At 53.8% G+C, this 140,144-nt stretch overlaps 2 protein-coding genes across 12 annotated transcripts in view; one reads left to right on the top strand and one right to left on the bottom strand.

Moving 5' to 3' along the window:
* The window catches only part of RAP1GAP (RAP1 GTPase activating protein), a 52,890-nt gene extending 7,077 nt beyond the window's left edge, over positions 1 to 45,813 (top strand). Inside the window, exons 3-26 of one of the 10 annotated variants that reach the window (XR_007136509.1) lie at positions 15,908 to 16,001; positions 22,829 to 22,864; positions 23,821 to 23,868; positions 25,116 to 25,154; positions 25,628 to 25,813; positions 29,115 to 29,218; positions 29,458 to 29,536; positions 29,848 to 29,901; positions 30,990 to 31,073; positions 31,277 to 31,377; positions 31,510 to 31,639; positions 32,687 to 32,842; positions 33,569 to 33,640; positions 34,217 to 34,303; positions 34,728 to 34,865; positions 37,402 to 37,533; positions 39,750 to 39,827; positions 40,771 to 40,880; positions 41,806 to 41,919; positions 43,652 to 43,775; positions 44,545 to 44,647; positions 44,925 to 45,059; positions 45,343 to 45,384; positions 45,760 to 45,813. Coding sequence is in view for 9 of the 10 variants with exons in the window: in XM_047792316.1 (XP_047648272.1) it covers positions 15,908 to 16,001; positions 22,829 to 22,864; positions 23,821 to 23,868; positions 25,116 to 25,154; positions 25,628 to 25,813; positions 29,115 to 29,218; positions 29,458 to 29,536; positions 29,848 to 29,901; positions 30,990 to 31,073; positions 31,277 to 31,377; positions 31,510 to 31,639; positions 32,687 to 32,842; positions 33,569 to 33,640; positions 34,217 to 34,303; positions 34,728 to 34,865; positions 37,402 to 37,533; positions 39,750 to 39,827; positions 40,771 to 40,880; positions 41,806 to 41,919; positions 43,652 to 43,775; positions 44,545 to 44,647; positions 44,956 to 45,059; positions 45,343 to 45,351 (2,182 nt within the window). In the remaining variant the exon portion in view is untranslated. Of the gene's footprint in view, positions 1 to 15,907; positions 16,002 to 20,242; positions 20,437 to 22,828; positions 22,865 to 23,820; positions 23,869 to 25,115; positions 25,155 to 25,627; positions 25,814 to 29,114; positions 29,219 to 29,457; positions 29,537 to 29,847; positions 29,902 to 30,989; positions 31,074 to 31,276; positions 31,378 to 31,509; positions 31,640 to 32,686; positions 32,843 to 33,568; positions 33,641 to 34,216; positions 34,304 to 34,727; positions 34,866 to 37,401; positions 37,534 to 39,749; positions 39,828 to 40,770; positions 40,881 to 41,805; positions 41,920 to 43,651; positions 43,776 to 44,544; positions 44,648 to 44,924; positions 45,060 to 45,342; positions 45,390 to 45,759 lie in introns of those variants that run through there. The other 9 variants (XM_047792316.1, XM_047792322.1, XM_047792318.1 and 6 more) reach the window with 9 other exon arrangements.
* Positions 45,814 to 61,788: 15,975 nt separating this feature from the next.
* On the bottom strand, positions 61,789 to 122,282 carry ALPL (alkaline phosphatase, biomineralization associated). 2 transcript variants are annotated; one of them, XM_047792315.1, is made up of 12 exons: positions 122,151 to 122,282; positions 83,206 to 83,370; positions 78,639 to 78,758; positions 78,281 to 78,396; positions 76,768 to 76,942; positions 75,861 to 76,036; positions 70,734 to 70,877; positions 68,507 to 68,576; positions 66,331 to 66,465; positions 64,072 to 64,263; positions 63,453 to 63,572; positions 61,789 to 62,803 (listed from the first exon to the last, which is right to left on the bottom strand). In XM_047792315.1, the coding sequence occupies exons 2-12, from the start codon at positions 83,264 to 83,266 to the stop codon at positions 62,538 to 62,540; spliced, it is 1,575 nt and encodes a 524-aa protein (XP_047648271.1). In that variant the 5' UTR covers positions 83,267 to 83,370; positions 122,151 to 122,282; the 3' UTR covers positions 61,789 to 62,537. The 2 variants fall into 2 exon arrangements, with proteins under 2 accessions (XP_047648271.1, XP_047648270.1); XM_047792314.1 differs by lacking the exon at positions 122,151 to 122,282 and adding an exon at positions 94,514 to 94,668.
* Between the last annotated feature and the right edge of the window lie 17,862 nt (positions 122,283 to 140,144).

Genomic DNA, 140,144 nt, shown 5'->3' with positions numbered 1-140,144 from the left:
GAGAAAACAGCAGATGCCAAGGCCCTGAGGCAGGGATGAGTTTGGCGTGTCCTCAGAACAGGGAGGAGGTACGCGTGGCTGGAGGGATGTGGGAGAGTGAGCTCAGGGGCGGGTTTGGAAAGGGGAAGGGCCGGCCTGGGGGTCTTGCAGGCAGGGTAGGAGTTTGGGTACGATACCAGTGACTGACAGGCAGTCACAGAGTCCAGACTCTCGGCTTTGTGAAATGTTAGAGACTTTGGGCCTCCTGGAATCTTTGGAGATGGAGAGATGTGTGAGGCACCCTCCTAGGGCCTCCCACTCAACAGGGAGCTCTCCTTTGGTTGAGAACCCCTTTGACTATTGGAAGAAGACCCCCTGGGGCAATTGTACCTTTATTTTCAGTGGCTTCACAGACCTCTTGAAGCCCATCATCCCTGTTTGAGACCATCAGGACCCCTTGGCAGCTCCTTGACTCTCCATTCGATGCTCACTCCTAGTGATGGGAGGCTCACTACCTCTGAAGTAGCCCGTTCCTTTACTGGGCAGCTCAGATGAATATCAGAATTCTTTCTTACTTAGAATCAGCTGCCCAAGCCTAGATGCACCCTCCGGTCTCCCAACTCCAACGGTGGCCCTTTAATGAGACAAAGATAGGGATTATGTATATGCCCAGGTCTGCTCTTCCTGAATAGTCACTCATCCGAGCCCTCCCTCCTTTTCATCCTCTGCTTAGCTCAGCTTGCACAGGCCTTGGAGTCCCTTTAGTTGTCCCTCTCTGTCTTCCCATGGGGGTGAGGCAATGTCTCCTTTTGGGGAAGGCCACTTTCTGGGCCAGGGGGAAATCCTAGGAGAGGCTCCAGACCAGAGAAGACCCCCCCCAACCCCCATTCCAGGAAAGAGCCTCCCAACCTAAGGAGAAAAGAGAAGATCTCCAGATGGGTTCCGGTCCCAAGACTGCCTCTCTTTTTCTGTGTGATCTTGGGAAATGAATCCCCATCTTTGGGCAGTTCCCCCCCACCCCCCACCCCCACCCCTGGTGCCTACCTTTGGCACAAGCATGAGGCAGAGATGGTCCTTGGGGGATCTTGAAGCTCTAAGGTTCCCAGTCTGTTTGGCCCTGCTTGGCCCTGCACCCCACGCTACTCAGGCTGAGGTCCCTTGTTTGGAAAGAGGTGGGTTCTGTTTTCAGGCAGAGCTGAGTTCAGATACCAGCTTCACTTGCGGTGTGGCCTGGCCCAAGCTGCTCTGCCTCTCTGAACCTCAGCTTGTTCATTACAATAAGAACCAGACTGCTTTTCCCCCACAGGGGACTTAGAATGAAGTAAGCTCATTGTGTGCACTCTGTGGCTGATTTCCCTCTCTCGGAGCATTTGCATTTTGAGAGAAAAGACTCATTAAACCAAAGAGAGACTCATTAAAATTTTAGTGCTAGAATTTTAGGCCCTGTGGAGGTGGCTTATTTGAGGAGAAGTGATTAAGGAAGGGACCTTTCTAACATCCCCAAATCCCATAAAGGCTTTCCTCGGCTCAGGGTCTCTCCCAAGACAGTCATTCACTCGTTTAGCAAATTAATTCAACAAATACTTAATGTGAGAAAGCCCTCTAAGGGCCAACCGAACTATGCAGTGCTGGACAATGGGGATCTGGTGGAAAAGGCCACTCCCCTCCCCCACCCAAGTTCAAGGGCAGTGGGAGGAATGAGGAAGGAGACAGTTCTAATGGGGGTACTAAGTGTTGATCGGGCGGATGTGGGGAGTTCTGAGAGCTCAGAGAAGGATTTCTCCCCTGTACCTGGGAATCCGGGTAGGATTCCTGGAAGAGGTAACCCAGAAGCTAAAACTTAAAGGACACGCTGAAGAGGGTCAAGTGGCAGTGTGTCTGCACGCGTGTGGTGGAGGAGGAGGAGCCTGTGCCAGGAGAATGTTCCAAGAAGAGGAGGTGGCAGATCAGCCATGTGGAGGAAAAAAGTATTTGGTGGCCTTGTGCTGGGCACAGGGCAGAACTAGACCTGGCAGCAGACAATGGGAGAAGCAGCTACTGGTCATATTCTTGAATCCCTGTTGGGACTTCCTGTGGGTGCCCTGGTGGGTCTGAACCCCCCAGCCACCATAGGGCGGAGGCCTGCTGGCCCATCACCCACGGCCCTCCCTCCCCTCTGCAGGAACTGCCCTGTGTGGTGCTGTCAGCCCCGGGGCTGGGTCCAGTGTAGGATAACTTTTTCCAGTCTTATAAAATAAAGGCAATAAAAGTACCTACGCCTAAGATTGTTGTGGGGATTAAATGAGATAATGTGTACCAAGGTCTAAAACCAGGGTCTGGCACAATTGTAGTCACTGCCGTGTCGTCCCTACAAGCTGGGCCCTGCACTGGGGGCGGAATGGCTTAGTATGTGGACCCCGCCCTCTGGAAGCTCACCACCTGCTGGAAGGTGAGACCTGCCCATGAGCATGCTTTCCGCTGTGGGCATTGACCTTGACACTGACCCTGAGAATGCTTGACACTGGCTTTGCAGCCAGCCATGCCTGCACTGAGTCCTGGCTGGATGCCCCTGGCCAGTGCCTCCCTGACTGAGCCATGGTTTCTTCCTTTGTGCAGCGGGGTCATTAGTTGTCCCCACCTCAGGGCGAATGGGAGGAGTGAGAAGGGGCTTTTTTTTTTTTTTCCCCTGCACCTGTGGCATGTGGAAGTTTCTGGGCCATGGCTCAAACCTGTGCTACAACAGTGACCCGGACCCCTGCAGTGACAACACCAGATCCTTAACCCACCATGCCACAAGGGAGCTCCTAGGAGGTACTTTTAAAGGGTCGGCCCAGCCTAACAGCACAGTTCATTCAGATGGAGAAACAGCACTCTCATGCTCTGAGGCTCATTTTCCCATCTGTGAAATGGGAAGGTTAGCTCCTAAACAGTCTGACATGCTGGGGTTCTAGTGGAGTCAGATAGTCCCTAATACCGACCTGGTTTGACTGTTTGCTGTGTGACCTTGGGCTAGAGACTTAACCTCTCTGAACCTCAGTTTCCACACCTGTGAACAGGGACAATATTCACCTCACAGGATTCTTTCAGGAATCCCATTAGCCATTTGTTCATTCAACGAATACTTAGCAACCCTGCCATGCTGTTATATAACATTTAAGAATTGGGGATACAGCAGTGACCCTGACAGACGAGGTGTCTGGCCTCATGTAAGTTACCTTCCAGTGCAGGAGACAGATGCAAAGTGAGCTGACAGACACATAAGGTGATTTCAGAAGGGGGGTGGTAGTGAGTGACATAGTGGGTGGGGAGGAGCCCCGCCCTTGCTAAGGGTATCAGGGAGGGCCTCTCAGGCCTGAGTGGGAAGGAGGTGGAAGGCGGCTGAGCAGGCGGCGGTGTTGGAGGCCCATCTTCTCTCAGATCAAGAACTCTGCTCATGAGGCAGATCCGGGGAAGGGGCTGGGCATGGTGGGCAGGCATGCAAGACCAGGCTTGGGCTGGGCCTCCGATGAGACGGCAGGTGCAGGCAGAGGCGGGGCCTCTGAGCCCTCAGGGGTGGAACCCACTGCAGGGCACAGGCAGATCCCCCTGCCCAGAAGTATTCTGGGGTCTGGGCCTGACTCTTTTAGGCAGGGTTTGAGGGAGGGGAGCAAAGGAACTTAGGCCTGCTTTCTATCTCACCCCGGCCAACCTGGGCCTGAGCCCTGGTCACAGAAGGCCCCGTCGTTCCCAGCTGTGGGCTGCCCACAGGCCAGAGGTTCTCTGAGATACTTCCTAAACACACGCACGATTTCCCTACTCACAGTCATAGACTGGACGCCCGTCTGGGCAGCTCTGTCGTGAACGTAGGCCTGTATACACACTCACGCGTGAGCCAGGTGAATGAACTGGGTGTCGACTGCGGGCCAGGCCCCCAAACAGATCTAGTCCTCAACGGAGGAAGCCCCGTTTCCAGTGGCAGAGACTGATAGTGACCTGACAGTCACACCAGGGCAAGTGCAAACCAAATGGACAGACAGACAGCCCTCTGGGAGAGCCAGTCAGAGTCAGGGCGGGGGGGTGGGGGGGTGCAGCCTGACCCAGCCTGGGGAGGGGACTCCAGAAAGACTAAATCAGAGCATGCCACACGAAGTGTGATGGGGGCAGGCGGGGGAGGGTGGGACCGGTGGAGGGACAGGTAGAACAGTGCGTGCGGAGGCCTGGAGCTGGGGCAGATGCTCGGGGCCCCGTGGGCCACGTGAGGCAGTTGTCTCCATCCTGCACACAGTGGAAGCCATGGGCGGTGGGCGGGGGGGGTGCTCTTAGGCAGGTGGATGACGGGATAGATACAAACACGCTCGCCTCCGAACCCACGCACACCCCAGACACGACCGCTTTCTCTCCCGCCCACGTTTCATGTTCTTGCCAGGCCTCCCACCCACATCCTCACCCACGAGTTGCACACACCCTCTCACCCCTGCTGGGGGCGGGGAGCGCACTGCAGGAAGCCTCGTGCTGACTCCCAGCTCAAGTGTCATTTGTTCCACCTGCCTGCCGAATTTGTGGGGCAGGGCCCTCTGAGGCAGTCAGGATCGACCTCTGCACACACCGTGTTTGCACAGACATGTACAGCCCCCTCCTACACGTGCCGGGGCCCTCTAGCTTCGGGAGTACTTTCACAGGCGATATCTCATCGAATTCTCCCAGCAGCCCTGCATGGGGAATTAGCAACACCTTTTTACAGCTGAGGCAGTTGAGGCTCAGAGAGGTCAAGCGACGTGTCCCAGGCCACACAGCTGGAGATTGACTGCATCCAGATTTGGACTCGGGTCCATTCCATCTGATCTCTGGATCTGTCCACTGGTCCACACAGACTCGGCACACACCGCTGTGCTCTCTTCCTCTCCAGGCTCTCCCTGAGAAGGCGGCAAGTGACCTTCAACACCAAATTCTTGCTGAAACACGTTGATCAAATTGGAAAGCGATTGAGAGCCCCAGTGTGTGCCCACCTGCCTGGTGACCCTGAGGTCTTGGGGGGTGGTTCCAGGGGTGGGGCTGGGCATCTGTCAGCCTGCCTGCCTGGGGCAGCTCGGGGCAGGGACCTGAAGCCAGGAGCAGAGGCTTCATTTGCATTGCTAAGGAGATGGACAGCCTTGTCCTGCACAGGCTGACCCCAGCTGGCCTGGCTCCCAGGACCTGACAGCTGAGGTCCCAGGGTATAGCCTGTGCCCTGCAGCCTGAGTGGCTTCTCTCCTGCCTTCTCTCCTTCCTGCCCCTCAGAGCAGGGCACCTAGTGTATGTGGGTGGAGGGGGAGAGCTGGGCTTCAGGCTCAGCCAGAACAAGGGTACAGCCCAGCTCACTCCCTCCTGCCCAGGGGACCTTGGCCGTGATGTTTTCCCTCCCTCGGTGTCACTTGGAATAAGGAGTGACCAAAACCTCCTTCTCAAGTTGACTGAGGAAGGTAAAGGAGTCGGGCATCTCAGACAACTGACTCAATAGGGCTTCTTTTTTTTCATCTTTCATGTTTTTCTCTGATTATAAAAATAATAAGTGCTTATTGTAAAAATCCCAACAATGCCAGGAAATATATCCTGTAGAAGGCAGAAAATCCTGGTGGTCCTGTTTTCCAGAGATAACCCATGTGAACTTTTACGTGTCATTTAAAATTTTGACAAGTGAGATTTTCGTTGTGCTTTTTTCACTCAACAGTATGCCTCAAATCCTCCCTTCCTTCAGGACTAGAGACCCGCTTTTCTTTCCTGCATGGTATTCCATGGTTTGTATGTGCCTTGTTGTATTTAACCAGCTTCCAGATTTCAGCCAAGGTGAACCCTGCCGCAGTGAATGGCTTCTGTTCCTATATTTTTGTGCTTTTTGTAAGCATTTCTGAAGGATAAATGCCTAGAGGTAGAGTTGCCGGGCCAAAGAGTGTGCACATTTTCAGTCTCTAACAGGAATGGCAAACAGACAGCCAGAGAAATACCAGCAATCCATGTGCCTCTGGAAGACCCGGGGAAGTCCATTTCCTCAAAATAATGGGAATTCCTCTGCTGCCTCTGCCTTTGACCACAGACCTTAGAGTCAAGAGGAATCAATTTCACATGTGGGAGGTGCCAGGGCAGGTCATACTCTTCCTATTCCCATACTTTGGAATCTCTCTCCTTCCTCCTTGCTTGCCTTTGCTTGACGGGGAGCTTACTACCTTACACGGCTCTATTCGATACATTGTTTCTTGGGTTAGACTCTAGCCTACCTTCTCACAACTTATACCAAGCAGCCCTGCCTCAGACCTTGGCAGCCTTCGGAGGAAGGAAAAAGGGAAGAAAGGAAGAGAGAAGGGAGAGGCCAGGTTTTGATGAATGTTTACACACTTTACATGTACGAACTCCTTTTTTTTTTTTTTTTTTGGTCTTTTTGTCTATTCTGGGGCCTCACTGTAGCATATGGAGGTTCCCAGGCTAGGGGTCCAATTGGAGCTGTAGTCCGCCGGCCTATGCCAGAGCCACAGCAATGCCAGATCCGAGCCGTGTCTGTGACCTACACCACAGCTCACAGCAACACTGGATCCTTAACCCACTGAGCAAGGCCAGGGATCAAACCCGCAACCTTGTGGTTCCTAGTCAGTTTTGTTAACCACTGAGCCACGACGGGGACTCCCTTTTTTTTTTTTTTTCTTTCTTTCTTTCTTTCTTTCTTTTCCATGTATGAACTCCTTTAGTCCTCATGACAACCCTTGGAGGCAGACACTGCTATTATCTCTGCATATTATAGATGAAGAAACGGAGGCTCAGAGAGGTTAGGTAACTTGCCCAAGTCCCACAGCAGTTAAGTGGCCAAGCCGGGATATGAACTTAGGCAGTGTGGCTCCACAACCCACACCTCTGATGTTATGCTGCCTCTCTGGCCAGAGGCCTATAATCTATTGAACACCTACTGTCTACTCAGCTCTAGGCTAGATTGTACCTATGATACCTAATGTAGTCTATACTACAACTTGCCAAGTAGGTGTTACTGTCCCATTTTGCAGATGAGGAAACTGAGGCTCAGAGAAGTGAAGTAACCTTGGGAGTCTAAGGCCCTCTCCCCAGCCCCTGCTGGGCTGAGGGGTCCCTCCAGGGTTCCAGTTTCAACCAGTCTTCGGTGGACTCAGCTCCCAGTTTCTCATCCTCCCATTCGCCCTCCTGTGGAATTTCAGAGCCTTAGGATCATCTAGTCTGGCCCAGCGTCTAGTGCAAAATGCTTGGTGATTTCATTCTGTACACATGGCAACTTGGGGGCAGAGCCACAGCTTCTTCTTTTCTCTTTGGTTAGGAGATGGTGACCTTGTCCCTCTCCGCGCAGGTTTCACCTTGGCCTGGCCGGGACTTCTGCCCATCAGTGGCCTGGAGCCCCTGGGGCTGCAAACCCACTGGCTGGGAGGGAGAGGGATGGATTTAACAAGGGCTCAGCCTGGAGGGTTTAGTGTCTGAGCAGTGAGGCCATGGGGCACCAGGCACAGCTAGGGAACAGTCCCGGCCATGTCATTGGGCTTTGCTATGAGGTGGAGGAGGCCTGGATCACCCTGCTCTGATGCCAGCACCCAACACCATTGTCTGGCTCAGAGTGGGCGTCAGGATGTGTGTCCTGAATGAGTGACTCAGCCTAGGAATGAAGGGCACATGGGAGGGTGGGTGGGCGATGGAGTGAGTGAGCAAAGGAATGCCTGGGGTTCAGAAGGGAGACCCCCTGGGCTGCAGAGGCTGGGAGAGGACAATAAGGTGAAGGAGGAGGGGATGTGGGTGGCTGGAAGGCTGCGCTTGGTCCTCAGGCCCAGCCACTGGGTGCGGGGAAGGCTCCCTGCGCCTGGGCTCCAGCTGATGGGTAAGCTGTCCTCTGTCCATGGGGACAAGGAGCAAAGCAGCTGGGTTGGGCTGCAGGTGTGATACTTGGGCAGATCGTCACCTCTGTCCCGCATTCTCTTTTTCTTCCATGTGGAATGGAGGTAACACTACTGTTACCGGCCTTTGGTTCCTTGTGAGGCTGTTCAGAGTGTCTAGGGCAAAGGAAGCTTGTAAACTGTGAAGTGCCAGGCCTGGTCTGCAGATGTTGTTGTTACCCAGCAGGAAGAGGCCCCGTGGCTAGGTCATCTCAGTGTCACTCCTCCTCCTGCTCCCGTTGCAGGGAGGAGCCAGTCCCCTAGGGAGGTGGAGGGTCAGGCTTAGGCCACTGCAGGCCTTGGGCCACCTGGGCAGGGGAGGCACTGACGGGCAGCTGGCAGATGGGAGGCCCAGTTCCCAGGTGCTGTGCCCCCAGGTGGGGGCCAGTCGCATGACCTCCTCCCGGGGCTGCCAACCTGTTGTTTGCTCAGGAGGCTGCTGCCTGGCACAGCTCCGGGATCCGGGTGTCTAGGCGCTCTGCCAGCACAGGGTGAGGGTGCCCCCCCGCCATGATACACCTTCCCGCTCACCTCTGCCCCTCCTGGAGCCTGAGGTTCTCTCCTCCTGCCTCCGGGGACCCTGCCAGCTCTGCCACTGGGCAGCTGCAAGACGCTGGCCCATTGCTGAGCCTCTGCTTCCTTATCTCTGAAATGGTGTGAAGATAACAGCAGCCCTCAATCCAGGTTGTCGTAGGGTTACAGGACATGGCAGCGCTTGGCTCTCCCCCCTACCCCGAGTCCCTCCCCCCACCTTCTCTCCCTACCCCCCCATCCCAGCCACCAACATGCCCCCCTGCGTCCTGGCCAAGGTCAAAGGTGCCTGCAGAAAGTAGAGTCAGGAGCAGCCACGCCTGTGTCCCCCACCCCTGCTCCCGCCAGCCCTCCCCATGGGCCTCCAGAGGAGTGGGCCAGGCTCCCCAGGCCTAGCTTCAGAAATTCACTTACCGGCTGCCCCTGGCCACCTTCCCTGTCACCTTGGCAAGGCCAAGGGCAAGCAGCTCTGGATAGTTGAGCTCCGGAGACAATGGGTCTCTGTGGCCCCTGGGGGAGGGGGCAGTTCCAGGGTGACCTCTAGTCTCTGGTTTCAGGAGATTAGAGGCCACTCAGACCTGACACCACAGCTGGGAGACACAGGCATTCTCCCAAGCCCCATTCAGAGGACCACTCTCAGGGGCGTGAGGGTCCACGGGAGCAGCCCTCCGCCCACTTCTCACTCTGAGGTCTGCGCCCACTCCCCATCCCCCCAGGTTGGTAAAACCAGCTGGCTTCATGGAGACCAGGGAGACTCAAGTGACCCTGACCTCTGGCGACCAGAGCTGGGCTGGCCTGGACCCCTTAGGCCCCTGTCCTGGGTTAGCCCCTGCCAGATCCTTCTCAGCCCTGTGTTCATCAGCTGGCCGAGCTCCTCTTCTGCCCTCCCAACCTCCTATGTCTGGTTTCCCAACTTGTGGGCGTGCTGTTCGGCACCTGCCCAGCCCCCCTGCTCTCCGTCACAGGCCCCTGCCTAGGTGGTCATATGTCACCTGCTCTGGGCCACCAGAGTTTCACCTGTTTCAGCTGAATTTTAAATCTTGAGTGGTTTACTGGGCAGAAAAGAAGGAAAGGGCACTCCTGGCTGAGAGGAAAGCCTGTGCAGAGGCTCCGCAGCATGAAACAGCGTGGCTTGTTTGGAAAGCAGCCTGCAGCCCAGCCAGCTTAGGACAGGAAGTGGGTGTGTGGGGGGGGAATGAGGCTGGGGGAGTCAGCAGGGGCCAGATCTCCCTGGGGGCCTCCATCCAGGGCAGCTGTCTCTGGATGGCCAAAGGGCCAAGACCCACTCTTAGGATCGCCCAGCCACCGCTCTGGTGCCTGAAAGAGTGGGGTTATCCAGCAGAGTGGCTAATAATGATATAATAATAATAACAACAATAGCAAACACTGCTGCAGCACTGACTCTGCTTTCTGGTTCACAGCAGCCTTAGGAGGTAGGTACATTATCGTCTCATTTTGCAGGTGAGAGAAAAAGAAGCCCCTCCCACCAACTCTCCAGCTAGTTAACAGGTGGGAAGCCCCCCAGGGAGGCATCTGGTCACCTGTCTTCCGTCTTCCCTATCTCTCCAATCATGCCTGGGTCTGACCTGAAGTTTTGCAGAGTGGGGATCCTGGCTGAGAAGTTCTCCCAGCCGCTTGGCGGCTTCCTGGACCAGTGGTGGCCTGGGTTCTAGTCCCCCATCTGCTTCCGCCTTGGTGGTTGATTTCAAGTTGGTCGTTTAACCTCCCTGAGCCTCAGTTTACCCTTCTGGGAATGGGGAATCCTAGTGACTGCCTTATCTCCTGCTCCAGTTCCGGTGAGACTCCCAGGAGGGAGCAGATAAAGAGGGCTTTTGAAAAGTACAAAGAGCTGTACTCACGACAGTGCAATTATTATTGTTACCTCGATGTGGAGATAAGGGAGGAGAGGAGGTACGGTGACAGTTGCCAAGAAACCCGGGAGCTGTCAGCAGTGGCTTCCGCCCTGGCCCATCCCACTCAGGAGCTGGGCCACTGGGCCCCTCCCCCCACACCCCGCCACACCGGTTCCCTGGGAGAGATGGGTGCTCTGAAAGGGAGGGGAGCTAGGGCCAGCTCGCTGGTGGCCATGCACCTGCAGGGCCTCAAGGTGACCCTGGAATGTGCCTGGCCTGGACTCCAGGTTGGCTCTGGCTTTCGGTGTGACCTTGAGCAGGTCACCTCCTTTCTGGCTGCCGCCTATTCCTGTGTCCAGGTGTCCTGTACCTATAGGCAGGTGTCCAGGCCAGACAGGGTAGGATTAGAGCTGTACCTAGGGAGGATGCTGGGCGGTGGCAGCAGGAGCCAGGGGCTGTGATGGGGAGGCCGTAGGGGGCTGGGTGACAAAACTGAGGGCCTCAGGTGAGAACAGCTGTAATGTGTGTAGTAGAAGAACCCTGGGCAGGAGTGAAACCTGGCAGTGCCTTATCCCTGATGTGACCTTGGGCTTGTCACTTAACCTCTCTGAGCCTCAGTTTTCTTATCTGGAAAAAAAAGTTGATAATAGCCCAACCACACAAAGCTGCTATAGTGAACGAATGAGGCAATGCCTATGCAAACTACAGAGTGCTATGCAGATATGACCTCAGTCCTGGCCAGGGGAAAGGAAAAATGGGGAGAGTTCCCCATGTCCCAGTGAGCTCCAGACACCTCCCAGCTGCTACATGTGCAGGAAGAAGGCAAAGGATTTTTTTTTTAGGGCTGCACCTGCGACATATGGAGGGTCCCAGGCTAGGGGTCTAATTGGAGCTACAGCTGCTGGCCTACGTCACAGCCACAGCAATTCAGGGTCTGAGCTGCGTCTGCCAGCCGACACCACAGCTCACGACAATGCCGGATCCTTAACCCACTGAGCAAGGCCAGGGATCGAAGCCACAACCTCATGGTTCCTAGTTGGATTCGTTCCCGCTGCGCCAGGACGGGAACTCTGAAGGCAAAGCATTTTAAGCTGAGCCAGGCCACAGGGTCAGGAAGGTTTTCAGAGAAGTGGGGAGGGGGTAGAGACTTGGGGGGCCCATGTGAACCAAATGATGGAGACCAGGAGGAGAAAGGGTTGGGATAGGAGAGAAAGAGGAGGGACAAGAGATTCAAGACAAGGAGGAAAATGACCAGTAGGGGGAGGTCTGCAGAGACCAGAGGCAGAGGGGAATGAAGGGTGGGCTAGGAAAGTGGGGAAAGGGCAGGGGCATGGTCAGGAAGGCCGCAAGGAGGAGGAGGCATCAGAGGAGGCTAGAGGGGTAGGGAGGGAGGCAGGAGGCTGAGTTTATTCACTTCTTCAAAAGTATTTATTGAGCAACTACTGTATACTAAGAGATGGTAGAGAGTAGCCTTAGGGCAGCATCTAGATCTAATGGTCAGGGGTTCAAATCCTCTGTATTTCACTTGTAGGCAGCATGACCTTAGACACATGGCTTAAGCTCTGTCTTAGTTACCTCCTCTGAAAGATAAGGACTTTTTTAAATAATGATTTTTATTTTTTCCATTATAGCTGGTTTACAGTGTTCTGTCAATTTTCTATTGTACAGCAAGGTGAACCAGTCACACATACATATATATATTCCTCTTTCTCACATTGTCATGTTTCATCACAAATAACTAGATAAGTTCCCAGCGCTATACAGCAGGATCTCATTGCTTATCCATTCCAAAGGCAATAGTCTGCATCTATTAACCCCAAATTCCCAGCCATTCCACTCTCTCCCCCTCACCCTTGGCAACCACGAGTCTGGCTCTCCATAGCCATGATTTTCTTCTCTGTGGAAAGGTTCATTTGTGCTGTATATTAGATTCCAGATATAAGTGATATCACATGGTATTTGTCTTTCTCTTTCTGACTTAATTCACTTAGTATGAGAGTCTCTAGTTCCATCCATGTTGCTGCAAATGCCATTATTTTGTTTCATTTTTCTTTTCAGGGCTGCACCTGTGGCAAGTGGAGGTTCCCAGGCTAGGGGTCTAATTAGAGCTATGGCTGCCAGCCTATGCCAGAGCCACAGCAATGCCAGATCTGAACCGAGTCTGTGACCTACATACACCACAGCTCACAGCTGGATCCTTAACCCACTGAGCAAGGTCAGGGATCGAACCCACAACCTCATGGTTCCTAGTTGGATTCATTTCCACTGTGCCACGACGGGAACTCCTATTTTATTCTTTTTCATGGCTGAGTAGTATTCCGTTGTGTATGTATACACCACATCTTCTTAATCCAATCATCTGTCTATGGTCATTGAGGTTGTTTCCATGTCTTGACTATTGTGAATAGTGTTGTGATGAACATGCAGGTGCATGTGTCTTTGAAAGATGAGGAGTAAGTGAGGTCATACAAGGGAAGCAGTCCGAGCTGGGTCTGCACGCAGTATGTCCTGCATCAGCATTGGCTGCCATTGCTGCTGTTACTATCATTATTACCTCACTGATGTGACGTGCTGCATCCACATTGGTTGCCCAGGCTGTGAAGTTCAGATCTTTGGCTCCTTAGTGACAAACCTGGGTTCATGTGCCTGCCGTGTCTCATTAACTGTGTAACCTTGGGCAAGGAAATGTACCTTTCTGAGCCTCTGCTTCCTCATGTGTAAAGCAGGTTGTTTTTGAGAACCTGCCTCATTGGGGAGCTCTGAGGATTTTGAAAAATCCTGGAAGGGACAGGAAGGCTGAGGCTTTTGTGATTAGTGTCCTTCTGTCCCTGCAGGGCTGGGGTGGATGGGGGCAGGCCGGGCAGAGCCTCCACTTTGCAGCTCCGTCCTCATCCTGGAGCTGCTCCCTTTCCCTGCCCCTTCAGGTCTCAGCAATGACCTTTCAGGTGGAGGAGTTGCCTGGCCCAGCCAGGAACCAGAAAGCTGAGGGCCTCAGGGCAGGGTTCTGACAGAAGCCAGAGCCCCCTTGTCTTGAGCGACCTACCGAGCCCTGGGCCATTGTGAGCAGTCCCAAGTGACATGGGTAACTGGACCCAGGGAAACTGAAGTGGGTTCTGAGGAGAGCGTGCTAGGGAGCTGCTGCCAGGCTGATCTGCAGTGGCCATGGGCTGAGCCTTGGGGCATGAGAGGGATGGACAGAAGGACAGCACCCAAACAGCTCAATCACAGGCAAAAACACCATTCAGTAGCCAGGGCCACCAAGACAGTGGTCCCCACCATCAAAGGGACCCAGCTTCATGCGGGTTTCAATTCCTGAACTTCATGGCCCCTGGATAGCCTCTGCCCTTCCTCCCACTGGCCCTGGCCTTGCTTAGTCAAGGGCGTGGGCTTTAAATTCTGGCCCTGTCACCCACTTGGTAGGGGAAGTGGCTTCACTGCTCTGAGCTTTAGTTTCTTCATCTCTAAAAATGGGGATACAGGACGGAGTTCCTGTCATGGCTCAGTGGTTAACAAATCCGCCTAGGAACCATGGGGTTGCGGGTTCGATCCCTGGCCTTCCTCAGTGGGTTGAGGATCTGGCGTTGCCATGAGCTGTGGTGTGGGTCACAGATGCAGCTTGGATCCTGAGTTGCTGTGACCCTGGTGTAGGCTGGCGGCTACAGCTCTGCTTGGACCCCTGGCCTGGGAATCTCCATAGGCCACAAGCACAGCCCTAGAAAAGACGAAAAGACCGAAAATAAATAAATAAAATAAATAAATAAATAATTTAAAAATGGGGATAAATAGTGCCAACCTCCTGGCACTGTAGTGAGGGTGTAATGTGCCTGACACAGATCCAGGCACATGCTCGGTCTCACGAGTCCCCATGGCAACCTCAGTGGAATTGGCCTGGACCATTTCTACGGGCCTCTGTCCACTCCGCCTTCCCAAGTCTCTCCCCCATCGCACAGTGTAACCTACAGGAACCTGTGCGTAGGCCGTTCCCTTGCTCACAGAGCTCCAAGGCCTTCCGGTAGCCATTCGTTCATGCATTCACCCATCCATCTAACAAATACTTAATGACACCCTCAGGTAGGGAACCAGAGTTTACCGTGAATGGATGAGTACCAGAGAATTCATTGAGTGAGTCCTTTCCGGGTGCCCAGGCTCTAGGACAAATTTTTTTGGGAAACCCAGGCTGAGAGGGGTGTGTCACTGATGTAAGGTCACACAGTGGGTACGTGCCTGGGAATATCTCCCTGACACAGGCCTACAAGTGCCACTGCCACCGTATCTATCCTCTGGGTCAAGCACTGCCCAGGCAGGGCCCTCTTTTAAGATGCTAGCCCCCCACTCCCCACCCTGGGAGGTGGAGGCATCCAGTGCCTGCAGCTGCGCTACCGACACTTCCTCTGCCTTGTTTCTCCCCGAGGAGCTGGGCCCAGAGGAGCCAGCGACAGGGCTCAGCACTTCCTCGGGGTCTCTCTTTCCTGTGCCAGGTTCCCACAGGCCCTTCCCCTCTTGGGGTGTGGCCGTCCCAGCTCCGCCAGACTCAAGCAGGCCTGGGCCAAATGACTCACCCTCTCAGGCCCAGCTTTGGGTGCAGACACGTCAGGGTGGCCCTAGGCAGTGGGTGGGAGCCAGGCCTGCTTGCCCGGCCCTGGGCAACCTCGGTCCCAGGAACCACCAGGCACTTCCTCTTCCTGACCCCAGAAGTGGCCTCCTCGGCAGGCTTTCTAGGGTAACAGGAGCTGACTTCACACTCACCAGACCTGCTTCCTTTCCTCAGGGAGGGGCATGGGTGTGGCCAAGAGTCTGGGCTGGGAGTCACTCAGGCCTCAGCTCTGCCATTGACCAGCTGTGTGACCTTTGCATGCCTCTGAGTCCTCATCTGTAAAGTGGGAATACCAGCGCAGTGATGAGTCTGTGACCTTAGGCCTAGAAAGAGGGGCTTGGCACAGGGCCTGGCCCATAGTTGGCCCAATGAGTGTCAGTTATTGTTATTGTCATTAATAATAGCAGCAGCCCAGGTGGCCTCTTAGCCTTAGGGCTGTTGTCTCCCTAAAGGCTCCAAGAGGGGTGTATGGAGGCTGGGGTACCTTGCTTAATCCACATGTCGGGGCTCAGCCCTTTACTTGTGTATTTTTTTGGTCTTTTTTTTAGGGCCCCCCCTGTGGCATATAGACATTCCCAGTCTAGGGATTGAATCGGAGCTATAGCTGTCGGGCTACACCACAGCTCACAGCAATGCCAGATCTTTAACCCACTGAGCGAGGCCAAGGATCAAACCTGCGTCCTCATGGATACTAGTTGGGTTCATTACCGCTGAGCCATGATGGGAACTCCCAGGGCTCAGCCCTTTATAGCAGCCCTCACTGCCCCCTGCCGTAGTCTGCCCATCTTCAGAATAGGCTGTGGGCATCCTCTTGTCAGGAATATGCGTTAGGGAGGTCTGATGGAGAGCTTGGAGAGGGACCCTGTCCACTTCTCTGATCTCTGGGGAAGGACAGCCTGTTTGGCAGCCCTGCTGATGAAGCCCCCCTCTCCCACCTCCTGGGGAACCCAGGATCCCCTCCTCCATGAAATCTGTCCCCCTCTAACATTCCCCAACTCTGAGAGTGAATCTGCCTCCCAGAATTCACAAATCTCCCAACTTGGGGCCCTCCTTGACCTCAGACTCTTTTTCTCTTCCAGGAGGAGTGATGGGCAGAACCAGCGCTTCCCTCAGGCACTAGACCTGCCACGAGTGGACTTAGTTCCCTCCCACACTGCTTTGCCCCACCCTAAGGTAAGTGCCCGCCTGCCTCCCCACAGCCCCGGGTCTGGAGACACCCCAGAGCCAAGAGATAACGTGAGAATGACTACTGTGCAGAGGGAAAACCCTCAGGTAGATGCAGCTTGGGGTTTACCCACCAAAAGGGGTACCACCCTTCACCCCAGATGGGCCTGGGACAGTCTCAGAGGGTGAACCAGGGTGCGTAGCACTGTTGGAGGCGGGGGCAAAGCAGCTGGGAATAAACTGGCCAAACAGCTCTTCATGCTTATCTTCAATATCAATACCACCGTCAGTTTCCTCATCTGTGAAGCTCAGTTCACAGGGCTGTTGTGAGAATTAAGTGAATACATGCTGATAAAACAATACCTGGCGCAGAGAAAGAGCCCCTATAAATGAGGCTATTCTTGTTGTTATCATCAAAATCAAATGTTTGTCCAGAACCCGACTGTGTCAACTTTGTGCTGGGCGCTGAGGTGCCAGTAATCAATCTGACACAGACCCTGCCCTCAAGGAGCCATATAGTCTGGTTAGGACATAAATAACTAATCAACGTATACGGTGTCAAACACCAGTAGTAACCACTAGCATTTGCTGAGATTTACTATGTGTCAGGTTGGTACTGAATGCTTTCCACACCGTATCTCCTTTCGTCCTCAAACTGTAAGCACAATATACTTATATTTGTGCTCTTACTAGTCCCATTTTGCAGATGAGAAAATCGAGGCTCAGAGAGGTTACGTTACTTGCTCAAAGACACCCAGGTAGAAGGTGATGGGGCTAGGACCAGAACTCTGACCAGAGTGCCCAGTCTGGTGTCTTCTCTAAAGCAGAGGGTGATAAACTCTCACTTTTACTGTTTCTAAAACACGTCCATAGATATCATGCTTCTTGTCCCTTCATCAAACTGTGGGTTTGATCCCTGGCCTGGTTCAGAGGTTCAGGACCTGAAGTTGCTGCAAGGTGTGGCAGCGTAGGTTACAGATCCAGGGTTGGTGCGGCTGTGGCATAGGCCAGCAGCTGCAGCTCCAGTTCCACCCCTAGCCCAGGAACTTCCATATGCTGCAGTTGTGGCCCTAAACAAACAAGCAAACAATCCCAAAGAATCAAACAAAAAACCAACACACTTTGGGTAGTAGGCCTTCTCCAGATGAGGATCCAGATGCTCAGAGAGGCGAAGTGGTTTTCCCAAGGTCACACAGCCAGGAAAAAGCAGAGGCAGGATCTGCCAAGCTCCTCTCCCATTGCTCTGACCTGGAGCAGGGGCCATGTCCCTCTGCGAGGCTGGGAGGGCCCGTGGCCAAGGAATGGGATCCTTTAGCAGAATCACTACTTCCGAGGGAGTCCCAAACTCAGGTCCCCATATGGGGGTTCTTGAGATCCTCTCCTGCTGTCGGTGCCTGGGCAATAGCCAAGTCTGGGCCACGTGGATCCCAGGACTTGGCAGGACAGAGGTGACTCCATGGAAGCTGGGTTTAGGACTGAGGCTCCCGGTCCCTCTCCCCCTAAGCACCTGGGAGGAGGCCTAGGTTCACATACCTTCCCTGGGCCTCAGGGTTCCCGTCAGAAAAATGAGGGTTAGAATAGCCCATCATTCTGAGTCCTGCTGGCTCACACAGCCTGGGACTGGCCTTCTCAGCTTAGCTCTGAGCTGCCTTCCCTCAGGCCTCCTGGCCTCTGCCCAGTTTGGCTAAAAGCCTCTGCTTGTGCCAGTATGGCCCAGACGGCTACAGCTCCAAACTGCCCCACCCCACAGCCTCCCCACCTCCCACCTCAGAATCAAGACACAGTCTGCATCATTCTCCTTTGACAGGTAAGGAAACCAGGACCCAGAGAGACTGAGGGATCTGGTCTGGCTCCCCAGCAAACCAGTGTTGGGCTGAGGGGTGCCAGGTCTGTGAGCCCTTCTCTATCCCCCTCCTCGAGATTTGTGCACATGCCTAATGTTGATGGTGAAGCCAGTCCGAGGGGGCAAGGGACCTCTCTGTGCAATGGGCAGATCCCAGCCCCTCTCCGGGCCTCAGTTTCTCATCTCTAATACGGAGGTGACAATTCCTTCTCTACCCACCTTATCAGCTTGCAATTGGGTGACTCTGAAAGTAACTTTGGAAAGTTGAAATTAGGAAGCTGAATTATTATCAGCATCATTATGTCCCCAGGACAAGACACCCAGAAAGGACATCCCCCCTCTTTGGGAAGCCACATTTGTATAGACACTGAGCTATCCGAGACCCTCCTACCCTGCCCTTCTGGGATTTAGGAATCTGCACACATCTACATACACGGCTTAACCACACATACATGCGTGGGTACCTTCACGTGTTTGCACACGTGTCTCCATTCAGAGACGTGCACATGGACACATGCATGTGTAGACAGATACACATACCCACAATGTCTATGCACGCACAGCCACATCTGGTTTCAGAGTCACCCCCTCCACACACACGACTGCATGCACACATGTGCACACCCTCCAGTGCTGGCACGCAGACATCTCCGGTGATGCGAGGAGGTCTTGCCTCCTCCCAGTGTGGGAATGAATGTTTCTCTGGCTGCATTTCGATGGGTGCCCGGAAGCGCTGAGGCCTGGAAGTGCCTGCATGAATCAATATTTGCTGCTGTTAATTATTAAAAACAAAGCTACACCGTGTCTGGAACACACATCTCCTGAGTTCCCACTGGCTTCCTGGGCTCCAATCTGATCCAGGGCCAGGTCTGGGGGAAAGGAAGGCGCAGAGCCTTCCTTCCAGGAGCCCTTGGCCCTGGAGATGGGCAGCGGTGGTTAGGTGCCAGCAGCTCCTTCAGGAAGCTGGAGAGGGGTTGGGTTCTGAGTTGGTGGGCAGCCCTGCCCCACAGGGTCCAAAGCAGCTGATGTTGACTTGGCCACAGCTCAGGAAGCAACTGCCGCTTCCCAGCATCTGTCTGGGGAGGGGGTGCCGAGGCCCTGCCCCCAAGTGTACAGTGGCAGACAGAGGGGGTGGCAGGGACTCACTCAGATCAACTCAGCAAGCTGTAGCAAGGCCAGAACTAAAACCCCCATTTTTTTTTTTTTTTTTTTTTGCTTTCTAGGACCGCTCCCACACCATATGGAGGTTCTCAGGCTAGGGGTCTAATCAGAGCTACAGCTGCTGGCCTATGCCACGGCCACAGCAACGCAGGATTTGAGCCGGGTCTGCCACCTACACCACAGCTCAGCTCACGGCAACACAGGATCCTTAACCCACTGAGCGAGGCCAGGGATTGAACCCACAACCTCATAAACCCACATATTTTGAAGTCTTCTCCTTGCGTGGGCGCCTTGGTAGACACTGTTCCCTCTCTCTCCAAGGATCTGCATGGGGTATGGGCCTGGGGCCTGGGGAGGGGAGGGTACAGGCCAGCCACTGTCAAGCATTAGGGGGTGTGTGACGGTAAAGAGGAGGGAGAGGAGAGAACTCCCAGCCTACCCCTGGATTCCTGGTTCTGCCTTTTCCTAGCTTTAAGATCTTGAGCATGATTTTATCTCTTGGGATCAGTAATCTTTTCCTTTTCTTTTTTTCATTTTTAGGGCCACACCGGTGGCATATGTAAGTTCCCAGGCTAGGGGTCGAATCGGAGATGTAGCTACTGGCATACACCACAGCCACAGCAACGCCGAATCTGAGCCGCATCTGCGACCTACATCACAGCTCATGGCAACGCAGGATCCTTAACTCACTGAGCCAGGCCAGGGATGAACCTGCATCCTCATGGGTACTAGTCAGTTTCGTTTCCGCTGAGCCACGATGGGAACTCCAGGGATCAGTTTTCTCTTCTGTAAAATGGGGATGACACTCATACCTCCTGAGTTGTGAGGAGAGGATGAGATTTGCAAAAGGTCCAACATTAAGGAGATGCTCAAGAAAAGCCCTCTGTCTCCCCTCAACTTCCTCCCGGGCTTCACAGCCCAGCCCAAGAAGCCCGTCCAGGACGCCCTCAGGCGGGGTACCCAGAGATTGGGAAGACAGAAGAGACGGGATAAGGACGCCTTGGAGAACTGGCGGGGTGGAGGTCCAAAGAGCCCGCGCGCCGAAAAGCGCCCAGCGTCCTAGCAAGAGCGCGCAGGCGCAGTGTCCGGGACCGCACCAGGGGCGGGGCCTCCTGTGTCCCCGCCCCGGATCTGCGAAGCCCCGCCCCGGTCCCCCGCGCCGCTGGTACCTGGCGCCCCGCCCCCTGAGGGCCCGGCCGCCGGGCGAGCCCAGCGCAGGCAGCGCGCCGCCGGAGCCCGAGCCGGGAGCGCGGAGCTCGGCGCTGTGGGGCCCGGGCCAGGGCTCGTGCGGGCCGGAGCCGGCCGGGCCAGCTGAGCCAGCTGAAGCGCCTCCGGGGTGGGGGCCGGGGCCGGGCCGGGCCCAGGATGGCGCAGCCGCGGCCCCAGGCTCCCCCCGGCCGTCCACGGAGGGGATCGCTGCCCGCTGGGGCTGGTTGGCAGGTGAGGACCAGGGCAAAGGCGGCCTGGCCGAGGGGCTCTGCAGGAGACGGGTCAGCCCAACTTCCTCGGAACCCGGCAGGCTCTGCCCCAGCCAGGGCGGGTGTGCGAGGCTCAGTCATGGAGGGTGTGTTAGCTTCTGAGCTGACACCCGGCCACCGCAGCCACGGGGCACACCCCTGCCCTGGGGTCCCTGGCCTTGGGCTCTTTGTGCGGCTGCCTATGGAACAGAGTGCCTATGGTAGCACTGTGGCTCTGGGCTACATGGGCACTGTGTGTGTGTGTTCCTATGTTCGTGTGTGTATGTTCACGTATGTGTTCGTGTGTGTGTTCGTGTGTGTGTGTGTGTGTGTGTGTGTGTGTGTGTACTAGTCTCAGGACCACTTCATCCACCCCCTTCCCCCTTTAGGAGGGGTCTGAATGTCACAGCATAACTTTGCTTGGTGCCCTGGGACACTTTGCTCACAGCCTTCCATGTGTCAGAGCGTCTGAGGCACTAGTGAGGCTTTATCTGTGGGTGTCACTTGTTGCTGTGTGTGCTCTGGGTACCATGTGTCAGTGTTTATGTGGTTGTGACTCCCAGTGCATTGTTCCTGGCCATGTTAGGTCACCCTGAGTGGGGTACTCTAGGGGACATCAGTGCACTCGTGTCACTCATGCTGAGATTGTGCTGGACCGAGGTTGTGTGGTTAACCCAGGCACAGATGCCGATGTTGCTGTGGTCCAAGGTGTTGTGCTGCCTGTGGGATTGTTTCTTCCAAGCTTAGAGGTTTGGGTGTGGCCATAGAGGATCGTGGGTCAGCATCTCCTGCATTTTACAGAGTAGATTTTGCCTTTGTGGGCAGGCCTCACAGTGGGCACATGGGGTGTCCGTGTCTCGTGATCTTTAACAGAGCTCTGTGCCCATGTGCGTGCACACGCATGCATGTGCGTGTGTGTCTGTGTGTGGTTTGGTGCCCCTCATCCTTGGTGATTAACCACTCCCAGAATTGCTGCATGCTTTTTCTTTTTCTCAAAACTCGTTTCGTGTCATAGGATCAAGTCTGTCACGTCTGTTACCTATGGTGTGTGGCTCTGATGGAAAAGGACTTGTGCGTGGGATTGGGGCTCTGGCTCAGTTCCCATGAACATACCTGCCTGTATCTGCGAGCACATGTTATTGGCGCACTGATGTGAGAGTGGTTTTGTGGTGTTGGTGTGACTTTGTGTGCAATTACCAGTGTAATTGCGCAGATCTGCATGGGGGGGGTTGCATTCGTGTGTCTGGCTTTTGCAGGACATGGACCTGTGTTTGTGTGAGTGAGAGTGCTGTTGTGTGACGTAGGATGCTAACATGTGAGCTTGTATGTTAGCATATTGCTCTGAGTGTAAGAACTGGTGTGCACAGATCTGGTAGGTTTCTGTGTGTTTGCTTTCTTTGGTACAGTGAGACGGTGTTTAAATATTGGTGTGCAGGCCTGTGTGTGTTTGAGCAAGAGAAAGAGAGAAAGGAGGGGGGGAGCATGTGTTTCCTGGTGCACAACCCCATAGCACATGTGCGTGTGAGCTCAGGCGGTGCCCCCACTGGACAGCAGGATCGACTGAATTGAGGCCTTGGAAGTGCTGGGGGAGGGGCGAGCTCCTAGAGACTCTGGGGCTTCCCAGGCCCAGCCCCCAGCCCAGCCAGCCGGCAAGGATGCCGCCTTCCAGGAAGGCTCGTAGGGAGTTGGCGCTGGAGAGGCTGAAGCTGCCAAGCACAGCTGGCAGATGCCCGGATTAACCCTGCATGTGCCCTGGCCAGCCTCAGGAGAGGCTGGCTGGAGTGGGAGGGGGGAGGAGGGTGTGTGTGGCCTCACACACAGGTGTTGGGCCAAAGGGGCATCCCAGCGTTCCCTCTCCCATCCTGCCCCCCAGCCCACAGTGCCTGGGGCGGGGGAGGGTGAGATCCTCCTTCCAGGAGAGGTGGGTGCAACCGCAGACTCTCCTCAGGAGCCCAGTGGGCTCATCTCTGGAGCTGGGACCTGGGGCTCTTCTGAGGGGTCCATGGACCAATCCTGGCAATTCCAACCTTGCAGTGACATGGGGGAGATGTGTCTTGCCCCAAGGGTCATGACCCTCTTTGTCTGAGACAGCGGCCTCCTCCTTTGGGGAGGGGGACTGGGTGGGGTGGGCTGCCTGGGGAGGGCGAGTGGCTCTGGGCAGACTTCACTTGGCAGTTGGTCAAACTTTGCTGGTCAGTGGCAGAGAGCCCTATCCTACGACGTCCCCTCTACTTCCTCTTGCTGCTCTGACAGGTCCACGGGACTTGGTCAGAGTTGGGGGCCCAGGAGGGTGTGGGCAGGTGGAGACTCCTCAGGGACTTGGCAGGCTCAGCTGGGCTACGCTGGGCTGACCTGTCTCCCTGTCTCTCTTGCAGAACACAGATCTGTTTGAGATGATTGAAAAGATGCAGGTGAGGTGGGCTCTGGGAGCCACAGAGGGGGCTGGGCCGGGGTGGGGGGCTTGCTGCATCTCTAGCCCTGCCTCTCTAAGGATGGGCCAGGAGCCCTCGTGCCAGGAGGAGATGGTGGCAGGGCATTGTCCAGATCCCGCTGCCTGGGGGTCAGAAGGGAGGATGGGGACTGGTGGTGCCCAGGGCCCAGGCCCACTTGCATCTCCCCAGCTCCCATCCCCGTTCAGTTCACCCCCACCTACATGCACCATCTCCCATCTCCCAAGAGGCGCACCGCCTCCCCCCCCCCGCCCCTAGGAAGGGAGGAGGGACAGATTCCCCCGGCACAGGGCCACCAGAGGCTGGGCTGCAGATAGGGGGAGGTACCAATGAACCAGGCACCCACCGCACCCCCGCCTGACCCCTGCCCATCCTCCACTCCAGCCCTGGTCTTCCAGGCCCTCGTCTCTTTCTGCTGGGGTAGGTGTTGGGAGGTGGGCGGGGGACTTGAACAAACCTCAGGAGTTTGCCCCACGTCAGTTCACCCTGCAGACCCTCTCTCCTGCCCCCTTCCTGTTTCTCTGCTTCTCTTAGTCTTTCTGTCTCCACCCCTTCCCCTCCTTCTCTCTTTCTCCCCCTCTCTCTCCCCATCTCTCCCTCTCCCTCTCAACAACACATATCTGTGTAGATGCAATGGCCTCCTTCCGCAGTTCACACGCGCACACACACACACAAGCATGCACACCACCCCTGCCCCTACTCCCAGCGGCGACCAGAGCCCCCAGCCCTCCCTGCTGCTGCTGCCAGCCTCCCTCAGCCCAGGTTACCTCCAAGAGGGCCAGCCCTGCAGAGGCCCGGGTATCCCAGCCGGCCAGCACCCTGCCCTGGGAGCACCAGCACATCACCATCCGCCTGGAAGGCAGCCTGGTGGTGGGCCCAGGAGGGGTGTAATGGGATGTGCTCCCTTCTCTTTGCAGGGAAGCAGGATGGATGAACAACGATGCTCCTTCCCACCACCCCTCAAAGTAGGTCTGAATCCACCCACGCCACCCTTCTGGGGACTGTCAGCTTCCTGAGCAGCAGTGCTCTCCAAAGAGCTTGGGGATGGAGGGGGAGGGGGAGGCAGACCCCCTCTCTAGGGGTGGGGCCTGGGCCTGGGAAGCATTGTCCCAGCTGCCCAGCCAAGCAGCCAGCCCAGGAGAACCTGGCACCCTTTACTCACTTTGAGCCAGGTGCTGGGGCCAAGGGTATACTCAGCCCCTGCCCTCGAGGAGTCTGAGATGTGGAGAACCCCCCTTGCTTAGCCCTGAGCCCCTCATTCCAGCCCCTCCCCACCCCACCTCCACCACTGTAAACTCACCCTGCCACTCCAGGCTCCCCCACCCCCAGATCGAAGCCCTGTCCCTCAAAACAGCCCGCTGTAAAATGTTTCCCTTGAAACCAGTTACGATCAGCAGTTGCAGGAAGACTCAAACCCAGGTCCCAGGAGGCTTATGCTCCCCCCTCCATGGGGGTCCTGCCTAGAAAGGCTGAGGGGGAGGGGGACAGAGGGGAAGATCGGGAAGGGTAGCCTGCTGGCCTTTCACGAAGAGACTCAGCAGGCTGGGGACCGAAGGAGGTGTGAGGAGACTCTCCAGACCCAGGATTTTCTGGGTGGGAGCTGCCTGGCCCCTCCAGATAGGCATACGGTCCTATGGTTGGTGACTGGGACCCCAGCGGGCCTAGGAGAATGGGCCCAGGGCTGGAAGGTTGACGGCCAAATGGGGTTCATGAGCACAAGACTGATGCTTTGTCCAGAACAGGGGTTCTTTAAGTGTAGTCCTCAGACTAGCAGCAGCAGCAGCATCACCTGGGGGCTTGTTGGCATGTAAATTCTTGGGCTCCACCCAAACCCACAGCATCAGAAAGTCTGGGCCCCGGGGTGGGGGGGGGGGGGCAGAGCAATCTGTGTTTCATAAGCCCTCCAGGCCATGCTGATGCACTGAGAACCACTGGTCCAGAGGTTTCTTCTGAGGGTGCGGGAAGTGAGCCTCCTTTTTTCCAGGCAGAAGGAGACCCAGAAGGGGCTGCCAGCACTCAGTGAGCTAAGCCTGCCTGAGCCCCTGCCTTGTGTGGTCACCCCCCATAGGGAGATGAGGATGCAGCCCCCTCTGTGCCCCCCAAGCCCCAGCCCAGGGCTGCTGGCTGAACAATAGCGTCCTGGGGTGGGGGCTGGAAGTAAAGGGAGCGGACCTCAGCCCAGCCGGGCCCCTGCCCTGCTTGTGTTTTGCAGACGGAGGAGGACTACATTCCCTACCCGAGTGTCCACGAGGTAACCACCAGTGGGACCCGGCTGACCCCATCTCCATCCCTAGCCCGGGAGGCACTCAGTCAGGCAGCGGACACTTGGCTCCTTCTCCCTGCCCACAGCCTGACCGCAAGCCTTGCTGTGGGCACTGGAGACTCAGTTTACGGGCCCAAGAATTCAGAGCCCACTTGAACCCTTAGGTGTCAGCCAAACATGTCAGCCTCTCAGCCAAGATCATGCTCCCAGTTCTACCTGTCCCCACACCCCCATCCTTTGAGACTGGGACTGGGGCTCCATGTGTCTGGGTCTGTGCCTTTAGTGGAACGAAAAGGGCTGGGGCCAGTACCATGGAGGGGTGGATGTGAGCCCTGGGACTCATAGGTTCTGGGCTGTCCTGAGTACTCCTTAGCCCAGGCTGCGTGTCTAAATCTGGGGGTTGTCCCTGGGACCCCCAGTGGGGTACAGTGTGGTTGGCTCTTAGCTGAGTTCTCTTTCAGGTCCTGGGGCGAGAAGGGCCCTTCCCCCTCATCCTCCTGCCCCAGTTTGGGGGCTACTGGATTGAAGGTACCAATCACGAAATCACCAGCATCCCAGAGACAGAGCCGCTGCAGTCGCCCACGACCAAGGTGAAGCTGGAGTGCAACCCCACAGCCCGCATCTACCGAAAGCACTTTCTCGGCAAGGTGAGTGGCCCACTGGCATCAGGGGCTGGGTTGGGCAGGGAGTAAGTCCCAGCCAGCCCTGAGGGAGGCTGGGCCTGGGACAGAACTGTGGGCTGGGCTGGGTGACAGCCCCAGAGCCCCAAGTTTCAGGCAGCATATGCAGTGGACTCACTCAGTCAGTCAACAAAAAGTTAAGGTAAAAGGCAGTAGTATGGGGAGTTCTCATCATGGCGCAGTGGTTAACAAATCCGACTAGGAACCATGAGGTTGTGGGTTTGATCCCTGGCCTTGCTCAGTGGGTTAAGGATCTGGTGTTGCCGTGAGCTATGGTGTAGGTTGCAGATTCGGCTCGGATCCTGCATTGCTGTGATTCTGGCGTAGGCTGGCGGCTACAGCTCCAATTAGACCCCTAGCCTGGGCACCTCCATATGCCGCAGGAGGGGCTCTAGAAAAGGCAAAAAGACAAAAAAAAACAAAACAAAAAAAAACAAAAAAAACCGGCAGTAGTATGGCATAGTGGTTAACAGGGACTCTCCCAGGGTTTAAATCCTGGCTGTGCCACTTAACTGCGTGCAACATCAGGCAAGTCTCTTACCCTCTCTGTGCCTCTCTTTCTTCATCTATAAAAATGGATATGAAAGTGATACCCACCTTAGGACATTGCTGCCAGCCTTTAACGTCACGATGCTTTTGAGGTGTTTAGAATGACATCTGGCATAAAGTAAGTGCTCAGTCAGGGTGAGCAAATAATGAGCACCAGCTGTGTGCCTGGCCCTGTTCTAGACACCAGGTGTACAGCAGCAAACACAACAGACCCAGGCCCTGCGCTCAGGCAGCTTGAGGTGGGGGCTGGGAAGGCACCGTAATGTCGTGGTGTGACCTGGATTGGGGCAGCACCCCCCCCACTCCATCCCCCCCCGCCCCCGCCCCAGAGCAAGGACCCTGTCAGTGTGTCACCCCGTGGTGTTCCAGGCAGGAGTTGTTGGGTGACGTTGTGGGAACTGGAGGGGAGGTTGCATGCTGGCTGCTGTCTCTGTGTCAGTTTACAGATGAGGTGGAAGGTATCGAGGGCCTTGGAGTCTCGTGGCCCAAGTGCACCTCTTGGCTCCGTATTGATGGTGTGACCTTGGGCAAGTTCAACCTTCCCGAGCCTGTTTCCTCCTCCGTCAGAACGGGCGTCAAGAACCGCGCTTGGCGCCTGAGCAGTCCTCCGCAAACGTTAGCTGTTATTACTACGGCTTCATAATCACCCCGTGAGATCAGAATTATTGTCATTTTTATAGGAGAAACTGAGGCCAGAGAGGTCAAGTGACTTGGTCAAGGCCACACAGTTACTGAGCTGGAACTGGACCTAGGTCTGGCGGACTTTCCATTAAGTCACACCATGGGAGTGGAGTTCCCTTTGTGGCACAGCAGAAACAAACCCAGCTAGTGTATGTGAGGACTCCGGTTCGATCCCTGGCCTTGCTTAGTGGGCTGGGATCCTGCATGGCTGTGAGCTGTGGTGTAGGTCACATAGCAGATGTGGCTCTGCTCTGGCATTGCTGTGGCTGTGGCCAGCAGCTGCAGCTCTGATTCAACCTCTAGCCTGGGAACTTCCATATGCCTCAGGTGAGGCCCTAAAAAGACAAAAAAAAGGAGTCCCTGTTGTTGTGCAGAGGAAATGAATCTGACTAGGAACCATGAGGTTGCAGGTTTGATCCCTGGCCTTGCTCAGTGGGTTAAAGATCCAGTGTTGCCATGAGCTATGGTATAGGTTGCAGACGTGGCTCAGATCTGGCGTTACTGTGGCTGTGGCTGTGGCTGGCCGCTGTAGCTCCGATTAGAACCCTAGCCTGAGAACCTCCACATGCCATGGATGCAGCCCTAAAAAGCAAAAAAAAAAAGACATGCTATTGGAGGGGTCACGAAGTACAGGTTGGGGTTCCTAGAGGAGGCATGCTGACCAGAGTCTGGTTAACAGCACAGAGAGAAGGGGCCCCAGAGGCAGGCAGGGGCAGGGCCACCCCTGACTCCAGGTGAGGTGACTGGGGAAGCCATGAGCCCTGTTCTGGCAGAGGGAGGTCAGGGTGACTTGACTTTGACTCCCTGGGACCCTGAGCCCATCCTCCTGGGGCTCCTCTGGGCCCAGCCAGGGGGCTCAGGTAAGTCCACACCTGAGGACTTCAGAGCAGCCCTCCTTGCCGTGCACCTGCCACTCCTTCTCTGCAGGTGGTGCTAAGCATTAGGGATTTCTGTCACTCTGTGCTCAAGCAGGGCTGGCGGGGGAGGGAGGGGTACTCTGTCCCAGGTCCCTGCAGACTGCCCCTGAGCTGTGAATTTGTCCCCTGGCCCTATCTCTTTTTCCTCCAGCCTTTTGAGCACAGCTTTTCATATTGAAACAGAACTGCCTTCTAAGGAGTCCTGGGACGGGTGTGGCCGGGGAGCCAGCCCTAGTCCCAGGGCCGGGGCTGGCAGGGGAGCTTGGGGCCAGGTGGGGTGAAATCTCCCAGTGGCACTCCCAGCCTTGGCTTTGGGACTGCCCCACCTGGAGGTGCCAGCCCTGCGCTCCTCCCTGGGGTCCCGTCTCTGCTGTTGTTTCCCCTGTGTCCTCAGGAGTATTTTTTCCAACACAGTGGCTTCTGCAGGTGAGGCTGGAGGGTGGGAACCGGCCGCTCAGCCACCCAGTGTGCTCATGAGGAGTTTTACTTCCTGATTCTCACGGGCTCTGGCTTAAGGGCCACAGAGCCACGGGTTGAGCAATTAGTTAGTCGACATATTCTTATTGAGCACCTACTGTGTGCCCGGCCCCGAGAAGAGCGGAGGCCAGGAGACGGCCAGGCGCGTACAGATGTGGTCCTGATTTTGCTGAGGATCCAGAGAGCCAAGGTTATTACCAACGTTCATTGAACACCTATCCCTGCCACCCTCCAACAAGGTAGTTGGCCTCACTGCCATTTTATTATATTTCTGGCCACATCCGCGGCCTGTGGAAGTTTTCCAGGCCAGGGATCAAATCCATGCCAGAACAGTGACCTGAGCTGCTGCACTGACAATATTAGATCCTTACCCCACTGGGCCACCAGGAAACTCCTCACTCCCATTTGATAGACTGGGAAACTGAGGCACAGAAAAGCGAGACGACCTTCTCAGGTTATGGAGCTGGCAAGCAGCAAGCTGAGACCTGAATGTAGGTTTGTCTAAGACAGGGTGTGCTGGTAGCTGCGCCACCTGCTGCTCGGTGAGGGGCCTCCATCCGGGGGTGAGTTGGCTGTCTGGTCTGGTTTCCAGAAGCCTCAAGCTCAGCCTCACCTGCTCCCTGGGCCCCCACCTCCCACCACAGGAGCATTTTAATTACTACTCACTGGACACCGCCCTGGGCCACCTTGTCTTCTCACTCAAGTACGATGTCATCGGGGACCAGGAGCACCTGCGGCTGCTGCTCAGGTGAGGGTGGGGCGAGGGGACCTGTGACAGCAGGGAGGGTTGACGTCTCATAATCTGAGAGCCCGTCTCCACCACCCACTCTTCTAATGGAGGCCCAGAGAGGGCCTGGGATTTGCCTGAGGTTGCACAGCAAGTTAGTGCCCCAGCCAGGCCTGGCCCCCTCATCACCTCTAGAGCCGGGGTCAGCCCCTCTGCCTGTCCCACTGCCTCGCCCCTCAGCATGCGTTTTCTCCTCCCAGGACCAAATGCCGGACATACCATGACGTCATCCCCATCTCCTGCCTCACCGAGTTCCCCAACGTGGTCCAGATGGCAAAGGTGAGGCCTCTGGCCCTTTGTACTGAGCCCCCGGGGGTGTCCTCCTGGTGGGAACAGAGCTGGGCTTCAGCCTCACCTGGGCACCCCCTCATCTTAGCCCCAGATCCTAGCCTGTCCCGGGGTCCTGCCTCTCATGTGCTCCCATGAATGTCACATGGTGGCAGCGTGCTCTTGGCACTCTTCAGAGCACCTTTTGGAGACAGGGGCCCCCAGTGCTCCCCCATTCTGAGTGACAGTGAGCCCTCAGGCCTTGGCCGGGGAGGCCCAGAGGCCCCATCCTCAGGCCCTCCCTCGCTTATCTCCTCCTGCAGCTGGTATGTGAAGACGTGAATGTGGACCGATTCTATCCTGTGCTCTACCCCAAGGTATGGCTGGACCTGGGCCCTGCTCACTGAGGGTGGGCAGGTAACCAGGGGACCGGGCATTTATTGGGCACCTGCTGTGTGCAGGATATTTTTCCTAAGTTCTCCCATTTAATCCTCACGATAACCCTACCGAGTCCACAGGTTGTAGAAGAGAAAGCAGAGGCTCAGAGAGATTCGGGGCCTTACTCAGGGATGCACAGCTGATAAGGAAGCCGGTATATGAACCCAGTACTGTCCCCTTGGAGGCGAGCCTTGCTTACCTCTGGAAGCTCTCAGTACCATCTCGGGACCCTCCTGAGGGTATTCTGTGCTCCAGAGCTGAGGCCTCCCCTCGCCTTGCCTTCTGTCCCCAGAGGGGGCCTGGGGAGAGAGAGTCACACAGGCACCTCCAACGATGCTGCCCCACAGACAGCAGCTGCTCTTCTGGCCCCAGTGCTGGGTGCTGGGGGCACCATGACAGTGTGGGATAAAGAGGAGGGGCCTCTGTCTTTAATGAGCTGGGGCTTCTCGAAAGAGGTGGGCCTTGAAAGACAGGTACACGCTATGGCTTGGAGTGAATTCTGGACAAGGCGAGATCCCTGAGGGGCAGGGCGGTTCAGGAAAGGGCCACGAAGGAAGAGGCCTCAGAAATCAGGTCCCACCTCCCAGTTACAGAAGAGGAAGCTGAGGCCCATGGTGGGGAGGGGACCGTGCTCGAGGCTCCACAGCACCTGGGTGGAACTCGGCCTGTTCTAGAACAACAGGGTGGGTTTACACAGGAGCCAAGGCAGAAGTGGGTGTTAGAGCAGAGGAGGGGTGGGAGCTTTGGGGCAGAACTTCAGAGGAATGAACTTAAGCTTTGGAATCCAGCAGGCCTGAGTTCAAGTCCCAGCTCTGCCATTTGTCAGCTGTTGACCTTAGGTGGTTCCGTGAGCTCTCAGAACCTCAGCGTCTCCATCTGTGAAATGGGGGCGGCGGGAGCGCTCCCTTCACGGGCTTGTTCTGAGGCGGAAGGGGGATGATGCACATGGAGTGCCTGGCACAGTGCCTGGCACAAAGAACAGTGAACTGAAAAAGCAGTGTTTCACCCATCAATCCTGTCCCCACAGGCGTCCCGCCTCATCGTCACCTTCGATGAGCATGTCATCAGCAATAACTTCAAGTTCGGAGTCATTTATCAGAAGCTCGGGCAGGTGTGCTGACCTCCTCCTCCCTGCCCTGCCCACCCACCTGGTCTCGTACCTGGGACCTCAGACCTGTGCCAGGGAGAGCACCCACCCGGGGACTCAGTTTCCCAGGAGCTCAGAGGCTGCCAAGAGGCCCCCTTGCAGCCTTTCCCAGTGTGAGTGGGGGTAGGGGTGCCAGCTCGGTGACCTCTGCCCTCTGTGTGTCCCAGACCTCCGAGGAGGAACTCTTCAGCACCAACGAGGAGAGCCCCGCCTTTGTGGAGTTCCTCGAATTTCTTGGCCAGAAGGTCAAACTGCAGGACTTTAAGGGGTGAGCACTGGGGTGGGCTAAGCAGAGGATCCTCAGACCCATGCCCTTGGGCAGGGAGGGAGCCCCGTCCTGGCCCCATGGAGGCCTGGCTGGGGCTGGAGACTGAGCCGTGGCCTGGGGGGCCTGGGGCAGGTTCCGAGGAGGCCTGGACGTGACCCACGGGCAGACGGGGACCGAGTCTGTGTACTGCAACTTCCGCAACAAGGAGATCATGTTTCACGTGTCCACCAAGCTGCCCTACACAGAAGGGGACGCCCAGCAGGTAGCCTGGGCACCCTCCCACCTGCCTCCCACCTGTCCTCCTGTCCCCCATTTACCTGCCCGTGCAGTGTCCACCCCACCAGACTCCGTGGGCCCTGGGAGAGAGAGATGAAACGATCCAGTCCCCTCGACTTGTGGGCTGTAGTTGGGGTGGGGTGACAAGCTGCTTTGATGTTGTGAAAGCCTCAGTTTCCACATCTGTGAAATGGGAATAATGCACCTACTTCGTAGGTGAGCATAAGTCAGGGGATACACCTAGAGTGGCTAACACAGTATCAGTAAATGTGAGTATTTTTACAGGGAGTGGAGGGGATTGTAGGGTCACATGGGGGCACTTAGACTTGTCAGAGGTGGGAGTCAGGCAAAGCTTTCAGGATTAAGTGACTTTGGGGTTGAAAAGGAGCTGGGAGAAGGCGGCAGAGTGTTCCAGGGAAAGGATGGCTTCCTCTTGCAAAGGGCTGGTGATGAGGAAGTGTAGGCCACGTTCCCCGAGCTGATCTCAGAAATTTGTCACCCTGTCCTGAGCTTCCTGCAGGGGTGTCTTCCTTACCCTGAGCCCCGCCCCCCAGGTGCATAAGGGAGGAAAAATGTGAGAAAAACATGAGAAAAATGGAAACGTTTCTTCCTTATTTTTAGTGTCTTCTAATTTTCTTTTCTAAGAGCGTCTGTTCATTTTAGCAACATAAATAGATGCCGAGTGGAACTTGTTTGTACCAGAGGGGCCACGTTTGGGGTATTTAGACAGGAAGAGGGCTCAGAGGTAGGGCCTGGGGACCAAGAGCCCTGGGTTCAAGTCCCCTAATTCACCGGAGGGCCTTGCAAGTCATTTGTCTCTTGGCCTCTGTTTTCTCATCTGTCGCAAGAGTCCAAGAAAAGGAAAATAATTTTAAGACAAATATCTCACTACATGTGGCTTTTTGGGGGGTAAGCAACTCCTTAGACACGCCTTCTGCCTAGCCCAAGCCCTCCCACACCCCTGTGGGCACCCTCCCCACGCCCCCTGGGTCCCTCCCTGGCCAGGGGGTGAAGGCTGTGGCCCTGTGCTCAGTTGCAGCGGAAGCGGCACATCGGGAATGACATCGTGGCGGTGGTCTTCCAGGACGAGAACACTCCCTTTGTGCCCGACATGATCGCGTCCAACTTCCTGCATGCCTACGTGGTGGTGCAGGCTGAGGGGGGCGCCCCCGACGGCCCCCTCTATAAGGTGGGTGATCTCAGAGCCTCCCAAAGGCTTTGATCCCTGTTCCAGCCCTGCCCCGACTTGCCGCGAGGCCTCTCTGAGCCTCCGTTTTTTGGCTGTCAAGACGGGGACTTTCCAGAGGGCTCTGACCGCCCCCCCCCACTTCTTATTCTGATGATGGAGGGTTCCCATCCTGCCCTCTCTGCTCCCCCAAATTTCTCCCCTCAAAGACGCTGGTCACGGAGTTACATTTGTGGCTCAGAGGTTTATGAACCTGACTAGCATCCATGAGGATGCGGGCTCGATCCCTGGCCTCGTTCAGTGGGTTAAGGGTCCTGCATTGCTGTGGCTGTGGTGTAGGTCACAGATGAGGCTTGGATCTGGTGTGGCTGTGGCTGTGGTATAGGCTGGCAGCTGCAGCTTCAATTCAAGCCCTAGCTTGGAAGCTTCTGTATGCTGCACGTACAACCCTAAGAAGCAAAAAAACCAGAGGCTGGTTACCCTTGTCCACCCTTGAGCCTCCTCCTTCTTCATTCTCTTGATTGCTGAGGCCCTCCGCCCCTTCCCACCACTCAAATTCAGACCCAAGGATGGAGGAGCTGGAATCCTGGGGTTTGGCCTCCTAATCAGCAGTCCCCGAACCCCTGCCCCCCACCAAGGGGTAGCCCTGTGCCCAGCAGGAAAAGGAGGCCACTTAGGGATTTCTGGCTGGTGTGGGGACTCCGCAGGGACAGCTGCCCTCCCTTCCAGGTCTCCGTCACTGCGAGAGATGACGTGCCCTTCTTTGGGCCACCCCTCCCGGACCCCGCTGTGTTCAGAAAGGTGAGGGGCAGCCCCCGGGGCTGTCAAAGGCTGAGCCGGACTAAATGGGTGGGGGCCAAGGGGGTGCACATTCTGCCATATGAGGTCCCGCAGCCCCGAACTGAGCAGCTGGGGCCTGGCTTTTCTGTTCATCCTGATCAAAATGGTGACCTTTATTTTTCAGAGTCACAGAACAGACCATATCACCGTTTCCATTTTGCGTAGCAGACTCTGTGGCCTTTCCTCATTTCTGTTATCTTGTTGACAGTTTCAATCTGCTTCTAAAACATTTGGGGAGGGGGGCACACGTCTCTCTCACCTCTCAGAAGCTCACACTTCAAGCCTTGGTCTCAGCTCCCCCATGCCCCAGATGTGGGCAGTGAGAGACCCCAACTCAGCTCTCCCAAGGGGTGGGCAGCCATGAAGGGTATAGGGAGCTCTCACAGGTCCCCAGGCTGGGGGGCTGAGCCCAAGGAGATGCCCCCAGACCGCAGCAGAGCATGGCTCAGGAGCCCCAGCCCCTGACTCACTGGGGCTCAGCCCCTTGTCTCTGTGTTTGCCTGACCTGTTTTTCTTCTCCACACTGGGGGCTCCCAGGGGCCTGAGTTCCAGGAATTTTTGCTGACAAAACTGATCAATGCTGAATATGCTTGCTACAAGGCAGAGAAGTTTGCGAAACTGGAGGTAAGGATGGGCTCGTGGGGCTGAGCCCTGCTACCCTTCCCAGAATTTAAGCCCTGCCCCCTGGGAGGGAAAATCCGTGTTCAGACTCTGGCAGTAGGGAGGGCTGCCTGAGGGAGGAGTGATTTCTGGGTGAGCAGGATGAGGTCAGGGGTGGGGGGAGTAAGGATTCGCAAGGAATGCCCAGGAGGGGCTTCGAGGTGAGCAGGCTGGGACAGAGGACGCTGAGGGGGAGGAGGGTGGGGACACTGGGGGTGGGGACATGAAGCCCTGTGGAGCCCTGGGAGCTGCTTGAGCTGCTGAGGGGCCGGAGGGAAGCCAGTTGAGGCTTCCGGGCCCAGGCCTACTCCCCACTCCCTCAGAGATGGTGGCAGGGATTCCAGATGTGGGAAAGGGATCTCTCCTGACGGCCTGGCCTGGCCCGCAGGAGCGGACACGGGCCGCCCTCCTGGAGACGCTCTATGAGGAACTACACATCCACAGCCAGTCCATGATGGGCCTGGGTGGCGACGAGGACAAGATGGAGAACGGCGGCGGGGGCGGGGGCTTCTTCGAGTCTTTCAAGGTGAAGGGGAGACGTCTACATGGGCGCTGTGGCTGGGGTGGAGTCTGGGGTTGGGGTTAAGGACAAGGTTTGGGGTGTGGCCAGAGGTGCGCTCCCATTGGAGATGGAGTCGGGCGGGGGCGTGGCTAAGGGTGGAGTCAGGGGTGGGGTTAACAGGCGGTGAGCTTGGGCGGGGTGGACTCGCTGCTAGGGTAGAATCTGGGCGTTGGTGAGCCTCAGGGTGGGCCTAGGCTTTAGGGTGGGCTTAGACTTGGGGCGGGGTGTGGGCTATGCCTGGGAAGAGCTGCGGCTGGGAGTCACAAGGTGGGCTGTGGTTTGAGGAGTTGATGGTTGGAGGCAGGGCCTAAACGTGGGGGTGGAGGCTGCCTGGGAATTCGGCAGAAGGTTAGAGCCTTCAGGTGCCGGTGGCGAGCCGGCAGAGAAGAGGGGAAGAGGCCTCTGTCCCTCTGAACTGAGAGACCTGGCCTGTCTGACCTTAGTCCCCGTGCAAAGTACCCTGGCTGTCTTTGGTTTAGCTTAGTGGGTTTTTGGTTTTTTTGTTTTGTTTTGTTTTGTTTTTTTGACTGCACCCACAGCATGCAGAAGTTCCCAGGCCAGGGATTCAACCTGCACCACAGCAGTGACCCAAAACACAGCAGTGATAGCACCGGATCCTTAACCATTAGGTCACCAGGGAATTCCTTAGCTTATTATTAGGAGCGTAGAAACCCCGGGTTCAAATCCCAATTCTGCCACTTACCAGCTTGAGCATTCTCTGAGCCTCAGTTTCTTTCTTTTTTTTCTTTCTTTCTTTCACTTTTTTTTTCTTTTTACAGCTGCACCTGTGGCAAATGGAAGTTCTCAGGCTAGGGATCAAATCAGAACTGTAGCTGCCTGCCTACACCATAGCCACAGCCACCCCAGATGCCAGGCACATCTGCAGCCTACACTGCAGCTCACAGCAATGTCGGATCCTTAACCCACTGAGCGAGGCCAGGGATTGAACCCTCATCCTCACGGACACTATGTTGGGTTCTTAACCCACTGAGCCACAATGGGAACTCCTGAGCCTCAGTTTCTTTCTTTCTTTTTTTTTTTTTAATTAAAAAAAATGGGAGTTCCCGTCGTGGTGCAGTGGTTAACAAATCCAACTAGGAACCATGAGGTTGCGGGTTCAGTCTGTGCCCTTGCTCAGTGGGTTAACCATCCGGCGTTGCTGTGAGCTGTGGTGTAGGTTGAAGACACGGCTCGGATCCCGCGTTGCTGTGGCTCTGGCGTAGGCCGGTGGCTACAGCTCCGATTCGACCCCTAGCCTGGGAACCTCCATATGCCGCGGGAGCGGCCCAAGAGATAGCTAAGAAGACAAAAAAAAAAAAAAGATATACTTGATTTACATTGTCCTGTCAATTTCTGCTAAGCCTCAGTTTCTTTATCTGTTGTCTAGCGTAATGGCAACTTACCTCTCACAATTATTGAGAATTAGGTGTAAAGCAGTTAGATTAGTGTAATGTAAGAAGAAGCAAAATGCAAAGCCTTGCCCATCTCTCTCAGCAGCTACTGTCCCAAGTGAGGGGCAGAGAAGGAAAGAGTTCCTCTTCCCCCTGCAGGGCACCCCCCCCCCGCCCCAGGCTGCAGGTCCCCAAGCAGTGGCCTATTTGCCACCTTGTCCTTCACCCACAGGAGGGGGACTCTCCACCCTCCAGGTGCCCAGTGAGGCTGGCGGGGCCTCCTCTTTACCCCAGGGCAGGCCACAAAGCTGGAAATGGGGGTTTGCATAAGAGATTAGGCCAGCTGCCCAGGACTGTCCTGGGGCTGAGGTGAACAGACCGTCTTTGAGAAAGAGGCCTGAGGAGAGCCCTGCTGCTGCTCACAGGAGTCGGAGAGTGGGTGGGGCGAACGTGGGCCCCGGGCCGACGTCCCTGAGGGTGGCTCCAGTGGCCCCACATCAGGTGGGAGCTGGACGGTGGACCTGGACTAAGTCACAGGCTTTCTCAGAGGCAGCAGAGTGCATAGTTGAGGGTCTGGGCTTGGCGTCTGCTTCCCAGACTTGCCTCAGCTGCAGTTTCATCCCAAGTGGAATGGGCACGGTAACAATGCCTGCCTCCCAGGGCAGACCGGGTGAGGGCACACGCAGGGACTGGCCACGGTGAGCATTCAGCACAGCTCAGCAGAAACAAGCAAGGGAAGGAGGGAGGGAGGGAGGACAAAAGCAAGAAGGAAAGCAAGCTCCGAGAGAGCCTGCAAGCAGCAAACTCAGGTGTCTGCAGGGCTCTCTGGGCACGCTTTTGGTCATGACCCAGCGTCTCCTGCAGTCCTTACAACAGCCTCACGACAGGACATGAGGCTCAGAAGCTCAGAGGGGTGAAGTGGCTTGCCCAAAGTCACCCAAAAGGTTGGTAGCAGGGCCAAGGCCCAAACTACCCTCGGCACCATGTAGACCTGACACTTGTATGGTCTCATGGGATGGAGTTCCTGGGGTCACCAAGAGTGGCATCGGTGGCTCCTGGGGTTCCCCGAGGGGACAGGGCCTTATGAACCCCCTAAACCCCCTTCACAGCGAGTTATCCGGAGCCGCAGCCAGTCCATGGATGCCATGGGGCTGAGCAACAAGAAGCCCAACACTGTGTCTACCAGCCACAGCGGGAGCTTCGCGCCCAACAACCCTGACCTGGCCAAGGCAGCTGGAATAGTGAGTGCCCTCCCCCGGGGGCCCCAGCTCGTCCCTGCCTCCCAGGCCTGGCCCCACCTCCGCCCACTGCCCTGCTGTCCCAGGGCCCATCCTGGGCTCTCTAGGCTAGGTCTAGCCACTGCTGTCCATGGGGTCAGGTGTCCAGGCAGTGAAACTGGGGTGCTGCCCCTTCTCCCCAGCTCCTCAGTCCTCCCCTCCTCCTGGCTCCTTATTCAGCCATAACTTTCAGCTCTGGGACAGCTCCTGTATCACATTCCTATGGGGCACCTACTGTCTGTTGTATGCTGGGAATTGGGCTGCTGTATGGGCACCTTCTGTCAACCCTTGAGTTTCTGGAGGCACCTACTGTGTGAGGCTGTGAGCACGCACCGTTTCTGTGTGAGCATCTGCTGTGTGCCTGGCTCTGAGATGCTGGTGGGTACTACTGTGTGTCCAGACTTAGGCCGCTGTGTGAGCACCCACTGTGTATTAAGACCAGATTGCTGCGTGGACATGTATTTTGTGAGCATCTGCTGTGGGCCCAGCCCCTAGTTTCTGTGAGTGCCTCTTGTGTATCAGGTCCTGGGCTACTGTGTGGATCTAACTCTATGTCTGCTGCGTGCCCAGCCCAGTGTGAGAACGTACCATGTGTCAGGAAATAGACTGCTGTGATAAGTCGTGAATATCAGTGAATACTCACTATGTGTCGGGAAATGAGTTGTCTGAGCACCTGCTGTGTGCCAGGGCCTCTGTGGTTGTGGCTACCTATTGTGTGTCAGGAACTGGGCTTCTGTGTGAGCCTGTCCTGAGTGAGCGCCTACTGTGTGATTACTTACTGTTTGCCAGGCTCTGTGGGATTCTGCTAATACATGGGCACGCAGGATGAATAAGGCCGCCAATCGTGGGCCTAGCTGCTTTCCGCCGCCCAGTGGCCACCCCCAGCACTGCATCTGCTGCTCTACTGTCTTTCCCATCCATCTTTCCTTCCTTCCTTCTCTCCAGCCGTCCATCCCTCCTTACTTCCATCCATCCACCCACCCACCCATCCACTCATCCATCCTTCCATCCACCCACCCACCCATCCATCCTTCTATCCATCCATCCACTCTTCTATCCATCTCTCTGTCCATCCATCCACCTGCCCACCCACCCATCCATCCACCCACCTGCCCATCCATCCTTCTATCCATCTCTCTGTCCATCCATCCACCCATCCACCCATCCATCCTTCCACCCACCCACCCATCCATCCTTCCATCCTGCCATCCATCCACTCGCCCACCCATCCATCCTTTCATCCAACCATCCATCTACCCATCCATCTATATACTTCCATCCATCTACAGATCCAGTCCATTTTTTCTTTCTCTCAGGCTTCCAACCATCTACTCATCCATCCATCCTTTATAAACTGTCTGCTGCATGCCAAGTAAGCCCTGTGCTCAGTGCTCTGAGGCCGTGTCATGTGGCAGGAGGGACCCCCTCCACCTCAACCCTGCCCCATGGTCTGGCCTTGCCAGGGGGGCACGGTGAGTCCTCTGCTTCCCAGCAGTCACCAAGCTCACTGTCACTGAAGAAACAGGCCCATTCTCCCCCAAGCCCGATACATCAGCCACTCCCTTCCTTCCCTACCAGAGTGGCCCAGCCTCCTGTGGGTGGCTGTAGAGGGACCCTGGGGACAGGGCCAGACCTGCAGCACCCACCATGGCAGTAACCAGACCCATTTCTGTTTTTGTTTTTGCACAAATCTCCCCTCTCTTCGTGTTGCTCTCTTTTCCTTCCACTCTCTCCTTTCTCCTTGTTTCCCTTCCCTTCCTCTCTCCCTCCCTCCCCCCGTGGCCTTGCCCCACCGTCCTGCACACGCGTATTCTCTCCTCTTCCACCTGTCCTTTTCCTCTGTTTCCTCCTCTTTCATGCTGTTTTCTCCTTTGATTTTTCCTTTGTGCCTCCCCCTTTCTCTCCGTCTCTGTCTGTCTCACCCCCTGGGTCCAATGTGTCTGTCCATCCGTGGTTCCCTCTGCACCCCTTCTCATGTGACTGTCGATTGCCCTTCTGTTCTGTCTTCTCTGATTCCCTTCCCCGCCTTGTCTCTCTCACCCCCGCCCCGCCCCACTCTCTGTCTTTCCCTCTTTTCCCTGTGTCACCTCTGTGTCCCTCCCTCCCACCACCTCTGTCCCTCTCTGACTCTCTCTCTGTCTGTCTCTCTCTCTCTGCCCCCGCCCTCTGCTGCTTGCCAGTCATTGCTTATTCCTGGGAAAAGCGCGAGTAGATTCGGACGCCGGGGCAGTGCCATAGGCATAGGAACCGTGGAAGAGGTTGTCGTCCGCGGGGCCGCCGGCTCTGGAGGCTGCCTGCACGCACTGTTCTCTGCTCGCTCTCAGGACGAAGGCCATATTGGGGACGTTGCCCCCCTGCCCCCGGGACCGGCCCGAGGGCAGGCAGGACGGAGTGCCAGCAACTCTGATGGCACTCAGCACCTGCACTGGGGCCTGGTACCTGTGCCAGAGCCAGTGCCCCCCCCCCCACCAGGGGCTTCTGGCCCTGCCCTGGCCCAGTCCCTGCCAGGATCTGGTCCCGAACGACCCTATGCCCACTGCACGTCCCCCAATATCGCTGGTTCTGCCTGGAGTGCCATAGCTCTCCTGTGCCCCAGCTCCCTGCCCCGACCATGAACTGGCCCGGGGGTTCCTGCCCCTCCGTGCCTCCCTGGGGCCCACCTCCCTGCCTCCCCAGAGATGCTGGGGGCATGCCTCTGGCACCTGGGTGTCCCATGCTAGTGTGTGTGGAAACTGGGGGGCATCTTTCTGCTGCTGGGCCAGAACCTCCCTCGGCTGGTTTGGAGATTCCGAGGTGGGGCAGGGCTGGCATGGGAGGGGCTTGGGTTGCTGCGCCACTCCCCCACCCCCTGCCCTTAGGCCATGGGTTCCATGAAGCCCTGGGAGCAATGATAGGGCAGCCATTTTGAGGGCTTGGCCTCCTCCTGTCCCAGCCCAGAGTGGCTGTCCAGTCCCCTCGGGCCTCTGCCTTTCTCCTGGATGACGATCCCAGGTCCAGACCTGCTGTGTGACCTCAGGGGAGCCTTGGCCCTCTCTGGGCCCGTTGCCTTATCTTTGGCTGTCTCTGGGGGTGGACAGTTGTCTCACTTTTTTTGCTCATTGTCTCTGCTTCAGGGCCTGGGGGAAGGGCCCCAGGGTGGCATGTGGGCAGCACCGGGGCTCCTGGGGCAGGTGGGCACTGAGTTGGGGCCTCTCCCCACAGTCACTGATTGTCCCTGGGAAGAGTCCCACAAGGAAGAAGTCGGGCCCGTTCGGTTCACGCCGCAGCAGCGCCATCGGCATCGAGAACATACAGGAGGTGCAGGAGAAAAGGTGGGTGGGGCAGAGCGGGCGGGATGGCGCCCTGCCTCTCCTCTGTCTCCCTCTCTGATCCCCCTTCAGTGGCAAAGCAAAGCAGGCAAGAGGGAGCACCCACCCTTCCACCCCTCTGTCCCCACCGGTGACAGCGAGGCCAGCGTGTCACCGAACGTGAAATGCTCTTATCCAGTCTCAGTTCTGCCAGCTCCCTGAGGGTGGCACCTTGCACATCAAGGAGCTGGAGGTCAGAGGGGTGGGGGCCAGCTCAGGTCACACAACAGTGAGGGGCAGCGCTGGGACCTGGGCTGCGGAGGCCGAAAGTGCATTTGTGGGCCCGGTGTGGACAGCAGGGAGCCCCCAGGAAGCAGAGGATAGTTCCTGTGTCTCCACCACACAGGGGCTGTGTGACCTTGGGCAAGTCACGGACCTCTCTGAGTCTCGCTGTCCCAAATGAAAAACAGATATAAGACCACAACCAACAGCATGGGGTGCTGTGGGGGGGGGCATGCGGTGCATGTGAAGCAGGGTGGCGGGCGCACTGAGGCCTCAGGAGTGGAGCCGGCACTGTGTCCTCGCAGGCCCAGAATCCCATAAATCCTGGGTTCTAGTCCTGGCTTTGCCATGTCTCTGCTGTGCATCCCTGGGCAGGTTCCTTCCCATCTCTGGACTCCAGCTTCCTTCTCCATGCCAGGGGACAATTTTAGCCCCATCTTGGGGAGGAGGATGTGTCTTAAGTAGATATTCCAGCAGTGCCTGCCCCTCTCCTTGGCCACGCCAGCCAGGGGGCTGCAGGGCCCGCTCTGGGGCTGGCCCCTGAGGATGTCGGCCGTGGGTCTGAGGCAGAAGGTGCCCGTGACCTCCTCTCGCCAGCCGGGCCTCCTTCTACCCTCGACGCCAGGCCTGGTGTTGAATCCCCCCGCTGCCCCCGTGTGCCCCGCAGGGAGAGCCCCCCGGCCGGCCAGAAGACCCCAGACAGCGGGCACGTCTCACAAGAGCCCAAGTCGGAGAACTCATCCACTCGGAGCTCCCCAGAGATGCCCACGACCAAGAACAGGTTGGGGCCCGGGGCGTGCTGAGCCGGGGGCCTGCGTGTGAAGGGCCCATTCTTCCTACCCCTTGTCTGGGCCCAGGGCTGCCCAGGAGTGTTGACACACTATACCAGGGCACCAGGGGGGCTGGGGCACTCTCTCAGGTCCTCCTTTGACCCCACCCCCACCCTGCTGAGCGCTTTGGGCATGGCATGCTTTGCCATACAGCACTGGGCTGGATGTTCCTACCCCTGCCTCACGGAGCTGATGGTCCAGTGTAACAACCTCCTAAGCTGTTTTCAGACAGTGATGACAGGAGGAGCAAAGCAGAAGATGGGATGGCAAGTGACTGGGTGGGGACAGGGCATTAGGTGGGTGCTCAGGGCAGACGTCTCCCAAGGGCTGAGGTTTGACTGAGGGCTAGTCCGCCCTGTCGGGACTAACAGTGATATGGCAGAGGGAAGAGGGTTCCAGGTAAGAAGCACAGCAAGTGCAAAGGCCCTTGGGCGTGCAAAGGGTGATGCGGTTGGAACTGAGTGAATGAGGCTGGCCCAGGTGGACATTGTGCTGGTGGCGGTGGGGATGAGGTCGCCGAGGCGGGAGGGAGCTAGATCACGGCTTTGGAGGCCATGTGAGAACTTTGAATTTTATCCTGAGTGTGGCAAGGAGCCTTTGAAAGGTTTTTGCTAAGAGGAGTGATGCTTTAAAAAGCTGACTGTGAGGGCGTTCCCACCATGGCACAGTGGGTTAAGAATCCTACTGCAGTGGCTTGGGTTGGTGTGGAGGTGCAGGTTTGATCCCTGGCCCGGCACAGTGGGTTAAAGGATCCGGCAATGCCGCAGGTGTGGCGTAGGTCACAGCTGCGGCTTGGATTCAGTCCCTGGCCTGGGAGCTTCCATGTGCTATAGGTACAATCATAGGGAAAAAAAAAACTGATTGTGTCTGAGGGTGGGAACAGGAGCAGAGCAGGGAGGCCGGCCAGGAGGCTGTCCCTCTATTCAGTGCTATTTTGGCTGAGCCCCTTGGTTGGCTTCTGGGGGTGAGAGGGCTGTTGAGAGGACCCAGCTTGGGCTGAAGAGTCAGGCACATCAACAGAGAAGCAGGAAAGGGTGACAAGGGGCCAGAAGAGACAAAGCCGAGCAGAGAGGGTCATTCCTCCACAGCGAGGAGCAATCAGAGCGGGCCTCCTTGAGTAGGCGGCCCCTGGCTGGTCTTTGAAAGCTGAATTGGCTTTTGGGGCTTTGAAGGAAGGAACCAGACACCAAGGCCCTGAGCATGGAACAAAAACTGTGAGAGAATTAGGAGCAGACAGTGGAGTTGGAAGGTCTGGGTCCTACCTCGTCTCCTTCCTGTGGCTGGGTGCTCACCTCTCTGAGCCCTGGTGTCTGCTCATCTGTAAAATGGGTCTAAGAATGACAACAATGCAATAACTCAGGTAAAAGCACTTAAAACAGTGCCTGGCACAGAGCAAACCTGTGTTAGATGTCTGTGTTCTTTTTAATTGTTTTGATTGAGCATTCAGCCATCCAGCCAAGGAGTTTGGATTTTATCTGAGGCCGTGGGGAGCCAGGACAGGGTCCTGAGCAGGGGAAGGGCGTGCTAGGCTCCATGTGTTAGGAAGGACAGTGGCCTTGGGGAGGCTCAGGGGCCACAAAGGCGCTTGGCTGGCTGCAGGCTGGGCCTCCCTGGCCTGGGAGGGCAGGGGCATGGGGTCTTGGCCCAGGAGGTGCCCAGCTGACAGGACATTGTCTGTGGCAGAGCGGAGACGGCAGCGCAGAGAGCCGAAGTGCTGAAGGACTTCTCCCGCTCTTCATCCAGTGCCAGCAGCTTCGCCAGCGTCGTGGAGGAAGCAGAGGGTGTGGACGGGGATGATACAGGCCTGGTGAGAGGCCCAGGGAGTGGAGGTGCCCCGTGGCGGCCTGAAGGGGGAGCTCTTTGGTCCCTGGAGATGCCCCAGGCTGAAGCAGGAGCCTGGGTGTGGCTGACTTGTGATCAGGGCCCCCAGCCCAAAGGAGTAGTGCAGACTGACCTTTCCTCACTCTGAAGCCTTCCATGGCTCCCCAGTGCCGCCCCCTGACAGCCTGATCTCTGAGGCCATTGAAGATGGAGTCCCTCCCTCCCCAGCCTCATCTCTTCCCACTTCAGGCAGTCTGCCCTCCTTTGCGGTCCCGCATAGACTCCGGGCTCTGTCCTTCACGCCCTCTGTCCTGCTTAATCCTTCCGGGGACGCTGTAACTTGCCAGGTGCTGTGCCAGCTGCTGCACACGCAGAGGGGCCTTTGCAGACCAAGCCCTGCCCTGAGGGCCTTGGAGGCTAGAATTATCCTAGTCTCTTTACAGCCTGTCTCTCCTCTCGGCTTTGAGCTCTCAAAGGGCCAGGACTCTGCCTGATTTCTCCTGGTGGTTTGGCCCACGGGAACGTCAGTGACTGTGGACTGAATGAATGGGAGCGTGTGTGGGCCTGGGTTTGTGTCTGTTCCCACTCTGTCCCCTGTGGTCTCCCCGGGACAGGCATTGCTGGGCCCTCATCCTCTTTGCAGGGGGCCAAGGGTGGGGGGAAGTAGACTGTGGGGGGGGGGGGAGGGAAGGGGGAGCCAAGCCAGCGCCACGGACGAAGGCTTAGCCTCCCTGTTTCTCCTTCTCCACGCCCAGGAGAGTGTCTCGTCCTCGGGGACGCCCCACAAGCGGGACTCTTTCATCTATAGCACGTGGCTGGAGGACAGCATCAGCACCACCAGCGGGGGCAGCTCCCCAGGTACTGGGCCCGGGTTGGCTCCCCCTACAGGCAGGGCCACCCTTGTGGGACAAGGGCAGGGGACAGGGCTGGGCACAGAGGGTGTTGGGCCCTCAGTGCTGGGACTGCCCCTGGCATGCGACCGTGGGCTGGTCATTGGAAGGGTCCTGGGGGGGGATGGGTAAAGAAAGGAGTTAAGGGTGGGATTCTCTGAGCGAGGGGCTTGGTGGCGTTTGGGGAGCACTGGTGCCGACCGTCCATCCATGCCCCCATCTCCCTGGTGCCTCCCCGCGGCCAGTGAGGTGGCTCCCTCCTGCCTCCCTCCCCAGGCCCCTCTCGGTCACCCCACCCAGACGCCGGCAAGTCGGGGGACCCTGCGTGTCCAGAGATCAAGATCCAGCTGGAAGCGTCTGAACAGCACACGCCCCAGCTGGTACGCGCCGCTGACGGGGGAAGGGGGACCGGGCCAGGGCTGGACAGACAGACAGACGACCTGGAGGCTGGCCCTGCGGGGAGCCCCACCTGGGAGGGGGATTGGCTATTGGGGAGAGGCATCAAGGGGACCGGGGGTCTCCAGGGGTGTGGCCAGACCAAGAGGTGCCCTAAGCCCGGAGGGGTGGGGCTCACCCAGCCTGGGCACAGCCAGTGACTTCTGCCTGCCTGTGTCTCCCACATCATCTGTCCTGTCACCTGCTTTGCCACCGTTGTCCCTGCAGGGCTGTTAGCCAGGCTGCCCCTCTGAAGGTGACACTGAGCAGGTCAGTCCCAGCCCTCAGCTCCTTTTTGGTGGCAGGGAGAGGGCGGGGGTGGACAGGGGGTTAGCCAGCTTCTCTCTCTTCCTCTATCACCTCTCTCGGGTGAGAGTTATGCTTCTAGGTTTGAATCCTTTGTCACACAGTTACTAGGTGACCCTGGGCCTCAGTTTCCTTATCTGCACAATGGGACTAATCAATGCTGCTTCACTCTGCCCATGAGTTGCTGGGAAGATTTGATGGGAGCCTGAAAGGGACTTGGGAATTGTTGGGAGGGAGGAGTCCAGGGGGTTTCCAGTGGGATGGAAAGATCCAGAGCCTGGAACTCCAGGGGCAGAGTCCTCCCTGTCTCACGGTGTCTCCGGCTCCCTTTACCCACAGATGAGGTCGCAGAAGCACAAGGTGAAGATGCTGTGTCAAGTCCAGACAGACGGGACCTCTGCCCCGGAGGCCAGCACCAGTCTGGGGACTGCCCCCTGCCTCCCCAGCCCTCCTCTTGGCCCACTGTCTGGGCTGTCTCTGCAGGGCGGAGCCATCCAGACCTGGGAGCGGGGAAGCTGCTGGCACCATCCCCACCCCCTGGGCTGGGGGCCTGGCTGGGGCGGGGGGTGGTCAGTTGAAACAGGACTCCAGGCCTGGCCCTCCCATCACCCCAGGTGTCCTTCTGGACCCACGGGGAGTGAACTGGAGGAGGGGGATTGAGCCATCTCGGTGGGTACAGAGCCGACCACGGAGGCATTGGGGTGTGGCAGAGTGGGCACCAGGCTGGAAGTCCTAGCTTCGGATTTGAGTTGTGCTCTGTGACTCTGGGCAAATCACGCTCCCTCTCTGGACACGTCTGCTACGATGGACGAGATCCTTTCTGAGGTCACTGAAGACTCTGATTCCGCTCACCTGCCCCAGAATGGAGGCTTGTCCTCCGGGGCCTCCCTTCACCCCACCTGCTTCTTGGGGCCCCAGGCGGGCTGAGGGGCTCGACCACAGATCTGCGGACGCCCTGTCCACTGCCTCCACGTGACACACAAGGGACCCCCTTCTGGGGAATGGGGGGCCTACCTGGCTTCTCAGCCAGCACCCAGCTTAACCCCTGCCATTCCATGCTCCCGGGCACTCCAGGCCGAGGGGTCTCAGCTGGCCTAGAGTGACGGGCCTCACCTTTGCGCCACCCCCACCCCCATGGAGGGGACAGCCAGGAACAACTGCTGTGTGTCCACATCCTTGTGTGTGTCTGTCCACACTTTTTAGGCACCACGCCAAAGGCCAGCCTTCCGGCCCCAAGACCCATTTTGGAAGCCCTCCCCTCCACCGTGGCCGTGTGTATGTCGGTAACAGTTGTACAAAATAAATTCTATTTATCGCTATTGTACCCCGAGTCGGACCTGGCTTTATGTGACACCCCCCCCAACCCCCCGCCCCACCTGGATCAGCCCTGGAGAGAACTCAGTGGCACCTAGTGAAGGGGGAGAGCCCATCCCCCCAATCAGAGCTGCTGGGTCTGGGGCCATCTCCAAGGCCAAACCACAGGCTCCATGATCCCCAGCTGTGGCTTCTGCCCCAAGGTGCTGCCCTTTGCTCCACCTCATTCACCTCTTCCCATGAGAGAGAATGTGGCTTTGAAGTCAGGCAGACATGGACTGGAGTCCTGCCACCAGCTCTTATCCACACGGCATTGAGAAACGTACAAGCTTCTCTGAGCCTCAGTTTCCACTTGTGTGAAACGGGGCAAATACTTCTCCAAGGGTTTGTCATGAGGATTCATTGAGCAGGTGCACATCAAGCCCTAGCACAGCGTCTGGCACCCATTGGGTGCTCAGGGATCATCAGCTTTCCTCTCGTTTCGCCTGCTCAGTGAAACACAAGGGTTTCGCCTGTGTGGCCACTGGGGGGCGCCAAGGGATTGCTCACCCGGACTGACGGCAGGGGAGGCGAGCCTGGGATATCTGTCCAGCTGCCTGAAGGAGCTCACAGGACAGGGCGTTTACTACAAAGGGTGACGAGTGCCTGGGGTGGAGGGCACGGGCATGGGGCCCAGCCTGGCTGAGGGAGTAATGGGGAAGACACCTGAGCAGTGGTGTCTGAGCATCCTGGAAAAGCTTAGGAGTGTCCCTGGGGAGGGAGCTGCAGGTGCAAAGGCAGGAGGCAAGAGCGCGCCCACAGCGCACGGTGTGCAGTTGGGAAGGGAGCAAGCAGTTGTGAATGATGGGAAGGTGATGAGGGAGGGAGTGGGGAGATGGGCAGAGAGGAGACCAGAGGCCCCGTGACCTTGAGTGCCGGACCAAGAGGCTAAAGTTTCTGCTGAGGGCAGTGGGGAGCCACAGAGGACGCAAAACAGGGCGTGCCATAGAAAGAGAAGTGGGGGCTGCTGGTGGGGACTGGCGGTGTCCCCAGGGAGGAGAGGACCACGGAGGCTGTTGCTGGGGACAGGGTAGCCAGGAGAGCAGTGAGGGAGTCTGGAAGTTGTTGCGAGGCCTGGTGAGATATGGGGCCGAGGGAGGAGCGGAGGAGGCTCTGGGTGGTGGTGGTGGTGGGGTGTCTGGCCTGAGTCTTGGGTGAATGCGGGCATCTCCTCTGAGGCAGGAGCACAGGAGGAAGAGCAGGTTGGGGCTTGGGAGCAGGCACAGAGTTGGGTTCCAGTGGGACTCACCATGCCTCGGCCTCCCCTCCTCCCCGCCACCAGCTGCCACGCCCTCTGCAGAAGGATGCTGAGTGCCCACCTGGCACTTCCCTGACAGGGCTCTGCTGTGACCCTCAGACATCTGGAGCCACCCAGGGGTGGGGGACAGTGACTCACATCAAATCCCCAACCCCACCCACCTGGGTTTGGCCCTAGACTGCCCTGGGCTTGGTGGGTCCCCTGCTAACCACCCCCCTACCCCCGCCTCTGCCTCATCTCTGTTCTCTAACCCTCTCATCCCCTCCCAGGTCCTGGCTCTTCAGTGCTGCTCTCTGCCTCAGTCTCTCGCCCTGTCCCCTCCCTTCCCACCACCCAAGTGCCAGCTGCCACATCTCAGTACCAAGAGCAAGAGCTTAGCTCTGAGGTGGTTCCCCTCCTAGCTCGGTGACCTTGGGCACATGATTTTGGCTCCGTGGGTCTCAGTGTCTTCATCTGTCCAGTGGGAATGCTAGGAGTCCTGTCCTTGGTATCCTGATGTGGGGATTCAGTGAGGTGACACCCCTCTAGCATATGGTAAGCTCCAAAAACAATGTGCAGGAGTTCCCGACGTAGCTCAGCGGTTTATGAACCTGACTAGTATCCATGAGGATGCAGGGTCGATCCCTGGCCTCACTCAGTGGGTTAAGGATCTGGCATGGCTGTGGCATAGGCCCGCAGCTGCTGCTCTGATTCAACCTCTAGCCTGGGAACTTCCGTAGGCTGAAGGTGCAGCCCTAAAAAGCAAATATATATAGTCATGTGCTTTGTGTGTGGAGGGTGCAGCTAGCCGCTAACAAGACCATCGCCATAACCCACATCAGAGGATGTGGCGTTGACTCTCTGCTTGGAAGACGGAGTGGCTGGGACAGGACCCGGCACAGGTGTCTGGACATGAGGCTTTGGGAACGGACGATCATCGGTTACTTCCCTGAGCCCCAGCTTCTTGGGCTTTACTGGGGTTGCTGATACTTTCATGTAAGCCCTGGGGCACCCCCTCTTGCATCCCTTTAAGACGGGTCCCACCCGGCTGCTCTGGCCCGCAGCTGCACGAGAGCAGAAACACGGGGCCAGCTTGGCCAACAGAACCTGCCTGTGCCCATCGGCCTACCCAGGCTGTGCCAGTCCCCATCAGCAGGAAGGGCCTGCCCCCAGGCTGGGTTTCTGCTTGGGCCCCCACCCCACCCACCCCTCCATGCTCCAAGGTGAGGCCGGGGGAGGCTGAGGACGAATCTGTACTCCGGGATCAAAGCGTCCAGTTCTGTTTCTCTTGGGCCCTCGCCAGCTCTGTGCTCGTCCTGGGTCCTGAGGTGGGAAGGACGAACCAGGACACTGACTCGAGGCTGGAATTAAGGCTTGGGCGGGGGGCACTGGGCTCCGGGAATCGCTGGACTCTGCTTAGAAATAACTCTGGTGGTAGGAACGGCAGCCAGAGGTTTCTCCAGACACAGGAGGCAAGAGGCCTCCGTGGAGGGGCTCAGGCGCCTGGCTGACCTGATATGCCCATTTCTTCTGCCTCAGAGCTGGGACCCATCTCTCCAGGTCTGTTTCTTCACCTGTAGCATGGGGGCAAAGCCCTATCTGTTGCTGTGAAGAGGCTCTCGTGGCCTCTAAGGGAATCTGGCATAGACCCCACGCCCAATAGGAGGTGTCCCTGGACATCCGTGGCTAACCCTGGGGTGACTTTGCCAAAGAGCCGGCCGCAGGCTCAGGCCCGCCCAGTGCCAGGGGACTGGGACCTGGACGTTCTCTGCTGCACAGGCCACAGGGGGTACTTAAGCAGGGACCCTGGAATGTGGAGGTCCCTCCCTCCTTCCTGCACCCGCCCTGCCAAGGGGACAGCCAGGGACGGAGCCTCCTGAAATAACCAGATCTGGTTAGCAAGGCTAATTTTAAAAGCCACTCTGGCTGCCCCATAGGCCCTTCTGGGAAGCCATGAATGTCCCTGTGTTTGCCCCTGGGAGGCAGGGCGAGGGGAGAGCAGCAGGGGGCCGGGAGGACTCCCACCCTGACTGCCCGTACAGGAGACCCCAACTGCCTCCTGGGGCCTGAGCATCCGGGGCGCAGAGCCCTGGCCCAATAGCAGGGCTCCGGGGCCAAGCCTCTGCCTTAATCCTCCCAGAGGGAACCCTGGAGGGCTCCCAGGACCTTCCACCCTCCGCACTGGTCTCCCTGAAACAGATACGGGCGAGGTGGCCACAAGCCTCTGTCAGCCTCTCCCCCTCCCAGCTCTTGTCCAAGGTCTCCATCTCTTTGCTCTCCGTGTCCCTTTATCTCTGTGTCTCTGCCTCTCTCTGTCTCTGATGCTCGAGGTCCGGGTGCTGTGGGTCTGTCCATCATGCAGGAGGCCCGGCAGCATTCCTGACCGTCTGTGGGCTAGACCGTGCCTGCCAGGTGTGTGTGTGTGTGTGTGTGTGTGTGTGTGTGTGTGTGTGTGTAGGGGCAGGTGTCCACCTGGGAGCTGGGGCTGCAGGTGGGGCCCAGGGAGGGGAGGATAGCAGTCCTGGGGGCCAACGGGAGCTGTGACGGGGCAGGCAGAGGCTGTGTCCAGGCACGACCTGGGCCATCCAGCCAGGCCAGGTGGTAGCAGAAGGAATGAGCTCCAGGATAAGTGTTGCCAGATTTAGCAAGTAGAAACACCCGGAGCCCAGTTAAACGTGCATTTGAGATCAACAAGGGATGATTTTTAGCTTAAGTATACCTCGCGCAATATTTGGGACATACTTAAACCAAAAATCATCCCTTAAATTGGGTTGGGATGATGGTTGTACCACTATAAATATAATAAAATTCATTGAGTTAAAAAAAAATCATCCCTTGTTGATCCGAATTCAAGTTTAACTGGGCATCCTATATTTTATCTGGCAATGCTATCCCGGGAGACTCTGAGCCTGAGGGAAGTTTCTTGGGATCGGCAAGTTTTATAGACCGAGGGAGCCCCCGCCTGGTGGCCATGCCCCGTCATGCCCTGTCATGCCCTAGGAAAATCCCAGTCTGATGGGGGCGGCACAGCTCCGGTCCACAGGGAGCTTTCAGTTTTCCTGGGTGGGGCCAATCCTCCGGGGCATGGTTGGCGGGTGTGTGTGAGTGTGTGTGTGTGTGTGTGTGTGTGCGCGCGCGCCCGTGCGTGCATACACATGACACACAGACACCAGTCACCTCCTCAGGGGAACCACAGACTTCAAGAGGGAGGATCTACGTGTGTTCTCTGCCGAGCCCCAGGCTCTGGCCATAGAGCAGGAGCTTCCTAAATATTTGTCAAATGAATGAAGACTTCCCCCACCCATGCCCACGGGGTGTGTGACGGGGGTGGGGTGGGGTGGGGGTGCCTGGCCAGCAGGGGCTCCAGCACCCTACCTCCCAAGCTACTCGGGAGCAACTGGAATGTGGACTGTGCCTACCCTAGGGGCTCCCCAAAGTGAGCTGCAGAGGGGAAGGAGAGGGGCAGAGGGCATGGAGGGGGGACCAGCTTTAGCCTACCCCACCTCCGCCCCAGACCCCACTCCCAGCTCAGAGTCCAGCCTGGGCAAGGGTGCAGGTCATGGGGAACTGGGGCAGGGTGACCTCTGGCTTCTGTCACTGGGGGCTGGTTGGGACTAAGGTAGGAAGAGGCGGCCCAAGAATTGCTGCTGGATGCTCCTTCGGAGGGGATTTATCTTGCCCATTTGAACATTCCTGGGATCCAGAAAGCTGAGGACAGTTGTTTCTGGGGAGATAAGATTTGAACCTTTTCCTGTAGCCCATTAATCTCAGAGGTCTTCCTGGAGGGGGCAACTAGGGAGAGGCTTGTGCTGCAGTTGCCAGCCTACACCACAGCCACAGCAATGCGGGATCTGAGCCTCCTCTGCGACCTGCACCACAGTTCCCGGCAATGCCAGGCCCCCGACCCACTGAGCAAGGCCAGGGATCGAACCCCCATCCTCAAGGATACTTGTTGGCTTCGTTTCCGCTGCGCCACAATGGGAACTTCGCTTAAGCAGACTTTTGGCTCATGCATTCGTTCGTTTATTCACTTGCTGACTCCCTCCCTCACCACCTCCATTTGCTCGGTGATCCAGGTCCAGGCCATGTGATAAATTACAGCAGAGTCTTGTCCAGTCCCAGTAGGAACATACCTGCTCCAGTGCTGGCCTGGCCACTGGCTCCCCGTGTGAACTTGGTGAAATCACTCACCACTTTGAATCTCCGGTTCCCCATCCCTACAAGGGGGATAACGCTAGCGGCTTCCTCCTAGGCTACTGTGAAGACGTGAGATACTCCAGCCCATGGTGAGAGCTTCCGATGGGGGAGCCACCATGATTATTGCTGTGATTGTCATTGTCAGTATCATTCCGAGGCCCCTTTGGCTTGGACAGGGAGTGGCGGGCCCCAAGGCCTGGCCCATGGTCAAGGTCATGTTGAGCCATCCCGACAGTCCCCACATCCTCTCAGGGCTTCAGTCATCTTGGCCCCCACCCTTCCTTTTCAAGTAAAGTCAGCTCCTTCCAGATGCCTCTCCCTCCTAGATCAGCAAGAAATAAATCCTTTGGAGGAGAGTGAGACTTGGGGACAGAGCTCAGAGTGGCCATGGGGAGGCTGGGCTTGGTGCTGGTCCCTTAACCTGCAGTTTGAGATGGAGCTGGTCCCCTCCAGCTTGAGCCTCGGTTTCCCCAGTTGGACCGGACGGGGGTTGGGAGGGTGGCTGGACATCCTGCCGTGGCCTGGCTCAGGCCCTGTGTGTCATCCTGTTAGTAACGGGTTAGCACCGAGCCTATAATCACAACTGCCCTGGGAAGAACTTAACAGCGGCTCTGTAAATTGAGCTCTAATTGCGGCTTTTAGTGGAGTCAGCTGCTCCCCCTCCCCACTGCTGTGAATCAGTGAGGTTGTCCCGGCCTGCCCTGCCAGGCCCAGGAATCCCCTGGGATTGTTCTGGCTCCCAGTGAACCAGCAATGGGGCAGGCCTGATGGCCTTCCAGGACCTACTGTGCACGAGGCTCTGAGCTGAGTGCTTTCCATGCAGTGGACTCCAGCCTGCATCACCATGGCTCCGGGAGGCAGGGCTACCGGGGCTGCTTCTGCAGAAGGGGACACGGAGGCACAGAGCATCGAAGTCACTTGCCCAAGGCCACTCAGCTAGGATGCGGCAAATTCCACATTTGAACTTCTGTCTGTCTGATTCCCAGGCTTTGCTCCCAGCCTGAGGCTGAGGAGGCACACCAACCCCAGCTCGGACAAACCTCCCTCTCCAGGGCCTCCGAGCCCCCCAGTCGCAGCCTTCCAGGTCCGCCGGCTCCCTCCGTCCTGACGTTTGTGGACGAGGCCAGAGGCAGCTCGTCCTCGGGCGGGGCGCAGGCCTGCGGTTTCCCTGTTTGTTCTGGAGATCCCAGCCGCTTCCCCGAGGAGACAGCTAGTGGTTCCCAGGCCACAGCCCCTCGGGCGGAGCCAGACCGCGGCTGGCCGGCCTGGGAACACTGCCTGCCAGCCCCTCGGGGCTCCACCAGGCCCTGGCGCTGGGTGGTCTGGGCAGGAGCCAGGAGGGGCCTCCATCCTGGCCACGGGGCAGGAGCCACGACTGGTGCCAGACTCGAGGCTGCCCTGCCAGGGACCTGGAGGGGTCCCGAAGCCTGGGAATGGCTGGCAGGGGTAGAAGCTGGCCTGGGAGGGAGCCCAGGAGGAAAGGCCCCCGGTCCCTCTCCCCTCTGAGGGCCTCAAGGGAAACATCCACGTGCTTCAGGATTGTCGCTGTTGGATGGTTTCAACTCAACCATTGAGTTGGTTCAGATAGGAGCCCACCATTGAGTTGGCTGGAGGAGAAGCCAGGTTTGGCTGGCAGAAGACCTAGCACCCAGCCCTGCCCTCCTCTGGACCTCAGTTTCTCCATCTGTGCAAGGGGTGGGGGTCAGGACTCCGCACTCTGTGCTCAGGCTATAGTGTGGGATGGGCGGCCCAGGCTGGAAGGATCTCCGTTTTTTTCCCAATTCATTTTCAGGGGTTCTTCTTGCCCCACTTCCTGAGTCTTAGAGACCACTCCTTCTCCCCTGCAGCTCTGACGAAAACCCCTCTGTCCCCAGCTCCCAGCAGTGACCAGCTGATGGGACAGAAAGAGCACCCCTGTTCCAATCTGGGCCACTGGCTCTTGGTGATCTTGGGCACGTCGCATCCTCTCCCTGTCCCATAGCTTTCAATACCCTCGTGCCCCTCCTCCCTCTGTCTCCAGCCTGGGCTCCTCGCCGGAACGCCAAACTCTTTCCACCTACCTACCAGCGCGTCCACGCCAAAGTCTAACAGGCATCTCCAAGCTACTGTGATCCAAGCCAACTCTCTAGCTTCTCCCTAGATCTGCTCTCCCCTGTCCCTAAATGGCACACCACGCAGGTGCTCCAACCACAAACTCCAGAGGCAGTGCTGCTTCCACCATTTGCCCCGCTCCCTGGATTCTGCCCATCAGCAAACCCTGCAGGCTCTAACGTCCAAATGTGTCTGGGATCCTTCCCGCCACCACCACACTTAGCAGGTCCGAGCCACCACCACCTCCACCCCTAGCAATGGAAAGTCCTCCCGCTGCCCTCCGGCATCTGCTCCTGGCATCCCTGGTCCCTGCACGGCAGCCAGACCCATCTTTCCAGAGCAGAAGCTGGACAGTGTTGCTCCCTGAGTCTAACCTTCCCTCGTGACGGGAGAAGGCGCAGGATCTGTAGTGCCCATCCCCCCGCCCCCAGGACACAGTCCCTGTCCACCCCTCCTGCCTCCCCCACTCACTGTCTCCCCTTTCTCTGGGCTCCAGCCACACTGGTTGTTTCTGTCCCTCAAACATAAGCTTATTCCTGCCCCAGGGTCTTTGCACTTGCTTTGGGGGACTCCTACTTTCCTCTAGCTCTTTGCAAGGCCACCATCCTACCAGCTGGATCTTAACTCAGATGTCACCTCCACAGACAGGACTTCCCTGACCACCAGCTATGGCAGAGCCCCCAGTCACTCTCTGGACCTTGGTTTTCCGATCTGTAAAATGGGGCCAGTGCCAGTGTCCTACCTCAGAGGGTGGGAAGAGGTGGTTGGAGGCAAGAGGGAACTGACGTGCCCTCAGGAGGCCAGCCCTAGGTTCCTGTGAGTCCCCCACCTCTCACCGGCACCTGCCATCCCAAGGGATGGATGACCTTGAGCTGGGAGGACCCAGGATCAGGAGACTGTGAGAACTCTGCTGGACATGGACGTGGGGCCCTTCTGCTCATTTTACTGTGTGACTTCAACTTGGTGTCTGACCCTCTCTGAGCTACCTTCCTCCCCAGCCTGCAGAAGCTGCCTCCAGACCTGAGGTTTGTCTGCCCTGAGCTTTGTCTGAGGAATGGTGAAAAGAGGCCTGTGCCCCTGGACACCCCTCAAAACTGGAAGGCTCAGGGCAAGAGGCCCATCCACCACTGCATGTTGCCCCAAGGGTGGGTATCAGGGCAGCACCTGTTCAGGCCCTGAGAACAGGCAGCAGCTGCTCAGGCCTTGGCCCCCAGAGGGCTCTGGGAGAAGGGGCATGATCACACCTCAAACTTGTCCAGATCCTGCCTCCAAGCCCTCTTCTCATCCTGCCCCAGCTGCCTATCCTCGGGACATAGCCTCTTAGTGGCCACTCTTCTCCAACCAGGTGACCTGTGTGGGCAGGAGGCTGATGACAGGGCCCTCAGCCAGAGTGTTCAAGTCCAGGCTGACCTCGGAAATGCTGGGGGCCACCCCGCCCTTGCATGATTAAATCCCGCCCTCCGCGGCCACGCTGCTTGGCCTCGCATCCTCCTCCAACTCTTGTTCGTTGCGTGACTTCATGTAAGTTATCAAATATCCCTCTGCTTCCGTTTCCTCGTCTGTAAATCTGAGACAGGAACAGTCCCTGCCCTGAGAGGGGTTTGAGGGCAAGGGAATTTAGTCCTCTGTGAGGTGCCAGGAACGTGTCTGGCACAGAGCGGGCACCATGGAAATGTCCGCTACTGTGCCTGAGGCGTTTTCCACCGTCCGGGTGATTCTAAGCCTCGGTTCCAGGGGGGAGGAGAGAGAGGCGGCACAGGCTGATGGCTGCCCTCCGCCTGGCCTGTCCCTGCTGGGCACCCCATCCTGAGGCGGGCATAGGGGGACAGGTGGCTGAGGAGCCAGAAAAGAGCCTGGCGCCACGATCAAGGCAGCATCACAAGGAGGCCCCAGAAAGCCACACAGGAACTCAGGAACCCAAATCCTGTTCTGAGAACTTAATCCTCCTACTCCCACCCCCATCCCCAGATCTGCTGGTGCTAGATCTTGATGGGAGGTCCTGGCTTAACCACCAGGGCTAATTATAAACTCTGCAGGCTTGGGGCCCTCACTACCCCTCCAAGGGCTTCTGTGGCTGATGGGGCCGGGGTTGAAGGGTTTCTGTGGGTGACGGGTTGGGAGTTGTCTTCCTTGGAGAGATTAGCGCCTGGGAGCAGGTTGGGAGAGGTGGACTGGGTGTCAGGTGGACTTGAGTTCAACATGCAGGTGTCGCTTACAAGCCATAGAACAGGTCACCGCGACCTGAAAAGCCTGCACTTTCTCAGCTATAAAATAGGGATGATATGTCCCACCTCCCAGGATGGCGGTGGGATGTGTGGAAGTGTGCCACGTACCCCCAAGGGTGGCAAATTCGCTGCCATGTCTTGGCGGCTTACTAGGCTGTGCGGTGCCTTGTAGGTTTCCTGCTCCCTCCCACCCGCAATCTCAGAGCAGCCAGCCTGCCGACATTCTATCCGATCACATGCTGGTCCCATTCTTCCTTCGCAAATAGGACCCAGACTCTCAGGCTTCTTTCTTCCTCGCCCTCTCTGTGGCCCTGGCTTCCCCCGCCTGGCCTATTGGAGCAGCCTCCTTGTTGGACTCCCAGCCTCTAGTTCTTTTTTTTTTTTTTTTTTGCTTTTTAGGTCCACACCACCACATCCACCACATAAGGAGGTTCCCACGCTAGGGATCGAATCGGAGCTACAGCTGCTGGCCTACGACACAGCCCCAGCAATGCAGGATACGAGCCGCATCTGCGACCTACTCCCCAGCCTCTAGTTCTCGGGGCTGCCCTTCAAACTGGCAGCCAAGGAGTTCCCGTCATGGCGCAGCGGGAATGAATCCAACTAGGAACCATGAGGTTGCGTGTTTGATTCCCTGGCCTCGCTCAGTGGGTTAAGGATCCAGTGTTGCTGTGAGGTGTGGTGTAGGACGCAGACGTGGCTGGGATCCCACTTTGCTGTGACGGTGGTGTAGGCCAGCAGCAACAGATCTGATTAGACCCCCCTAGCCTGGGAACCTCCACATGCCACGGGTGTGGCCCTAAAAAGACAAAAGACAAAAAGAAAAGAAAAGAAACTGGCAGCCAAGATGATCTTTCAAAAATGATGTTCAGGGAGTTCCCGTTGTGGCGCAGTGGTTAACGAATCTGACTAGGAACCATGAGGTTGCGGGTTCGGTCCCTGCCCTTGCTCAGTGGGTTAACGATCCGGCGTTGCCGTGAGCTGTGGTGTAGGTTGCAGACGCGGCTCGGATCCCGAGTTGCTGTGGCTCTGGCATAGGCCGGTGGCTACAGCTCCGATTGGACCCCTAGCGTGGGAACCTCCATATGCTGCAGGAAGCAGTCCTAGAAAAGGCAAAAAGACAAAAAAAAAAATGTTCACACCCCAGCTCCAGAACCTTCCATGGCTCCCCATTTTCTTGGAATGGCATTGCTTGTTCTTTTTCGGCCACCCCTGTGGCATATGGAAGTTCCTGGGCCACAGATGGAATCCAAACTGAAGTTGCAACCTATGCCACAGCTGCAGCAACACTGGATCCTTAAGCCACTGTGCTGGGTTGGGGATCAAACCGGCACCTCCACAAAGACAAGCCGGATCATTAACTCACAGCAGGAACACTTTGGAATGGCATTTGAGGCCCTCCTGCCCAACCCTCCTCGCAATGTTTCCTCTGAAATCCGCTCTGTATCCACAAGCCCCACCTCGCCTAGTCAAGCCCCTTGCTCATTCATTGCCTTCTGCCCACCTTGCTTGTGTTCTGGATGGTTTGTGCCCCCTCTGTGCCCCCACAGTGCCTTGCCTCCCCACCATGCTGGGATTCCCTCTGGTGATCTCTGCCATGGGACATGAGCTTCCTGGGGACAAAGCCTTGGGCCTTTTCACAGTTTTCTCCCAGGCATGACCCAGGCGGTGGCGTGGAATAAGGCTGGGGACGCAAGCTCAGTTTCTGCCCCGACCAGACAGTAACATCAGTCCAAAGGGGCTTCATGCAAGGGCACAGGGACTGAGGGAGACTGGCAGATGGGAGCGCTGATGGCAGCCATCTGCCACTCGCCTGACGGGCAGCCATTGCTCAGCTCTGACTGACCACTGCCCTGCTATGTGGGGCAACACCAGCAGACCTTCCAATTTTTCAAAAACGCCAGAAATCCAAAGCTTACCTGCAGGTTCCCCATGCCTTAGATCACTGTGAGTTTGCTCAGTGACATCTGGGGAACATGTGAGCCCAAATGAAGTGGAGACAAGACACCCCTTCTTTACTGTAGAGCAAAGGTCCTCGGGGGAGGGGGGGGGCAGTGATTTCTTTTCCCTAGAAACCTAGAGAGAAGGAGCCAGGGAGGCTGCCAACGATCCCACGATGCACAGGTCAGGCCTCACAACAGAGACACATCCAGCCCCAGGTGCCAATAGCACTGAGGTTGAGAACCTGCTAGAGCTGTTAGTAGGAAGCCGACGCTCAACTGCAGACTACGTTTCCCAGCCTCTTTGCAGCTCAGTGGGCTCATGTGACCAGTTCTCACCAATGGACTGTGACTAAAAGGAATGTGTGCCGCTTCCAGGAAGAATTGGTAAAGAAATGGGTACCACCCTCCCCCAACCCATCCATGTGCAGATCAGATGGAACTTAGAGGAAGGCAGAGCCACCTGGTGGAAAGGCCTGGGTCCCAGGCACCTGACCAGAGGCTCCACCAGATGTTTGAAATAGAGATAAACTCAGTGTGTTAAGTTCTGGATTTCTCTTGAACAGAACATGGGGTTATCTGGATGACTAGGGGAGGATATGTCTGCTTAGCTTTGTTCTTCCTCCCTGAGAAAGCATCTTACTGTCACACGTAGCCTCTAGTCCTGTGGGCAGATGGGTGGAGCTGGAACCTCTGCCTGGACCCTTGGCTTGGATTAGGACTCAGAGCCACCAAGTGTTAAAGGAGTGATGAGTGACCTCAAGGTGAGCGGGTTCAGCCTGTGTGAGGGGGAATGGGGAAGACTCTGGAGCAGTGGCGCCTGCACCGCTGTGGTTATTCCTAAAGCACGGATCAGCCCACAGCCTGAACTCAGGGCAGGAGGACTTCCTTGTTCCTCGTGGGATCCTGAGTTCCCCATGTGTTCAGCACGGGGCAGGGCACTGTATGTTCAGATGTAGGAAGGGAACACTGGCAAAATCAAAGACCTCTCCCAAGTTCACAGAAATGAGAAACCAATGGAGCCGAGACAGGAAACCCATCTCTCTGACTCACAGCCCATGCTTTTGAAATCCATCGGTGTGTCCCAAACTTGAACAGATGATGTGGGTGCTTTGTTGGTATCCTTTGAGTATTTACTGTTCAAAGGATAGGCTTGCGGGCTTTCTCTTAGCTTTTCCAGGGGCAGGTGGGGAGGGCCAGGGTGTTCATTTTCCTAGGAGCCATGAAGGATGCGAGTGAGAGAATGAATACCCAGCCTCCCTTGCCCCGCAGTGGGATTAACTCCGAGAAGCATCTTTTAGGCTAATTCCTGGAGGCCGGCAGTGGGACTGAGCCCTAGTTGCCCACGATGGTCACCTGCTTAATAACACAGTCATTCTCAGCCACCTTCCCTTTCCCGGCTCCCTTCCACTCTCTGGGTTCCTTTCACAAACTGCTTGTACTCCAATCCTTGTCACAGAGCCTGCCTCTGGAAAACCCAAGACGCAAAGCACTGTTGGAACACTCCAGAGACACGCAAATTGACTTTTTGGCAGGTCCTGCTGAACTTTTAAAACCAGATTGCTCAAAATGTGAATGTAAAGAAGTGTGTAAGAGTTCCCACGTGGTGCAGTGGGTTAAGAACCTAACTGTAGTGGCTCAGGTCACTGCAGAGGTGCGGGTTTGATCCCTGGCCTGGCACAGTGGGTTAAAGGATCTGGCTTTGCCCCAGCTGCAGCACTGGTTGCAGCTGTAGCTCCAATTCAATCCCTGGGCCTGGAACTGCCATATGTCATGGGTGTGGTCATTAACATAAAATATAGAATAGAATAGAATAGAATGAAGTAAAGAAATGTTTAGGAAAAGAGAGCACAGGGATGTGACAAAAATTTGCGAAGATGGCATGAGATTAACAAATGAAAATGCTGCACTGTGCAGTTGAAGATGAGGTGACGCTATCCTGGCAAAAACGGCATATAGATTAACTTGTTATCCCAGCATCAGCTTGGCTGTGCTTCCCTTTTTGCCAGGACTGCTAGGAAGCTCAGAGAGAAATCTGTCCAGTTGCATTTTCATTCCTGAAGGATGTCGCGCTTCTGACATATCGTTTCTCATCCTTCCAAGTTCCTATTTAACTGCTGGGTTATGAGTCATCAGTACCGGCTGCCTCAGAACCCGGTTGGCAGGAGGTAGGAAAATAAAGGATGTCATTAAGAACAGGAATCCTAACCTGGGGGTCCTTGGGCATACACATCACCTCCTGCACCCTTAGGTCCTCATCTATAAATGTGGTTAATGGGGGCCTGCTTCTTAATGAGAATTAAACGAACAGGATCCAAATAACCTCAAGACAGAAACTGGCAGATGGTAAATGATCGATGTTAATTCTTAAGATTATTATCGTTACTGGGGCTTTCACTCCGATGAGGCAAGAGGTACAAACTTGGGGAAGTCTGTTTACCTCTAATTATCAGGTATAAACCTATGCACCAGGCTTGATAATCAGGAACAATCACAATAAGCCTCTTGGCTGAAGCTCTGCGACGGCAAGGAGCTATTCAACACTAAAGTCTTAGGACAGGGAGTCTCCATTGTGGTGCAGTGGAAATGAATCCAACTAGTATCCATGAGGATGTGGGTTTGATCCCTGGCCTCACTCAGTGGGTCAGGGATTCCACATTGCTGTAGCTGTGGTGTAGGCTGGCAGCTGTAGCTCCATGAGACCCCTAGCCTGGGACCTTCCATGTGCTGTAGGTGTGGCCCTAAAAAAAGAAAAAAAAAGAAAAATTAGAACTGGATTTCCCAAGTGGCTCAGCAAGTTAAGAATCCAGCGCTGTCACTGCAGAGGCTTGGGTTGCTGCTGTGGAGTCACTGCAGAGGCTTGGGTTGCTGCTGTGGAGTGGGCTTGATCCTTGGCTCGGGAATTTCCACCTGCTTTGAACACAGCCAAAAAACAACTTAGGGCCTCGCACAGTGCCTGGCTCACACTCAATGCGGGTTGAATGAAAGGAGGAAGGAGCAGCTACCATGGACCAGGGTAGGCAGTTCTGTCTGTGGGCACCGCGCAGCAAGGGTGTCCCAGAGGCACTTGTCTTTAATCCTTGCAGCAACCCCACAGTGCGCTGTCTCTCCTTTTCTAGATAAGAAAATGGAGAGGAAGAGATTTAAAGCATTTGATCCAAAGTCACCCAGGTAACGAGCGCCGAAGCCCCCAGGTCAGCAGGAGACACCCCTTGCTTCCCCAGCCAACCCCACCTGCGCTCCCAGGCCCTGAGTCCAGTTCTTCCCAGAGAAAGGAGCTTATTTCAGTCTCCTCCACACTGACCACAAAGATTCAGTCCTGTCCTCAGAAATATTTGGAAAGTTTTATTTAAATGTTTTGTGTTCCTTTTTAACCAACACCAAAAAGAGAAAATTTTTTGGCTGTTCCAAACAGGAGAGTCGCTTCAGAGGAGAGCTGGCATGTGTGTTCAGAGCTGGGACGCGTCTGCTTTGCCAGGCTGCTCTTCCCAGCCCGGGCCACCCTGGGCTTGGACGGCCAGTCCCAGGAGCTGACTTCCTGGGAGCCCCAGGCGGCCTTGGAAGGAGTGAGGGAGCAAACCTCCATCCTGAGAAGGACTTGGTCTCCCCTGCAGTTAGGACTGAGCTTGGGGACAGGGACACAAGCATGGTGGGGCCTGGTGGGTCCCAGAGAGAAGGAGAGGGGAGTGAGAGATCCGGAATGTTCTATAGAAGCTCCAGGGCTTCTGGGTCTGGAGAAATATGTTTGCTAGAAAAATAAGATGCTTTGAGAATGTCTGCAGTCTACGCTCTCTGCCTGCCCGTGAGAAACCTACCCTGTGGTCGAAGGGGCAGCGGGTGGGGGCAGAGGCTAGAGGCCAGGAATGGGTTCGGCCCCAGTGGAGGATTCCAGAGGGGAGCAAGGCTGGCAGCAGGCAGACTTTGGTTTCCTGGGTCCCCTTTCTGGCAGCTGCAGAGGCTGTGGAGGCCTCTGCCTCCTGCCCCTTGAGGTGTGGGCTGCCAGGCAGTGGGCAGCGCTGGGAGGGGGAGGCTGGCCACCTGTCATGGGTTGGCGGGTGCCCGGGCCCTAGGCCCTCAGAACAAGATGCCTAGGGGGAGCAAGGCCAGCAGGAGCAGCAGGGGGCCTGGGGAGGGGCTGCCTGACGAGCTGGCTGAGGCACAGTGGTCGCGGTTGGCACCAATGCAGGCTGCGTAAGCCATCACGTGGGGGATGTAGTTCTGTTCGTGGACGCCGTGCAGCAGGTGTGCCATGGGGCCCCTGGCAAAGATGGCTACGTCTTCCCCGCCGTGGGTCTCGTGGCGCAGGGGCACGGCAGACTGTGCCTGGTAGTTGTCGTGCGCTGTGGGCCAGAAGAAACACTTGCTGAGAGCCTACCAGGGGCTGGCATCATGCAGCAGCTTGTAGCTCTGTAGCTTGCCTGAATGCCCCCATGTTATAGAAGAAATCATTTTGCACCAGGTCACAAGATTCAAGCCTGCTTCTGTTCTGACACAGACGTCTGCTCTCTCAACCCCCCCAGAGGGAAGCGTCAACCCACGAGAGCCTCTTATCATTGGCTGTGCCATGAGGTCCCCAGGGGCTGCTGGGGACATCGTGAACAAACATTCAACAATATGGAATTGGATGAGCAAACTGGGAAGCTCATGTACTGGAATATTACACACCCGGTAAAACAGACAGTGTAACACAGCAAGCACCTGCACTGAGCTCATCAGGCCCATTTAGTCCTTCAGACAACCATGGAAGGTGGAACACTTTTATGGAGGAAACTGAAGCTGAGGAAGGTGACGTTATGTGCTCAAGGTCACAGAGCTGCTAGATTTTAGGAGAGGATTCAAATTGAGATGATTCTGACTTAAGTCCTGGCTATTCTGATACACATACCCCCTCCTCCCACCCCCGAGCATTAACCACAGGACTACACTGTATCCAAGCCCGTCCCTGAGGGGTACCTGGTCCCCTCCCAGCCCTGGGCCTTGCAGTCTCACCATAGTCCACCATGGAGACGTTCTCTCTCTCACCACCCACCACCTTGTAGCCAGGGCCGTTGCCGTACAGGATGGCAGTGAAGGGTTTCTTGTCCGTGTCGCTCACCATGGGGGCCAGACCTACACAGGGAGGCATTGGTCCAGGGGTCACACTGGAGCACCAGGAGTCGTCCCCAGGTCCCAGCTTGGTGATTCGAGCCCCCTTTCAATGAAGCCACCTTCTACACCCAATTTATTTCCACCCAACCATCCCTCAGTTTTCACTGTGCCCCACCCCTCCCATCTATTGGATCTGTCCGTCCGTCCGTCCGTCCATCCGCCCATCCATCCATCCATCATCCATCCATCCTTCCTCTCTCTGCCCTGTCCTTCATCCATCCTCCCTCTCATCCTTTTCCCCATCCAGCATCCAGGCAGCCGCTCATCCACTCACCCAGGCCTCACTCACTCTACTCCCCGCCTCCGTATTCCCCCTCCTGTCGGGCATTTCTTCTCTCTACCCCATCTGGAGTCCCGCATGCGCCAGGCCCTGGACTTGCTAGCACTGCCACCCGACTCCTGCTCCTAGATGGCAGACCCTGGGAGCACCCAATGCCCACCTCCGTGGAAGCCCACTTACCAAAGATAGAGTTGCCACGGGGGGTGTACCCGCCAAAGGTAAAGACGTGGGAGTGGTCAGCAGTGACGACGGTCAGTGTGTCTTCCACAGAGGTCATGGAGCCCGCCTGCTCAATTGCCCGGTCCATCTCCACCGCCTCGTGCAGCGCCTGCTTGGCTTTGCCCTCATGGTGCCCATGGTCAATCCTGCCCCCTTGGAACAGCAAGGGCAAAGGCCTCTGGTGAGGGGGAGGCAGGAGATCTGACCCCCGAGCCCCATCCCACGACCACGGGGTTAATCTCTTTGAGGGGAACTCCCATGGGCCAGGCACCACCGGGCACTGGACACCATCTGACCATCACAGCAGCTCAGAGCGTAAGTTGCTGGACCACAGGCCCACGCGCGGAGAGTGCAAAACCAAGGTTTAAAGCAGACCCACTGCCCCACACTGCTCCTGGCACTGCCTGTTCAGTTGCTCAGAGCCTCTGAGGACCTTGGAGAGGTAGCAAAGGGACACAACAAGCCTGAATGCCCATGAGGTGCCAGGCCTGTCAAGCTGATGTCTCATTTCCCCTCACGACAACTGTGGGCAGAGATGGATACAATCAGCCCCATTTACAGATGGAGCAACTGAGGCCGAGAGTGAGGAAGTGGTATGTCCAAGGTGAGATTGGCTGGGATTTGAATTCAGGTGTGACTCACTCTAAAGCCCTATTTTTCCACTTTCACTTCAAACACATCCAAGCGTCAAGTACATTCCAAAAGGTGAAAAGCCCTCGGTGCCTGGGCAGTGTCCTGGGCAGGCTTCCATAAAGGCCTGTGGAAGCCTGCACCCCATGTCGCCTCCCCCCGGTGAGCACAGGAGGCCCAGCATTCAGCCTGGCTGAAAGGTCCCAGTGGTTGCTGTGTGACCTGAGCGAACGCCTACTCATCTCTACCAGGAAGATGATGCCTGGGTGGATACTCCCAGCTCCGAGGGGCCTGAGCTTGGGCGCCTGGCTGCCCCCTCTTCCCGGGAGCCTGAGCCTCCCCACTTTGGCCTGGCCGGCTGGCAGGCTGGGTCCCTCCTTTGTTGTGGCTCTGGCAGCAGCTGGTCTGGCGGGTCCCGTCCTGGCCCTGCTCACAAAGAGGACCGCACTCGGGGGAGCCCAGGATCACAACCGCTGGTTCCTGGCTGGTGCCTTGGTGTCAGAGCCCCATTCAGGGCCAGGCCGAGACCGCCATGCCTGAGTGGGAACCCCGGGGTTTGGCAGGAAAGCAGCTGAGCTGGGCTGGTGGCTGCTGGCCTCTGGAGGGTGGAGGGGCCTAAGCATGTGTGTGTGTGGTGAGGATGTGTGCAAATACGTCCATGTGTGTGTGTGTACATGTAGAACATGGAAGACAGTGCTTGTTAGAACTTTGGAAGATTCCAGAAACTTTATCATTTCCTCTCTCTTCCTATTGTTATTGACTTAGCTATTATGTAATCCTAATAACGACAATAATAGAAGCTTTGAGGATTTATTTTCCGCTGGGCCCTGGTCTAAGTACACCATGTCTCTGAAGGCAGTGTAAGCTAATAACCCTTCTTGGAGAAGGGGGCTATGTGGGGCCACACAGGCAGTGGGTGGCAGCATCGGGACAATAACCGCAGGGCCTCGCAGCAGCACTGGGACCTCATGAACGCCAGCATACAGCATTCCTGCCTCCTGAAGTCTCGGGGCCTCTCAGCTCGGGGGACCCCAGAATAACCGAGGGCCTGCCTGGGCCTCCTCCTCTCAGGGATAGGACATGAGCCTGACCTTGGCCCCACGCGGGGCTGGCTAACAGCAGGTGTCTGCAGTCCAGCTGCAAGGGCTCCCACAGACTGATGGGCAGTTGTGGAGGACCCTGGGCCTGCGTCCTGGGGCCCAGCCAGGCAGCTGCTCAAAGTGTATATGTCTACCGGGGCTGCCGATTCATCTTTGGGGAGTGGTGACGTTGAGGGGGCTGCACACTCCTCCAGAGCCACGCCTTGGGGAGGGACCCCCGCAAGGAAGAAACCCGCCTCCTCTCTCGGGAAGCCTTCCTGGACTAGGAAGCCTGATGTGCCCCCTCCGTGCCCAAAGGAGAAGAGTTTGTTGGGCTGGGGGCTTGAGCATCGATCGCCCCTTTCTCACCCAGTCGACAATCCGTCCTCACCCTGGGAAATTTCCTGCTTGTCCCCAAGCTGGACAGTTCTCGCTGAGAGCTGGACTGCCCGCTCCCGAACCCACCTGGAAGCTGGTGGGGCTCAGCCCTGCAGCCAGCCCGGGGACCTACCTTCCACCAGCAAGAAGAAGCCTTTGGGGTTCTTGATCAGGATCCTGATGGCCATCTCCACCATCTCGGAGAGCGAGGGGTCCGTCACGTTGTTCCGGTTGAGCTCATACTGCATGTCCCCCGGCTCAAAGAGACCTGAGGAGGACCCAGCAGGATGTGAGTGCCTCGGGGAGCACCGGCTCCCCACACGCCACTTGGGGGGGAGAAGGAGGCTTATCTGGGTGGCTCTTGTGGGCCTGAATTGTGCCGGGTGCTTTGGGAGCCCTGCCTCCCTTCATCTGCTTAGCCAGGCCTTGCTGAGGGCTCCACGGTGCCCATTTCACAGAGGAGGAGACTGAGGCTCAGGTGGTCAGTATCTTGCTATTTTCAGCTGCTAAGTGGGCGATCTGGGATCAGAATCCATCAGTCTCCTTCCAGCCCAAAGGGTTCTGGACACGGCAGAGGACTCAACAGGGCAACCTGGGCATGTATTTACATGTCCCTTACAGGTCAGGTTTGAAGGGGACAGGGCCCTGTGCAGTGAAACAGAAGATGGGGGGTCACTGTTCTGTTCACGGAACTCAAGTCTTTCCCTTGTAAAACAAGGCGTGATCCACTCCTTGCCTATGTCACGAGATTCCGCGTGTGCTGGGTTGGCCTTTCCAGCCCTGGGTGTCTTCCCAGAATACCTTGCAAACTTCCATGAGTGCGCGCAGCCACATAAGAGCTCCGAGGAACAGTGTGCTCACCTGCGCCTCCCAGAGCCGCTCCTTCTACGTGCTTTGGAAGTACTTAGATGCCAGCCTCCAAGAGGGCGCCCCCAAATCCCTGCCTCCTGGAATTCATGTCCCTGTGTGCCCCGCCCTCAGAGACTAGGGCTTCCCTGTGTGTTTCAGCAGCACACGGTAAAATGATGGTGTGGGACTTGCAGCCCGGGGCATACGACACTGTGGCTTCTGCTTGCATAGTTTTACATGCCTGGGGGGGCGCCAGCCACCATGCTGTAGGGACGCTCAAGCAGCTCTATGGAACCGAGGCCTCCTGCCAACAACCTACACCAATTTCTTAGCCATACCAGTGAGCCATCTCGGCAGTCCCAGCCCCCGTCAAGCCTTCAGATGATGGCAACCTCAGGAGAGACCCGGCTAAACTACTCCCAGATTCCTGACCCAAAGAAACAGAGAAATCCTACCTGTTTACCCTGGTTTTAAAACAAGTTTGGGGGTCGCTTTTACGCAACAACAGATAATTTATAATCTCATTTAATCCACATGACAACCCTGAGGTGAGCCTTATCATTATTCCCATTTTCTAGGTGATTCATTAGTCTTACTTTATAGAAAACTGAGGCACAGAGAGGAGAAATCTCTTGCCAAGGTTACCCAGCTCATGCGTGGTAGGAGCTGGATTTGAACCCAGCACTCCGGCTCTAAGGTTCATGAGTGGAACTTCCATGCTCCATGGGTACAGGCATAGCGCCCCACAGCCAGTGAAGTCTGGGGGTGTGTGCTGTGTGACCTGGGCCAGCAGAGCTGGGTGTGTGTATCTAGGGGAACCTCCGGTTGCCCAGCTCCGAGTGACACACCCAGGCGCCGGGGGCTGTGTTCCTTGGGAAAGCTTTGCAGGAGGTTCTGCCACTACTTGCTTGGCCCGGCAGCCAGGAGGGAAAGAGGACCCACATGTGTGCATGGTGGTACTTAGGGTCTCAGTCCATCTCACCCGGAGCCGCCCCGGGCCCTGCACCTGCTGCCTACTCCCTGGGGAGGAGGGGGCGACCCCTACTCAAGACCAGCAGAGACAACAGAGCTGGCTTTGGCCCTGGCAACACAGCAGGGCTGTCTCTAAGTCCCCCTGCTCTGCAGCCTAGGGTCTGTTTAAGTCCCAGCTCCCAGCCAAGGTTCAGACTCACCCTGGCCATAACTCTAACTTGGCTGAGTGGCGTCCCAGAGGTGGCATACCTTCTCTGAGCTTAGCTTCTCTTTGGGCTCAATGGGGCTATTCAGCCTGCACAGCCAGCAGGTTTCAGGTCTAATTCTATGAACCAGAACCCCTCCCTCACCCCTCCCAGGGCCTAGAGCCTGAGGACAAAAATCCCTAGGTAGGGGGCATCCTGGGACCTGTCCCTGGATGCTGGCTCACACCGACCTGGCCCCAGGGTCCCCAGCCAGATGTCCTCCATGCCACCTCTTCCACTTACCCAAGAGGTAGTCCACGGTGTGGGGGTCGAGAGCCAGGAGTTCAGTGCGGTTCCAGATATAGTGAGAGTGCTAGGAGGAAGGGCTGGTGTCAGCCATGCCCGGACTGGGGGAGTCATAAGGACTGGCCCCGAGTCAGGGTCTAGGGAGTGCATTTGTTTCTTTCAGTCATTTAACAATCCCTCACTGGGGACCTACCATCCCAGCCTTCCCGAAATGGCAAACAGGAGTTCCCGCCGTGGCTCAGCAGAAACAAATCTGACTAGTATCCATGAGAACACAGGTTCAATCCCTGGCCTCGCTCAGTATGTTAAGGATCCGGCACTGTGGTGAGCTGCGGTGTAGATCACAGACACGGCTCGGATCTGGTGTTGCCGTGGCTGTGGTGTAGGCCGGCAGCTGTAGCTCTGACTGGACCGCTAGTCTGGGAACCTCCATATGTTGCAGGTGCAACCCTAAAAAAGCCAAAAGAAAAGAAAAAGCAAACAAACAAGCAATTTTAATGCAGGGAGATGAGAATTCTGAGACCAGGGGCGCTTTGAGCCTAGAGGCAGGATCAGTCAGGGCTTCCCGGTGGAGGTAATGTCCTAACAGGACCCTGGAGGAGTAGGAATTGATCAGCCTGGGGTCAGGGAGTAGAGTCGCGGGGGGCGGGGGGGGGGGCGCAGGTCACAAGGGGCCTTGAGTACCTGCTGAGAGGTAGGGGGTATGTATTCTGAGAGCTGTAGAGAACCAGGGGGGATGGAAAGCCCTAGCTTTGCCCTGGGGACCCCCACTGGGGGCGGGGGTTGATAAAGGAAGTTCTGCTTCCTCAGGGCACAGAGGCCACAAGAAGGGGCCGGCCGGCTTGCCTGGAGATGGCACATTCAAGCCTGGCCGAGGGTCCTGAACTATTAGGAATCAGCTGTGTGTCCTCAGGAGAGTCCCTTGCCTTCTCTGGGCCATGGCATGGGGATCAGAGGTTTTCGAACCTTGGGCTGCTATGGGAAAAAGGGTGGGAAGGCTAAGAAAGTGGGGTTCCCCTGCGGCCCCCTGCTTCACTGAGATGGCTCCTTTATTAACTCATTGGACTGTCACATCACCCACACGAGGTAGGTACTATTATCGTCATTTTACAGATGAGGACACAGACACACAGGTTCAGGGGTAAAACTGAGACCGAATGGAGAACCCACAGTAAGTCTCGATTTGCTTGCGAAGGGGTGGCTTATCTATGACACCTGTCCGGTGCAGTGATGTGGGCTCCCTCTCGCCCTCTTGGCATCTAGACTGAGCTCCAGTGTATGCCCCCTGCCTGGGTGAGAAGAACTAAGCTCTGGCCTCAAGCTACAGGGAGAGAAACTGAGGCTGGAAGGGGCAGTGTTTCTCTGGCTTGGGGCTCTGGCCCAGGCGGAGCTGACTCAGAAGGAATGGGAAAGGTTCACAGCAGCTCAGTCCCACCCCCACCCGCCCTGGGGGGGCCAGTCCCCACCCCCACCCCCACCTCCCTCCTGGCCCAGCTCCATCCCACAAGGCCTCCCCAGGGCTGGTCCTGGAACCCTCAGAAACCCAACCCCAGAGTGACATCAAAGTGGCTGCCAGCTGCTCCCCACTGTCTTCAGCCCTGACCACAGCCACTTCCAGACCCCAGCTGTCCTGGGCTGAGCGGCCGGCGGATGGAGTTTAAGGGCCAGAGCTGCTCCAGGGAGCCAGTGCCCAGGTCTTCCCACGTGCCGGCCTCCCTCTCCCAGCACGTGCCCAGCCCCAGCCCAAACCACCTCGCTATGGAGGGGCTCCCCCTCATGCCCTGGCCCGCGCACCCCTCTCCCTGCCACCTCTGCCTGCAGAGTCTCCCAATACCGCCTCCCGACTCCTGGTCAGGGCCTCTCAGCCCCTCCCTTGCGGTCTGTCCCCCGTGGGTTCCCGTAGGTCCCGGGCTTCTCGCCACCCAAGCACACAGCGTTCCACGTGTCCTTGAGCATCTGATTCATCCTTCGGCCCTCGTGCCTAGCCAGGGACCCTGCACACAGTAGGGGCTCAGGTGGACTGGATATGCATGCAGGTTTTTCTTTGGCCACTACCTAAAGGGAGGACCTACTATGTGCCGCTCATCTATCAGGGCCCTTTGAGCCCTCTGGGGTGAGAATTATGACCCCATTCTGCCGAAATGAGAACCGATTCAGAGAGGGCTCCCCTAGCCCCACCCCATCACAGGCTGCCCCTGAAGCCATCCGACCTCCGACAGGCTACCTTGTGTCTTGGCTTGAAGCTCTTCCATATGTCAATGAGGTTCAGGCCGTCCAGCCTCGTGCCCCTGGCCTTCTCATCCATCTCATACTCCACATCGGTTCTATTCTTGGGGAACATGTACTTCCGGCCGCCCCCCATGATCACCTAAAGGGGACACAGCCATCAGTACCTCAGTGCTCCACGACATCCAGAAGTCCAGGGGCCCCGCCTGGAGGCCCGGTGGGTGGAGCGGATGCTTCTCCCACGCGGTGAGTCTTGGTTCCAGTCCACGCTGCTGCCCCTGGGCCCCCGCTTCTCCAGCTCCGGGGGTGAAATCATGAGTCTATGGGGACTGTGGTTTAGGGCTTCTTGGTGAAATACTGGAGCTACTGATAACCTCCCTTACCGGGCTCTCTAGAAGCCTGACACAGAACCAGTTTGTGTGAGAATACTATTTACAGAGCACTGTGTGTCAGGACTATGGACTTAGCCTTTTTCAATGTCATACCAAGGTGGCAAGGGAACCCGTGTCAACCTGTTTTCCGAATAAAGAAACAGGTGGGAGTTCCCATTGTGGCTAAGCGGTAACAAACCCGATTAGCATCCATGAGGATGTGGGTTCGATCTCTGGCCTTGCTCAGTGGGTTAAGGATCCGGTGTTGCCGTGAGCTGGGGTGTAGGTCGCAGACACAGCTCAGATCTGGCGTTGCTGTGGCTGTGTGTAGGCCAGCAGCTACAGCTCCGATTTGACCCCTACCCTGTGAACTTCCATATGCCATGGGTGCAGCCCTGAAAAGCAAAAAAAGAAGAAAGAAAGAAATGAGTGCAGAAGTGGGATTTCTTTCTCCCGAGGCCTCACAGGGGCAGAGCCAAGATTCAAACCCGAGGCTCCTCCAACCCTGGCAGCAGGGCCCTGCTGCATCCACGGAGCCGAGGATGGGGACTCCGAGAGCCTCCTCTCCCCACGGGGTGAGACAGAGAGAGAGGCCTCAGCCAGGGAGGTCTTGGGGCAGCCCAGCTGGGAGCCTGGCAAACAGCGGGCCAGCGCCCACGTCTGTGTAGTCACCGCCAGGCTAATTTTACCTACTGCGCTGACCCGTGCGGGCAGACGGACGCGGGACTGTTTGTTTTCCCTGGGAGTCCATGTTTGAAGTCCTGACTATTTTTAAAACGGGGGCCAAGAGCATAACAGCCGCCGCCCGCGGTGACCACCACACCAGTGTCCTCCTGTCACCGTGGGCGTCAGCCCAGGCCGCTGCCCCTGGCCGACACCTTGGGAGCCTAGTGCTGGCTGGCCTCAGATCCACTGTTCTGGGACTGGCATTTCATGGGCACCCTTCTCGACCTTCCATTCCATCTCCCTGCTCAGAACCCAGGTTCCACCGGGTGGAGGAGGAGGCAAGAGTCCAGGCCAGTGGGACAGCTGGGACAGGCGGGGGGTACAGGCTGGCCCCAGGACCAGCCTGGATCATGGGAACCCGGAAAGGGCTGTGACTTGGGTTTGAATGCTCACTCTAGCGTGTCTTGACCAAGGGACTGTCATGTAATCTCTCTGAGCCTCAGTTTCCTCATCATTGAAATGGAAATAACACCCACCCACAGGACTGTCCCCGCCACAGGATTGCCCCAGGGGGAAATGCTGTCCTGGTACCTGGGGGTGGGGCGGCCTCCCATGGAAGGGATTCTCACGGCCACAAGGGGTGGCAATCAAGAAGATCAAAGCAGCTCCACGGAGGCAAGTCCCTTACCACCAGCTCCAGCAGGAGCTCCAGGGGCGGGGCGGGCGGGGAGATGAAGAAGGGGACCCCGGGTCACTGGCCCCCTACACCCCCCTAAACTGTTCCCACAGAACCTGACCCCTTGGCATTTGCAGAATGGAAAATGAAGCCCCCAATCTTCTTGCCTGGAGCCTCATCATTTCCAGCCCCAGTAGGGACTTCACACACTCATTAAACTCCCAAATAACAGACTTGCTGTTTGGCTTTGGGGTTTGGGTTTGTGTCTTTCATTTTTCTTTTCTTTTCTCTTTTTTTTTAGCAAAAGATATTTATTTTCAGGGCGGACACCAGGATTTTTGTTTCATGGACAGCCTGGGGGCTGGGGGGCTTTGGGGTGGTGTGATGCAGGGGCAGACACGGGAGAGAAGGATGAGGAGGCTGAGAGAGGAAGGGGAGGAGGCCAGGTCCCCACAGCGGCCCCACCTCCTCGCTCACGCCCTAGCTCATCCCAAGTGGCCTCTGCGGACTGCCCCCCACCACAATCCACCCCCACCCCTGCCAGAAAAGCTTCCCTTAAGCTCCTGTCCCCTTCTCAGGCTGTTGCTGCCAAATGTCTCTCAAGAGAAGCCGCGTAATTACACCCTATGCATGTACAACAAATGTTCTCACATCCATGACCTCACCTCGGCCTCCAGAGACCCTGGGAGGGGGCAGGTGGGGCCTCTGTCCTTGTTGCACAGGTGGGGACACTGAGGCTTGGGAAAGGGAAGCGCCTTGTCCCGGGACACAAGTCAGAAAGAGGCAAAGTCAGTGGGAGTTCCCGTCCTGGCTCAGTGGTTAACGAATCCGACTAGGAACAATGAGGTTGCAGGTTTGATTCCTGGCCTTGCTCAGTGGGTTAAGGATCTGGCGTTGCCGTGAGCTGTGGTGTAGGTTGCAGATGCGGCTCGGATCCCACATTGCTGTGGCTCTGGTATAGGCCGGTGGCTACAGCTCCAATTTGACCCCTAGCCTGGAAACCTCCAGATGCCACAGGAGCGGCCCAAGAAAAGGCAAAAAGACCCCCTCCCCCCAAAAAAAGAAAGAGGCAAAGTCAGAGCTTGGCTTTGTGGAGTTTCCATCGTGGCTCAGTGGTTAACGAATCCAACTAGCATCCATGAGGATGCAGGTTCAATCCCTGGTTTTGCTCAGTGGGTTAAGGATCTGGCATTGCTGTGAGCTGTGGTGTAGGTCGAAAACCCAGCTCAGATCCTGCGTTGCTGTGACTGTGGTGTAGGCCAGCAGCTACAGCTCCGATTAGACCCCTAGCCTGGGAACCTCCACATGTCGCAAGTGCAGCCCCAAAAAGAAAGAAAAAGAACTCGGCTTTGCCTCAGATATTCACTCGCCAGGAGGGTTAACAGGACTGTTTGTCCTGAGAGAGAAGCAACTCAATCCCCCGCTCAGAAAAGAGAAGTCAGCATTGGGAGGGGGGCTAGGTGGCATTTACAACTTGGGAGGATGGCTGGAGCTCCTGTGGTGGCCCAGCGGGTTAAGGACACGACATTGTCTCTGCAAGGATGCAGGTTCAATCCCTGGTCTCACTTAGTGGGTTAAGGATCCAGCATTGCTGTGGCTGTGGTATAGGTCACAGATGTGGCTCTGATTCAACCTCTAGCCCAGGAACTTCCATCTGCCACAGGAACAGCTTTAAAAAAAAAAAAAAAAAAAAGGAAGAAAGAAAGCAGGGAAGGAAGGAAGGGAGGAAGGACTGAACCCCCATTCTAAGCTCAGGGGCCCCTCGCCCCCTCACCAGCCCCTGGCCGTGGGTAACAAGATACTGAAAAGAGAATAAGCCAGAGGTTCTCATTTAAGAACAGGGAGTAGGGACCCATCTGAACACCAGGTGGCTGATGCCGGGGTGCACACGTGCTAAGCCTGCTCCTGTGTCAAGGGGAGTGTTTCAGGGCACAGACATGTGGCTGCTTGGGCATAAATGCTGCCAGCTTCTCAGCACTCACTAGGCATTGGGCTCAGTGCGAATTGCTACAGGGATTGTTTTACTTAGATCTTTCAACGGGCTTACACGATAGGTGCACTTCACAAAAGGATTGTAGGAGTTCCCGTCATGGTGCAGCAGAAACGAATCCGACGAGGAACCATGAGGTTGTGGGTTCCATCCCTGGCCTCGCTCAGTGGGTTAAGGATCCAGCATTGCCGTGAGCTGTGGTGTAGGCCAGCGGCAACAACTCCGATTAGACCCCTAGCCTGGGAACCTCCATATGCCTTGGGCGCGGCCCTAAAAGGACAAAAGACAAAACACACAACCAAAAGGATTGTAGGAGGGAAGGCTCAGAGAGGTCAAGTAACTGACCCCAGATCACACAGCTAGCAAAGAGCAGGGCAAGGATTTGAACCCAAGTTTTAAAGTAAACTTTTTTTTTTCCTTTTTAAAGCCACACCCAGAGTTCCTTTCGTGGTGCAGCGGAAACAAATCTGACTAGGAACCCTGAGGTTACGGGTTCAATCCCTGGCCTCACTCAGTGGGTCTAAGGATCCAGCACTGCCGTGAGCTGTGGTATAGGTCGAAGAGGCAGCTCGGATCTGGCGTTGCTGTAGCTGTGGCATAGGCTGGCAGCTGCAGCTCTGATTTGACCCCTAGTCTGGGAACCTCCATATGCCATGGGTGCAGCCCTCAAAAAAAAAAAAAAGACAAAAAAATAAATAAATAAAGCCTCACCTGCAGCATATGGAAGTTCCTGGGCTAGGGGTCGAATCGGAGCTGCAGGTGCCGGCCTACGCCACAGCTTGTGGCAACACCAGGTCCTTAACCCAATGAGTGAGGGCAAGGGTCCCCACATCCTCACTTATACTAGTCAGGTTCTTAACCTGCCAAGCCACAGTGGGAACTCCCACCTCCTGAATCTTTCATAGTGGCAAATGCAGCAGGTGGGCACACAATGTGTGTATATTATTTATTTATTCAAAGGGTGAATGAACGTAACTCCAAGAGAAAAATAAATAAATAACTAAAGAGCTTGTGCTAACCACGGCCCACGCCACCTTTTCTCTGGGCACGCTGGCTGAGGGCACGGGACGCGTGCCTGTCTGTGCATGTGGGATCGTCCAGGGCAGGTTCTCCCCTCAGATGGCCCTGTCACCCCCACGCTCCAGTGCAGCGCCAGTTTCCAATTTACAGAATAATCCCTGGGCGCCTGGTTCTTGGGGTGTGGTGGCAGCCACCTCAGGGTTCGCCCCTCAGCCCCACCGCGGAGAAATCCCACAGGGCCTCTCTGCCCCAACCACAAATCCCCTAATGGGCTGGGAACCCTCCCAGGTGTGTGGGGAGCCAGGCCAAGCTGCTTTCCCCGGGCCAGCCTAGGCCTGAGGCCTGAGGCCCTGCAGGAGCCCTGTCTCGCAAGGCCCTGCTCTGGCTGCGCCCCGCACTTACCTCGATGTCCCTGATGTTATGCATGAGCTGGTAGGCGATGTCTTTGCAGCCCTGGATCAGGGCCTCCGGGGGCATCTCGTTGTCTGAGTACCAGTCCCGGTCGGCAGAGTGGGCATAGGCAGCGCTGGGGGTGGCGTGGTTCACTCGCGTGGTGGTCACGATGCCCACAGATTTCCCTGGGGGGCGGGAGAGGAGGGGTCAGCTTTGAGGGGAGATGGGGGTGTCCATGCATCCCCCTCCCTCTCCTAGCTAAAGACGGTCACTGTGGCTGTCTGCCTGGGCCGCAGTCTCCATCAGTACTGAAGATGGGCACGGTGACTTCCAAGTGTCCCGGCAGCTCAGATACTCTGCCTCCGTGAGCCTCTCCCCTCCTGGGGGGGCCTGAGCTGTGAGCACCTGGGCTGGAGTCCTCTCCTCCATCAAGGACCCCGTAGCACCCAACTCCTACAGGAAGCCACCCCCCACCCCCCTGGTCCCGCTGCCCTGTGAGAACTCCGCAGCCCCCACTAAGGGCTCTCAGGTGGAGCGTGGACCAGGGCCTCTCAATTCCCAGGAGGAAGGAAGAGACTTTTACTGGACTCCCACGGGACCAGTGCTGGGCAGGTCCCTGACCCTCCTCACACCAAACCTACGAGGGGGCTGTTCCCATGTCCATTTTTATGGTCCAATGAACACACTCAGGGAAATGAGTTGGGAGCAGACCCCACATTGGGGTAGTCCCCTTGACCACCAGTCTTCGCTGTCATGGAACGGAGTCCGTGAATGTTCCACCGAATCCCAGAACATCAGGGCTGGAGGAGCCCCGGAGGGCATCTTTTTCTACCCTCTGCCCATTGCACAGTTACAACGGTGGAGGCCCAGATGGGTCACAGAGCCGGGCCGTGTTCCCCGCCACTCGCCCACTCACCTGCGTCCTTGGCCCAGCGCAGGATGGATGTGACCTCGTTGCCCTGAGTGGTGTTGCACTGGGTGCGCTGGGTGGCTGCGCTCACCCCCACGGTGCCCTCATTGGCCTTCACCCCGCACAGGTAGGCAGTGGCGGTGCCCGCGCTGTCAGGGACCTGAGCGTTGGTGTTGTATGTCTGCGGGTGGGAAAGATGGGTCCAGAGATGGTCTGGCCTTGGCCCACCCTGCTGCCCTGCCCACCCCCCACACTGGGGCCTGGGCGGGAGGGAGACAGAGATCCCTCTGCTACCCACGAAGGTCCCCTCAGAGCCGCAGGATCGCCTAGCTGCCTGCTGCCTGCCCACACCCTGGGCCCTGGTGGCCAGGATGGCAGGAAGGGGAGGGAATATATATGGAGAGGAGTGGGGGTTGGGGCTGCAGCAGCCAGCAAGAGCGGGGCGTGGGTGAGTCCTGGAAAAAGGAGAGGGAGGGGGGTTTTGAAGGAGTGAGGGGGGGCTGGGCAAGGGGGGGTGTGGAGGCGGGGTCTTCAGACCTCTGATAGAGACCCTGAAGCTATCTGCCTGCCTCCCTGCCCCCGCAGCCGGAGGGCTCCTTGAAGGCCCAGAAACCTCACAGTCCCTGCTCTTCTCCCGGAACCGAGCCCAGGGAACCAGCCTGGTCCAGGGTGTCTAGAGGAGCTTCGTTATCCCAGTAACCAAGTTCCCACGTCCCATGTGAGCCACCTTGGGAGAGAATGGATGTCAGAGAACCCCAAGCAAAGGGCGCACATTGCACAATTCTGTTTACATCAAGCAGAGCAAGTAAAAAAGCAGGAAGAGCTAGTCTATGGTGTTAAAAGTCAGGGTGGATGAGGAGAGGACGAGGACTGAGGGGGTTCAGGGGATCCCTGGCTGCTGTCGTGTTCAGGTTCTCGACCTGCATGCTGGTCGTAAAGACCGGTGCAATGTTTGTGAAAATCCACACCGTACATGTGTACACTTTTCTCTGTTATGCTTCGATAGAATTTTTTTTTTTTTGGCTGCCCCGAGGCATGTGGAGTTCCTGGGCCAGGGTTCAGATCCAAGCCGCAGTTGCAACCAAAGCTACAGCTGTGGCAACCATCGGATCCTTAACCCACTGTGCTGGGCCAGGGATCAAACCTGCATCCCAGCGCTCCCAAGATGACGCCAATCCTGTTACACCACAGTGGGAACACCAAAGTTTTTTTTTTTTTTTTTTTAGGGCCACACTTGTGGCATATGGAAGTTCCCAGGCTAGGGGTCAAATTGGAGCGATACCTGCTGGCCTACGTCACAGCCACAGCAACGTGGGATCTGAGCCGTGTCTGTGACCTACACCACAGCTCATGGCAATGCCGGATCCTCCACCCAAGAAGTGAGGCCAGGAATAGAACCTGCATCCTCATGGACACTAGATGGATTCATATCTGCTGAACCACGACAGGAACTCCCTCCAAAGATTTTTAAATCTGCCCTTTCTTCCTGAGAGGTGGGAGGCTCAGGGCTGGAGCTCACCTTGGACAGGGCCACATAGGGAAACTTGTCCATCTCCAGCCTGGTCTCCTCCCCGGGTTTGTGGTGGAGCTGACCCTTGAGGATGCGGGCGGCTGTCACCGTGGAGACGCCCATCCCTGCAGTGGGGGTGGGGGGGGCTCAGATTTTCGGGCTCCCTGCCCCTTCAATCAACCCTCTCGGGCCCCCAGAGCCCTCTGGTTTGGTGCTGGGGCATGACTAGGTGGCCCCCCTCCCCCTTCTCTCCCCAGATCCCCAGGCGCCACAGCCTGGACTCCCAACCTCTTCAACACAGCCCCCTCATCTCCACTGAGCTCCCAGGGCCCCCATCCAGGCCCTCCCTTGGGCCCCCAGGCCTCACCGTCTCCCAGGAACATGATGACATTCTTAGCCACGTTGGTGTTGAGAGTCTGAAGCCTCAGAGCATTTTTTAGGGTCTGCTGAGCTTGGTCTCTCCAGTACTTGGGGTCTTTCTCTTTCTCTGTACAGACAGAGAGGCAGAGTTATTTGGTGGGGGGTGGGGGGTGGGGCAACTGCCCAGCCCCTGTCATGCAGACACCAGCTTCTCATTCGCCAGGGCAGAGCTGCCTGGACTTGGCGGAGGAAGCAACAGTTGCCCATCTCAGGCCAGCATGGTGAGGCTGGGCAGACCTATGCCCGTCCAATCCTGCAAACAAGCCTGTGGACCCTGGGTTTTCCCCGCACATCTGAGATGGGAGAAACCAAGGCTCAGAGACACCAAGCGATTTGCCTAAGGCCACACAGCCCTAGCCAACGCTGGCAGAGCCGGGCTTCAGTCCAGAGCCCACGCTTGTTCCTTCCACCCAGCAGAGACACATTGTGCTAAGGCAGCAAATGAATGGTGCTGGCACAATTAGGGGGGTAATGTTTAACCTATTCAAGGGAACAAACTACTTCCAACTGCAGGAGCCCCCAGATGCAGCCAGCCATCAATTATAAACTCCGCTTGGCTTATTCATTAAAGTAGGCGCAGCAGGAACCTGACAGCAACAGCTCTTTAGCAGTGCTGGAAAGCAGGACGTGCCTTTTGCTCAACGCATCAAACTTAAAGTAGCCACACACACTCTCACTCCCGTTAGGATAAGTGAGCGAAAAAGATTTTCTGTGTCTCTAATCTTGAGAAAAATTGGGAGCCAAGAATGCCCTCTTCTTTACTTTCTCTCCCTCTCTCTCTCTCTCTCTCTCTCTCTCTCTCTCTCTCTCTCTCTCTCTCTCTCTCATGTCCAGGGGTCCAGGAGTCAATTCTCCTGTGGAAAGAACACTATAGTGCCTGACAGACCTCCAAGAACCACAGCTGTGCCAAGGAGCAGCAGTGTGGACAAGAGAGCTCCCTGGGCCTCCGTCTCGCCTCCGTCCCATGCGGCTGTACCTTCCTCTCAGGGTCCTTACCAGGATGGGATAAGATAAGGCAAGGGACACACCTGACCCACAGGAGAGGAGCCATGCCCCCCACCTCCACCAATTCCACACCAGACCCGGAACCCCTGGTTCCAGGATCCAGATCCACGGGGGTCAAGGTCCCTCGCACTGTCGGTTGGGCTCTGCTCTATACTCAGGCCCATCAACTCTGCCCATGAGAATACAGGAGCCTGGAGAGGGATGCGCCCCAGGGATTCTCTCTTTCAGTGGTATGCATGGATGGAAGGCGGAGGCCAGGAGAGGTGGGAGGATCTTCCAAGGCCATGTTACACGTTACATGTGACACGATCACTGCGGAAGGCTCAGGCCCAGGGTGCGTGGGCGAAGCGCAGGGCTCTCCTTGTCACACCGGCCCGGTATCCAGGGCTGTGCCAAGAGCTTCACACACGGCGGCAGCGCCTGCACTTCTCCACAGCCTTCCAGGGTGGCCACAATGATGTCCCCCACATTACAGAATGAGGAAACTGAAGGTCCCAAGATGTGAGCCGCAGGAGCACAGGAAACCCACACATCTCTGTGGCTGTGCTCCCGCTATGGGCAGGCAGCAGGACAAGAAGGAAAAGGAAGGAGGCAGGAATCCGCCTCAGTCCTGGGGTCCATCGACGCCCCACTTGGCCCCCAAGAGGCCCCACCCCACCCCATGCCTTAGCCACCAGTGCCACCTCTCTTCTCTGAAGGTGTCTGCCAGCTCCCCAAATTGAGACCTCACGGCGGGGAGCTGCAGCTGGAGCCTGGAGAGCCTTGGCCCTTCCATCCAGCTGGGCACCTTTAGGCAAATTCCTACCATGCAAGTTTCTGTCTCAGGAAAATGGGAGGACACAGCTACTCAAAGGCAGTTTCAGGATTAGGTGCAGTGAAGTCTGGGCAAGTGCCCTGGGCCAGTGGGGTTTTTTTTAATTAAAAAAAATTTTTAATGGCTGCACCCATATGTGGAAGTTCCTGCGCCAGGAACTGAATCCAAGCCACAGCTGTAACCCATGCTGCAGCTGCGGCAACACAGATCCTTTCACCCACTGTGCCAGGCTGGGGTTCGAACCCCTGCTGCCACAGTGACCCGAACCGCTGCAGTCAGATTCTTCACCCACCGTGTCACAGTGGGAACTCCACCTGGGCCAGTGGTTTTGCTCAGGGATCCCACTAGCTCTGGCCAGGTTCCAATCTCCTTTCCCACTTCCTCCCACACACCAGTGCTGAGGTTTTGGTCAAGGAGCTTCTTTGGTCATTTGGGTGCCATCTGGGTGGTGATGAACTTCTACCCATCCTGCCCTGCCCCACAGCACCTGGCACACCCTCCAGGGCAGGGCTGCCTTTCCGCCTCCCTGTTCACGTTTCTCCTTCTGCAGGTGAGCTCTGTCACTTGTTAGCCAGTTCCCTGCTGTGCCTGCTCCCTGACCGACTGGGAGACAGAACTGCCCTCAGCCTCCCTGTTCGCGTTGCTCCTTCTGCAGGTGAACTCTGTCACCTGTTAGCCAGTTCCCTGCTGTGCCTGCTCCCTGACCAACAGGGAGACTGGTCAGGGCAGAGCCTTTGTCTTTCGCACCAGCACCATCCCAGGGTCCGAGGAGGGTTGAGTGGGTGTCAAACCAACTCCGCTGTCAGAGGACTGGCCTAAGCAATAGTGGCTTTGGACAACTGAGTATCAGGAGGCCATTGATTTCAGACACCATTAAATGACACTCAGAAATGCTCACGCTGTAATGAAAGCCGTGTGACGGGCGCTTGTCAGCACGTACTGCGTGATTCCACTTACATGAAGCTCAAAACAAGAAAAACTCGTCTAAGGTGGCAGAGAAAGCCTAGTCACTTCCTTTGGCTGGTGGGGGAGGAGTTGGTTGGGAGGGGCACAGGAAAGCCCTTGGCATCTCACCACTAGAAATGTTCTTTTGTTTTTTTTTTGTCTTTTGTCTTTTGTGTTGTTGTTGCTATTTCTTGGGCCGCTCACGCGGCATATGGAGGTTCCCATGCTAGGGGTTGAATCGGAGCTGTAGCCACTGGCCTACGCTAGAGCCACAGCAACGCAGGATCCGAGCCGCGTCTGCAACCTACATCGCAGCTCATGGCAACGCCGGATCGTTAACCCACTGAGCAAGGGCAGGGACCGAACCCGCAACCTCATGGTTCCTAGTCGGATTCGTTAACCACTGCGCCACGACGGGAACTCCTAGAAATGTTCTTGATCCAGGTGACAGTGACATGGGTATAAAAAATATATAAAAAATTATCAAGCTATACATTTTAAGATTGTACACTTCACTATAAGTTATATCTATTTTTTTTTTAAAAAAAGACCATGATGCAACACCACTGTACACCCGCCAGAATGGATAAGATGAAACAGATATAAAAAAATTGATCTCACTGTGGTGCAGCGGCTTAAGGATCTAGTGCTGCCATAGCTGCCGTGTAGGTTGCAGTGGCAGCTCAGATTCCATCCCCGGATTGGGAACTTTCATACGCCACAGGTGCAGCCAAAAAGAAAAAACAGATTTTTGAAGAGCTGAATATTTGAAGATTTTTCCTTTGGTTGATTTTTCCTCTTTTCACATTTCATCCATCTTTTCCACTTCACCCAGGTGGGTCGTGAGTGCTGAGGAAGCAAGGACTTATGGACACAACTGAATATGTATGTGTGCATATACACACATTTACAAACATAAAGCTAAATCACATTACTATATACCTATACTATATGAAACGAATACAATATTGTCTATCAATTGTACTTCAATTTAAAAAAAAAAGAACAGTACAGAGCTTGAAAAAGGAAGAAACAGGGGCAGGGAAATCCCAGGAGGCAGAAATTAAAGAGAATTCAAAACCAGGAAGGTAAACAGGAGCCAATGCGGAGGAGCCCTTGAGGGTTCAGGGCAGATACAAGTCTAGGTTGAAACTGTTTTCAGGTGCCTGTTTTGCCTGGGAGCTTTGGAAGGGACAGAGGAAGAAAGCCAGCCATGAAAAATCTGAACTCAACTCCCAATCTGAGCTTGAATTTATAGTGTCATGAGATTTGAATTTATAGCATAAGAACTAACAACTGAGACACTGACACAAATACTCTTACGGAATTAGAATCAAACACAATATTGCACCGTACGAACACTTTTTCGGAGGAGTCTCCAACAGGAAACAAAACAAACAAAAAAAGTCCCATTGAAGATGAGCTCACAAGCAAGAATTACAAAATATAAGGAAATGTAATATCATGAGGGAGAGTTAAGCAGACAAACCAACAGGAGACTTGACACAGCAAAACGTGGAAGGTTTATAGAGTAAGTTCTATCTCAGATTCTTAGAGATAAGAGAATAGAAATCCCATTTAAGGAATAATATAAAGAGGGGTCTTTCCAACACTAGCACATGTAGTAGCTGGGATTTCCTGCTCTGAACATTTTTTTCCAGCTCTTAAATACTTTGAAGAGTTCTAGGCCCTCTTCCCATCTCACTTGCCCCCGGTCTCCCCCTCCCTCCACCCTTGCCCCCAATCCTACCTGGCACCAAGGAGTTGGTAAGGCAGGAGCCAATGGCCAGCACTAAGAAGAGTGAAATCATGGTGCACTCCAAGACCTGCTTTCTCTCTGGAGCCCAAAGGTATGATGGAGGTGGTGGGAGGGGATGGGCTGCCCAGTGGTCAGGAGTTAATTGATGTTCCAATCCTAGAAATTAAAAAAAAAAAGACATGAAAGCCACAGCTCCAGAGTTCATTTGTTCATTCCCTTATTCACTCATCGATTCCTTCATTATTTGTTGAGCACCTATTACCGGGGGCTAGACATGGGGCTGCAAAATCTAGGTGGTCCCTCCTTCAGAAAGCTTCACCATCGCAGTTGTACAGGCATAAATCAGTCCCATGCTGCAAAGTGCTTCCTTCTCATTTCTCAAGTGAATTCCCACTTTTAGTCTGTCTGAAGCCTAGAACTCACCCGAGTTCAGTCTTCCTGCATAGTGGTTCTCAAACTGCAGCATGCATCAGAGTCTCCCAGAGGGCTTGCTGAAACAGATTCCGGTATCTCTGTCTTTCGCCACCGACTCTGACTGCATTTCTCGCAAGCTCCCAGTTGATGCTGCTCTTGCTGCAGTGGCTTCACGGACCCCACTTTGAGCAGCACTGCTTTAGAACATCAGTCTTCAGCCTTTAACGACCCGACCCGTGTTCCAAGCACATCAGAGACAAAACCAAGAGTCCATCTTTTCTTACAGGGACACCTACATTTGCTCTTAAAGGACAATCACATTCGCTACATTCTCTTCTAGACTTTTGTCATTTATGGTAAGAGACATAAAACCTGTAGGAGTGACCTACAGGAAACGATTGGCTGGTAAGGGTGGCCATTTCTGGGTAGTGACATTTAAAAAAATTTTTTTTAATTAATTATTGATTGATTGGTTTTTGTTTTTTTTAGGACCACACCCGAGGCATATGGGAGTTCCCAGGCTAGGGATCAAATCGGAGCTGCAACTGCTGGCCTACACCACAGCTCATGGCCACGCCAGATCCTTAACCCACTGAGTGAGGGCAGGGATCGAACGAACCCGCATCTTCATGGATACCAGTTGGATTCGTTTCCACTGCATCACAATGGGAACTCCCCGGAAAAGGGATCCTGACTCAACCTTAAAAATGTGCATGGGGCCCTCAGGTGCCCAGAGACAGGGCTTACCAGCACTCCATCCCACAGAGCACCCACTGTGCACCCGACGCCATCCAACTGGACACCCCTGTGCTTTTCTACCCGCTTCTTTGTCTACCTGGCTCCTTAAAAACCTGGCTTGGGGGAGGGAAAGGGAGCTTCGGAATTGAAAGGAAATACCCTTCATCCGACATTTAACAGTGCTTAACTCAGAGGGGTAGGATTTCAGATGATGTCTCAAGTTTTTCCGTCAACTTTAGTTTCCAAACATTTCTTGAGAAAATGTGAACATCAGAGAAGAAAAAAGTTACTAAATTGATTCACAGTATTGATACAATCATTGCATGTACTTCTCTGTTTTGAAAGTAATTCCTTCCTGGTCCGTCTCACCCACCACCCTGGGAGCTTCTAAGAGAAGGGACTTTGCCTTGTTTGTTTGCACTCCAGTGCTTGGCACAGTAAATATTTACAGCAGTTGCAAGCCAGTGCTCTAAGGGGTGGAGGGAGGGAGGAATCACCCCAAATCTTCCCTTTGTGTGTTCAGAAAAGTCCAAGTGCTGGCAAGGAACTGGGACTAGCAGAGTATCCGTTCAGGGCCAGCGAGTGAAGGCTAGGGCAACCACTTTGGAAAACTGGCAGCATCTACCAAGGTGACACCATACCTGTGCCCTCTGACCCATTGAGCTCCCAACGAAATGTACCCACGTGTTCACCAAGAGACAGGTAGAGAAATATTCATATCAGCCCTGTTCATAATGGCCTAAAAACTGTGTCCATCTTCAGCAGGATGGATAAATACACCTTGGGTTCATAAGAGGACGTCTACACTGCAATGAGAATGAATAATTGACAGCTCCACACCTCAGCACAGATGAATCCTGCAATGGTGAGGTTGAGTGAAAGAAGCTGACCCAAGAGTATATGTAGTGTGATGCCAATACAACGTGTAAAAACTGGGAGAGGAATTCCCGTTGTGGCTCAGTGGGTTAAGAACTTGACTAGTACTCATGAGGATGTGGGTTCAATCCCTGGCCTCACTCAGTGGGTTAAGGATCCAGCATTGCCTCAAGCTGTGGCGTAGGTCACAGATGTAGCTCAGATCTCGAATTGCTGTGGCTGTGGTGTAGGCTGGCAGCTGCAGCTTTGAGTCAACTCCTAGCCCAGGAAATCCCAAAAGACCAAAAAAAGGGGGGAGCAATATAGGGGTAGGGGATTAAGAGATACAAACCGTTATGTGTAAAATAAGCTATAAGGATATATTATACAACACAAGGAATCTAGCCAATATTTTATAATTATAAACAGAGTATAACTTTTATTTATTTATTTATTTTATTTTTAGGGCCGCACCTGTGACATACAGAGGTTCCCAGGCTAGGGGCTGAATCAGAGCTGTAGCCTCCAGCCTACACCCGCAGCCACAGCTATGCGGGATCTAAGCCGTGTCTTTGATCTACACCACAGCTCACAGCAATGCCAGATCCTTAACCCACTAAGCGAGGCCAGGGATCAAACCTGCATCTTCATGGATCCTAGTTGGGCTCGTTAACCACTAAGCCACAACGGGAACTCCGAATATAAATTTTAAAAATTGTGAATCACTATACTGTATTCCTGTAACTTAGTGTACATCAATTATATTTCAATCTAAAAAGCATTTTTTTTTGTCTTTTTGTTGTTGTTATTGTTGTTGTTGTTGCTATTTCTTGGGCCGCTCCCACGGCATATGGAGGTTCCCAGGCTAGGGGTTGAATCGGAGCTGTAGCCACCGGCCTACACCAGAGCCACAGCAACACAGGATCCGAGCCGCGTCTGCAACCTACACCACAGCTCACGGCAACGCCGGATCGTTAACCCACTGAGCAAGGACAGGGACCGAACCCGCAACCTCATGGTTCCTAGTTGGATTCGTTAACCACTGCACCACGACGGGAACTCCTAAAAAGCATTTTAAGTATAAAAACCAATCAAGGGTGTTAGAAGACAGGATAAAGGCTACACTTGGGGTGGGGGTGTGGAGACTGAAGAGTCACAGGGAACCTGTAAGGCACTGATAGTTTTCTGTTGATTGATCTGAGGCTAGTTACATGGGTGGGTTCAGTCCAAAAATCAAACAAGCTGTCAATTTAGGATATAGGCATTTTACTGCATGCAGGTTATACTTTGACAAAATAAAACACTACTTCCTGAGAGCTTATATAAACAATCCATTAAAGGATACTGACAAAATGTTCACTGTTTATAAAGACTTTCACCATAATAACCTATGCAGTAGACCAAGGACTTATGATCTCCTTCGTAGATGAGAAAAATAAGGCTCTGAAAGGAAAAGTGATTCCTCCAAGGTTACAAACGACCAGGTAGCAGAGTGGAACTCTAACCACAGAGCTGCTGATTCCAGAATTAGCAACGAGGTTGCCACAGTGATCCTTTAAGGGTAGGGATTCTGGTTCAGCTGTAGGATGAAGGTTCTGAAGTTTAACATATGTATAGATTTGTGTAACCTCTATCACAATCAGGAATTGTACCACCCCCAAAAAACTCTTGTGCTATCTCTTCATGGTCACAGAAGCCCCCCATGCCTCTACCTGGTAACCCCAGCTCTGTTCTCCATCACTATAGTTTTGATTGACATTGTATTAAATCCATGAATCAATATGGGGAAGGTATGCATCTTGACAATGTTCAGTCTTCCAATTGTGAACAGAGCACGTCTCTCTGTGCATTTAATTCTCATTCTTCAGCTAACAATCTTGTGTGAGTTTGGTTAGACTTACACTGCTGTATTTCACTTTGTGGGGAGCTATTATCGTAACATTGTTTTAAATTATTCGTTGCAAATATATAGCAATATAATTGAGTTTTATGTTTTGCCCTTGTATCCTGTGAACTTGCTAAACTCACTTATTGGTTCTATTGAATTTTGTGTGCATGTATGTGGATTTCTTGCCATTTCTATGTAGTCGATCATGTCACTGACAAAGAGGGATGGTTTTAGTTCTTCCTTATCCAATCTGTATGCCTTTTATTTCTTTTTCTTGCCTTATTGCACTGGCCAGGACTTCCTGGATCATGGTGAATAGGAGGCCAGAGTGGACAGCCTTCCTTTGTTCTTGATCTTGGAAGAAAATCATTCAGCCTTTCAGCATTTGGGGTGGTTTTTGAGGTGTGAGGTGGAGTAGATCTGGTGGAGAAAATCAGGGATGTGGTTTTGGACATGTTGAGTTTAAGATGTCTTTTAGAAGTGGAGATGTCAACTGGACAGCTGGATATAGGCATCTGGCATCTGGGAAAGAGGTCTTGGCTAGAAATATACACATGGGAACCCTGGGTATATATAGGTGGCATTTAAAGCCTTAATGAAACTTACAAGATCATCTAAGAAAAGGGAATTGGGATGTAAACAATGATATGATAAAAGCCTTCAGAAAGCCAGGAATTGAGGAGTTTCTTTAACTTGACGAAGACTTCATATTTAAAAAAAAAAACAAAAAATCTACCAAACCATCATATCTATTGGGGAAAACTTTTGGCATACTCTACCCCCCCTTTTAATCTTTTTAGGGCCACACCCACAGCATATGGAAGTTCCCAGACTAGGGGTCGAATCAGAGCTGTAGCTGCCAGCCTCCGCCACAGCCACAGCCACCCCAGATCTGAGCCGCATCTGCAACCTACAGCGCAGCTCATGGCAATGCTGGATCCTTAACTCACTGAGCAAGGCCAGGGATTGAACCCCAGTCCTCATGGATCCTAGTTGGGTTCGTTACCGCTGAGCCACAATGGGAATTCCTTTGGCACCTTCCCTTTAATGCTGGTTTATGATCATAAGGATTTGGGAGCAACCTCTAGGTCCATAACTAGGGGAAGGAAGTTGTAAAGAGTGGTGGAGACGATACCGATGTGGCAGTGGTATTAAAACCAGAAGTTAAAACAGTAACGGGGGTGGAGCTTAAAAACACGGGATTTCAGTGCCTTGTACATTGATGTAAACCAGACACATACACACAGCACAGCTTAACTTGCAAGGACACTTACAAATTCAACGACCTATTAAATAAAGCATAGTAGCATGAAGACCTTTGGAGAGGGGTGGGATTGGTACTGGGAAGCAAGGATGAAGGGGAAAATGAATGAATAAAACAAAGACTGAGCTCACAATAGTACCCCACGAACTGAGGAACATAACTTATTCAACTCTGCACCGTGGGTCCAAAACAAACACATAAATAGGAAAAAAAAAAAGTGAAGAGTGGCCCCAGGAGACTTAAAGGGCACATCAGTTATTCTTATTTGTCTCTCTTCTCTGCTGGCCTGTGAGAATAAGGATCATCTCATCCTCACGGATTCCTCAACCCCATGCCCATAGACTTGCTCTGCAAATGCTGTAACTTAATGAAAACCCCACGATCCAGGGCTGAGATGCACTGAATTTTTGCCCTAGGGTTGTGGCATTGAGAAGGGAATGTTCTGGAAACAGACAGGTGCCTTCTTCCATTGCCTCTTCCTGGAAAGGGGAAGAGGAATCTAGGAAACCCTTCAGAAGCCAGAGTCTCCCCTGCTGGTTCTCCCTCTCAGGCCCCAGCCCCACACAGAGGCTCCAAGTCTGCTCTCCAGCAGCCCATGGTGATGGGCCCCGTGGGGCCCAGTCTGGGGTTGCGGGAGCCCCGGCTGCCCACCAGCCTCTGCCAATGCCCTACCAGTTCAGAATGAAGCCTCTGAGTGTGTGCCGGCCCCATCGCCCCCCACCTCCCAGCCAGACCGTCTCTGCCAGGCTCCCAGCTATGTGCCCTGATTATTCATGACAAGTGTGCGGAAGCCCTGGCCGGGCTCTGGCCCTGGAGGAGGAGCGGCTTCTTGGCAGGTCAGGGGAGGGGGCAGGGGCTGAGCCATGGCCCTGAGGACTGACTCAGCATTCTGGAACAGAGGGCACTGGAGCCCCTGGGATTTGGGCAGAAAGCCAGCCCAGGGCTGGGTCACAAAAGGTCCAGGATAAATGACACAATAATAGGACTGATAAAAATCACGACCACTTCAGGGGCATTCGTGTTGTACCCAGTCCTGCGCGAACATCGGTTTACATCTGTGATCTCACTTAACCCGCGCGACAGGTGCTATTAGCTCCTGTTCTACAGTTTAGGAAACTGAGCACAGGTTCTCAGCTAGTCCATGGCCAAGTGCAATTCAATCCCAGGCTGACTCAACCTCTCCAGGCCTCGGATTCCCCGCCACGGAGAGGGAGGGAGACCTTCCTCTCTCCCACACAAGCAAATGACTTTAGGGCAGGAGATCTGGCAGGGGAAGGAGTCGAGCCAGCGGGCGTTTTACCTGAGTGGCCTGGCCAGGCGGCAGGTGAAGAAGCAGAGCAGGCTCAAGGTCAGCACCAGCAGGAGGAGGCTGAGGACCGTTGTGAGGACCAGGTCCAGGGTGGGGGACAGGAGGACCATCTTGAGTGGAGAGGGCCCCCGCGGAGCAGCCACCACACAGTGTACACACCCGGTCACACTAGCTTTCGGTGCCTGCTCCAAAGCCCTGGGTCAGTGGCCCTGACCTGGCTTTGTTCCCTGGGGTTAATCTTTGGAGCTTAGCCCAGGAGGAGTGAGATGGGAGGGGGCACAAGACATGAGGCTCCCCTCCCCCAGCCCCGTCCTTCCCCACCTGAGGCTTGTTCATGTCTCTTTGTTCATTCATTCTTGATTCCCCAAATTTACTGAGTACCTGCTTCTGTTCTGGGGAACCAGACAGACAGGGTCTCTGTTGTCTTGGAGAGTCCTGACCAATCAGGGTAGGAAAAGCCACCTACTATGCCCCAGTCATTGTGCCGGACACCTTGTGGGATAAAAGCACAGCAGGAAAGGAACCCCTAGCTGGGGTCACCAACCGTATTTTCCCCAACAGCAGCAGCCGCTCCCCCCCAATTCATACACCCAGGAATCTGAGTTTGCACCAAACCAGCCAGGGGGGCTGTCCTTGAATAAGTCGAAGCTTCTTACTGAGTACCAACGGTGTGCCAGGCCCCATATGAACTAGGTACTGGCGACCCCACCCCCAGCAGAAGGAAACAGAAGTTCAGAGGTGCAATGTTGGAGCTGGAAATTGAACCCAGATCTGCCGGCCTCCACAGCTGGAACCCCGCCCCCCTGCACTGTCTCAGAAATGGGATGGCACCAGCCCTGCAGGGTGGCAAGGAGGCTTCCATCAAGTCTTGGTCAGGTGTTGGCCCAAAGCCAACCGTCACCAGAGAGTCAGCACACTTAAGCTGGAGGTGGCTGAGCTGCCACCTTCCTGGGGGGAGCCCTTTCTGCTTCCAAAGTGTCCCCAACCCCTTTTCCATTCTCTCTTGGGTGTTGACAATAACTCACAGAGTCAGAATGGTGATTATGGTTCCCATCTTACAGATTCAGAAGCTGAGGCTCAGAGAGGTGAAGCCACTGGACACACACAGAGCCCAGAAGTAACCCCAGCTGGGTGCCTATGAGACCAGGCCTTTTCCAATTACACTTCCTGCCTTCTGGGTCATCTCAGATCCCATGATACCAAGCACCCAAGGTTGGGGAGAGATGCTGGTACCCTGTTGGTGCCAAGAGAGGGACTCTGTTCTTGGCCCCAGAAAGGCCAGTGCGCCACCATGAAAACAGGAAACCCACTGCTTTACTCCATTAAACCTTTTTCTTTCTCCCCTTGCATCAGATCCTCAAAGTGCGTCAGCTTTTCACCACATCCTAGTGATTAAGGCAGGGTGGGGTTATCAGCCCCACTGACAGATGGGGAAACTAAGGCTTATCAGGGAAATCATTCTGTCAGCTGTCACCCACCCAGCAAGTCTGGTCCAAATCCTAGCTTCATCACTTCCTAGTGATGCTGGGTCAGTTCCTGCACCTCTGAGCCAACATCCCATCCGGAGAGCCCAAAGGCAGGCCAGGTAGTGAATGTGACATCCCTGGTCGTACTTTAATCTTTATCAACAACACTGGGAGCCAGATACACGTGTCCCCCTTTCCGGGTGAGTAAAGAAAGGCCCAGGGGGCTCTGAAGAAGATGAGCAGGATCACGCAGACAGAAGGTGCTGAGTCCAGCCTTGCGCAGGAATCCACACGGACCTACCCAGGGGTCAGTCCTGCTCCAGACTCTCTGCCACAGCTCATCCAAGGACCCCCACCCCCACCCCACTCCACCCAGCCCCCAGGCCTGGGACACCCTCTACGGCTCCCCTACCCACCAGCCTAATAAATTGATAGGCGAGACAAAGAAGGCCGCCTTGCACTCACTAGTAGTACCTGGCAGGGCCAGAGGGGCCGTTATTTGTCCCGGGGGAGCCCCCAGTCTAGAGGTGGCAGTCCAAGAATGTCTGGGCTGGGGAAGATCCTTCGATCAGACATTCCCAAATATACAGACCACAGAAATCACTTGAGGTGACTGGGGGGAAAAGTCCCATTCCCAAGGGGCACCCAGGGAGGTGTACAGCCTGGGAGGCATATGACGGAACTTTGGGGGGTGATGGAGGTATGCTTTATAATGATCTGAGAGGTAGTAAAAGTGTCTATATATGTAAAAATCCACCCAGGGCCGACAAGCCCCTTCCTGCCCAGCATTGTTAGGTGTGATAAAGATCAGAGGTTTGAGCTAAGGGAGTGTTGGGAAAGAAAAGATGCCATGGTGTGGCTGTATTCAGTTTGGGGTTTTTTGTTTTTTGTTTTTTTCCTTTTTCGGCTGCACCCTCGGCATATGGAAGTTCCGGGGCTAGGAGTCAAATCGGAGCTGCAGCTCCCGGCCTACACCACAGCAACACCAGATCCGAGCCTCATCTGGGACCTACACCACAGTCACAGTAACACCAGATCCTTAACCCACTGAGCGAGGGCAGTGATTGAACCCGCATCCTCACGGATACTAATCAGGTTCTTAACCTGCTGAGCCACAACTGCAACTCCTGTATTCAAATTTTAAAAGAGATGAAAGATAACAACCCTTCACCCAAATTAATTCCTAGTCCTCCCACCCCCAACCCAGACCTAAGAGATGAAAGATAACAACCCTTCACCCAAATTAATTCCTAGTCCTCCCACCCACACCCCAGACCCCAGGCAGGGCCTGGCAGATCATCCTGTGAGCAGATGAGTTTGGGAAACACTGCCTTAGAGACTAACCTATTGCTCAGATGGGAACACTGAGGCCTAAAGAAGGGGAGAGACTTACCCTGGATCTCAGCCCCTCCTCCCCATAGACACACACACAGGGAATGATCAGAACCAGCCCAGAGCCAGTGCCCTCTGGACTGTCAGTGGGGCCTTCTTGGCTCTTTTCAAGGAGAGGTGGCTGAAGAGAAGGGCTGAACACTCCCTGGACTTCTAGCAGGCATGGGGAATGGGGGTGGGGCTTGGAGGGGGTCCTCCAACACTAAATTGAGCTGCAGCAGCTGCCCAGGGAGGGGGTACCACTAAAGATGAGTCCAGGAACATTTCAGCTGCAGGTCAGAGAGAAGGGACACAGAATCGCTGTCTCAGCCAAGCCCAGCATCTCTGGCCAGCATTCACTCACTGACAGAAGTTCTTTATGGCTGCGGTAAAGCAGCCCCTGGGTGGAGGGGCTCTGGAAGGAATGTGTGGGGGTCAGAGCCGGCTGCAGGTCAGACCCAAGGAGGGACTTCCCCAGAGGCCAGTCGGCCAGGTGCTGGGAGAAAGCAAGGCTCAGGCCTCTAGCCGCTGCTGACAGCACCCCATCCCAGCAGAAAATACGTGGGAGTGCCCTGGGAGGCTGGGTGTCAGCCCTGCCTGCCACCAAGCCACTGCGTCTTGAGGGCTCTGATGAGATGCCAGCTGTCCCCTGAGCACCTCCACCCTCAGCACCTCTGCACACTGCGTTCCCTGGTCTGGAACTGGTCTGGAACATTCCCTGCTGTCCACCCGATGAAGCCTTCCCATCACGCTTCCCTCTCGACCTCAGCTTTGCTGGGCCACCCTGCATGTGCACATGCACACACACACACACACGCACGCACACACGCACACACACACACCGAGGCTCCAGCCCAGGCAGTAGGAGCTCCTCTCCCAGGTCCCAGAACCCGGGCACTCAAGACCTTGGGCGTGTTTATCAGAGTCAGACAACCGCGGGTCATGGCCTCACCACGGCGAGCTTCTGAAGAGCAGGGATCCCGCTCTGCAGATGGTGGCAGCCCCGAGCCGGGCAGAGCCTGGTGCCCGGCCAGGCTGGGCAGGAATGTGGGTAGGTGGGTGGAAGGGTGATGGGTCAATGTGAGTGGCTGCAGAGGCAGCTGGGCTGCAGGAAGCCAGGCCTCCAGGTTCTGATCCTGCCTTGGCCCCTCTCAAGCTGGGGAGCTCGGGGCCAGAGACCCCCCCCCCACCCCTCAGGCTTCTCATTTGCAAAGTGGGAGGTGGACAGAAGCCACAGAGTGGTTGTAAGGATTATGAGTTAATACATAGAAAGGCTTAAAACAGAGCCTGGGACACGGTAAGCTGGCAATGAATGTCACTCAGCAGTCATGGTCACTGGGCATGGAGGACGGACTGCGGGGCAAGTGGGCAGGCGAGGAATAGGAGCTAAGAACAGACGAACCTTCTCTCCCCACCTGGCCCACAGCCACTCACTCCTGGGCTCACTGCACACCTGCCACCTGGAAAGCCCTGAGAGGTCTTTCTAGCTCTGAGACTCTAGAAACCAAAAAGCTTAGCCGGCTGCTATGCACCCCTGCTTGGTGGGGAGTGGGGTGGAGGGTTAATGAAGTGGGGGAGGCTCCATTTCCTATAGTCCAGGGGTGCCATGTTTGCTGAGGACTAGACCTGTCTGCCTGTCTGTCTCTCACAAACATCCCGCCAGGCAGCTTGATGCTTTCTTTTCCTCTTGAAGGCAAAGAGAAAGAGACCACCCAGGGTCAGCCAGGAAGGTTCCATGGAGGGGGTAGGAGGAGAGCCAGGCTGGAAGGATGGTGGGGTTAAGCACAGAGAGAGAAAGGGCACTCCCGACAAGAGACCCGAATGTGCAAAGGCCAGGGGACAGGAAGGCCCTACGTAGAGGTTGCGGAGAGAAGGCAGGACCCGACTGTTGGTGACAAGGGACAGAGAGGCAGCCAGGACCAGCCACAGAGGGCTTTGCTCCCTGAGCTCAGCCTGGTCAAGAGCAGACACTCGGCACACCCCGCGTCACTTACGTGCCTCATCGCCAGCCCATGTTACAGGTGAGGACTCTGAAACTCAGCCGGGCCGCCCCTCGTCCAAGGCCACATAGCAGACCTGGAATCAGAAGTCCCAGGCGTCTGGGTTCTGGAGCCAAAGATTTGTCCCGTGGCTCCCTGGGGTGCCTGGAGGATCTTGATGCCACAAACTGGCTCTGTGGGCAGAGGACTGAAGCCAGTCAAGGTTCAACTGGTGGGAGGAGTGCTGGCAGCAGGAAGGCAGGGGAGGGAGATGGCAGGTCCCAGTGACACCCGCCTGGGGTGGCTGGAGAGCCCAGAGAAGCGGAAGCTCAGGGATGGCTGCTCCATGGGCACACAGGCTTCCACCATCCCACGGCGAGGACATGTCCTGTCCCAGGCCACCTTGCTCTGGGCCAAGCCTGGAAGCTGAGTGGTGGGGGGAAGGGTGGAGAGATGTGCTGTGTGCCCCTGAGGTGTCTGCCACCCCCCTGCACTCTGGCACCTCAAGCAGCACCCCTGAAGTGGGAGCTCCTTTGTCCCAGTTGACACAGCCGGCCCATCCTTGCTCTCACAGTGGACAAGAACAGGAAGGCACAGAGAGGGTATATCACCTCCCCAGGGCCACACAGCAATCAACAGCAGGGAGAGGGCTCCCCCTAACCAGCTAAGATTTGGGGGGTGTATTACTGGATGGACCAGGATGTCTTTAAGGCATAACGTGGACACTGATGTCTTAACTTTCCAGATATTACTGTCAACTGAAAAGAACATTTCAGGAGTTCCCATTGTGGCTCAGTGGTTAACGAATCTGACTAGGAACCATGAGGTTGCAGGTTCGATTCCTGGCCTCGCTCAGGGGGTTAAGGATCTGGCGTTGCTGTGAGCTGTGGTGTAGGTCATAGACACGGCTCAGATCCTGCGTTGCTGCGGCTGTGGTGTAGGCTGGCGGCTATAGCTCTCATTAGACCCCTAGCCTGGGAACCTCTATATGTCGCGGGTGCAGCCCTAAAAAGACAAAAAAAAAAAAAGAAAAAAGAAAAGAACATTTCAAGCTGAGACTATTCTAGGAAGAGTCTTACTTTAAGTAGTTTGTCACTGTATTTGCTGCAATAACAGCGTCCATTTTCATAGCACTTACTATGCGCCAGGCATTGCCCTAAATATTTCACCTCCATGAATGTGGTCAATCCCCACAATGATCTAGTAGGTAGGCTCTGTTATTATCCCTTTTTTACAGGTGACAGGATGAAAGTACAGAGAGGTTAAGTACCTTGCCCAAGGTCACACAGCCAGTAAGCGACCCCTCCAGAATTCAAGATCACTTGTGGATGGTTCTGTGCCCCAGGGCCAAGTATAAACTCCCAAAGCAGTAATGAGAGTGGAAACAAACCACACTGTTCTGTCTGCAATATGTACACTGTATGTTTGTACATGAAGAGACTACACGCAGCCACATTTTGGCTCATACGCACGTCTACACTCCGCCCAGATGTCATTTTACTCCAGGTCATCACAACATCCCTGAGGGAAGGTTTCCTCTTTCTGGAAGAGAGGCGAGGTGACCTGCCTGCAGTCACACAGAGGGGCAGGGGACCTGGATCTCTGCATCCCGGGTGGTCTGCCCTGCAGCGGGGACCACCCAGGGTGTGCCCTGGGGGGAGGGGAGGATCTAGGCCCGAGACCCGGCTCAAGGCCAGTGACCTTGGACACACCCTTCCTCCCCCACACCGCTGGACTTCAGCTGGTCCTGGCACAGGGCCCTGGACCACCGTGGCTCTTCTCGCTCCCTGCCCCCATGCCCCACGTGCCCCGGGCCCCAGGCCCAAGGAGAGGAAACCTCCACTCCACAGACGGCCCCACGTAGGCCCTGCAAGAGGAGGCCGAGGCAGCCCTGGACTTCGGGGAAATAGGCCGTGAACTTGTAACCTTCTGGGCAGCAGCCAACACAAGCACGATCCCTGGGTGGTGTGTGTTAGGTTTCTTGAATAGCCGGCTCGAGTCAGAACAGGGAGTACAGTGATGTTCCCAGAGGCAGGTCTCTCTGCCCTGGGCCCAGGAGAACAGTGCGCCTCACGTTTCCAGAGTGTTCCAGACGGTGGAGGCTGTGGCGCTACTGCATTTGATACTCATGGTGACCCTAGAGGTTCAGGGCGGGGATGCACCCCAACCCCCAGAGAGGAAACAGGCCCACAGAGGTGAAGGTCCCACCCAAGGGCACAGAGCTGAGCAGGGCCCCCACTGCTTACTGGCTTTGTGACCTTGGGCACGTCACCTCACCTTCCTGAACCTCGGTTTACTCATGGGTCCAGTGGGGATGAGGACAGTAAGCGCCTATGTCACTGGGCTGTTGTAAGAATGAGAATTTCACAACGAACAATGAGATAAAGGCCCAGAATACACGCTAGTGAGTAGTAAGAGTGGTAACTAGTATGCCAGGCTCTGTTGTAAGTGCGTTACAGGAATTCCCTTTGTGGCGCAGTGGAAACAAATCAGACTGGAAACCATGAGGTTGTGGGTTCGATCCCTGGCCTCACTCAGTGGGTTAAGGATCTGGCGTTGCCGTGAGCTGTGGTGTAGGTCGCAGACGCGGCTCAGATCCTGAGTTGCTGTGGCTGTGGTGTAGGCCGGCAGCTGTAGCTCCGATTCAACCCCTAGCCTAGGAACTTTCCATATGCAGCGAGTGTGGCCTTAAAAAAGAATAAATAAATAAATAATAAAAAACTAAGTGCTTTACAGGCATTCATTTGTCTCATCCTTACAACACCATGGCTTAGGGGCCATCATTGCTCCCATTACACAGAGAAGTTAAGTAACCTTGCCAGGGTCACACAGCTGTTAACAGGACACTAGGAAGAGGGAAGGGAAGGAATTCTTAATGACTAAAGCACCTGGGAGCTTTTTGTTCGGCCTTCCCAGAACCCAGTGAGGTGCGAATTATCAGCTCTGGGTCTGAAAAGAAAACTGAGGCTCAGAAAGGGGGAGGGAGGTGCGGGATCACCCAGCAGTCACGCGGGAGAACCGGGATGCAGGCTAGGCCTGCCTGGCTCCACATCCAGCGTACTGGTGACCCCTCCCCCAGTCACATGCCAGGACAACTTCCATTATTGCCACCAGGATGGACGGCAGACCCCTGATGCCCTGCGTCAGTGTGTCACGTGACCTCCCTCTGCCCGTGCGTATGCGTGCGCACGCACGCGCACACACACACACACACACGCACATTGAGTTCTGGCAGTGAGCGAGGCAGGGCTCTTACTTGTGTGTGTCCGGCCCCGTGACCAGTCCTCTGCCCCCAGACCAGCTCCTCCCGGGCTTTCACAGGATAGCAGCCTCCTAGGGCCCTCTCAAATCTGGAACAGGCCCTCCCACCACAAAGGGAGGGACTACAGTCACATCAGGGCCCCTCCCTCTGGGGTCAGCCCCCCAGGGTTCATGATTTTACACAAAGAGGCTGAGATGGGTGGGGTAGCTTGGGGTTACAAGTCAGAGTCCTGGCCAATTACTCAAGAGCTGCTTTCTCATCTGTAAAGCAGGGAAATTAAATGCCATTCTGCATCCAATATTGGTTTCTTGGGAGGGAAGGAACCTTGCAAACTGTGAAGTGCTGCACAAATGTTTCTACGGCTTTCCATCTTTCCCCTTCTGATGACTGTAGTGGATATATGTTGTCATTTTTGGCCACCCAGAATCCATTCCCCCTTCCTAACAATATCACAGTGTTCTTGGGAAGCAACCACACTCACCCTCCGCCGCCATTTTTTAAGCCGAGTGGTTTGGAAAGGATTGATTCTACTCCCAACAGCCCCAAAGTGGGTCCCAACTGGCTTAAGCTGGAAGACTCTCTCCACTTAGATGGCTTAAGCTGGAAGATTCTCTCTACCTAGATGGTGTGTGAGGGAGGGTGTGGGGCAGTGGGGAGGAGCACTGAAGATAAAGCAAGCCCTAAGAAGGTAGAATAGAGAGATGCAGCGACTCTGAGTCTTTGATGACATTGCTTTAGCGCCCAGATGCAGCCATGCCTGAAACCTTCCTCTGAACATCCAAGTTACATGAGCCAACTAATGCCCCTCTATTAAAGAGGGGAAGGCCAGACCGTGCCCCTGGATCTGTCCGGCTCCCAAACCAGTGCTTTTTTCTCCTAGCCTTTAGAGTGGCAGGGATGGTGCTGGGAATGACTTTTTTTTTTTTTTTTTGAGGTAGTTTGTTACACCCTGGGGTTTAAAAAGCTAAAGAAAGCAGGGAAGCCAAATATCATGGGCTTCCTATTTGCCTAAGTGTACTCAGGCCCATCCAGCTTTATTCTCCTACAGGGCTCACTGCCTGCAGGCTGTGGCCAGAGAGGGACCAGCCAGCACCCTAAAATCTAGACCCCACATGTTTTCCTGGGCAGCCCTTGGCACAAGTGGGCTGTCCTGGCTTCTCTGGTGCCTCTGCCCTCCCACACTAAGATCCATCAGCCATGGCCTCAACATCCCCTGTATGTCCTAGGGTCTTCTTTATATGTTATTCAACCAACAGTCATTCGCCCACTGTCTACTCTATGCCAGTTCTAGTTGGTTCTAGTTGCTCAAGTTCCTGCTGGTGGGTTGAGCAGACAGTGAGAAAATACATAAAATGAACAGTAAACGAGATGGAGAAAAGGAAGGTGGGGAGGAGAGGTGGTGTGGGCAGTTTTATTTTTTAAAATTTATTTATTTATTTATTTATTTTTAGGGCTGCACCTGCGGCATATGGAAGTTCCCAGGCTAGGGGTCAAATTGGAGCTACAACTGCCAGCCTACACCACAGCCACAGCAACATGGGATCCGAGTCACCTCTGGGACCTATACACCACAGCTCCCAGCAATGCGAGATCCTGAACCCACCGAGCAGGGCTAGGGATTGAACTCACGTCCTCATGGATACTAGTCAGGTTCGTTACCACTGAGCCACAACAGCAACTCCTGCAGTTTCAAACAGAGAAGTCACAGAAAGTCTCACCAAGAAATATTCTCACTGGATCCTGGCAATAATCCCACGCAACCAGGAATGTGATTTCCAAACTGAAAATAAGGAACATGAGGCTTTAGGATTAAACTGAGTCCACACACGCCAATTCAACCAGCTGCGGAACCGAGATCCTGTGTCCTCCCAAATGGTACTAGCAGCCTTTCTGCAACCTCTGAGAGGTAAAGCCTCATGTTCAGACCTGCAGGGTCAGCCCCAGTGCCATCCTCTGGAACCGCCTCTCAGTGAGACCTTTATCTGCTTCTGTGGGCTTGCTCTCCAGCTTCAGCTCTGGGCTTGTCAAATCCCAACCCTCCTCTTTGCTGACACCGAGCCCGCCAAAAGTACTGCTCTCTTTTTCCCAGGGCCCCTCTGGCCCTCTGGCTCTCTATCCCAGGTCATATGAGCCCCTAACTACTCAACCCATCCTTATTCTGCCTCCTCAATTAACTTCTTGGCCCATCACTAAGCCTGCATGTGCGTGAAACCTACAAAAGCATCTTGTGGATGGCTTAGGGCGGGCAGACAGCTGGAGCACATGTGGAAGGGGGAGGGGGACTTCTCACCGAGCTTTCCCATCTGGGTTTGTTCCGTAATCCCCCAAACCTCAGTCTAATCTTTCTGAACACTGCGGTGTAGTGGAAGGATCCTGGCCATGGAGGAGGCAGATAGGGGATTAAGTCCTGGCCCTGCAGCTTTGAAAGTGACTTTAATGTCTGCGGCTGCAGGTTCCTTATCCGTAAAACAAGGTTAGTCATCTCCATTTTGCAAGGTTGTTTCAAAGTTACGATTTAATGGAGAGCGTCTGTTAAGCAGTAAAATTCGGTAGAATTTTAGAAAGCATTTAGCAGAGCCTGGCAGACAAATATCAAGAAGTTGCTTAAAAAAAAAAAAAAAAAAAAAAAGGAGGGAGTTCCTGTCGTGGCTCAGTGGTTAACGAATCCGACTAAGAACCATGAGGTTGCGGGTTCGATCCCTGCCCTTGCTCAGTGGGTTAATGATCTGGCGTTGCCGTGAGTCGCAGATGCGGCTCAGATCCCACATCGCTGTGGCTCTGGCATAGGCTGGCAGCTACAGCTCCGATTAGACCCCTAGCCTGGGAACCTCCATACGCCGAGGGAGCGGCCCAAGAAATGGCAAAAAGACAAAAAAAAAAAGGGGGTTCCCATCTCGTGGCTCAGTGGTTAATGAATCCAACTAAGAACCATGAGATTGCGGGTTCGATCCCTGGCCTTGCTCAGTGGGTTAAGGATCCAGCGTTGCCATGAGCTGTGGTGTAGGTTGTAGACGAGGCTTGGATTCTGTGTTGCTGTGGCTCTGGCATAGGCTGGCGGCTACAGCTCTGATTAGACTCCTAGACTGGGAACCTCCATATGCTGCGGGGGTGGCCCTAGAAAAGACAGAAAGACAAAAAAAAAAAAAAAAGAATTTGCTGCATGGAATGGAGAAGTCTATAATGATGAACAACCACCACCAGAACAACAGCCACACTCACTGTGCTCCTAAACTCTGAGGTTGGCACCCTTAGTATCAACCCTATTTTACAGAAGACGAAAAAAACAAAAACAAACAACAACCCAAAAAAACAAAACACAGCACAGAGAGGTTAAGTAACTTGCATAAAGTCACACAGCAGGAAAGTGGCAGACTTGGGATGATGGAGTCCATTTGTCCAACCCCAAAATATAAGCTCTTAACTATCACGCTGGGTTAGTAAATGAGGCTTCATGAGTTGAAATAACCACTCATCGACACGCATTGATTAAGTCCAGAACCTTCACTCTTCACCACCACACCAGGTATGTCAGAGTTCACAGGGACTCTAGAAATAATCTAACCCAACATTCATTCCCCCCCCCCCCCCCCCGCAAAGGAACCAAAGGCCCAGAGAGATAGTGTGACTTTCCCAAGTCGCACAATTGGTTGAAGAACACGACAGGCACCTTGGTCTCCCAACTCCAGAACCCTGTGCCATCACTGAGTAAGGATCACCTTGACCATAAGAGGCCTGCAGGAAGGGAGTCTTGAGGATGCACCAGAATTCTTCCAGCAGAAGTCTAAGCAGAGGGAACAGCCTGCGCAAAGGTCTGGAGGCCATGATCATCTTTTTTGGGAGAAGAGTGAGCTGAGAGGTACATGCAAAGGTTGGGCAGGAACAGATGATAAGGCTGGTTTTTCACATGAAACCGTATTTCATATTTCCACACAGTTCTATTGCTTAGCACGTTCTCATTCTGTTTTACGTTGCCACTAGCTTTCCTTATTTCTAGTGCTCCTTAAAAATTCTTGGTCTATTTGTTCTAATGTCACTGACTCCAGGAGTCTCTTGAGTCCATTTGCTGGTTTTCTTTTGAAGCCTTTGTGCTCCTGCTGGTGAAGCCGTGGGGGTGAGGGTGCCACACGTACTTCCGCTTGAAACTAACAGCGCAGGAAGACGTGTGGCTCCAGGCCCTTCTTCCTCAAGTCAACACTAGAGTAACAATAGAGCAAAAAACGTCACAAGTCTAGGAAATCGTGGAGCGAAACGGAATCTCCTGGGGAGAAGGAAGGGGGTTTGAAATTGGTGTGTGCAAGGGTGGGGGTGGGGAGGCAGCCGTCAGGAGAAGGAGCAGGGCTGGTCTTCGGAGAGGGGGAGGGCGGGGGCAGGTGGAGAAGACTGCAGAAAAGAAAATCCTCTTTGCGTCAAGCCTTCCCCAGCACATCCCCCCAGGCCCACTTGTCCCGGAGAACCAAGGCCAAGCACTCTTACATGTGGAGCCCGGGCAGATGGCACAAGTGTGGCCATGCACCAAGCACCGTGGGGCTGTTGCAGGAGTGGAGAGAGAAGCAGCAGGTCCCCACAGTCCCTCTGCAACCCACTTCTCTTCCAGACCTGGAGGCTGGTGACCTGGGCAGACAGCCCCTTCCCCCGGCTGCTGCTTTCTGGCATCCTCAAAGTGAGGCTTAATCCTGTGGAGTTAGTTATGGGGAGGAGGAAGAGGGGGGATGCCAAACCCAGGCCGGGGAACTAGGTGCTTCTGGTGCTTGGGGGTCTCCACGCTGGGACTGTCATCTCTTTGGGCTCATCAATGCTGACAGAGATGAGGGTCAGGCTTGTTTTTTACCCCAACGTGCAGCCCCAGACAGAATCACTGCAACCCCCTCCAGGAATGAGCTCGTCAGCTAAACGACAGGAATCCAAGAAGTGCGATGGCGTCAAAAGAAAAGCAAACTGATACCACTGGACTCGGCCCTGTTCAGCAGACAGACTGAGAATTTTAAAATAAGCATTAGAAACATGCCAAAGAAATAAGGAAAGATGTGAGTGATACAAAACAGAACAAGAAAGTGTGAAAGGACCCCAATGGAAATATTCTAGGTGAAAAACCAGTTGGCAAACATAAGAGGTGGAATACATTGCAGAAGAGACTGCAGCTGGGGGAGGAATGAAACAGGGAACTGGGATATCAGATGGAGGAACATTTCCAGGAAGAAGCCAAGAAGGATTAAGAAAGCGGGAGTTCCTGTTGTGGCTCAGTGGTTAAAGAATCCGACTAGGAACCATGAGGTTTCGGGTTTGATCCCTGTCCTTGCTCAGTAGGTTAAGGATCCGGCATTGCAGTGAGCTGTGGTGTAGATCGCCTATGTGGCTCGGATCCTGAATTGCTGTGACTGTGGTGTAGGCCAGTGGCTACAGCTCCGATTGGACCCCTAGCCTGAGAAACTTCATATGCCAAGGGTGCAGCCCTAGAAAAGACCAAAAAAAAATAAAAAATAGAAAAACAAAAAATTGATAAATTGGGAGCTCCCATTGTGGCTGAGTGGTAACCAACCTGAGCAGTAACCATGAGGATGCAGGTTCGATCCCTGGTCTCACTCTGTGGGTTAAGTAGCCGGCATTGCTGTGAGCTGTGGTGTAGGTTGCAGATGCAGCTCGGATCCTGTGTTGCTATGGCTGTGGCAGCTGCAGTTCTGATTCAGCCTCTAGCCTGGAAACTTCCATGTGCTGTAGGTACAGCCCTATTAAAAAAAAAAAAAAAAAGGATAAATTGGACTTTACCAAAATTTTAAATGTCTGTACATCAAAAGATATCATTAAGAAAATGAATAAACAAGATATAATGGGAAAGAGAACACACAACACATAGAGCTCACAAAGGACTTATATCCAGTAAATAAAGAATTCCTAAAGTTAACATTAAAAATGATTAACAACTGCCATATACAATGGGCAGGAGATTTAGTCTCTTCAGAAAGAAAATATACAAATGTCCAATAGTTCATGGTGCTCCATACATCATTATTATCAGCTACATGAAAATTAAACCTGTTTCACATCCACCAGAATGACTAATTCCAAATCAAAATGACTTGCAAAAGCAAACACTGGCAAGAAGGTAGAAAAACTCATGGTTGTGTAATACAGTGCAGTGTCTTTGGAAAAGAGTTTGGCAGTTAAACATACACTTATCACATGATCCAGCAATTCTACTCCTAAGCATTTGCTCAAAAGAAATGAAAATACACCCACATGAAGATTCCTACATAAGTGTTTATAGAACTTTATTTGTAATACTCCTAAACTGGAAACCATTAAAATGTTCACTACCAGATGAATGAATAAACAACAGTGTATATCAATACAATGGTAAATCACTCAGCAAAAAAGGGGAGAACTAGTGAGGCAACATAAATGAATCATAAAAACGTTACACTAAATGAAGGAGATCAGACATAGAAGAGTGTCTGCTTTATGGTTCTACTGACGTGAAGCTCTAGAAAAATCCAATCTAATCTATGGTAAAAGAAATCACAATAATGACTGCAATTTAGGAGGTAAAAACAGACCAGAAAGGGATGTGTGGGAACTTGCTAGAGAGATGGAAAATTTTTTTAAATTTTATTTTGGGGTCATGGTAACAAGGTCATGCAACTGGTCAAAAATGTTGATGTGAACACTAAAGATCTTTGCGTTGTATTGAGTGAAATTATACATCAACAACAACAAAAAAAGAGAGATGGAAACACAAGTGTTAACATCTAGACGTCAGGAGTCCCAGGAAAGGAAAATAAATCAAGGGAAGAGATATTTGAAGAAATAATGAGGATAACTGTGAACGAAGATGAAAGATCTCAGTTTGAAAGGGCCTCAAATTCACCAAACAGGACAGATAAGGAAAAATACACACTTAGAAATATTAAAGTGGCTCTCAGAAGGCAAAAACATTCTGAAAGTCTAGAGAAAAAGAGATCACTTATAAAGGAATAAGTATCAAATTGAATTGACCGAAGTGTCAAAGGAAAAGGATCTGAACCAAGAAATTTTATATCCAGCTAAACTGCCATTCAAATGTTAAAGGCAAAAAAAAGAAAAAAAGAAAAGACAAAAAATGACATTCAATGGCTCAGGTTTACACAAAAACATCCCCCCTCCAAAAGCCAATTCTGAAGTAACTACTTCCATAATAGAAACAAATTCCACAGATGATACCAAAGATCTATAAAAGCTGAACAGATAGCTTAGTAAAATTTAATGTTTTTTTAAAAAAAATTCCAGATCAAAGAACAAGATGATTATATATCTAAGCAACTCAAAACTGAAAAATCTAGACAATTTTAATATGCTATCATGGGGGGCTCAAGAGCATGTTGTTGAAGAGTATAAGGGAGAAAGAAGAGAGACAAAGGGGTATAAGAAATGCTAATCTTGTCTTTTTAGGGAAAAGCTATAGCTTACGATTTTTTTAAAAAAATAAACAGGAGTTCCCATCATGGCTCAGTGGTTAGAGAATCTGACCCCATGAGGTTGCGGGTTCAATCCCTGACCTTGCTCAGTGGGTTAAGGATCCGGTGTTGACATGAGCTGTGGTGTAGGTCACAGACACGGCTTGGATCCAGCATTGCTGTGGCTCTGGCGAAGGCCAGCAGCTATAGCTCCGATTAGACCCCTAGCCTGAGAACCTCCATGTGCCACGGGTGTGGCCCTGGAAAAAAGACCAAAAAAAAAAGAGTAATAAACAATAGAATGAAACAGAAAAAGTAAGATAGGAGTTCCTGTCATGGCACAGTGGAAACGAATCCAACTAGGAACCATGAGGTTGCCGGTTCAGTTCACTCCCTGGCCTCGCTCAGTGGGTTAAGGATTTGGTGTTGCCGTAAGCTGTGGTGCAGGTTGCAGACAAGGCTCAGATCTGGTGTTGCTGTGGCCGTGGTGTAGGCCAGCAGCTGTAGCTCCAGTTCAACCCCTAGCCTGAGAACCTCCATATGCCAAGGGTGTGGCCCTAAAAAGACAAAAAGAAAAATCAAGATAAAATGAAATTTAAAAGTAGGATAGTAGAAACAAATCGCGCACACGCGCGCACACACACACACACACACACACACACACACATTCTTTTCAGGAACACTCAAAACATTTTAAAAATCACATACCAGGCCACAAAACAAGTCTCATATTTTAAATAAATTTTCACATGGTCCACATTCTCTTACCATTAAAAGTTAATTTTTAAAAGGATAAACAATTCCCCATACACTTAGCGATTAAAAACATCTCTAAATAACTCATGGATCAAATTAGTATCATTGTAGAAATTAAACACTACTTAGAACTGAAAGATAATAAAACATCATATATCAAAAATTATGCAATGCAGCAAAGAGAGGCTAAAAATTAATGAACTAAGCGTCCACTTAGGAAATTAGAAAACACAGAAACTCAAAGAAAGTAAAAGGAGATTTTAAAGAGGAGTCAACATAGTAAAAAACAAAGATTAAATTGAGAAGATCGAAGCCACAAATTGATCCTTTAAAAAGTCAAACGAGGCAAGATTTTTTTTTTTTTTGGTCTTTTTGCCATTTCTAGGGCCACTCCCTCGGCATATGGAGGTTCCCAGGCTAGGGGTCTAATCGGAGCTGTAGCCACCGGCCTACGCCAGAGCCACAGCAACTCGGGATCCGAGCCGCGTCTGCAACCTACACCACAGCTCACGGCAACGCCGGATCGTTAACCCACTGAGCAAGGGCAGGGACCGAACCCGCAACCTCATGGTTCCTAGTCAGATTCGTTAACCACTGCGCCACGACGGGAACGCCAAGATTAACTTTTAAAAATTAAAAATAAAGAGAGGAAGGAAGAGATAACACACAATTATTATAGAGAATACAAGATAATGCTATATGCAACCTTATACCAATAAATTTGAAAATGTAGATTAAATGCATAAATTTCTAAAAAAAATAGCATATTAAAACTGTCTCAAGAAGAAACGAAGAACCTGAATTTAAAAACTGAAACAGTAGTTAAAATCTTTCCACAAAGAAAACAGACCAAGGTGATTTTATAGTACAGTGACTTTGGAAAAGAGTTCGGCAGTTAAACATACACTTATCACATGATCCAGCAATTCTACTCCTAAGCTCCGAATTCGACCCCTAGCCTGGGAACTTCCACATGCCACAGATGAGGCCCTAAAAACAAAAAAAGAAAAAAAATATACAATACTTAGTAGGGAGTTCCCATTGTGGCTCAGCAGTAACGAACCCAACTAGTAACCATGAAGATTTAGGTTCCATCTCTGGCCTCGCTCAGTGAGTTAAGTATCCAGTGTTGCTGTGAGCTCTGGTGTAGGTTGCAGACTTGGCTCAGATCCTGCATTGCTGTTGCTGTGGCTGTGGCATAGGCTGGAAGCTGCAGCTCTGATGCAACTCCTAGCCTGGGAATTTCCATGTGCCACATGTGTGGCTCTAAAAAAATAAATAAATAAAATAAAATACTTAGTAGAAAAGGCAGGTGATAGCTTTTTGACTTTGGAATAAGGCACACTTTCTTAAACAAGATCCAAAAGGCACAGAATATTAAATAAAACGTTGCTAAATCAGATTATAATAAATTTTAGATTTTCGATTTCCAAAACATGATTAGACTCAGAGATATAAAGAACTATTACAAATCAGTAAGCCCCCCCAAAAAACGACAAGGGGAAAAACGGGCAAAAGACATTTCCAGAAGAGGTCTCTCTCTCACACTCACACACACACACACACACACACACACACACACACACACACAGAGTCATTCTACCTCATTGGTAATCAGGGAGCTGTAAATCAAGTCAAAAATGAGAAATCGGAGTTCCCGTCGTGGCGCAGGGGTTAACGAATCTGACTAGGAACCATGAGGTTGGGGGTTCGGTCCCTGCCCTTGCTCAGTGGGTTAACGATCCGGCGTTGCCGTGAGCTGTGGTGTAGGTTGCAGACGCGGCTCGGATCCCGTGTTGCTGTGGCTCTGGCGTAGGCCGGTGGCTACAGCTCCGATTAGACCCCTAGCCTGGGAACCTCCATAGGCCGCAGGAGTGGCCCAAGAAATAGCAAAAGAACAACAACAACAACAAAAAAAGATGAGAAATCGCTATACTTATCTGGTTGGAAAAAATAAAGTCTAGCAATACTTAGGGAAGATGTAGAACTACAGGATCTCTGACATGTTATCAGTGGGAGTAGAAACTGAGGACAGTTTGCTCTCATCCTGTGACACTGAGCACATCATCATGTGCTCTAAGACCCAAAATTCCACACTTAGGTATATATATCAAGAAAAATTTCAACATGCCTGCATTAGAAAACGCATGCATAAATATTCATAGGTGTTTCTTCTACCCTGGCAAAAACCTGAAGACAACTCGAATGCCATCAACAAGAAACTGAATAAATAAAAATTGTGGAATAGGGAGTTACCCAGTGGAATGTTATACCGTAGTTAAAAAAAAAAAAAAGGATCATAGCTACGTGCAAGCATTAGGTCATCTCAATAATATAAGATTGCATGAAAAAAGCAAGTCCCAGATTATGTAAAGGGGATTATGATACACTTTCATAAAGTAAAATATACACATTTTTATACTATATATAGATACACATGTAACACATTTTAAAACTAGTCAAATAAAATAAAGGGAATGAGAAACTTCAGGTATATACATGATACATAAATCTATGGATAATACTGCTAATAAAAGTACTAATAAAATGTTTATCAAAATTTTTAAATATTAAAAAAGGTAAGAGAATAAAAAAGTCCAGGCTCAGGATAGTGGTTACCCCCCATGAAGAAAGGCGGATGGGAGAGGGATGGAGGGGCCCAAAGAAAGATGAAAATAATATCAACGTTCTAATCCTGGTATTGGATGAAAGTTCATAGGTATTTTAAATTTATTTTTAATAATAGACAATGGAGTTCCCACTGTGGCGCAAGGGGATTGGCAGCATCTCTGCAGTGCCAGGACGCAGGTTCGATTCCAGGCCAGGCCCAGTGGGTTAAAGGATCAGGCATTGCTGCAGCTGCAGCATGTAAGTCACAGCTGCGGTTCAGATCTGATCCCTGGCCCAGGAACTCTATATGGGCAGCCAAAACATAAATACTACTACTAACAAAAAAAAAAAACAGACAAAAGAGCCATTACAGACTAATGATGAAAGTACTTGAACAAGGATCATGATTAATCCACTCAAAGTTTCCAGGGTCCATAAATAATGAATGAAAACAAAAATGCTCAGTAAACATTCCCATCTTGCCAAGCACTATAGAAAGGGCTCAACACACGTTATAGCTCCTTGAATCCTCAACAGTCTTAGGAGCTGGAAACAAGTACTGCCCCCATTTTATGAGTAAACTGAGGTTCAGTCGCTTGGCCAGGCTCAATCAGACAGAACCCAGGTCACCTCCCTGAGCCTCACCTTCCTCCTGTCCAAGTAGGTAACTTTCCTGGCAAACAGTAAGTGCTTAATACGTGTTTGCTTTAATTCAGAGGGACTGTGTGGGCATACTGGAGAGAAACTGGTTGGTGGCTAGGGGACCCAGATACAGTTCCGCCATCTCCCTTTGTGACCTGGGAGGGTCACTTTCCGTCTCCCAGGCAGCTGGGCTAAGGAAATGTTTGTTGAAAGAATGAATGTTCTCCTGCACCCATCTTTCCTTCTTCCTGACTCTACTTCCTCCTTTCTCCAGCCCAACGGCACCAAGAGGTCACACCCAGGTGAGCTGACAAGAAAGGCCACCCCAGCATGGATTTCCTGAAGTGGGAACAGCCCCTCCCTCCCTCAACAGAAGCCACTCCAGGCAGCCAGGGGACAAAGCCTAAGGCCAGCACTGCCTCTGCCATAGGAACCGTTTGGGGCCTGCCCAGCAAAGCCAACGGGACACGGTTTCCCCTGCATCTCCCCTCGCTGATTGGAGCACGCTGCAGGATGGGGAGGCTGGCAGGCCTGCCTCGGAGCCCCAGGAGAGGCCTTGCCCAGGGAGCTCCGTCTGGCCAGGGCCAGTCCAGAAAATACTTGCTAATTCAAATCATGCAGCTACTCAGGAGGAAAGGATCCGCTTCCTCCAAAAGGGCGAATTGAGGCCGGCAGGCCAGCCCAGGGATTTGGGTGTCGAAGGAGGAAATTGCCAAGTTCTCAAACAAATCAGTGCTCTGAGATTTCCCACCCCAGGAAGGCTCCGGAAGCCTAAGATGGGACTCCAGGAGGGTCAGACCCAAGGCCACAGCCCTGGACTGAGGCAGGGGCCAGTCCCCCACTAAGGAGTCTCAGTTAGCAGTAGCTTCAGTCAGGCTAATTGCTCTGGCCTCCTCCTGACCCTGGTTCTGGAGACACCGGGGCTGCCCCGCTGGACCCCCTACCCCTGTCCGTCCCTCCCTTCTCCCGGAATCACACAGGGGATAGATAAACTCTGTATCCTCAGCCCTGGGGGCCAGGGAGCGTTCCGTGGTCTATTCCTGCCACTTGCTCAACTCCTGCCTCACACCCCCTCCCTGAGTCAGGCTCCAGAAGATCCATCAGGTTCAAGAAGAGTTTATACATCTGGCCTGCAGAGATTTATCTAATATTTATTAAGTGATTATGGGACCACACTGTGGAGCCAGGCTGCCCAGGTTCAAATTCTGGCTTAACCATTTATGAACTGTGCGATCTTGTCCAAGTCCCCTCCCTCGTCCATGCTTCCATTTTTTGCCTGTAAAAGCTGGAATTGGAGTAACTACCCTATAAGGAGGTTAAAAGAACCAAAGGAAAAAGGGTGTGTCAAACACTTGTTTAGCAGTCCACACAGAGAGATTCAGCAAGTACAGCTCAGTATTATTAAACAAATTGAGACTGTCTGGTGGCAGGTCTGAGTCTCAGGACCAGAGTCCCCAAGACAGACACGTGTTCCCTCACCAGAGCCAAAAGCAGTTGGCTCAGAGCTGACTGAGAGGCAGAGGGAAAGACCCCAGGCGCTGGGTTCAAGTCCCAGCTCAAGCACCTACCAGCTCTGCAACCCTAGGCAGGTCACTTAACCACCTGGAGCCTTGTTTCTGCCTCTGCAGAAGCAGGCAGAAACCACTGTAGACTGCGATGGTACCTCCCTCAGGACTGTCGTGGAGCTTCCCCATCAGGAGCGATGCTGCTGTCAGCCGGGACCAGTACCAGGGATTTTGGAAGCTGGCACATGCTAGGGCTGCCCCAGGCAGGGGTGAGGTGGTAGGCTGGCTTCCCTTCCTGGAAACCTCCGCCCAGGCCCAGCCTCAGAGGGTGATGTGGGCCCCCCAGGAGACGGGGAAATTCCACTCCAGAGATGATGTAGTACCAGCGTGTTATGCCCCCACCGCCCCACCCCCAGGCCAACAGCCAGCCCGGAGCAGGGGTGCGAGGGAACAGAAAGGAGGACATTTGGATGAGGCTTTTTTCACGTAAGGAGGCAGTACAGTCAGACTCCAGAGCTGATGGCTGGAATTCGCATGCCCGTTACTAACCATTTCCTGGTCAAGTGAGCTCATTTCTCTGTTTCATCATCCGTGGGGAGGGGCTGGCAATAATGGTCCTCACCTCCTAGGGCCGACAGGAGGATAACATGAGTTCCTCTGTCGACGCACCTGGAGCAGGGTCTGCCCCCCAGGAGGTGTGAGCTGTTGTTGTTACAGTCATTCTGACGGCACCCATGTCTTCCGTGAAGGCTCTCCTGGCTTTTCCCAGCAGGCTCAGGTCTCCCTCCTGTGGCCTTTCTGCTCAGGGCATGACCTGCGTCTGTTACACGGATGATGGCCACAAGACTTGCTACATGCTTGGTTGGCACTGGGTTTAGGCATTTGATATCCATTTCATATCCTAGTCGGGGGGCGGGGGGGCAAAACAACCACAGGACTCACCTACTACTTATGACTCTGGGGCACAGATCGTAGGTTCTGTGCTATGTAAAGAGGTTGGGGGAAAGCGGTCCCCACATCATATTACTCGGAATACATGTGCCCTGGAAGGCATCAAAATATTTGCACTTGGTACCAACCGTGTGACCCAAGAGACATTACTCAGGCTCTCTGGGGCTCAGCTGTAGGGGTAAATGAATAAATATAAATGAAGCACTTAAAATAGAACCTCGGAGTTCCCGTCGTGGCTCAGCAGTTAACAAATCTGACTAGTATCCATGAGGACGAAGGTTCGATCCCTGGCCTCACTCAGTGGGTTAAGGATCCGGCGTTGCCATGAGCTGTGGTCTAGGTGGCAGATGCAGCTTGGATCCTGCGTTGCTGCGGCTGTGGTGCAGGCCGGCAGCTACAGCTCCAATCTGACCCGCAGCCTGGGAACCTCCATATGCTGCCAGTGCAGCTCTAAAAATAGCAACAAAACAAAGCAAAAGCAAAAGAAAAACCAGAGCCTGGTTCACGGCATATTTAAGACATTGATATGCGTGTCAATCACTCCTCTGAGACCCTCTCATGGACACAGGAGGAAACTGAGGCATGGAGTTCATACAAGGTCTCAGTTCCTAAGAGATGTCACTCCCTGCAAATATTCATTCACTCACCAAATATGTATTAAGTGGGTACTATGCACCAGGATGCATGGTACAGACAGGTTCAGTAAAGATGGCTGTTATTATTTTTAAAGAAATGAAGGTTGTTTGGCACTGAGGGTACATCTGCGAATAAGATGGACAAGAAGATGGGTCAGAGGTATGATGATGGGGAAACGCAAACCTGACTGAGCGCCTGAGCCACCAGTAGGGAAACCAGCTTGTCTTGCTGCCAAGCATCGACCAACCGTTTATGAGCCGATGTCACTGATGGAGAGAAGATGAAGTCAATGCAGATATGAGAAGGGCAGCTGGGCTCAGCTTGAGGTGTCTCAGGTGTCAAACCCAGCAGGACCGCCCTCCCAGATTTCCCCAGGGGAACCAAGCCCAGCCAAGCTCTGGAAACCCCTGCCAGGTGTGGCGGCCTTTCATTAACTCAAGGTCATTGGACACTTGCTGAATGAAGGTACCTTGGTAGACACTGGGATTCACGAATGACTCACATGGGGCTCCTGGCTGCCAGGAACATGCACAGAGCCAGACACTACATGGGTGATCATATTACAAAGGGCTGAAGATTACCAAGCAAGCTAGGAAAGCAGCCATGATGCCAACTGGTAACACAGGCAGGGAGGACGCTGCAGGGGACAAAAGCAAAGATGCGACAGGCTAGGGGACACAACTGGGGAAAGACCACTAGCCTGGGATCCTGACCTGAGTCTGAGTGCTGGTTCTGCTGTGGATCTGACCTGAGCCTCAGTTTCCCTTTCGCAAAATGAAGATAATACATTATTGGGCTATTTCAAAGATTCGGTGAGTTATGAGTAAGAAAGACCTTTGAAAACTGAAATCATGATAGGCGCTTAGAAGGTGAGGTTGAGTGTATTAAAGCGACTCTAGGGTCCCCTGGCTGATTAAAACAGAAACCACTTTTGGTGCATACAGAATGCGGGGCCAAGCCAAACCCCTCAAGAGTGATGCTCCTGAGTTCCCATCTCCCGTCCCAGGCTGCCTATGGCCATCCCAGGGCCCAGGCATTACTGTTTCTTCGACGGGCAATCCCCAGGCCCAAGTTTCTCACCAGCAACATGGAGGGGCCATTTCCTGTGCTACCTCCCTGCATACCTAGAAAGCTCTGCACGCGCAAGAGCCCTTTCCACGGGTGAGGGAGTGTCAGGGTCACGAGTGAGAAGGGATGGCGGTGAGTTAAGAAAGAGCCAGGGCCAAGTCTGGCAGTGCTCAGTCTGCACCAGGGAGCGGGGCAGGCTTCAGGGCTGGACGGATGTGAATTCCCATCTCAGCTGCTCTGCTGGGTCACTAGCTGGAGGAACTCGGGCAAATGATTTCATCCTTGAGGCTTTTCCCCCCACTCGAAAAATGGGCTGTTAAAAGGGTTAAAAGCATGAATGTATAGAAAGCATTTGCAGAGGGGCTTGGTGCCTACTAAATATTCAACAAACGTCAGTAACTGGTATTACTACTTCTCTGGACACAATTACGGAGGGTGGGGGAAGGGGTGAGCCAAAGGCTTTCCCAGAGCATCTGAAACCAGCCCCTTCCTTTTCATTCTCATGTTAAGCCTGGGTTGTTATCAGCCCCAGAAACCACCCCCACCCTTCCTCGAGGACTGAACAGTGACACAGCTGGGGGCTCCATGGGCGCGCCACCTGACACCAGGGACACCAGGGACAAGTTCCGGCACCCTGTAGCTCAGGGTTCCTCCTGCTTTCCCAGACCCGGAAAAGCAGCAGTCTGACCTGGGCCCCGCCCTAGGCCTGTCCCTTCTCCGCTCCGGTTCACACAATGCCCAAGTCTAATTTGGTTCAGGCTTGTCTTTCAATCTTGTGTGCCAACTCTAATGAGTTGATAATGGCTGCCTGGAGGACTGTATTTAGAAGAAGGAGCTTGAGGTTGTAGAAGGAGAGGGCAGTGGTTGATTAGAGCTGCTAGACAGGAGTATGAGCAGGCACGTGGCAGCATGTATGCCAATGATTTGCCATATGCGAATCAGAAAAGTCCTAAGGCCTTGCCTCACTCAGACAAGCCATAGTGGTCAGGCAGAGTAACTGAAAGCCAAGAGGGAAAGAGACTTACCCAAGGTCACACAGCTTGAAATGGCAGGGCTGGGATTCAAACCCAGGCCTCTCTGGCTTCCTGTGGACACTTCCTGCTAGGACTATTGTTTCCTTCCTCTTAACTAGAAGAGGGGAGTGTCCAGGCCAAAATCCATTGTCTAGAACAGCAGCTGCTGTCCAGCCAGCCCTAGATCCTCTCCTTCTGAGACTTCCCAGCACACATGACTTTGCAAACCCTAGAGAGAGATGGTTCCACTGAAAAACATACAGACCAAGGTCCCCAGAGGGCTCAGGTCCAGACAAAAATTTGAATCCAGATGTTAATCTGACTGGCCAGGAGGGCCTGAGACCTGAATTTGGGTCTCATCACCTTTTTCTTTTCTTTCTTTCTTTCTTCTTTTTTTTTTTTTTGTCTTTTTGCCATTTCTTGGGCCACTCCTGCGGCATATGGAGGTTCCCAGGCTAGGGGTCGAATTGGAGCTGTAACTCCCGGCCTAAGCTCTTTTTTTTTTTTTTTATGGTCGCACCACACCATATATAAGTTACCAAGCCAGGAAGTGAATCTGAGCCACAGCTGCAGCAACAGCAGATCCTTTTAAACCACTGTGTCACGTTGGGGGATCAAATCCATCCCCCAGCAGCAACCTAAGCTTCTTAACACACTGGGCCACGGTGGGAACTCCTTTCTAGCTGTGTGACCTTGAGAAAGACACTCCGCTTCTCTGAGTTTTATAGATTTCTCCTCTGTAAAATGGAGAGGATAACAAGTTAAATGTAATAAAGTCATTCAAAGTGATCTGCGCAGTCCCTAACACAGAGGAAGAAATTAAATGTTAGTCGTAAAGAAAGGAGGAAAGTTAAAACACAGCATTTCCCAAAATTACTGAGGGTTCAGATGAGCCCTTGAGAGGAAACTTTGATATCTTCATACCTCGATAGGCTAACGGAAGCTGAAATATGAATTACTACATTTAATGACTTCAAAATAAGGAACCACACTCTTCTGAGAAGATGCATTATATCGTTTGTCACAAAGAAGGAAGCAGCCTGGAGTGGGCGGATGGGTAGGCGACTCAGGTGTGTATTTCCCACTTCCCAGCTGGCTGATTTTGTGCCTCACGTTCTTCATCTGCAACATGGGGATAAGTGCACTTGCCACCCAGGGCGGCTGTTAAGACTGAAGGAGCAGTGTTAGTGGGTAGAGTCTACGGACTTTTATTTTATTTTGCTTGTTTAGGGCTGCACCTGCGGCATATGAAGGTTCCCAGGCTAGGGGTTAAATTGGAGCTACAGCTGCCAGCCCACGCCAGAGCCGCAGCCACATCAGATCCAAGCCAAGTCTGCGACCTACACCACAGCTCACGGCAACGCTGGATCCTTAACCCACTGAGCGAGGCCAGGGATCGAACCCGCAACCCCATGGTTCCTAGTCCGATTCGTTAACCACTGCGCCACGACGGGAACTCTTCTACGGACTTTTAATCAGCAGTGGTGTGCGCAGGTGCTGGGGGAAGCTCGAGGCAGAGAAAACAGCAGCTACAGAGCACTAAGGACGAGTGTGTGGGTTGGCAGGGGCGGTGTCTCGGAGTCAGCTGAGACCCCTTCTACCCGGAATGTGGCAGGTGAGTAAGTTATTAACTACAGGTTAAGAGGCTGGTAAGTCAAAGTGGGGACAGGTGGAGGGAGGAAGAGACAGATGATACTCAGAGAAGCCAGTCCTGACACAGCTGAGGGACAGCCAGGGACCTGACAACCTCAACTTGAAGTCTGAGAAAGTGCCCACAAGTAAAAGGTGGATCAGAGAAGGTAAGAACTTGGCTTAACAAAGGCACATGGCGCATCCTGTTAAAGGCAGAAGTTAAGCTTTTTCAAATAAAAGCCACTTAATACTTTAAAGAATTTTAAATGTTTGCTGGGCTTGTCTGGCAGCTGGTAGGCCTGCATCACAAACTGAAATCCCAGAAAATGGAGATGCTTCTCTCAAACAAGCCCAGGGTCAGGGCCTCACCACAAAATCATCAAGGAAATAGCCTCCCCCGTCCCTCCCCTCTCTCTTTCCTGGGTCAGGGCAGGGTGACAGAGGCACCTAGGGGAGGGACTTGGGTCTATGGTGTCCCCTGAGCCTTACCTGCAAAACAGCAGTGGGGAGGGCCAGGTACGAATGCAAGATGGTGTGGAAGGTGCCTGGTACCCAGCGGGGCCCACAAAGAGCTACTTCCCACACAAGGTCACTCCTGAACTCCTCTGCAGGTGCAAGGACCAGGGGCCTGTGGCTGCTGTTGGAAATCAGGGCTCCCCCTTGTTTAGCCCGTAACCCCCAGAGCAGTTTGCTTGCGGAGACCTTCTAGAATCTCACACTAGGCAGCTGCTCCCAGAGCCTTCCACATGAGCTTTAACCAGGAGGCTTCGCCGCCTCCCATGCTGCCCCAGAGCTCAGACTCGAGATTAGGAGACGGTGCAACCACAGTGAAGCCGCCTGTCCTCAATCACCGGGCCTTGGCCCCCAGCAAAGGGGGCAGAAGAGAGAGCTGTGGGTTCAGAGTGCAAGGCGGTGTTTCCTATCTGTGAAGTGACAGCAATGCACGGGGCTGCTGGGAGCAGCAGGGGAGGTGGCAGATGTCAAGTGAGTCCCTTCTCTTGGTGGGCTGTGCAATCTCTAGACTGAAACACCCAGGGTTGCCTGTCCCAGGGGGATGGGCCCCGGGCCCAGCTCCCTAAGCACTGACAGGTTGAAGCTCTGTTGCCTCCAAACTCTAGGGCCCTTAGCCTCTTGGTGGGGACCAGCTCCTCCTCCTGGCTGACATGTTTCAGAGACGCTGCCAGGCCTCCGGGAGAGGGACCGGAGTCCACGTGTCCGGCATTCCTACCCTGGGCGCCTTGAGGGTTGGCCAAGCCTGGCGCACCAAGCCCAGAAACTGAAACTCAGGAGGCAGGCAGGGAACAGAGACGAAGCAAACGGGCTGGGGGTGTGGGGTGTGGGGTGTGGGGGCGGGACTGCGGTCAAGTGGACCGAGCAGCTGCTGATCAGCTCCAGCCACGGTGGCCAGGCAGGGATGCGGCCCAGCGTGGCCACATCCTTTGATCTTTTGAGAGAAGCCAGAAACCCCTATTTTTATGTAAAATAAAATCACCTGTTCTAACAACCCGGACAACTAAGTCAAAGTTTTTCAATCACTCACCCCCCCACCAGCTGCTGCCTCAGGAGGGCAGTTCAAGCCATAAATGTTTGAGGGCCAACTGATTAAATCAGGGATGTCCCGACCCCCCAGCTTCTGCTCTTCAGGCATCTTGGTTCACAGGGGAGGACACTGAGGCTCAGAGAGGGAAAGAGACTTGCCCAAGGTCACACAGCTAGTGTATCAACAGCTCAAGGGCTTTGACACTATTCTCCTGAGTTGCGGTTCTTTTTCTACCAAGCTACACCACCTGCATCCTTCCTTGAGTAATTCTTTCTTTTCAAAAAAAATAGATGTATTAAGGATACACTGTGGAAATGACACACCCAAATCAAGCCAGCAGTTCCTTCTAGAAAGCCTGTGGATGACCCTGGGCAAGCCCTTCCCCTCTCTGGGCCTCAGTCTCCCTGGTCTACAAAGCAGCCAGTTGACAGAGGCAGTCTTTAAATGCCTTCCAGCTCTGAAATTCTAGGCATCTATGAGGTCTCCTCTCCAGCCAGTACTTTGTGGCTTCAGATGAATATAAAATGGTAATAATAATAATAATAATGGGAACGACAAGGCCACAGTAGCCAGGAAGGAACACTACAATTTTTACTGAAACTTGACTCCTGGTTACTGGAATTCAGAAAGAACGATGATAATACTCGGGCAGTTTAACCACCATCCGACAGTTAAACAAAAACACATCTGGTTTAACTTCATTTTCCTCATCTCCTCCCCCCACCCACCCCCTACCCTCATCTCAAATTTTACCCCTTAATTTGAGAAGTCAAATTAAATGCAAACAATTGATTTCATGCCACAGTGAGGTTGAGAATTTCAGCATGGAAAACTTTAAGCATGAAGTTTTTCTGGGAGCAATTAGAAAATGTTGGGGGTGGTATGGGGAGGTGGAAAAACATGGAGGCTATTCTTGAATGTTCTTTAGACACTGAGCATCATAGAAAAGTTGCTGGGGGCCCACCATGAACCCAGCACTCAGACAGGCGAAGTGACTTGCCTCAGGTCACACAACTAGGGATTGGAACCCAAGATCCTGACCCCCAAGCCAGCATTTTCCCTCCTGGCTAGGCCTTTGTAACCTACATAGGGCCTTCCCTCTGCCCCTTGTGGATCACCTGGTAGTGCCAAAGAAGCTGTCCCACAGGGAACATTAATGTCTCAACAACAATCACCAACACTGGGTCAGCTCCAGCCGAGCCACTGAGGGGTGAAAAACCATTTATGATCTTGCTGGGCCCCCACAGCAACTCTGCAAAGTTGCATCTCATTAACCCATATTATAGATGATAGCCTCACCTGAGGCTCAGAGAGGGAAGGAAACTTGTCTAGAGTCACACAGCAGTGCTGGGAATGAACCTCCAAACCTCCAATCTACTGCCCACAGCTGGCCTTTTAGAGTGAGGACATCTCTTAAAAATAAAATAAATAAAATAAACACTGCACAGCCCAGCTCCAGCCTACTGAGGACGAGGATGACGACGTAGCGCTCAAAAACCAAGTTTGCATTCCTGCGGCCACACAGAGATTTCTCAGCGCTGGTTCTCAGCCCAGCTTTTGCTCACGCTTCCTGTATAGTTCTCTTCAAACTCTGGGTTTTGTATTAATAACTCCAGCTGGACCTATTTCAAGGTGAGAACTCTGAGCTACGCCACTGGATCCTACCTCTGGATTATGAGGCCTCTTCCCCAAAGATGGGCACAAGAAGATCCCTAGGGGTGATCGGCCAGGTTCCAGCCCCAGCTCCCCAGGTAGCATCTGTGTCCTTGGACAAGTCACCTCCCCTCTCCAGGACCAGTTTCTTCACCTGTAAAGGGAGGACCCCATGTGGCTTGCAGGGAATGTCGGGTTTGTAAACCATGGGGCAGGCGGGACTTGAGTCTGGTTTCACTCATTTCAAGTGTGGGACACACCAAGGCCGAAGGCACCAAGGAGAGCCTCAGGCCTGCTCCCAGCACAGAGCTCCAGGCTCAAGCCAAGGCTGTGTCTAGGATGATAGGACGTGGCACCTGAGCGTGGGCAAGGAGGACACATGACATGCTACATCACAACCCGCTAGGGAATGGACAGGGCCGAGGCGGTAGGTGACAGGTTTCCAGGGCTCGGGAGCAGTGACATAACCCTACGTCCAGCTTTAGGGTTGCATTTTCTGCTGAAACTAGAGCAGATTACAGCCAATATTTTCTTAAGCACAGGCACCAACTAAACACTCTGCATTCCTTAGTCATATTTAGATCGCCCTGCTGATAGACACTATTTATTGATCTCTTGGACTTAAAGGAAGAGACTGGGTCATGACACGGAACAGCACTTGTCCAAGGTCACAGCAACTAGGTTGCCTTTTCTCTTTTTATTTTTTTCTTTTCTTTTCTTTTTGCAGCACATGGAGGTTCCCAGGCTAGGGGTGCAATCGGAGCTACAGCTGCTGGCCTACACTACAGCCACAGCAACATGGGATCCGAACCATGTCTGCGACCTACACCACAGCTCACGGCAACACTGGATCCTTAACCTGCTGAGCGAGGCCATGGATCAAACCCACAACCTCATGGTTCCTGGTTGGACTCGTTTCCGCTGAGCCACGACAGGAACTCCTAGGTTGCCTTTTCTATTCATGAAAAACCAAATACTGGCTGATCCATTTTACCCATGTTCCTGCATCTGAACCTCCTTCCTTGTGAATTCCTTGATTCCAATTCTTTTTTTTTTTTTTTTTGGCCATGCCCAAGGCAGCATGTGGAAATCCCCAAGCCAGGGACTGAACCTGTGCCACAACAGTGACCCAAGCCGCTGCAGTGATGCCAGATCCTTAACCTGCTGTGCCACAAGGGAACTCCTTGATTCCAATGCTAAAATGTCGATTTCAAAACCTGAAGAAATTGCATTATGGGAATGTTCAAAAGTGTGTTTAATTTACTGCGGATTCCCAGCACCCAGAAGAGGGCTTGGCACAAAGCTTGATAAATATTTGAATGAAGATAGCCTTTTGTTTCTGGCTTCTGTTCAGTTTTAATCCTCACAATAGTCTTGAGAGGCATGCTCCTCATTTTACAGGTGGGGTCACAGACTCAAGGGCCATCACTCAAGCCTGTTTCATCCCAGAGGCTGGGAAGTTGGAAACTGCGTCCAGAAACCTCTTCTGCTTAGGGAGTTCAGAGGCATGGAGTTCAGGGGGGTAAAAAGAGGCAGAGGGACAAGAAGGGCAGGGGCAGGGAGTGGAGTGGGGGATGTAGGGACAACATGGGGGTGGGGTGGGGGGAGGACTGACTAAAGATTTGAAGAAGGCAGGTCTAGGGCATGGGGCGCAGGCAAGACTGAGCACGAGGAGGGCCAGAAATGGGAAGCAAAGGCTCAGGTCCTCATCTCTTGGTCAGTATAGTGGAAGCAGGAGGCCAAGGCTGTAGGATTTAGAGTTTGGGTTCAAATGCCGGTCTCACACTTGCTTAACTTTTGCAGGCCTCAGTTTCCCCATTTGTGAATGAGATGATGCATGTGAAGTGTTGGCGCAGGCCTGGCACACAGTAGGCATTCCATAAACAGACAGGTGCTGTCATCTTCACTGCTGTGGGAGCCAACCCCTGGCCTCCCTGGGAAGCCGGGCCAACCTGGGAGTCTTTTTTTCCCCCGGGGCCCAAAGGCCCTTTCTGGCCCATGAACTGGCCCCTCTTTTGATCTCCAGGGCTTTCTCCCTCCACCATGGGCCTTGGTAAAGCCCCCCTCCCCCAATCCCACTTCTATTGAAAAAAGGTCTGAAGGAACAATGTGGGGGATGGTAGGGGCTTTCCTTAGCTTCCCGCCCCTGCATTGTTACCACGCATTTAACCCTTTCTTATCAAGACTGGACAAAGACCCAACAACCCCCGCTAGTCCACTCACCTGCACACGCTCAGAGGTGGAGCACAGGCTCGCTCAGCTTCAGGGGGCTCCAGGGCTTTGCCCTAAAGCTGCTGTGCCATCCCTACCGTTCCAAACGCGCGCCAACACGCCGGATGCCCTCACCCCCCCCTCCCCGCCCCCACCCCTGCGGCTCCAGGACCCAAGTGCCTCCCTCCCTTTACTCCTCCCAGCTCTGGTCCTAACTACTTTCAAGCCCACCCAGGCAAGACCAGTCCCCCTCCCCTGAAAGCTGTGGCAAGCTCTAAAGACTACTAGTGGTTGGCAGGTCTGGGGTGAGCAATCTGAGACTCTTGACCTCGGACCAAAGTGGGTACCACAGAAGCTGCTCAGTCACCGGGCGCCGGAAGGAGGTGCCAAGATTGAAGGTGGGGGGTCTCAGGGTGCAGCCTGGGAGGTAGGAGACCCCCGCACTGCAGCGGCGGTCCTGAACGTGGTCCCATTGACTCGCCAGCTAGCGGGCGCCACTTCCAACTTCAGCCCGGCCCAGCGCGGAGCCGGGAGCCTCGGACGCCGTGCGAGTGCGGGAGCGGGACAGGTGGCTGCGGGTTCGGCATGGGCTGCCTTGAGCGGCGCGGGGGCGCGGAGGTCCCTGCCCTGCCATTGATATCCAACCTCGTCACCATCCCCGCGTGAGACGAGGATGTAGGAAGGGCCGGGGCTCGACCACGACCCCGGGTGTCCCGGGGAACCCGGAGCCAGCGTCAAGTCCTTACCTGCAAAGAGCTCGTGGGTGAAGGACTGTCCTGGCAGAAGTGATGTGGAGTCGGTGCGCGGGTCCGATGGCGCAGGCTTATAAAGGCGGCCGCGGGGCCCGAACGCGGCCGGGGCAGCCCTCCCCCGCCCCCGCTCCCGCTCCCGCCCCCGCCCCCGGCTGGCCCGGGCCCTCCCCGCCCCCGCCCCCGCCCCCGGCTGGCCCGGGCCCTCCCCGCCCCCCCGCCCCCCCCCCCCCGCCGAGCCCTGCCCGCGGGGCCAGAGCGCCCCCTGCCGGGAGGCGGGGCACCCTCTCCCTTCCGGCGCCCGGGCTGGGCTCCCGCCGCGCGCGGGGTTCTCGGGCTTCTCGGGCTCTCTTGCCTCCAGGCTTCCCCGTGCGGCCGTCCGCCTCTCTCGTTCCGCGAGCTCGGGTTCCGATTCCGTCTCTGTGCGCGTCTCATTGTGAGTGTCTTTATCTTCGGCCAACTTCCTCGTGTGTCTCTTTGGGGCCGTGTTTCTCGCGCCCTCTGTTTTGTCTGCCCTTCTCTGTGTGTCTGCCTCTGCGTCTGACAGCCTGTCTCTGTTTGTACCTCTGTCGCTCCCTATCTCTGTCCATGTGTCCCTCTCTCCTCTCTGTCCCCCTGTGTCTCTGACTCTCCTTCTTATCCTCTTTCTCTTTCTCCAGACCAGACCGCCAGCCTGTCCCTCTCCCTCCTTTGCTAGGGTCTGAGGAAGCCGGGGAAGACCTAGGAGGGATGGCTTCAGGGAGGAATGCCCCCTCCCCCAGGGCCACCTCTCCTAGACAGGGACCGTTCCCTCTTTTCTCCTTAGAGCCAGCCAGGGTTCCTATAGACCACATCCCAGGGTTCCTATAGACCACATCCCACGTCTCAGGACCTGCCTCCTGGGAGACCAGAGGAGGAAGCCAGTACTTCTTATGCAGGGGGGGTTAGACAGTCCAGGTTCAAGACTCCACCCTGGTGACCTTGAGCAAATCACTTGAGCCCTGGAACCTGGTCTGGCCCTTAACAGACGGATCCCACCTTCCCCTGGCTTCCCTTGGTACATGCTGAGAGGCCGATGAGTATGAGACAGGGGGTGAAAAGTGAGCAGGAAACTCTAAAGTTCTAGATAAAGGGGGGTGGGGCTGGGACCAGAGGGGGCTGAGGCCAGAGCTGGGCAGATGCGTCAGCACCAGCAGAACCGTTATCAGTCCGGAATTCTCTCTTATCCACTCCATGCCAGCTGACATAAGTTTGTTTTTAAAAAGTAAATCAAAACATGGAGTAGATATTAGTTATTCAGGAGTTCCTGTTGTGGCTCAGTGCAAACAAATCCGTCTAGTATCCATCAGGACGCAGCTCAGTGGGGTTGGGGATCCAGCACTGCTGTGAGCTGTGGTGTAGGTTGCAGACGAGGCTCGACTCCTGTGTGGCTGTGGCTGTGTCATAGGCCTGCAGCTGCGATTTGACCCCTAGCCTGGGAACTTCAATATGCCGCAGGTGTGGCCCTAAAAAGCAAAAGCAAAAAAATTATTTATTCATGTATTCACTGGGTTAGGTTTCATGGCAAAAATCATGGAGGTGGTAAATGAATCGAGTTTAGGAAACAAGCCTTTTGCATAAGAAATTGTGGGTAAAAGCATGAAGAACGGAGTCCCAAACCTGAGAGGGCTTCTATAATTGCTCCCAAACTCCAAGAAAGGGTTTAGGGAAATGAAGGGTGAGATGATGTCATCATCAGGGAGCCAGGGACAAATCCCCGGGTATGGACCATGGCTGAGGCGACAGGGAGTCGGAAGGACCCATTTCACCAGTCATGGGCCCCCCCGCCTGCTCCTGATTTCTGATCTCTCCAAAGATATGGGGGATGGACATTCCTAGTTGTACTACATGGCCAGCATAAGCCTGCCTGTATCTGGGTGATTTTTCCCTAAGTACCACTTCCCCCGGCACCTTGATAGTCCAGGGGTTGGTTATATGCAAGAGGGACCACCGCCTTGCCAACCAGCCCTACCACCTTCCTCCCTCCCTCCTCTTACCCTGCGCCTGGGCTCTGTCCCTGAAGAAGAACGGAGGTGGGGCACCCAGCAGCCATTGCCTCCCTGGCTCCCTGGATGCCACCCCTCCTCATGCTGGCAGCATGGCAGGAAACCGGGAGGCCTGGCCCAGAAACCAGAAACGTCATCTTCCAGCTCTGCCCTATCTTCCTGGGTGAGCTGAGCTGTCCCTTTCCCTGTCTAGGCTCTGATTTCCTCTGACTGGCTGAACTGGACAATTTCTAGGACTCCAGGATTCCAGGACCACTCCACTCTTAGAAAACAGTTCATTGCATTAGGTTTCTCTGCATTGACATGTCTCTGGGGTTTTGTTTCCTTGTCGAAAAGAGAGCAAGTTGGACTGCGTAACCTTCAAGCTCCCTTTGTTCTAAGAGCTGATGCTCTCATGTGATTCTTACAACAATTTCATGGACAGGGCAGGCATTTATAATCCCCATTAGTGATGAGCAAACTGAAGACCAGAGAGGTAGTTACCTAATGGTCAGAGTCAGAGCTGGGGCTTTTCCTACTCATTTATTTCATATTTCTTAAGGGCATGCCATGAGCCCCCCTGCCTTGAACCAAGACCTGAAGCTCCCCAGGCAACAGAAGCCAAGTTAGAGGTGAAAAGGCCAAGAGTCCAGAGTTTTCTCATTTCTACTACCCCTGGGGAGGCGCCTGTGGGGATAAATGCTGAGATGGAGAGCACAGGGGCATCAGGCCCCCAGGCGGAGGGATGAAGAGAAAAGAATGGAGAGAGAATGAACCTCCGAGGCCTATTGATGGGGGGCAGCGAGGGGTGAACTCTGACCCAGGCCTGGAGGGTAGAATGCCTGAAACCGAGGTGGATATTTCAAGAGGAGGAGGTCTGGAAACGCCGTGTCTGTTCTAAGCTTTGGATGTGAGGCTTCGAGCCAAAGTTTCAGTCATTTGACTCCTACAGCCACCTCCAGCCTCTCCTGCAATGCAATAAAACAATGACCCAAAAGGCCTGAGACAGAGGCACTCAGAAAGCTGAGACGACGTCACTAAACCCGCGGTGGTGCTGCCCAGCGTTACTGAACACTGACTCCATGTGAGGCTCTGGTCTAATGTGAGGCTTTGTATGTACGAATCCCTCTAATCCTCACAACAACCCTACCGCGTAGGGACGTTTATTCTCACTGTACAGATGAGGAAGCTGAGGCATGTAGGAGCTGCCATGTACCGAAGTGCCTGTCAGCCTGGTGCAAAGCTCCTTACAGGTGAGTTCTCCTTGGCTCCTCTCTGCAACACCCAGGCAGCATTATTAACGTCATCCTTGCTTTTCAGATGAGGAAGCGCTCAGCTCAGAGATGCTTAACAACGTTTTTCACTCAACAAACATTTACTGGATCCCTGCTCCCGTGCCAGACCCTGTGCTAGGATCTGGGGACACACGTGAACAAAACAGAGGTTTCCATCCTCATGGAGCTGGCATTCTAGAAGACAGATAACAAACAATAAACATTAGCATTAAGTAAATTATATGGTCCATTAGAAGATGCTAAGGGAATGGATAAAGAGCTAGAGCAGATATGAGGGGACGAGGGGTGCCAAGGGGGGAGATTGTGGCATTTAATAAGGTGTTTGGGACAGAGAAGATGAGGTTGGAGAGAAGATAGATGGTAAGAAAGAGTCTGCCAAGACCACCCAGGTGGTCAGGGAAGAACCCAGGCTGCCTGCGTCTAAGGCCTGGGCTTTGAGCAGTGCACAACCTGCCCTCCCAGGACCAGCTTTAACCCCGCTGGCTTCAGCCCCAGGCCTAGACTTACCAAACCCCCACCCCACCTCCAATCCTGCCCCAGCCTCTGTGCTATTCCATCTTGAGCCTGGCTTTTGCTCAACCTCATCCTCTCTCTTAGGCCTCTCTCTCAGCAGTACTAACCCAAGGTGTCACTTCATACCTACAGTTTCATGTGCAGTCCCAGCCCCTGCCCCCACCCCCAGCCCTCAGCCCTGTGCTCAGGACCCTAAGAACTGGCCGGAGGGTGTCCTCCAGCCCCAGCTACACTCTTTAAGTGTAGCTTCCTTTAGCAGCCTTCCTAGGGCTAGCCTTCCTAGCAGCTTCCTAGGCCTAGGGAGCTGCTCTGGGAGAAAAACCCATTGTCCCAGGAACAATGTCCCCATTTTGTCCTTTATTTCTAAAAGGACTTGTGAGCAGGCTCCAGGCTCCAAGAGGGAGCATGTTTCTTCCTATTCTCAGCCCTGGAGGAGGCTGCAGGCCAAGAGGAAGGGTCAAGGCTGTCTGCTGGGGGCTGGATTCCAGAGACCAGAACAGATTCAGGCAGGCCCAGCTGTGGCAGTCTGGTGGCATTTCCAGAATGGAGGCGGGAAGGAAGCCATCCCAAACAAGTAGGAAGAGAGTTTGGCTGCACCCGGGATGGCGGAGGGATCTCCTCTACCCTGCCCCAACCCCACCCCCAACACAGACAGGGTTTTTATCAACTCTGATAAAATCTTCCTGAAGATTCTTCCATCCTCTTGGCTGTGCATAGTCCGATCCATCCATCCCCCTGTCTCCGCCTCTGAGATGGGCCTTGGAGATGATGCTGCCCTTGGAGGCTGTTCCACTTTAGCATCCCACTTCCTGTTGGATGCAAATTCAAGGACCCAAGGATACTTTAGGGCTTGGGCAGGCTGATACAGGCCAGATTGGGGATGAGTTCGACAATGTTTTAAAAGTCTTAGCAGGTATCTGACCTACTTGCTTCTAGCCAAATACAAGGAGACCTTGCCACCTCTTTGTGTCCAGAACATGACCTAGGAATATCCATCTCCTGACAACTGGCCTTGAGCTGAGTGCATCCCCCTGCCCTCAGTTGAATGGGTGGCTTCTTCCTTGGCCTGCCGAAGCCATAGCAGGCATGAAGAGATATTGTAACTGGCCTCCTGTCAACAGTCTGTATCCCAGCCGATGCACACGAAGAGGAGTTGGGTCTCCTTGTCGGACAAAGAATGTTTAACAGGATGTGCTTGGGAGGGACCTGAGGGGTCTGAGGTTTTATGTTTTGCCATGTCCCCCGCCTCCTGGCTTCTGCTTACACTCAAATAGTTCAAGTGGAGAATTCATCTTTTCGGCTGGAATCCTGGACTCACTGTCAACTTGGATCGCAGGCCTCAGGTCCAAAGTCCCTCTCTTAGCAAAGCCCTAGTTCTTTCTCTTCTTTCCAGCAGGGCCAGTTTCAAAGGAATCACACACATCTCTTTCTTGTCGGAATTTACTAATGATCACAAGAAATGAGCAACCGTTCCAAAACACTGAGATTTTTCCCACAAGCCTCATAAAAGAGCAGCCTTGGAGGCACCTGGTTTGAATTCTAAGACTCAGCAAACTGCATCCTCACCGACTCCTTCACTGCCAGCTACTTTAGAATTGCTGACCACCCAGCCAGAAGCTTAGCCCTGCTTACACTATACCTGCCTCCTCAGCCCCATGAACGCGGCACTGCAGGGTCTATTCTTTGCCATGTCCCATTTCAGGTTCCTGTTTCCTTAGCAGTTAGCAGGAAATAACAAAATCTAACTTCTCAACCTGGTTTTGAACATAAAGGAAATTTATTGGCTTGTGAAACAGAAAAAGTCTACATTCAGGAGGAGTTTCTCCCCCCCACCAGGGGCTCGGCGATGCAATTGGGACCTGGTTTCTCTCTCTTTCCATTTCTCAGCTCCTTTTCCTCCCTTTTGGCGCCAATCTCACCCAGGTGGGGGCTCCCAGGTGACAAATGGAAGTCACCTTTAATACATCAAAAATGTGGAAATCTTTTTCCCCAGACAAACACAAGTTTTGGAATTTTCGTGTGGATCCAGCCTCCATCGTGGGCTCCCTAACCCAGGCTCCACAATGATTTCAGCCAATCCAGACCCAGTGATGGAGCTGGGATAAGGCCCAACCTCTCCCATCTGCTTAGAAAGGAGAAGAGGGGAGTGGGAGCAGGGGAAGCAGCGCACGAATGTCCCCCACACGTGGCTTTAGGATTTAGGTAAGTACCCACACACTTGCATTTATGGGCTTTATACTTGCCAAAGCACCTTCGAAGTAAATAATAATAAAATATTTTATATATGTAAAGATATGTTTTTATATTCATCCATCATCTATGTTCATGCTAGAAAGTTTCAATCCCAAGAAGAAAAGTAGGTTAAAATACCCCGTTGTCCCAACACACAGAGACATCCCATTTCACACCGTGGTATTTCTCTTTCCCACTTTAAAAGCAAAGCAAGGAGTTCCCATTGTGGCTCAGCGAACTAAGAGCCAGACATAGTTCCATCCTTGGCCTCACTCAGTGGGTTAAGGATTTGACGTTCCCTCACGCTGCAAAGCAGGTCACAGATGCGGCGTTGCTGCGGCTGTGGTGTAGGCCAGCAGCTGCGGCTCCTTTTGGACCCCTAGCCCAGGAACTTCCATGTGCCGCAGGTGCGGCCCTAAAAAGAAAAGAAATAAAGAAATGCAAAACAAAACAAAGACTCAAAGGATAGGATCATAGGGCACACATGAAACAAAACGTCTCTGTCTCGGCGAGTCTTTCCCAGTGGCTCGGAGCTGTAATTAGATGTAATCCCTCCCTTATAGGGAAAAACACAAAGGTGCTGCTTTCCTTACTTCATACATAAACATTTTCTCCAATCTCGTGGAGGTTTTTAAGCCCTCTGGATGCATTATCTTGTTTTCTCCTCCGGGGAAGGGGTTATTTTGATCCCCATTTTATAGACAATGAATCAGAGGCTTGGGGGTCAGGTCAGGAGCAGGCTGCCAGTGTGCGATTCCCAGCCCAGGCCCCTAAGCATGGTGGCTCACTGTTTCCCAGTGGGAGAGGGGATGGGCTGTTGGTCGTTCAGGAAGGGCCCCAAAGCAATTCTGGAAGGTGAGAGTGACCATGTGACTGTGTGCTGTCCCACCTGAGCAGTGCCATCCCCTTTCCAGCCTCCTTCAAGGTGGTTCAAGAGGTCTCTGGTCCCCTTTCCAGCCTCCTTCAAGGTGGTTCAAGAGGTCTCTGGGCTCTCGGAAGAAAGAAGATCAGTGGATTTAATGTTTACTACCCCAAGGCACAATGTCATGGAAACCCAGGGACTCTGGACTCTCTCTCTGCCTCTGGGGGTGGGGTGGGCAGGGCAGGGGGGCAGAGGGCAAACCCTCCACCTCAGATGCCAATCTTCCAGCTCGAGTTTTCTGTGTGGGTGCAGGATTTGGGTGAGCACGTGATGAAGGCCCAGAAGGCCTGAGCCCCACCTCCCAGACCTCTCAGCTGAAAAGGCTGGCGTGATGGCCAGGGGGCCAGACTCTGAAGCCAGACAACCTTGCTTCAAATCTGGCTCCACTAGCTGTGCGACTTTGGGCAAGTGAACCGACCAGTGCCTCAGTTTCTTCAGCTGTGAAATGGGAATCATAATACATATGCCATAGAATTGCTCAGGGGTTTAAATAAGATCATCTCTATAAACCCCTTGGGACAGTGTATGGCACAGAACAAGAGTTCAGTAAATATGATTTACTATTTTAAAAATTGGATAGAGGTATCAATAAGGAGTCTAGTCCCAAGTAATGGAAAACCAAGCCTGTTGGACTAGTAGAAAGGGAGGTTTGTCCCCGACAGCCAAGGGCAGGGAGGTAGCCAGGTTTCCAGAAGAGACTGGAAACAAGGATTTTGGGGGGAGAGAGTAGATGTTCAAAAGCCTGTATATTCAATTCTTTTTTTTTTAATTGAGGTATAGCTGACATACCATATTGTAGAGTTTCAGGTGTACAGCATAGCGGTTCACAATTCTGAAAGCTTATACAACATTTATAGTTATTATAAAATACTGGCTGTATTCTCTGTGCTGTATAATATATCCTGGTAGCTAATTTACTTTATGTATAGCAGTTTATACCTCTTAATCCACGTCACCTATCTTGCCGCTTCTTGTTCCCCTCTCCCCACTGGTAACCACTAGTTTGTTCTCTATATCTGTGTGTTGGCTTCTTTGTTGTTACATTCACTAGTTTATCTTATTTTTTCGAATCCACATATGAGCGAGATCACGCATATTTGTCTTTTTCTGTCGGACTTGTTTCACTAAGCATAACACCCTCCAAATCCATCCATGTTGTTGCAAATGGCAAAATTCCATTCTTTTTATGACTGAGTAGTATTCCATTGTATATATGTACCATGTCTTTCTTTATCCATTCATCTTGTTGATGGACACTTCCATGTCTTGGCTATTATAAATAATGCTGCTAAAACATTCAGGTGCATGTATCCTTTTTTTTTTTTTTTTTTTTAATGGCTGCATTCGCAGCATATGGAAGTTTCTAGGCCAGGAATTGAATTAGAGCTGCAGCTGTGGCAATGCTCCACAAGGAGTCAAACCCTTCACTCTGCAGCTACCCGATTCTGCAGCTACCCATGCTGCTGCAGTCGGTTTTTTTGTTTTGTTTTTTGTTTTTTGTTTGTTTGGGTTTTTTTTTTGTCTTTTTGCTATTTCTTGGGCCGCTCCCGCGGCATATAGAGGTTCCCAGGCTAGGGGTTGAATCGGAGCTGTAGCTGCCAGCCTACGCCAGAGCCACAGCAACGCGGAATCCGAGCCGCGTCTGCAACCTACACCACAGCTCACGGTAATGCCGGATCGTCAACCCACTGAGCAAGGGCAGGGACCAAACCCGCAACCTCATGGTTCCTAGTCGGATTTGTTAACCACTGCGCCACGACGGGAACTCCCCTGCAGTCGTTTTTTTTTTTTTTTTGCCGGGGCAGGGGGGGTCTTTTTAGGGCTGCATTCCTGGCATATGGAAGTTCCCAGGCTAGGGGGTTGAATCAGAGCTGTAGCCGCTGGCCTACACCACAGCCACAGCAATGTCAGATCCGAGTTGCTTCTGGGACCTACACCACAGCTCATGGCAACACCAGATCCTTAACCCACTTTAGCGAGGCCAGGGATAGATCCTGTGTCCTCATGGATGCTAGTCAGATTCATTTCTGCTGAGCCATGATGGGAATTCTTGCAGTCAGATTCTTAATCCACTATGCCAGAGCAGGAACTCCTACATGTAACTTTTGGAATTAGTGTCTTCATTTCTGGGGGAGGGGCATCTATACTCAGGCATGGAATTGCTGGGTATATAGTATAGTTCTATTTTTAGTTTTTTAGGAAAACTCTGTACTCTTCCACAGCGGCTGGAAGCAGGGATTTGATCCGTCACCAGTTTCATCTTCAGACTTAGGTTCTTCTCTCTGTACCTACTTCACACTCCTCTCCTTGCAGACCCACCTTCTCTTCTTCCTAGTCTTTGCAGCAGAGCCTGGCTTCCCCTGGGCCACCTAGCAGGTGCATTGAGGCATTCTCGGGCCGCTGCCCAGGAGGGAGAATTGGATTGGCCAAGCTGGGTCACATGGCCACTCCTGGTCCAATCAACCACAGATGGGGCGGAGTCATGCAGTGCCAATCTGATAGCTCCTAAAGAATGGATGGGCCTGTGAAGAGGACTGGATGCCCAGCTGGTGAGGTTCTGCCATCCCACTTCCTTCTGTTACAAACCACTTTTTCTCCTTAGTTCTCAAACTGAGAGAACAAAACTCATCGCCCGCTCCACCACACTTAGAGGGCGTGTTAGCAGGTAGCCATCATAGGACATCTCCACCGCCTCTGCTCCACTCCTTCTGGTGCGTAGTTGGCTCTGGTTCAGCCAATCCCTAGATTTGTCCCCCGGCTCCACCATCAATCACTAATGCGTGGGCAATTGTTCACGGAGAGATGAAAGGTCAGGTTCTCCTGGGGGCCAGAGCCCATGAGGAACCATGTGGAACCTGAGGAAGTGGCGCATGCCCACTGAACGACCAGAGAAGGAAATGGTTACTCAGAGAGAAACTGAGCTAAGGATGATGTGCAGGCCAAGCAGGTGGCTTCAGTCTGCAGCTTTCCAGTTCCCACGTCCAGCCAGCGAGGGCTGATGCGTTTAATTTTCCGGGGCCCGTGGAGCTCTCTGGAAATTCCAGTTAGAGCCTCACAATTCCCTCCATCCCAATATTTGGTTCATGTTATCAAAAATTCCCTACCCAGAAAAAGTTACTTCCTTATTTCTCCCTAAAACGAACCACAAATAATCCAACTTCCTTATTTCTCCAAGGAGAGAAGACACAACCAACCCGCCCCCTTATTTCTCCTGCTTAAAGCCCCATGGACGAGTGTGCCTAGAGCGTGTACCAGAATCACATCCATTTAAGGACACTTTGAACAATGGTTGGCATCACAATACTCTCCTTGTCCCAACACCACCCAATCTCTCCTCCCCCCCCCCCGAAGGAGGGAACAGAAAGTAACTTTCCCAAAATGATCTTAGAAACAGAGTGTGGGCCGCGCATCCCTAAGGGCAGCAGGGGAGGGGTCCAGAGAGTGCAGGAGCTTCCTCCACGCCTCCGAGCTGGGCTGGCCAAGGCACATCAAAATGGGGCCAGGGCAGGACTTTGCCGAAAATATTTCCTCCAAACAGCCTTCTCAATGCTTCTGCACTTAATTAGATATAGAAGTTGTTTGTAGAGCAGACCTGGCATCCCAACCATTCGCAGGGATGGATGGAGGTCAGAATCTGCCACCGGGGCCACCTCTCTTCCCACCACCTCCCCACGGAGCATAAATAGTTCAACCAAGACCTGGCTCCAACTTCTTCTGGCCTCCAGCAAATCTGAAGATGTATTTGGATTCAGAGAAGAGTTTTAAGAAGGTTTTAAAATTAAAATATAGTTGGGGGGTTCCCGTCGTGGCGCAGTGGTTAACGAATCCGACTAGGAACCATGAGGTTGCGGGTTCGATCCCTGCCCTTGCTCAGTGGGTTAGCGATCCGGCGTTGCCTCGAGCTGTGGTGTGGGTTGCAGACGCGGCTCGGATCCCGCGTTGCTGTGGCTCTGGCGTAGGCTGGTGGCTACAGCTCTGATTCAACCCCTAGCCTGGGAACCTCCATATGCCGCGGGAGCAACAACAACAACAACAAGAACAACAACAAAGACAAAAGACAACAACAACAACAACAACAAAAAAAAAATAATATATATATATAGTTGGTTTGCAGTGTTCTGTCAACTTCTGCTATACAGCAAAGTGACCCAGTCGTACATACATATGCAATCTTTTTATTTTATTATTTTCCATCATGTTCTATCACAAGTGATTGAATATAGTTCCCTGTGCTGCGCAGCAGGACCTCATTGCTTATAAGGTTTTTCTTGGAGTTCCTATCGTGATTCAACCATTACAAACCCGACTGGTATCCATGAGGGTTTGATCCCTGGTTTCACTCAGTGGGTTAAGGATCCAGTGTTGCCGTGAGCTGTGGTGTAGGTTGCAGATGCGGCTCGGATCTGGGGGTTGCCATGGCTGTGATGTAAGCCAGTTGCTACAGCTCTGATTTGACCCCTAGAACTTCCATTTGCCTTGAATGCGGCCCTAAAAAGACAAAACGGATGCAGGGGAAGCCCACTCTGTGCTAGGACCTGACCGTAATTAAATTACACACACACTAGTCCCTCTTTGGCAGGAGCCTCTGTTTTTTGTTTTGTTTTGTTTTAGGGCTGTACCCAAGGCATATGGAAGTTCCTGGGCTAGGGGTCAAATAGGAGCTGTAGCTGCTGGCCACAGTCAAGCCATAGCAACTCCAGATCGGAGCTGAGTGTGCGACCTACACCACACCTCAGGGCAACACCGGATTCTGAGCAAAGCCAGGGATTTAACCCACATCCTCATGGATACTAGTCGGATTCATTAACCCCTGAGCCACAGTGGGAACTCCAGGAACCACTGTTAGCACTGATATCTTATTCATTATTTGTGAAATGACAGGTTGGAAAGGCGTAGTCTCAGGCCCCGCCCTGCCACCAGCTCAAAATGAAGCGTCTCCTTGTTAACGTGTATTCCGATAACGGATGGTAGATTACTTTATTCCTTATCTGTGGGCCATTCTCTATACCTGTTTCCTTATCTCTCGGTGCCCCCAACCCAGAGGGTCGGTGTGGAATAAACCAATAATTGCTTGCTGAGAATAGAATCTAGCTGGATTAGAATCCAGCCAATGCCAGGGAGACAAGACAGGCTCCCAACCAGCTGGCTAAAAGGCTGATGTCAGACCGACAGCACAGAGGGACCCTGACAGGTGACATGTCAACACTCTGAGCCCAGGTGCAGGGGCAGTCCCTGGGCTAGGCCAGGTCACACTCCCACCCCACCCCCACTTCACCCCCACCCTCCCTTAGGCTAAAAAATGCTCCCAGGTCACCAAGAAATTAGAAGAATTCCCCCTTCGAGCCAAAGAAAACCCAAGAACAAAAGTTTTGTGGTTTTGTTTTTTTTTTTTTTTTTTTTTTTTTTGTCTCTTTGCTATTTCTTGGGCCGCTCCCGTGGCATATGGAGGTTCCCAGGCTAGGGGTCTAATCGGAGCTGTAGCCGCCGGCCTACGCCAGAGCCACAGCAACTCGGGATCCGAGCCGCGTCTGCAACCTACACCACAGCTCACGGCAACGCCGGATCGTTAACCCACTGAGCAAGGACAGGGACCGAACCCGCAACCTCATTGTTCCTAGTCGGATTCGTTAACCACTGCGCCACGACGGGAACTTCAACAAAAGTTATTTTTGACAATCTTTTTTAGAATTCTGTAATCAGTGAAATTTTTTGTTTGTTTGTTTGTTTTTGTTTGATTTTTTTAGGGACATGCCCACAGCATATGGAGTATGGAGGTTCCCAGGCTAGGGGTTGAATCAGAGCTATAGCTGCTGGCCTACACCACAGCCACAGCAACGCAGGATCCAAGCTGTGTCTGCAACCTACACCACAGCTCATGGCAATGCCAGATCCTTAACCCACTGAGCAAGGCCAGGGATCGAACCTGCATCTTCATGGGTGCTAGTCAGATTTGTTAACCGCTGAGCCACAACAGGAACTCCGGTTTTTCTTTTTAAGCCTCACCTGCGACGTACAGAAGTTCCCAGGCGAGGGGTCCAGTCGGAGCTGCAGCTGCCAGTCTGCATCACAGCCACAGCAACACTGGATCCAGTTGGCAACTACGACCTAAACTGCAGCTTGTGGCCATGCTGGATCCTTAACCCACTGAGTCAGGGATCAAACCTGAATCCTCACAGACACTATGTTGGGTGCTTAACCTGCTAAGCCACAATGGGAACTCCTGCAATCAATCAATCAATTTTAAAAGTGAAAGTATAAATTAGTTTTAACTTTGGCATATCTGTTAGGTATGTGTTTGTGGTTTAATGGTATTTAGATTTCGAATTGCACGGAAAGAGGACAGTAAGGGGGCCACTGTGCTCAGGCATCTGAAGGTTAAAGCAGGCCCTGGTGCTGGAAGTCAGGTCCCCTGTCTTGGTATATTGGTGGCCCCAGGTCATCACGTTTCTCTCTCTCTCTCTGGGTGGATGGCCTTGTCTGTTTTCTTATCACTGCCCCTTAAAATATCTTAAGACCTTAATGGCAAAACAACACTCAGCTCACTCGAATAAGGCTCAACAGTGTCCAAGTGGTTTTGTTTATATTAACTTTTTTCCCAGGAGGAGGGGTGGGAGGGAGGAAAACCGTCCCCTGCCGAAAACAATACCAAGGTTGTTAATGGCTCTTTTATCCCAAGCAGGTTGAGTTGATCCCAGGCCAAAAGGAAAATCCTCCATTCTCTAGGGTATTTTGGAAATAGGTGGGAAAGGGATTCCACAGGATAGTTGCGAGTCTGTGGGGTTGGGTGGGGACAGTTTGTTTCCTCTGGCTTCTACCTCTAGGTAGTGGTTGGTACATCCATGGGTCCCCACCTGTGTGCCGTTACTTGTTGATACGCTTGCTCCAGGGTATGCACTTTTTCCTGTTTAAAATTCCAGCATTAGGTTGTGATGACAGTTGTACAACTATAAATATAATACAATTCATTGAATTATTGAAAAATCAATTCATTTTCCCAGCTAAAAAAATAAAATCCCAACAGATTCATTTTAGAATTAAATCGTTATTGAAAATGGAAAACCAGGAGTTCCCATTGTGGCTCGGTGGTAACGAAGCCAACTAGTATCCATGAGGATACAGGTTCCATCCCCGGCCTTGCTCGGTGGGTTAAGGATCTGGCATTGCCCTGCGCTATGGTGTAGGTCTCAGACACCGCTCAGATTCTGTGTGGCTATGGCTGTGGCATAGGCTGGCAGCTTGCAGCTCTGATTCGACCCCTAGCCTGGGAACCTCCATATGCTGTGGGTGCAGCCCTAAGAAAAAAAAAGAAAGAAAATGGAAAACCAGTCTCCTTTGCCATGAATAGAAGGTAACCACGACCACAGATTCAGTGAGTTCTACCTTGAATCTGTTGCCTGCCAAAGGCTTTGAACAAGTGGTAGGGAGGTGTTGATAATTTATTGGCCCTGAGAAAGTGAAATAAAATTGGAAAAGGAAAGCCTTCTCAATGTGGGATTTGAGGTTATTTAAGAGCTTATCTGGGTTCTACTCCACATCGTCCCCTACTCCAGGTCATTTCTCCGAGGCTGTGAGCTCTCGGGTGGGGAGAGATGGGTTGATGTCCTATGTCACTGACAGAACACCTAGCAGAGTATGTTACATATATTGAGTGCGCAGGAAATACTTTTATGCGTAGGGTGCCCTGTGTACCATGGCAGCCTGCCAGGGCCGTGACGAACCAACCCAGGGGCCAGCTCCTCCCTCAGACTCCTGACTTAGGGTCTTACAAGCAGGGTTGGGTAGGGTGAAAGTGCCTCACTCGCCTCACCCTGGTCTGACCCAGAAGCCTTTGGAGAGCCAGCTGAGAGAGGCTGACCTCTTTCTGGGAGAGCAGCACTCCAATACAATTCATGAATTGGCCTGTTGATATTGGTAATTCTTACAAGAACAATAATTGGTTGCCATTTCTCCCCTGGCCCCCAGCCAATGTTTGCTTTTTTCCTATTTTCAGCATTCATTGCTAATTTGGGGCAAATCGCCAAGTGTTTGAATAAGATGTAATTATATTCCCAGCTTGGGAATTTTATCTCCTCCCCCACCACCAGGAGCAGGGAGGTGTTTTGGAAATTGAAATTCAACTTTGACAATTCTATTAGCATCGATTTCACTTTTTCAAATTCCTGAGCCCTGGGGGCTTCAGAATTTGACCGCTTTGTTCCCATACTCAGCTCTTGCCTAGGGCAGAGTGTCACCTCTGAGGCCTCCAAGCTGGGCCTGCCTCAGTGGAGGGTCACTGTTTACTGAGCGCCTACTGTGTACCAGGCACTGTGCACTGTCAGCCGGGTGGGTGCTGCCAGGATATTTTTGTGCTCTCAGGAAACAGTTTCTTGGCTTTGTTCTCGTTGGTTCTGTCTTCCATATGAGGTGTGAAGCTGCTTCCAGAATGCCCAGACAAGAAAGCTCCCAGATCTTAAGCAATGGAGCGTTTCTAACCACCACCTCCACTCCCCCCTACACACACCAGCTGGAGATTTCCGAAGGAGCAGCAGGTGCTCAGAATGGCATTACCACCCATCCCCCCTCAGCCGGCTGTCTGGCCATAACCAGTCCCTTTACCTCGCAGAATCTTGGCTTCTTCAGCTCAGAAGGGTCCCCCCACCCCTCGGTCCTGGTCCCCTCTGGGAGTCCCTGCCTCTCTGGCACCACCTTTTATCCGTGGCTCATGCCAGAGTCCTCCTTGTCTCTCCCTGCTTATGGCCAGACCATCTCCAAGTCCTGTTTGTTTTAACTGATAAATCTCTAAATATTGCTAAATTCTGACGGCTCCCCTCCAGCTCCACCACCACCATCCTGCTCCAGGATGGAGAGGGCAGATCTGATCACATCATGTTCCTGCCCCACCTCTGCTGCAAAGCCCTCCCTGGCTCTCCTAGCTCTTGTGCTAAAAACCTGATTTCTTTTCTTTTTTCGTCTTTTTAGGGCTGCACCTGCGGCATACAGAGGTTCCCAGGCTAAGGGTCAAATCGGAGCTGTAGCTGCCAGCCTACACCACAGCCACAGCAGCATGGGATCCGAGCCACATCTGTGACCTATACCACAACTCAGGGCAACACCAGATCCTTAACCCACTGAGCAAGGCCAGGGGTCGAACCTGCCTCCTTGTGGATATCAGTCGGGTTCTTAACCCACTGAGCCACGACGGGAACTCCCTAACCATCTTCTTGACGTTAACCCTCACGAAGGCAGGGATGGTGGCTGTTTTAATTCACTTTGTTTCCCCAATGCTTAGCACCTGACACACAGTAGTTGAGTGAACAAATGATTGTATGAAGATTGTTTTGAGAATGAAATAAAGAGGGAGGGGGAAATGGAGAGGGAATTAGGGTTTGGAAGGTACCCACGTGGCGCCAGGTGTTGCACATATACTGTTCTAACCAATTTTCACAAACACCCCATTTTACCTTTGAGAAAACTGAGACTCAGAGATGTTAGGTAACTGCCCATAGTACACAGGCAATAGATGGTACAGTTAGGGCAAGAGCAGGGTCCAGGAGTTCCCGTCGTGGCGCAGTGGTTAACGAATCCGACTAGGAGCCATGAGGTTGCGGGTTCGGTCCCTGCCCTTGCTCAGTGGGTTGACGATCTGGCTTTGCCGTGAGCTGTGGCGTAGGTTGCAGACGCAGCTCGGATTCCGCGTTGCTGAGGCTCTGGCGTAGGCTGGCAGCTACAGCTCAGATTCGACCCCTAGCCTGGGAACCTCCATATGCCGAGGGAGCAGCCCAAGAAATAGCAAAAAAGACCAAAAAAAAAAAAAAAAAGAGCAGGGTCCATTTAACTTCTTTTTTTTTAATTTTTATTTTATTTTATTTTATTTTGTTTGTCTTTTCTAGGGCTGCACCCATGGCATATGGAGGTTCCCAGGCTGGGTGTCTAATTGGAGCTGTAGACGCCAGCCTACGCCACAGCCACAGCAACTACAGATCCGAGCCATGTCTGCGACCTACACCACAGCTCACGGCAACGCCGGATCCTTAACCCGCTGCGCAAGGCGAGGGATGGAACCCGCAACCTTATGGTTCCTAGTCAGATTCCTTAACCACTGCGCCACGATGGGAACTCCTAATTTTTATTTATTTTTTTCCACTATACAGCATGGGGACCAAGTTACCATTTAACTTCAAAGCTCATGATCTCCCCCTTCCCCGGTCAGCTTCCAAGTCCAAAAAGTGAAGGAATGTGTCTTGCAAATTCTTGAGATAAATATTAGTCCTACATGCCACCCCAGAGTTAGTATCATCATACTGATAAAAATAGCTGTGGAGGGAGGTGGGGGAGGGGCTGGAAAGAGAAACTATTTTATTTATTTATTTATTTTTATTACTCTATGAATTTATCACACCTGTAGTTGCACAATGATCATCACAATCCAATTTCACAGGAGGAAAGAGAAACTTTAGAGGCAGTGGAAAGGGTCTATACTTCGTTTGGCCTGGTGGTAGTACAGGCGTATGTGTTTACCGTAACTCATTGAAAGGTGCGCCTAAGAGCTGTGAATATCACTGCACATAAATTTTACCTCCATGCCCAAATCAGCTATGAAGGGCATTGTTGGTCCAATTGGGGAAATTTGAATATATCTACCTTAGACCATAGTATTGGATCAATGTTTTTTTTGTTTTGTTTTGTTTTTTTGTCTTTTTGCTATTTCTTGGGCTGCTCCCGCGGCATATGGAGGTTCCCAGGCTAGGGGTTGAATCTGAGCTGTAGCCGCCAGCCTACGCCAGAGCCACAGCAACTTGGGATCCGAGCCGCATCTGCAACCTACACCACAGCTCACGGCAATGCCGAATCGTCAATCCACTGAGCAAGGCCAGGGATTGAACCCGCAACCTCATGGTTCCTAGTCGGATTCATTAACCACTGCGCCATGACGGGAACTCCCTGGATCAATGTTAAATTCTCAGGTGTCAAAGTTTTCCTGTAGAGTTACCTTATGATCCAGCAATTCGCTCCTAGGTATATACTTACATAGGAGAAATGAAAACAT

This window comes from Phacochoerus africanus, chromosome 8 (genome assembly GCF_016906955.1).
Source record: "Phacochoerus africanus isolate WHEZ1 chromosome 8, ROS_Pafr_v1, whole genome shotgun sequence".
Classification (NCBI taxonomy): Eukaryota; Metazoa; Chordata; class Mammalia; order Artiodactyla; family Suidae; genus Phacochoerus; species Phacochoerus africanus.
The sequence above is the reverse complement of the archived record's forward strand: the minus strand, read 5'-3'. Positions and strand labels throughout refer to the sequence as shown.

Excerpts from the sequence above, each read along its gene's own strand:
- ALPL (XM_047792315.1), bottom strand. The coding sequence starts at position 83,266 with ATGATTTCACTCTTCTTAGTGCTGGCCATTGGCTCCTGCCTTACCAAC. Across the intron at positions 78,759-83,205 it reads TACCAACTCCTTGGTGCCAG|AGAAAGAGAAAGACCCCAAG; the intron begins GTAGGATTGGGG and ends CTGTCTGTACAG. Across the intron at positions 68,577-70,733 it reads GCTTCAAGCCAAGACACAAG|CACTCTCACTATATCTGGAA; the intron begins GTAGCCTGTCGG and ends CCTTCCTCCTAG.